The 122482-nt window shown below is 35.4% G+C and overlaps 7 protein-coding genes and 2 long non-coding RNA genes across 17 annotated transcripts; 6 read left to right on the top strand and 3 right to left on the bottom strand.

Annotated features, from left to right (window-relative positions):
* The first annotated feature begins 1070 nt into the window (after positions 1 to 1070).
* Positions 1071 to 46618, top strand: LOC25496679 (disease resistance protein RUN1). Of its 4 annotated transcripts, XR_005646671.1 has the most exons (9): positions 1093 to 1691; positions 1810 to 2914; positions 3089 to 3307; positions 3423 to 4139; positions 4236 to 4866; positions 5459 to 5551; positions 5721 to 5979; positions 7338 to 7501; positions 8356 to 9127. XR_005646671.1 is itself a non-coding variant. In XM_039835151.1 (7 exons), exons 1-6 carry the CDS (start codon positions 1186 to 1188, stop codon positions 45807 to 45809), a joined length of 3183 nt encoding a protein of 1060 aa, XP_039691085.1. In that variant the 5' UTR covers positions 1071 to 1185; the 3' UTR covers positions 45810 to 45815; positions 46327 to 46618. The 4 variants fall into 4 exon arrangements, 1 of the variants encoding a protein (XP_039691085.1); XR_005646670.1 differs by lacking the exons at positions 7338 to 7501; positions 8356 to 9127 and adding an exon at positions 6530 to 6658; XM_039835151.1 differs by lacking the exons at positions 1810 to 2914; positions 3089 to 3307; positions 3423 to 4139; ... (3 more) ...; positions 7338 to 7501; positions 8356 to 9127 and adding exons at positions 13905 to 14362; positions 14513 to 15150; positions 15344 to 15562; ... (1 more) ...; positions 45171 to 45815; positions 46327 to 46618 and having other exon boundaries at positions 1071 to 1691.
* Positions 20991 to 24869, top strand: LOC25496677 (disease resistance protein RPP5). Its single transcript, XM_024786552.2, has 5 exons — positions 20991 to 21577; positions 21724 to 22825; positions 23000 to 23218; positions 23333 to 24049; positions 24164 to 24869. Exons 1-5 carry the CDS (start codon positions 21072 to 21074, stop codon positions 24776 to 24778), a joined length of 3159 nt encoding a protein of 1052 aa, XP_024642320.2. The 5' UTR covers positions 20991 to 21071; the 3' UTR covers positions 24779 to 24869.
* Positions 27954 to 29906, bottom strand: LOC120580907 (uncharacterized). The gene is made up of 3 exons (XR_005646672.1): positions 29660 to 29906; positions 29217 to 29288; positions 27954 to 28266 (listed from the first exon to the last, which is right to left on the bottom strand). It is a non-coding gene; the product is annotated as an uncharacterized lncRNA (long non-coding RNA).
* On the bottom strand, positions 34930 to 41306 carry LOC11417281 (disease resistance protein RPV1). Of its 2 annotated transcripts, XM_039835150.1 has the most exons (8): positions 40618 to 41306; positions 39264 to 40380; positions 38871 to 39089; positions 38062 to 38754; positions 36974 to 37968; positions 36531 to 36602; positions 35518 to 35578; positions 34930 to 34946 (listed from the first exon to the last, which is right to left on the bottom strand). In XM_039835150.1, the coding sequence occupies exons 1-5, from the start codon at positions 41121 to 41123 to the stop codon at positions 37321 to 37323; spliced, it is 3183 nt and encodes a 1060-aa protein (XP_039691084.1). In that variant the 5' UTR covers positions 41124 to 41306; the 3' UTR covers positions 34930 to 34946; positions 35518 to 35578; positions 36531 to 36602; positions 36974 to 37320. The 2 variants fall into 2 exon arrangements, with proteins under 2 accessions (XP_039691084.1, XP_024641865.1); XM_024786097.2 differs by lacking the exon at positions 34930 to 34946 and having other exon boundaries at positions 35273 to 35578.
* On the top strand, positions 41908 to 113793 carry LOC11422810 (disease resistance protein RPV1). Of its 2 annotated transcripts, none has more exons than XM_039835149.1 (8): positions 41908 to 42449; positions 109167 to 110271; positions 110446 to 110664; positions 110781 to 111497; positions 111601 to 112257; positions 112704 to 112746; positions 113200 to 113337; positions 113556 to 113793. In XM_039835149.1, the coding sequence occupies exons 1-5, from the start codon at positions 41944 to 41946 to the stop codon at positions 112237 to 112239; spliced, it is 3186 nt and encodes a 1061-aa protein (XP_039691083.1). In that variant the 5' UTR covers positions 41908 to 41943; the 3' UTR covers positions 112240 to 112257; positions 112704 to 112746; positions 113200 to 113337; positions 113556 to 113793. The 2 variants fall into 2 exon arrangements, with proteins under 2 accessions (XP_039691083.1, XP_039691082.1); XM_039835148.1 differs by lacking the exon at positions 41908 to 42449 and adding an exon at positions 108418 to 109046.
* On the top strand, positions 55084 to 60312 carry LOC11417665 (probable WRKY transcription factor 19). Of its 3 annotated transcripts, XM_024786107.2 has the most exons (8): positions 55084 to 56191; positions 56371 to 56586; positions 56685 to 57248; positions 57342 to 57946; positions 58287 to 58335; positions 59043 to 59146; positions 59540 to 59738; positions 59965 to 60312. In XM_024786107.2, the coding sequence occupies exons 1-4, from the start codon at positions 55982 to 55984 to the stop codon at positions 57858 to 57860; spliced, it is 1509 nt and encodes a 502-aa protein (XP_024641875.1). In that variant the 5' UTR covers positions 55084 to 55981; the 3' UTR covers positions 57861 to 57946; positions 58287 to 58335; positions 59043 to 59146; positions 59540 to 59738; positions 59965 to 60312. The 3 variants fall into 3 exon arrangements, with proteins under 3 accessions (XP_024641875.1, XP_039691087.1, XP_039691086.1); XM_039835153.1 differs by having other exon boundaries at positions 57342 to 58335; positions 59554 to 59738; XM_039835152.1 differs by having other exon boundaries at positions 57342 to 58335.
* LOC120580908 (uncharacterized) lies at positions 78084 to 78571 on the top strand. Its single transcript, XR_005646673.1, has 2 exons — positions 78084 to 78300; positions 78473 to 78571. It is a non-coding gene; the product is annotated as an uncharacterized lncRNA (long non-coding RNA).
* On the bottom strand, positions 81514 to 103169 carry LOC112422692 (protein MAIN-LIKE 2-like). The gene is made up of 4 exons (XM_024786111.2): positions 102966 to 103169; positions 101881 to 102320; positions 81764 to 82495; positions 81514 to 81646 (listed from the first exon to the last, which is right to left on the bottom strand). Exons 2-3 carry the CDS (start codon positions 102316 to 102318, stop codon positions 81857 to 81859), a joined length of 1077 nt encoding a protein of 358 aa, XP_024641879.2. The 5' UTR covers positions 102319 to 102320; positions 102966 to 103169; the 3' UTR covers positions 81514 to 81646; positions 81764 to 81856.
* Positions 113794 to 113895: 102 nt separating the features above from the next.
* On the top strand, positions 113896 to 120457 carry LOC11413134 (TMV resistance protein N). Of its 2 annotated transcripts, none has more exons than XM_039835147.1 (7): positions 113896 to 114470; positions 115583 to 116696; positions 116861 to 117079; positions 117178 to 117894; positions 117992 to 119229; positions 119744 to 119810; positions 119996 to 120457. In XM_039835147.1, the coding sequence occupies exons 1-7, from the start codon at positions 114436 to 114438 to the stop codon at positions 120032 to 120034; spliced, it is 3429 nt and encodes a 1142-aa protein (XP_039691081.1). In that variant the 5' UTR covers positions 113896 to 114435; the 3' UTR covers positions 120035 to 120457. The 2 variants fall into 2 exon arrangements, with proteins under 2 accessions (XP_039691081.1, XP_003620044.3); XM_003619996.4 differs by lacking the exon at positions 113896 to 114470 and adding an exon at positions 114508 to 115343.
* The last annotated feature ends 2025 nt before the right edge of the window (positions 120458 to 122482 follow it).

The following is a 122482-nucleotide window of genomic DNA, read 5'->3' as shown; positions in this document are numbered from 1 at the left end:
ATAAAATCTGATAGACCTCCGTAATCCAACGGTCTCTTTTTTAGGGGATTAAAATCATCAAAATTGGATCAAATTAATAGACGAAAACAAAGATAAAGGACCAAGTTGATGATTTTAACAGCTATGGAACTAACTTGAAGAAAAGAATTAAGTTAAAGGACCGGGAGTTCAATTAAGCCTTCTTTATAATGACAAATTTGTTGTGAGCCTTGTGTGCGCCATCACTCCATCGTTTCATATTTATCTCTATTAAATGAGTTATTTATTTATGTTTTTGAGATCTAGATAAACAAAGTGACATTAGTTACAAAATTTACACAAGTAGATATTTGTGGATGAAACTTTGCCTTGTTTTTCCTTTTTTTTCATTAAGACATTGACATTGCTTTAACGAAATTACATGGAAGAAGGATGTGATGGTTACTTTACAGACATATGAAATGGGAAGGAAGTTTCTAAATATAGCTGGCAAGTTTGATTTCCAATATTTATAAGGTAAATTCTATGGTACACCCAATGAATTTGGGTGTTTGAGTGTATCGGTACACCAAGTCGTAAAATTAATAATAAATCAGTTGTTTTTTTGAAGAAAAATAATTATTTTCTATCATTGACAACTAAGATAATTAAATTTTATTTACCAAAAGCTTCGACGAAATAAAATTTAATTTTTAAGAATTTTTATTACTCATAACAATGAATATTGATTATTTTTTATGATAAAATGTAATTTTTTTAATATAATCCTTATAAACAATGAAATGATGGTTTTTCTTATGAAATGATGTTTTCTAAAATATAAATATTGACAAATACCTTTTTATTTCATTAAAGTGATCGTTAGTACAAAGTAAAATAAACATGAATAAACAATTATGTTAGTTCCGTTGGATAGCTAATTATCCATTTGGTTCAAGTGGTAATATTTTAAAAATAAATAGAAACTATAATATTGCATATCTATGCTAACCTAATTTATTTTTATTTAACACACTGAGTAATTAACTATAATATTGTATGATTGGTCCACACGGCTATAGGAAGTGGTCAGGAAAGTTTCAGAGACCATTTTTCTCATTGTTATAAAGTTACTTATCAAAGACTTCACATCACAGAACACAAAAATTCACTCATTCATATTCTGCATTCTCAAACTCTTTTTTCATCCTATTTCTCTCAATTCTCATGGCTATACAATCACCTTCCTCATCCTCTTCATTCTCCCATGGATTCACTTACCAAGTGTTCCTCAGTTTTAGGGGCACTGACACTCGGCACAGTTTTACCGGAAATCTCTACAAGGCTCTTACTGACAAGGGAATCCATACCTTCATTGATGACAATGATCTTCAAAGAGGAGATGAAATCACACCATCACTCCTCAAGGCCATTGATGAATCTAGGATTTTTATTCCTGTGTTTTCTATCAACTATGCCTCTTCTTCGTTTTGTTTGGACGAACTTGTCCACATAATTCACTGCTACAAGACAAAGGGTCGCCTCGTTTTGCCTGTTTTCTTCGGCGTGGAACCTACTAACGTGCGACATCAGAAAGGTAGTTATGGTGAAGCATTGGCTGAGCATGAAAAGAGGTTTCAAAATGATAAGAATAACATGGAGAGGTTGCAGCGATGGAAAGTGGCTCTGAGCCAGGCTGCTAACTTGTCCGGCTACCATGATAGTCCTCCTGGGTACCTTTTTTATATTTTCTCTCTTTAATTTAAATTTCACTATAATCTCATCTTAAAGAATAACATGATGTGATTGTGATGTTGTCACATACTAACTTATCTTACTGGACATGAATAGATATGAATACGAGTTTATTGGAGAGATAGTCAAATACATCTCCAACAAGACCAGTCGTCAACCCTTACATGTTGCCAATTACCCTGTTGGAATGAAGTCTCGAGTACAACAAGTGAAATCGCTTCTTGATGAAAGATCTGATGATGGAGTCCACATGGTAGGACTTTATGGTACTGGAGGATTGGGTAAATCAACACTTGCAAAAGCAATTTATAATTTTATTGCTGATCAATTTGAATGCTCATGTTTTCTTGAAAATGTGAGAGAGAATTCAGCTTCAAATAAATTGAAACATCTTCAGTTGGAGCTCCTTTTAAAAACACTTCAACTTGAAATTAAGTTTGGAGGTGTTAGTGAGGGAATTCCTTATATAAAGGAAAGGCTACATAGAAAGAAGGTTCTTTTGATTCTTGATGATGTTGACAATATGAAGCAACTACATGCTTTGGCTGGAGGACCTGATTGGTTCGGCCGTGGAAGCAAAGTCATCATTACCACTCGAGACAAACACTTACTAACCTGTCATGGGATAAAAAGTATGCATGAAGTAGAAGGGTTGTATGGGACAGAAGCTCTTGAATTGTTGAGGTGGATGGCTTTTAAAAGTGACAATGTTCCTTCAGGTTACGAAGAGATTTTAAACCGTGCAGTTGCATATGCTTCTGGCCTTCCGTTAGTTATAGAAATAGTGGGTTCTAACTTATCTGGAAAGAACATAGAGGAATGGAAGAATACATTAGATGGGTATGACAGGATTCCCAATAAAGAGATCCAAAAGATACTTAAAGTAAGTTATGATGCTTTGGAGGAAGAGCAGCAAAGTGTCTTTCTAGACATTGCTTGTTGCTTCAAAAGATGTAAATGGGAAGATGCCAAATATATACTTAATTCTCATTATGGCCATTGCATAACACATCATCTAGGAGTGTTGGTTGAAAAATCTCTCATAAAGAAATTACGGGAATATGACGATTATGTGATGTTACATGACTTGATAGAGGACATGGGTAAAGAAGTCGTCCGACAAGAATCAATTAAAGAGCCTGGAGAAAGAAGTAGGTTATGCTGTCAGGATGATATAGTTCGTGTTTTAAGAGAAAACACTGTGAGTAAGATTGATATCTATGATCATTTTGTTATTTAGTTTTAATACAACTTTGCTCTTTTTGAACTAAATATGATCATCTAAAACGAGCATTTCTTTTCACTCAATTACATGTTAATATTTCTATATCTTATTTTTATTGTGGTTGATTCATGTTTTTATCTTTGTTAAAAGGGTACTAGTAAAATTGAAATGATATATATGAATCTCCACTCCATGGAATCCGTGATAGACGAGAAAGGAAAGGCCTTCAAGAAGATGACAAAACTGAAAACACTTATCATTGAAAATGGCCATTGTTCTAAAGGTCTCAAGTATCTTCCAAGCAGTTTGAGTGTATTGAAATGGAAAGGATGTTTATCGAAGTGTCTGTCATCTAGGATTTTAAACAAGGCAAGTGAAATAACTTCACAATGATTTTGTTTCCGTCAACAAAAAAATCAGTATGAAAGTAATATTAGTCTTTGATTTTTAGTTTATTTATTGTTTCTTTCTTGTGTTTATGCAGAAGTTCCAGGATATGAAAGTCTTGATATTGGACCGATGTAAATATTTAACACATATACCCGATGTCTCAGGCCTTTCAAATTTAGAAAAGTTATCGTTTGAAAGATGTTATAATTTAATTACAATTCACAATTCGATTGGACACCTTAATAAACTTGAAAGGTTAAGTGCATATGGTTGCAATAAGGTCGAACATTTTCCACCTTTAGGTTTGGCATCTCTTAAGGAATTGAATCTCAGTTCTTGCAGGAGTCTCAAGAGTTTTCCAGAATTATTATGCAAGATGACAAATATAGACAATATTTGGTTGTGTAATACTTCCATAGGAGAACTGCCATTTTCATTTCAAAATCTTAGTGAACTTCATAAGTTATCAGTGACATATGGAATGCTGAGGTTCCCAAAACAGAATGATAAGATGTATTCAATAGTGTTTTCAAATGTGACACAGCTTACTCTCTACCATTGCAACCTCTCAGATGAATGTCTCCGAAGAGTTCTCAAGTGGTGTGTTAATATGACATCTCTAAACTTATTATATAGCAATTTCAAAATTCTTCCTGAGTGCCTTAGTGAATGTCACCATCTTGTTGAAATTAATGTGGGGTACTGCGAGTCCCTTGAGGAAATTAGAGGGATTCCACCAAATCTAAAAGAGATTAATGCACAAGGATGTCAATCATTGAGTTCCTCAAGTAAAAGAATATTAATGAGTCAGGTTAGTTGTTGTTTTATATAGCACAGTATTTTATATATAATATTTAATTTGTAATTCATAGTGTAATTATTATTATTATTTTGTATAAACAAACAGAAACTACATCAGGCTGGATGCACCTATATTAAATTCCCAAACGGAACAGATGGGATACCAGATTGGTTTGAGCACCAAAGCAGGGGACCCACAATTTCTTTCTGGTTTCGTAAAGAAATCCCTTCTATAACTTGTATAATTATTTTTCCGGAATGCGCTTGGGGCTCAAATGTCGGTTTATATGTGAATGGATATAAAATTGAGATAGATTATTGTTACCAGTATGTGAGCTCGAAGGATACAACTTTGATTCATATGAAATTGTATGAACTAGGTAAAAGACAATATGAGTATAATATGGACAAAGGACTTTTGAAAAGTGAATGGATCCATGTGGAGTTTAAGTTGAAGGATCACGAGAATAGTGTTTATACACAAATGGGAGTCCACGTGTGGAATGAGAAAAGCAACACGGAGGAGGAGAATGTGGTATTCAAAGATCCTTATCTAAATTAGCAATAATACTTCATTATCACAATTTGAGCCTCCTCTAAAAAAGCAAAGATTGGTGGAAGTGGGAGTTTCAGAGACAGAGGAGGATATCAATGCTTCATTGCAACAGCAGGATTTGACGAAAGAGGAACAAAAAGTTAATCGTCTTCTTGTTATTCTCTCAATCTCAAGAATACAGGTTTGTGCTTTGCTGTTTACGTCATTATCATTATTATAAACCATTGAGATCTCAGTGGTTTATAATAATGATGCAAGGCATGTGGAACATCTCAATTATTGCAACACTTTATCATCACATTTTCTGAAAACATTTTTTTAAATTTTCCTCCCTTTCCTAACGGTAGAAAATGTCGAAATGAAGGTTCTGAAAGAGTTTGCAACAAAGTTCAACAAGTAGACTACCTTATTTTAAATTTTAGCCACTTTAAGCTTATAAAGTTGACATTTGATGTTGAATTCTTCACGAGTTATTGTATCTTAATGTCAAATTTTGAATGGACCTTTTCAGTGAAATGGTTAATAGCCTAAACTAAGTACTTGGATTTTTAACTTTTTATGAATGAAATTTAACGTCATTGCAATTGAAATTTGAAACATGATACATAATTGACATTCCACTAACTTATAAGCACGCAAAAGGTTTACAGTGATCTAAATACTTTGCTTATATCGATATAATTTCTTAGCTTATATATATCGGTCATCTCTGTTGCAGCATAACTGTATATTATGTTACTTATCACATCTACTTGAATGCTTGTGCCCTGCAGAAAGGAGAAGCCATATCTATCAACTTGAATTTTTGTTTAACTATTACATAAGGGTGCTTCAGAGACATCAGAAGGAATCGGGTCTAATGAAAGGTTGGCCACTTTCACACAACTTATAATAAATAGTGCCAGATCCAAGATGAATGGTGTTACAAATAAGATCCTTATACTTCGAAAGCTTAAATGGTTTTAATCATAATTTACGCAACTTTTCTCTAACCAAAACTAAGTATTTTCTTGTTCTTTGACTGTACATTGTCAGGAAACCACATGTAGTCATCTGGCTATTTGCATTGTCATGCGACAAGTCTAGAGGTTGCTTACAGCGCAGAATCCGTTGGTTGTTCGAAAGGGCAGCGAGTAATGATATGCTTTGCAGCTCAGTTGGAGTGCTTTGAGAATTTCAATCTTAGTACACAATTTGGAATCTACGTGTTCAACAAGAAAGGAAGCATGAGAGAGGATGCGGTATTCACCAATTCTTATAGAAGGAGTAGAACTTGTGTAGCAGCAACAACACTGTATGTCTCTTGTGATTATTAAGTTATTCTTGTGTAAAAACACTTCTCTGCCAAATCAGTTTTCTGAGACAGAACTTGTGTAGCAGCAACAACATATGTATGTATGATTAATTTGCTTTTAATAATACAAGAGTATGTACATATTGTGATACCGACAGATGTTTCAACCAAATCACTGTCCAATGATCCATTTCTCAAATTAATTAGTGTTTGATTATTAACTATGATAACATGACATTTTGTATTTCAATGTATATGGCATTTGATACCAAGTTTAGCCAAATTCTAAATGGCAATTTCCACATCAAACAAAAGAAGAAAATAAAAACTCCAAATGTATGTTTGTCAGGGGAATTTACTTTTATAATTATGTTTGTCAGGATTATTAGCTTATGAAATCGACTTATTTGTGATTTGAATGCAATGTAGCTTATATGAAAAGAATTTGACTTTATTTTATCTTTTGATATATCAATAGCTTATATATTAGAACTTGAATCATGCCATGACATTATTTGGTTCTAAGAAATTGATAACTTATTGACATCAGTTAGAGAGGATGCAAAGGACAATAAATCATACATGAATTTGGCTTTAGAACGACATAACAGCTTCAAGCACCTTCGTCTTGTTGGTCCAAAATTGGATCCTCATACAGGAGAAGATGAGTTTATACCGTTATCAGATGTTGGTGCATTTCTTGGAGTTGTTTGAAAGAGAATCCGACTCTAAAATTTCATCACCAAACTGACAAGGGATCGCCCACATGATGAAAACGTTTGGTTAGCTTTTGCAGAGTTCCAAGATAGGTTGATAAGCTTTAAAAGGCAAAGTAATAGATCTTCATTTGAACACCCTTACCAGATTGAAACTTCATCTTATATCATGTCTCATAATGTTTTAGTTTTGTACATCAAAAAGAGAAATGAAATTCTATAACTTAATAGAATCGAAGTCTTTTTGCTGAAAAATTAATTTACTTTTATCCGATGTAATGAATCTTATTTGTTCTCATTCTGAATGCACATTTTCTTTTTACAATTGTAGCAAGCTAGGTTTTTGGTTTTCTGCATAATGGTGTGTATGGCTATTTCAGACTGTTCTGTCAGTAATTTTAGCAACTTTTCTCTAACTATTAACTAAGCATCCATTTCTTCTTTTATTGTACATTGACAAAAAACCATCTATAGTTGTCTGGCTTTTTGCATTGTCATACGAGATGTCTATAGGTGGCTCAAACCACAGAATCCGTGGCTTGTTTGAAATGGCACTGAGTAATGATATGCTTTGCAATTCAGTTGTACTGTGGCATTGCTACATGGGATATGAATTGAACATTGCACATGATCCTTATGCAGCTCGACATATTTGCTTTTTGCGTACAAGATCAAAACTGATATGGTTGGATGGATTTCTCAGTCTAAAGTCTGTCCTTACTGGAAGCTTTCTGATTTAGAGGAAGTAATGCATGATAAAAACTAAATCTAAGAACCAACATTTATGAGATCCTTTTGCAAGAGTGGTGAGTTTTTTTCTCTGGAATTTTCTGTTTTTATTTACTTAAGTTTACAACCGTGCTTATCACTTGTAAAATCAACAGTATTGTAGAAGTACTTGTAAATTTGGGAAACCATGTTGGATATAGAAAGGTTTAACGTGGAAAAAATATGTTATGTGAACAGCATAAAAGGGATGTTTTTATTGAATGATAACCATCATATTTATACATAAAGAAAAGCCTAAAATAATGCATAAAGAAACTACTATTTGAAAACTAAATGCCTAAAAAACTGGTAACAAATAGAGCATATCAGAGAGTGCCTAATAATAACATAAAAAGATAATAGATCCTAAAATTTAGGAACTTAAAACAGTAGTTTCATAGTCATCCAGTCTACACTCCTCCTTGACTCTGAAACTGCATACACCAAGCATTTGTGTCAAGAATTCATATCTAGCTTTATCATATCCTTCTAGTTCCATGACAACGACGTTGCACCTTTGGTACATGTCTGAAAGTGATCTAGTTCCTTTAATAGGTTCATCATCAACATCTTCATTCTCCTCCTGAAATTCAAACTTCTCACAATCTTCCCAATTCCAACTATCTGACTCAAGAAATTTGACATCTATGCTAACAATTACTTTGTTGCTTTGTGGAAGATAGATTCTATAGACTTTTGAAGATGAGCTATAACCTACAAAAATTTCAGGTTCTGTTTTCTTCTTGATTTGTACAAGGACAACATCCACAGCAGAAGATTTAGGCTTGCTTTTAAAACTGTTAATAACGTTATTGGACAGGCCTTTATTCATTTGTTCCCATATGGCATCAACTTGTGCTTTTACTTCAGTAACATCCTGTTTTGGTTCCAGGATTTCCCCTGGAACATGTTCTTTGACAGATTTTGCAGAGTTTCCCCTGGTACATGAGAAAACCTATTGAGTATTAAGCCTGGTTTTTGGCGCACGAAATTGATTACCCTAGTGAAAATGAAAAGGGAACTGGGCATGGAAGCGTTCTAGATCCTCAGGAAAGAGGTCCTGCCAAAGAGGATGATGATGATCAATGTTTCGCTGAAGAGGATTCTTATTTCTCGGGAGAGCAATATCTTCAAGCAAAGAATGTTGAGCCAGTCATAGGGTCAGATGATCCTATCTGTATAACAGTTACTAATATGTATGGAAGGGCTAATGGTAATGATTTAATGGCTCAATATGACAGGGAATTGATGGACGTAGAGGAATGCAATCTGATGCACGCGGAACCTGTTATGCAGGGATTTTTCCCTCAGACAAACGACCTGATCATGTTGGGAGATGGAATAGTTATGAATCATAGTGGAAGATCACGACTCGAGCAAATGGAAGATGATCAACACGGTTCAGTTAGGTCAATCGGGGTGGGTTTCAACAGTGATGCTGCCGATATCGGCAGTGAAGTGCATGGAAGTTTTATTGGTGGTAGCAGTGAAGGGGATTTAGAATATTTCCGTGATCGTGATAGTGGACTTGGGGGATTATAAACACTCTCATCATGATTTCGGAAAGAATTCTATGGACAAATCATTTAAAAATAAGAAGAAAAATGACGAGATTGAGTCGAATAAATATGTCTTTGGAGGTCATAAAGATGGACACTCACAAAGAAAAACACATACTGAAGGCAACTTTTCATTTCCTCAGTCTCTTATAGATAGCCAGATGATTCAGGGTGGTGGTTCCAGTAAGTCGCCATGGTTAAATAATTGTAATGCGGATGAAACCGATGACTGTATGAATGCTTTTGAAGGATCTGATGAAATGCTTTCTTCGTGGAGGCAGAAGAGTAGTGATTCTTCACCCGAGAAAAGTTCTAGGGATGAGAATAATGCTCACGCGGTTAGATCTTCGAACTCGTCTCCAACTACTGTCGATAATTACGGGTACGCTGATAAAGAGCATGTCAAGCTAGAAAAGGATGATGAAGAAGTTGACATTACAAGGGAAGATGATTTAGGTGTTTCACAAGAGGATGAAGAGATTGCTGCTGTGCAAGAGCAGGTAAGGCAAATAAAGGCTCAGGAGGAGGAACTTGAAACCTTCAATCTCTTTACATTTAAATTTATGATACAATAATCAGTTGATAACAGGCATTAATTCAATCCACACTAGCAAGCACAAACAACATTTTGTGAATTTTTTGGTTGTATTAATGATGAAAATAAAGTGAAACTAAGATGGCAGCAGAGTTTCTATTTCATTCTTGATCCGTAAAAAATCCCTTGCTTTGTTAAAATACAAATCCGAGTATATTAATGATTTGAGATGAATAAAATTAATTATTTTTCATTATAAATATTGTGCACTTGTACTTTATGCCATGTCAGAAGGCTCAATGAACTCGTCTATGTAGATACTTTTGTTATGTTGCACAATGGATATTCTTGTCATTGTTCCATGGTGTTTCTCCTTTTGGCTTTGACATGCTATCTAAAACTATGTTTTGTTGTTCAGAACTGGCTTTGAAGAGGACAAGAATTTCCATGTTGTTTTAAATTCTGTAATAGCTGGTCGCTATCATGTCACCGAGTATCTGGGATCTGCTGCATTTAGTGAAGCTATACAAGCTCATGACCTGCACACAGGCGTGGATGTTTGTACTAAAATTATAAAGAACAACAAGGATTTCTTTGATCAAAGCCTTGATGAGATCAAACTCCTCAAGTATGTCAATAAGCATGATCCTGGAGACAAGTATCACATTTTGCGGTTATATGATTATTTCTATTATAGAGTAAGTGATTTTGCATGTGCTATTGATCTTGTTAATACTATTACATTTTACGTCTCATCTATTAGTGCAACATTAGATACTGTCCTTCCTAGGCAATTTTAACATTAATTTGATAACGAGATATATAGATGACTAAATATTTATTTGTTCTGACTTGACGTTGACTTTCTTCTTTAATATAACTGAATAAAGGTTGTTGCTGTGGTATTGATATTTACTTTTTACTTCTTCTATAGCCACTTAATGTGTTTGTGGCTATGGTATTTTTCAATACATTCCAGGATTTGTTATAAAATATAATTTTTCACACTGGTGTCATATTTTTGAAAGAATTGAATTACATTACGAGGACTAAACGTTAAGCTATGTACAAAGTGATGTTGAGATATATCGATTCACTTAATCATCTGACTTACCACCTTTCATTTCTTTCTGTTGTTGCCCTGCACGAAATTTTATTATTTAGTATTGTTATTTTTATTTTGATTATGATATTTTTAATTCAAAATTGAATTAAGGTTGGTTTAGATTTGATTTTTTAGATTGATTTAAGGATTTTATTAGATTTGATTTAAAATTTAATTAGGATTAGATTAGATCAAATTTGAAGGGTAAAAATGTACATAGAAGAGTTTAAATGAAGGGTGAAATTGGAAGAAAAAGCTACAGCAAACTTTAGTATTCTCTTTATGTACAGGTATACATAGATTCTACTCCTGTCACACTAAAAACATTATAAACTTGTCTTGATTTGTTTTTGCAGTCAATTACCATTCAATGTTTGGAAGCACTTCAGTATTTACATAACCTTGGACTAATACATTGTGACTTGAAGCCGGAGAATATTTTGGTTAAAAGCTACAGCCGATGTGAGGTGAAGGTCATTGATCTTGGAAGTAGTTGTTTTGAGACAGATCACCTTTGCTCATATGTTCAGTCTAGGTCCTATTGTGCTCCCGAGGTTATTCTCGGGCTTTCATACGACAAGAAGATTGATATCTGGTCCCTTGGATGCATCTTGGCAGAACTTTGTACTGGCAATGTAAGTATAATATATAGTTTTCAAACTTAAGCATGTTAAGATTCATGTCAAATTCGTGTTGGAGGTACATAAAAATGCTCAAGTTTTCTTCTCTAATACATTAGGTCTAATTTAGACTGAAATTGACTGTTGATCGTTGAAATTTCATTTTCTCCCCTGGTGATGGCATTGTTTAGATACCAACTTTTGTTGAATCACTCTTAGGAAGTATCTGGTAGACAGGTTAGAGTAGGTATCTGGTAGACAGGTTAGAGTAGGATAGAATAATTTATATTCTACGTGTTTCAGGCATGTAAAAAGTAGAACATAAAATGATATAAAATAAAAATGTTGAACCAAAACAAGCTGTCCCATTTCATTCCATTTGTGTTCCACTCAAATGAACTGATGAAGTGTATTTTACATGTGAAAATGATGTGGAATTTGAACGAAATCACCATTGTTATGCATTATCGCTGTAGTGGTGCTATAGAACTGTTGAATAGCAGAATTTGAACAAACCACTATTTTCTGCTATCTATGATTGGGAAAACAAGTTAGTTTCTGTGTTGTTTTAGTGGAACTATATGGACAGTAGAACAGGACATGTTATCTTAATCTATTATGTGTGTGAAACGATGATGACTTAAATAACTTGACAAAGTATCTTGTAGACGTAAAAATGATTGGTGACGTATCAGGCTCAGTGAATTTCTTTTTTGTTGTATGCTCTTTGCAGTTGTAGGATTATTATTCTTTTTTGGGTGAAACTGTGAAAGCGGATATTGAATCTGTATCTGTTATAGTACAGTGCTTTATTTGGTTTCTCTTGTGTTAAATACACCCATAAATTTTTCTTTCCCTATTGATATTCAACTATGCTTGTTGTATTGTAGGTCTTATTTCAAAATGATTCCCCGGCAACATTACTTGCTAGGGTAATCGGGATCATCGGTCCAATTGGTCAAAGTATGCTAGCAAAAGGACGGGATACCTATAAGTACTTCACAAAAAATCATATGCTTTATGAGAGGAATCAGGTAAGAAATTAATTTTTAAAGTTTCTTTGCATATGAAATGCATTAGTGAACAATCTTTTAGTCTATTTATTAGTGTTTTTCATGGAGTTGATATGGAAATGGATTCCCAGTAGTAACTGCACCAATTTAGTCTGATTTAAATATACGGTTGAGATGGTTGAAAACCGAATTAGTGTATCTGTAATCTGAACCATCCGATCACAATACAGTTGAGATGGTTGAAAACCGAATTAGTGTATCTGTAATCTGAACCATCCGATCACAAAGGGTGGAGTTTAACGATTGCATGAAAGTTGAAACTATGGACTTTTATTAATGCACGGAATCCGGGTCCTGTTGATACTACTACTGTTGGAAGCACAAGTTAAATCAAATGTGAGACTCAATTAACATGTCATTTGATGATATTTGAAATGCAAATTTTCCTTTTTGTTTTTCTTTGGTTAGAAGTAACCAAAATGTATCCTGATGGTGTAATGGAAAAGATGCCAAAATTTGTGACATGCCTACTAATTGTATGTTTGAATGGCATAGCTTGTATTTATTTTAAGCTCATGTAATTTAACACACTGATTAATTAAGTAACAAAGTGAAAAATTAAATGCAGCAGAAGAATAAGATTTGTCCAAAAGATGAACAGTAACAGTAACAACATGGAAGAAATTAGCAAGAAGAAGAGGTGGTAGTACAATGATTGGTCCACACGGCTATAGGAAGTTTCACATACCATTTCTGTCATAACTTTTCTCATAAGTTATAAAGTTACTTATCAAAGACTTCACAGACCACAAAAACTTCTCATTCATATTCTCAAACTCTTTTTTCATCTAATTTCTCTAAAATCTCATGGCTATGCAATCACCTTTCTCTTCCACTTCAATTTCCTATGAGTACAAATACCAAGTATTCCTCAGTTTCAGAGGAGGTGACACTCGGTACGGTTTCACAGGCAATCTCTACAAGGCTTTTGATGACAAGGGAATCCACACCTTCATTGACAATCATGAACTTCAAAGAAGGGATGAAATCACACCATCACTTCTCAAGGCCATTGAAGAGTCTAGGATTTTTATTCCTGTGTTTTCTATCACCTATGCCTCTTCTTCATTTTGTTTGGACGAACTTGTCCACATCATTCACTGCTACAAGACAAAGGGTCGCCTCGTTCTGCCTGTTTTATTTGGTGTAGAACCTACTATTGTGCGACATCGTAAAGGTAGTTATGGTGAAGCATTGGCTGAGCATGAAAAGAGGTTTCAAAATGATCCGAAAAACATGGAGAGGTTGCAGGGATGGAAAGAGGCTCTGAGCCAGGCTGCTAACTTGTCCGGCTACCATGATAGTCCTCCTGGGTACCCAACTTTACTTAAATCCTATTTTTCCCTTTTCTATTTTATTTCTTCAACTTCAATTTCACAATAATCTCATCTTAAAGTTTAAAGGGAAATACCTTTTTTATATACAGTTTTAAACAAGTACTATTAGTTATTTATATGTCGAAATAGTTAGAAATGAATAATACATTCTTAGTACATGGATGTGATTGGGATGTTGTTAGACACTAACTTATCTTATTGCACATGAATAGATATGAATACAAGCTTATTGGAAAGATAGTCAAATACATCTCCAACAAGATCAGTCGACATCCCTTACATGTTGCCACTTACCCTGTTGGATTGCAGTCTCGAGTACAACAAGTGAAATCACTTCTTGATGAGGGACCTGATGATGGGGTCCATATGGTTGGAATTTTTGGCATTGGAGGCTTGGGTAAATCAACACTTGCAAGAGCAATTTATAATTTTGTTGCTGATCAATTTGAAGGTTTATGTTTTCTTCATGATGTGAGAGAGAATTCAGCTCAAAATGACTTGAAACATCTCCAAGAGAAGCTTCTTCTAAAAACAACTGGATCGAAAATAAAGTTAGATCATGTTTGTGAGGGGATTCCATTCATAAAGGAAAGGCTGTGTAGAAAGAAGATTCTTTTGATTCTCGATGATGTTGACGATAGGAAGCAACTGCATGCTTTGGCTGGGGGACTTGCACTAGTAGAAAAAGCAAAATTAGTTACGGAAAAAATGAAATTCCTCACAAATTCCATGGTCGCAAAATTTAGTGACGGAATTAGAGAGGGATTTCACGTTTTCCCTCACAAAATTTCCCTCACTAATTTTTGTTTTTTTAGTAGTGTTGATTGGTTTGGCCCTGGAAGCAGAGTTATCATCACCACTCGAAATAAACACTTACTAGCCTCTCATAGGATAGAAAAAACATATCCAGTAGAAGGGTTGAATGGGATAGATGCTCTTGAATTGTTGAGGTGGATGGCTTTTAAAAATGACAACGTTCCTTCAGGTTATGAAGACATTTTAAACCGTGCAGTTGCATATGCTTCTGGCCTTCCGTTAGTTTTAGAAGTAATGGGTTCTAACTTGTTTGGCAAGAACATAGAAGAATGGAAGAATACATTAGATGGGTATGACAGGATTCCCAATAAAGAGATCCAAAAGATACTTAGAGTGAGCTATGATGCTTTGGAAGAAGAGGAGCAGAGTGTCTTTCTTGACATTGCTTGTTGCTTAAAAGGGTATAGATTGACAGAGGTTGAAAATATACTTCATTCTCATTATGACCATTGTATAACACATCATCTACGAGTGTTGGCTGAAAAGTCACTCATAGACACAAATTATTGTTATGTGACATTACATAACTTGATAGAGGATATGGGTAAAGAAGTCGTCCGACAAGAATCAATTAAAGAGCCTGGAGAAAGAAGTAGGTTATGCTGCCATGATGATATAGTTAATGTCTTAAAAGAAAACACTGTGAGTAAGATTGATATCTATGATCATTTTGTTATTTAGTTTTAATATGACTTTGCTCTTTTTGGACTAAATATGACCATCTCATACTAGTATTTTTTATTACTTAATTCGAAGTAAGTTTCTCTATATCTTATATTTGTTGTGGCTGATTCATGTTATTTATTTATTTATTTATTTTTATTTTTTATAAAAGGGAACTAGTAAAATTCAAATGATGTATATGAATTTTCACTCCATGGAATCCATAATAGACCAAAAAGGAATGGCCTTCAAGAAGATGACAAGATTGAAAACACTTATCATTGAAAATGGCCATTGTTCTAAAGGTCTCAAGTATCTTCCAAGCAGTTTGAAAGCATTGAAATGGGAAGGATGTTTATCAAAGTCTCTATCGTCTAGTATTTTAAGCAAGGCAAGTGAAATAACTTCATTTTATAACTGTATATATTTATAATGTACAATGATTTCTTTTTCGACAACATAAAAGAAATCACTATGAAAGTATAGTGTTTGCTTTTTAATTTATTTATAGTTTCTTCCTTTGTGTTTATGCAGAAGTTCCCGGATATGACAGTCTTGACATTGGACCATTGTAAATATTTAACACATATACCCGATGTCTCAGGCCTTTCAAATTTAGAAAAGTTATCGTTTGAATATTGTGATAATTTAATTACGATTCACAATTCGATTGGCCACCTAAATAAACTTGAAAGGTTAAGTGCATTTGGTTGCAGGGAGTTCAAACGTTTTCCACCTTTAGGGTTAGCATCTCTTAAAGAATTGAATCTCCGTTATTGTGAGAGTCTCGATAGTTTTCCAGAATTATTATGCAAGATGACAAATATAGATAATATTTGGTTGCAGCATACTTCTATAGGAGAACTGCCATTTTCATTTCAAAATCTCAGTGAACTTGATGAGTTATCAGTGGTAAATGGAATGCTGAGGTTCCCAAAACAGAATGATAAGATGTATTCAATAGTGTTTTTAAATGTGACACAACTTACTCTCTGCCATTGCAACCTCTCAGATGAATGTCTCCCAATACTTCTCAAGTGGTGTGTTAATATGACATCTCTAGACTTAATGTACAACAATTTCAAAATTCTTCCTGAGTGCAACACGGAGGAGGAGAATGTGGTATTCATCGATCCTTATATTCGAAAGATGAAATTAGATGAATATCTCAACCCTTATAGCAATAATACTTCATTATCACAATTTGTGCCTCCTCTAAAAAAGCAAAGATCGGTGGAAATGGGAGTTTCAGAGACAGAGGAAGAGGAGGATATCAATGCTTCATTGCAACAACAGGATTTAAAGAAAGAGGAACAAAAAAAGACATGGGGTACATTCCTTAGTCTAGGTGCATCAAAAAGCAACACGCATGGGGATGAGATTGAAATTTTAAACAATGCACAAGATGAAAGAATGATGTGGGGTACATTCCTTGGTCTAGCTCCATCATAAAGTTAACTCTCAATCTCAACATTGGAGGTTTGTGATTTTCTGTTTACAAATGTTGATTAATTTCTGTATATAGTCAATTACAAATTCGTTGTTTCTAGTTGGAGAAGTTATTCAAATGATGATACATGATTTAAGATTTTCTGGATTATGTTTGTGCAATCTTAAAATATTGTTTCTATTTACATTTGGGGATGCTTATAAAGTTGACATTTGATGTTGAATTCTTCATGAGTTATTGTATCTTAATATGGGATTTTGAATGGACCTTTTGAGTGAAATAATTAATAGGCTAAACAAAGTAGTTGGATTTTAGAATAAATTTAACGTGATTGCAATTGAAACATGATACATAGTTGACGTTCCACTAACTTATAAGCACGCAAAAGGCTTACAGTGATATATAAATGCTTGTGTCCTGCAGAATGGAGAATCCGTAGCTATCAACTTGAACTTTTGTTTGACTATTACATAAGGGTGCTTCAGAGACATCAGAAGCAATCAGGTCTAATGAAAGGTTAGCCACTTTCACACAACATCTAATAAATTGTGTTGGATCCAAGATGAATGGTTTTACAAGTAAGATCTTTATACTTCGAAAGCATAAATGGTTTTAATCATAATCTTTATGAAAGATTATTTGAAAAAGACCGTTAATGTAAACGTGTAGCTTTTATCCCACAGGTCAAATTAGATACAAACTTCATCTTATATCATAAAATGAGAAAGTGATGTTTCTAAAAATCATTCATAAAGTTGAACATGGAGAATCCATTCCCGATGATTTCAGCCTGTTGTCTGTAATTTACGCAACTTTTCTCTAACCAAAACTAAGTATTTTCTTGTTTTTTGACTGTACATTGTCAGGAAACGACATGTAGTCATCTGGCTATTTGCATTGTCATGCGACAAGTCTAGAGGTTGCTTACAGCACAGAATCCGTTGGTTGTTCGAAAGGACAGTGAGTAATGATATGCTTTGCAGCTCAGTTGGAGTGCTTTGAGAATTTCCATCTTAGTACACAATTTGGATAATGTATTTGAACATTTTACCTGCTTGTAAATATGTCCTGAAAAAAGCAAATTTCAGGAACATTGATGTTGCAACCTTTTTTTGTTCAATGATTGTTGATTTTTTAAATTATTTGAATGATGTTGCAACAATCTTTAATAAATCCTTAGCAAAGTTGATATATTAGCTTTTGATATCAATACAAGAAATATTAGTTTTTCTTTTATAAGGCACAAAAACACTAAAAGTCAGGATAATTAGCGTACGTATTTTAAGTAAAACTAATACTTAAAATAGGCTAATTCACTAATATTTCTTACTCATTGCTAGGCTACTTATGTAATTTCTGTTACATGTAACTTCTGTTATTCTCTGGTTCAAGTTTTCAACTGAAAAAGTAGTCTATTTGTCTGTCACTGGCTATCAAAGAATAGTCTGGATTCCATTGAATCAAACATATCTATTTAGAAGTGGTAAGATATTGTGAATATGCCTCCCTATTGCACTATTCAGGTCCAGTGGTTGGTTCTGTGCTGCTAGTAATTGCTCTAGAGAAAAATATAGTTACCTCTTTTCTTTGGGATATGGTGAACTTATTTTTCATTTTAAAGCGTGTTTTTTAAGTCAATTAAATGAATTTTTACCTCAAATTAAAACATTCCTCTGATCCTCTTAATTTCAAAAATTAAGTTCATGTCATGACCAGTTTTCCATGGCTATAGCTTGTAAAATTTTAAATGATCAATTACTTATCCGGTGGAACAAAAGAAGGTGCCACCGTCCTCCGACGAACCAAAATCTTCTCTTCCGTTCCTCTATGGCTCAGTAACGTGACATCGATGAAAATCTCTTACCACCGATGGAATGGAGAGAGAGGAGAGGTAGACAAGCAAGAAGAAGAAGTGGAAGCGTGATCGGTGTGATAAGAGAATTGCGTTCAAGGAAGTCGCGTGCTAGAGTAGAGCTTTGGCTGGTTATGAGGTTTATTGGATGGAGCAATTAAAATTTGAATTTAAGTTAATGGTTTTGGTTATGATTTTAATTATTTCTGTTTCTGTAGTCAATTTGGTGCTGTTAGGCCTAATCATGCATTTAATGGAATTTTGAAAATTAATTAACTATTTACGGTTTGTTTCGATTGACTTATTTGAGCTTATAAACTGATAGAAGCACTTGTGAAACTTGTTTTAAATCGGCTTATAGCTTATTTGAATGCAACTTAGCTTATATGAAAATGATTTGACATTATTTTATGTAGCGTACCAGGTCAAAAAGGTTATGGTTGGATGGATTTCTCAAACCACTCTGTCCTTACTAGAAAAGATCGCTTTGATCTAGAAGAAGTAATGTGTGATAAAGAACTAAATCTAAGAACCAACATTTATGAGATCCTTTTGCAAGAGTCGTGACCTTTGTTCTCTAGAATCCGACTTAATGAACTGCTATTGGTCAGATATAATGTGATCTAGTGTTAGATATGATGCATTCTAAAATATTTTTGGAATTTGCTGTTTTTACTTGCTTAAGTTTACGACCATGCTCCAGTAAAAAAAAAAGTTTACAACCATGCTTATAGGAGTGTTGTTGACAAACTAGTTTACAATGGGATTAAGAATCAAGACGTTTTGATCCCTTTAGGTACTGTTTTTAAGCTTTATGATTTTTGAGGTCCTTTCATATTGATGTTTCCCTCAAACTTTTACCTTTTTTTCCTTTCTTTTTCTTTAAGACATTTACATTGCTTTATGGAAATTACATGGCAGGAGGATGTAGGAAAAGTGATGGTTACTTACTTCATTCTGATGTTGACTTCAAGTCAACCTTTCTTTTTCCAACACATCAGAAATAATGGAGACTCAAACACAAAAGACTAAACAATATGATTTAGGTTTAATTGTACTTTTGACCTCTCAAGTCTCACAATTATGTGATATTGACCCGGTATTTTGGAGACTCAAACACAAGATTACGATGATGGCAGACACATACTATACGCTTTTTACCATATGCAATTTGTTTGCAACAGTAAAAAATCAATTAACAATACCATCAACTGTCATAATATATGGTTCAATCAAATCCATACACCTAAACCTCTTCAAGTCTCTGTAGCAATTAGAAAAGTAACAAAAATATGTCAAGTATTTTCACCATAATCCCCACGTTGAACACAATTTTGAAGGTAAAGTATTTTTTTTTTTACAAGCTTTATTATAGTTCGTAAAAAATACAATTAATATACACCCAAATAAATTTCCTCACATATAGAGGGCCTTCCAAATTCAAAACTAGAGACCAATCAGCAAATTTGAACTAGAAACCATAATTTAATGAGTATTTTGATTTAGAGTTATCTATTTAAAGTCTAAGAAATTTGAACCATATAATTATGAGTATTATATGATCACTTATGTGACTTCTTAGTTCTTGCTTATTATAAGATCACATCAAATCTATTCTTGCTGAGGGATTAAGAAATTACATGGAAGAATGATGTAGGAAAAATGATACTTTTTTACTTTACCGAAGATATGAAATGGGAAGGAAGTTACCCACTAGGTGATAGTCTTTAACCAAATAAAAAACCTTAATATCTTTTTTAGATAAATAGAAAAAAATATGGAGAACGTCATTGCAATATAAAAAAAAAATATCCAAAAAGATATCAGAAAAAAGTAAAGGAATTGTTAATTTTAAAGTTAGGGAGAAAGAAGAACACTAACACCTAAAGGGTTGAATTTTAAATTTATAAGGTAGTCTTTTTGGGACAACACAACCCACGCGGAAATAGACAAGAGAAAAAAGAAAGAGTTGGTAAATATATTTTATTGTGTTATTGGTTCACACGTATATACATAAGAAATGCTAAGGAAGTTTCACACTTCTTGCTTCTATTTCTTCTCAATGGAAACTCATAAATAACTCTTAAGTATTTACACAAGTAGATATTTGTGGATGAAACTTTGCCTTGTTTTTCCTTTCTTTTCATTAAGACATTGACATTGCTCTAAAGAAATTACATGGAAGAAGGATGTGATGGTTACTTTACAGACATATGAAATGGGAAGGAAGTTTCTAAATATATACTGGAATAATTGTGTGTGCAAGGTTAATTAACCATTTGGTTCAAGTGGTAATATTTTCAAAATAAATAGAAACTATAATATTTCATATCTATGCTAACCTAATTTATTTTTATCTAACACACTGAGTAATTAAGTAACAAAGTGAAAAATTACATTCAGCAGATGAATAAAAATAAAAGCAGTACAACGATATTGGTCCACACGGCTATAGGAAGTGGTCAGGAAAGTTTCAAAGACCATTTTTCTCCTTGTTATAAAGTTACTTATCAAAGACTTCACATCACAGAACACAAAATTTACTCATTCATATTCTGCATTCTCAAACTCTTTTTCATCCTATTTCTCTCAATTCTCATGGCTATACAATCACCTTCCTCATCCACTTCATTTTCCTATGGATTCACTTACCAAGTGTTCATCAGTTTTAGGGGCACTGACACTCGGCACGGTTTTACCGGAAATCTCTACAAGGCTCTTACTGACAAGGGAATCCATACCTTCATTGATGACAATGATCTTCAAAGAGGAGATGAAATCACACCATCACTCCTCAAGGCCATTGATGAATCTAGGATTTTTATTCCTGTGTTTTCTCTCAACTATGCATCTTCTTCATTTTGTTTGGACGAACTTGTCCACATAATTCACTGCTACGAGACAAAGGGTCGCCTCGTTTTGCCTGTTTTCTTCGGTGTGGAACCAACTAATGTGAGACATCATAAAGGTAGTTATGGCAAAGCATTGGCTGAGCATGAAAAGAGGTTTCAAAATGATCCGAAAAACATGGAGAGGTTGCAGGGATGGAAAGAGGCTCTGAGCCAGGCTGCTAACTTGTCCGGCTACCATGATAGTCCTCCCAGGTACCCAACTTTACTTAAATCCTATATTTCCCTTTTGTATTAGTTATTTATATGTCGAAATAGTTAGAAATTTATAATATATTCTGAGTACATAGATGTGATTGTGATGTTGTTTCATACTAACTTTTCTTACTCGACACGAGTAGATATGAATACAAGTTTATTGAAGAGATAGTCAAATACATCTCCAACAAGATCAGTCGTCAGCCCTTACATGTTGCCAATTACCCTGTTGGATTACAGTCTCAAGTACAAAGAGTGAAATCAATTCTTGATAATGGATCTGATGATGGGGTCCATATGGTTGGAATTTTTGGGATTGGAGGCTTGGGAAAATCAACACTTGCAAGAGCAATCTATAATTTGGTTGCTGATCAATTTGAAGGTTTATGTTTTCTTCATAATGTGAGAATGAATTCAGCTAAAAATAACTTGGAACATCTCCAAGAGAAGCTCCTTTTTAAAACAACTGGATCGGAAATTAATTTAGACCATGTTAGTGACGGAATTCCAATCATTAAGGAAAGGCTATGTAGAAAGAAGATTCTTTTGATTCTCGACGATGTTGACAAACTGGATCAGCTACAGGCTTTGGCTGGAGGACTCGATTGGTTTGGTCCTGGAAGCAGAGTCATCATCACCACCCGAGATAAACACTTACTAGACCATCATGGGATAGAAAAAACGTATGCAGTAAAAGGGTTGAATGGGACAGAAGCTCTTGAATTGTTGAGGTGGATGGCTTTTAAAAGTGACAATGTTCCATCAAGGTACAAAGAGATTTTAAGTCGTGCAGTTTCATATGTTTCTGGCCTTCCGTTAGTTATAGAAATAGTGGGTTCTAACTTGTTTGGAAAGAACATAGAAGAATGGAAGTATATATTAGATGGGTATGACAGGATTCCCAATAAAGAGATCCAAAAGATACTTAGAGTGAGCTATGATGCTTTGGAAGAAGAGGAGCAAAGTGTCTTTCTGGACATTGCTTGTTGCTTCAAAGGACATGGATGGGAAGATGCCAAATATATGCTTCATGCTCATTATGGCCATTCCATAACACATCATCTAGCAGTGTTGGCTGAAAAATCTCTCATAAACCAATATAGGGAATATGGTTGTGTGACATTACATGACTTGATAGAGGACATGGGTAAAGAAGTCGTCCGACAAGAATCAACTAAAGAGCCTGGAGAAAGAAGTAGGTTATGCTGTCAGGATGATATAACTCGGGTTTTAAGAGAAAACACTGTGAGTAAGATTGATATCTATGATCATTTTGTTATTTAGTTTTAATACGACTTTGCTCTATTTGCACTAAATATGATCATCTGATACTAGCATTTCTTTTCACTCAATTACATGTTAATATTTCTATATCTTATTTTTATTGTGGTTGATTCATGTTTTTATCTTTGTTAAAAGGGAACTAGTAAAATTGAAATGATATATATGAATCTCCACTCCATGGAATCCGTGATAGACAAGAAAGGAAAGGCCTTCAAGAAGATGACAAAACTCAAAACAGTTATCATTGAAAATGGCCATTTTTCTGAAGGTCTCAAGCATCTACCAAGAAGTTTGAGTGTATTGAAATGGAAGGGATGTTTATCGAAGTGTCTGTCAACTAGTATTTTAAACAAGGCAAGTGAAATAACTTCAGTTATTTTGTTTCCGTCAACAAAAGAAATCAGTATGAAAGTAATATTAGTCTTTGATTTTTAGTTTATTTATTGTTTCTTTCTTGTGTTTATGCAGAAGTTCCAGAATATGAAAATCTTGACATTGGACGATTGTGAATATTTAACACATATACCCGATGTCTCAAGCCTTTCAAATTTAGAAAAGTTATCGTTTGAACATTGTAAGAATTTAATTACAATTCACAATTCGATTGGACACCTAAGTAAACTTGAAAGGTTAAGTGTAACTGGTTACAGAAAGCTCAAACATTTTCCACCTTTAGGTTTGGCATCTCTTAAGGAACTTAATCTCATGGGTGGCTCGTGTCTCGAAAATTTTCCAGAATTATTATGCAAGATGGCACATATAAAAGAGATTGATATATTTTATATTTCCATAGGAAAACTGCCATTTTCATTTCAAAATCTCAGTGAACTTGATGAGTTCACAGTGTCATATGGAATCCTGAGGTTCCCAGAACATAATGATAAGATGTATTCAATAGTGTTTTCAAATATGACAAAGCTTTCTCTCTTCGATTGCTACCTCTCAGATGAATGTCTCCCAATACTTCTCAAGTGGTGTGTTAATATGACATATCTAGATTTATCATATAGCGATTTCAAAATTCTTCCAGAGTGCCTTAGTGAAAGTCACCATCTTGTGGAAATTATTGTGAGGTACTGCAAGTCCCTTGAGGAAATTAGAGGGATTCCACCAAATCTTGGAAGTCTCTATGCTTATGAATGCAAATCATTGAGTTCATCATGTAGAAGAATGTTAATGAGTCAGGTTTGTTGTTGTTTTTTATTGCACTATAGTATTTGACATCTTTTATTGTATTTCATATATATTTATATTTGACAGTGTGTAATATATATATTTGTATTTCATACATACTAACAGCAACTACATGAGGCTCGATGCACTCGTTTTGATTTCCCAAACGGAACAGAGCTGGGGATACCAGATTGGTTTGAGCACCAAAGCAGGGGAGACACAATTTCTTTTTGGTTTCATAAAGAAATCCCTTCTATATCTTGTATTTTTATTCTTCCGGAACGCCGTTGGGCCTCAAATTTCAGTTTATATGTGAATGGATATGAAATTGAGATAGGTTGTTATCGCTCTCAACGTTTGTTCCCGGACCATATAACTTTGTTTGATATGAAATTGGAAGAACTCTGTAAAGGACAACACATGTATAATATGGACAAAGGACTTTTGAAAAGTGAATGGATCCATGTGGAGTTTAGGTCGAAGGATCACGAGAATAGTGTTTATGCACAAATGGGAATCCACGTGTGGAATGAGAAAAGCAACACGGAGGAGGAGAATGTGGTATTCACAGATCCTTATCTTAAAAAGCAAAGATTGGTGGAAGTGGGAGTTTCTGTTGAGAATATGGATCAGAACCTATTATTAGAGTTTGTTGTAGTATTTATGGTTATGACTGTTATGATTTTAATTATAGGAATTATGGGAGGTTATAGATTTATGTTGTCTGTTACAAATTTATAGGCAGTTTTTCTTTTGTTTATTTCTGATTATGAATTTCTTGTATTTAAAGGTTGTTAGAAGGAATGAAATTTGTGTGTTTCAGTTTTCAGAACTCATAAATCTGCTTAATTTCTTTTCTAAATTCCAACAGTGGTATCAAGAGCACTCTTGTTCTTGAGGGACCTGGTGAGGTTGAGAGTTCCACTAAACACCCAAACACTTACCAAAGAGTTGAAAATGCACTCCGATAACTCAGCCATAAAATTGCCAATCTTTGAGGGTGAGAACTATCACCTTTGGGCAACCAAAATGGAGGCTTATCTTGACCCTCATGATCTTTGGGAGGCTGTTGAGGATGATTATGAGATTGAGCCATTACCAGACAATCCAACAATTGCACAAATCAAAAATCATAAGGAGAGAAAGCAGCGAAAATCAAAGGCAAAGTCTTATCTATTTTCTGCTGTTTCTGAAGCAATCTTCACAAATAAAAAATAGAACAGAAAAATTTACTGCATGATCCTTGATTCGTGTTTTTCCCCCGGTGATGGCATTGTTTAGATGCCAATTTGTGTAAGTCGTATTTGCTCTGTTATGTTGTATTGTATCACTATTAGTCTTAAGGAAGTTTTAGGTAGTCAGTTTAGAATAGGATAGAATAATTTATATTCTACGTTTTCGAAGCAAATAAAAAATAGAACAGAAAAATTGTTGAAGAATAAATAAGCCGTCCCATTTAATTCTATTCGTGTTCCAAACAGTACCTGAAATAAACTGATGAAGTATATTTTAAATTTGAAAATGATTTGGGTGTTGTTAAATAGCGGCTATAACGTAGCAGAATTTGAACAAATCATTATTATTCTGTATTACGCATTATATAGTACAAAATATTGTCAAATAGTTGCTCTAGTGGCACTATTGAACTACTGTGTAGCAGAATCGGAACAAACCAATATTTTTTGCAATCTACGATTGACAATGCTAGTGAGTTTCTGTTGTCTTAGTGGAACTACATAGAGAATAGAACAGAACAAGTCGCCCTGTATCTTTAGACGTGAAAATGATTTGTGACATATTAGGTACTGTGAATTTCTTTTAAGTTACGTGTTCTTGCAGTTGTAGGATTTTTTACATTTTTGGGTGAAAGCGGATGTCAAATCTGTATCCATTTTAGTGAATACACTCATGAATCTTGATTCTTAATGAACTCAACTATGCTTATTGTAGGTCTTATTCCAAAACGATTCCTCGGCCACATTACTAGCTAGGGTAATTGGGATCATCGGTCCAATTGGTCAAAGTATGCTAGCAAAAGGACGAGATACTTATAAGTACTTCACAAAAAATCATATGCTTTATGAGAGGAATCAGGTAAGAAATTCATTTCTAAAATGTATTTGCATATGAAATGCATCATCGAACAATTTTAAAATTTTCGATATCTTTTCATTTGCATCGCCTTCAAAAAGCAAATCAAGAGATAGCTCCCTAAAATTTCTAAAATTGATTATTTTCATTCGCTTGTATCATGTTTGGATAAACAACTTAATTAAGCTTACAACATAGACACTTCTCATATAAGTGTTTATATATGTTATTTTCTATAATAGAAGATAAAATAAAGTCAAATTATTTTCATATAAGCTGTAAGCTGATTTCATTTGCAATCCTAGAGAGTTTACGGAAATTACTTGAAAATAGCTTATGAACATGTCATAAGTTGTTTCCATAAATTCTCTCAAATAGTCTCACAAGTACTTATGCGAGTTGATAATAGGCTCAAATAACCCAATCCAAACATGCTCATATAAAACATGCATTGTATCTTTAATTATCATGGAAAAATTATTCAGTGAGGTATTGGGTATTGATATGCAGGAAAGCAACATATTAGAATACCTGATTCTAAAGAAGACATCTGAGGCATAGATTACCGATGGGGGACCAAGGCTTCATTGACTTCGTTTCTCATTTGCTCGAGGTTAACCCGAAGAAGCGACCTTCTGCATCTGAAGCTCTAAAGCACCCCTGGTTATCATACCCTTACGAACCGATATCATCTTGAAGTATTCTTCGATTTTTTCACACTTGGTGATGATGTCAATATTACCCTAAGTTGATTAGGTTAATCATTGAAAGGGAAAGGCACTACCTTTGCATCCATGATGCTTTTCATTATCAAAATTTTAAAGATGATATGGAAAGAGTTGTGCACTTTCACATTCCTGCATAATGAATTGAGAAGTTTTTATTTTGTGGGTCATTCTTGTCTTTTCCCTTCCCTCTCCAAATTGTTAACCATGGTCAAGGATGTAATTTAGAACAACAATATATGATGTAATGTTAGGCTTTTGGTTTCTTTGTTTTGGTTTGTGATGGAAACGGAAGTCATTGGAATCTTTAGTTGTACATGATGTGGGATAATTCTTTTAGTCTATTTATTAGTGTTTTTCATGGAGTTGATATGGAAATGGATTCCCAGTAGTAACTGCACCAATTTAGTCTGATTTAAATCTACGGTTGAGATGGTTGAAAACCGAATTCGTGTATCTGTAATCTGAACCATTCGATCACAAAGGGTGGAGTTTAACGATTGCATGAAAGTTGAAACTATGGACTTTTATTAATGCACGGAATCCGGGTCCTGTTGATACTACTACTGTTGGAAGCACAAGTTAAATCAAATGTGAGACTCAATTAACATGTCATTTGATGATATTTGAAATGCAAAATTTTCCTTTTTGTTTTTCTTTGGTTAGAAGTAACCAAAATGTATCCTCATGGTGTAATGGAGCTTCTTTTATTGTTATGAAAAAGATGCCAAAATTTGTGACATGCCTACTGCCATGTGCATATATGACAGGGGGCAGAGTGATGGGTGGGTGCTATGAAATTATTAAAGGGTAAAAGTTAATAAGCTTATTGTTCATCAATATGATTTGGGGTAATAGATTTGCGCAAATGTGTTTATTTTTTTGGGATCAAGCTTAATGAGTTATTTATTAATCAATTTTTATGTATTTTTTTTTTAGATAAACGAAGTGACAATAGTTACCTGAAAAGTTTACACAAGTAAAATTTGTGGATGAAACTTTGCTAGTATATGTCACGACCCAAGCACAAAATCGTGACCGGCGCACAGACTTGTACATTTTAGTCCGGCAAGCCTAACGACCAAACTCGACAAATGACATAAATAATTTACAGATATCCATTTTTTTCATCAAAATAATATTTACAAAAATTTGGACAGAGTATCCCTTGTATTTTTAACGTTACCAAGATATGAATCCTGTCCATAAACCTGTCACATCATCCAGAAGCTCAAAAAGACAATTTTTACATAACTTTACAACTCAAAATGAGGCACTCTAACTCCATATAGCTGCAGATACATTGACTGAATATTTACATAAATAAAAAGCCATCCATCAAGGAGGCCTACCAAAAATAGAAATGATGGACTTCGGATCTACTTGCAGCTTCCTACTCAGCTGCTCGGGAATCTGAAAAACAATAGAAAAGAAAGAGTAAGCCACAAGGACTTAGTGAGGAGACAACAACCACCACCGACTAGAAGGGAAACACACAAGAGCACGATTATTTATTTTTCTCAAATCTAATTTTTAACTTACAAAGCTAGTACCCGTATAAAAATATGATAAACTCACAATCGAGTGTGCCATGAAAATTCGGAAAACATCTTAACTTAATCAAACCAAATAAAAGTATATTAAAATTCCAATGTCGTAAGGAAGTGAACTCAAATCCACAACTTAAAGAAAATATAGAATCGCGTATAATGAAAAAGGAATCGAAATAATCAATTCCAAATAGAATATAAAATCAAATTCCATTTAATTAAAAGTAAGTATAAAATCCAACTTTATTGAAAATAGTCAAATGGGTGAATCGAGAACTAGCTCCATCTCGTTGATAGCCCTCTCCTCCTAATGGTGGCCTTTCCATGGGGCGGCTCCATCTAACGGATAGCTCTTTTCTCTCGACTCAAAACAAAGTGTAAAACATTTTCAATTAGAGTTTACCACTCATTGATAGCCCTCTCCTCCTAATGGCGGCCTTTCCATAGGGGCGGCTCCATCTAATGGGGTAACTCTACCTAATTGAAAACACATACTAGGTGCACCTAGGTCGTCATAATGATAATCATTTTTCTCGAACACATAGGTTTAAAAACCATGATTTTGTAAAACATCAAACTTGTGTCAAACGTACACAATCAAATTTCAATTTGCAATCCTTTGCTTAGAAGTTACAGATAACATCCAAATAGTGACCACAATAATATCAATGACTTTTAAAAATGTGTCAAAAACGAGAAAAATATTCGAAGGGTGTGTTCCCCATTTTTGTAAATACTTTTAACATATAAAATCATAAAAATATCAATAATAACGATATTGAAAATAAGCAATAATGATCGTCATCAACTCACTGTTACGATGAATCAACTAAGCGTGCTCTCCAACCATCCCGGGAGAAGCATGTGAAGCATCCGGCATCGTATCTGAGCATTAATAATGTTTTCACATATATTAGAAACTCATTCCAGAACTTTAGTAGCACTAGATGACCATGAAATGCAAGTTGAATATGTATTATCGCATTATTGATAACATATAGGCTTCCAGAATTTATTAATTTATTCCCAACTTTTGTTTTAGATCGAATATGACACAAATGCTTATTCTACAAGGAACGAATAGCAGAAGCAATGTGCCTACATTGCTTAAATTATATATATAACCATTCAAAGTAAATGAAAGTCCATGTCATATTTATATGTTGAAATCTTTTATACTTTACTCTCAAATTAATTTCTAACTCACTAATCATGTCTAAATATGCATTAATTGAAATATAAGTTGATAAATATACCTTAAAAAGTCTCAATGAGCAACCTTCACAAAATGGGTATTTTTCTTCTCAGAACCCTAACCCCAATCTCCAAAATCAAACCCAAATTAACTTGTAATATGAAATTGTTTTACTTTGGTGAATAATTTCTCTTATGGGTGTTTGATTAGTGTGTGGAATTGGTTGATTATGGAAAGGAAAGAAGCAAAATGGAAAGAAAAGTGAGAACTGAGAGAGCTACGGGAGGAAAAGAAAGAATGAGGGAAGTGTTATGCTTTTCTTTTTCTTTTTTTTTCCACGTGTGTCTAGTAACTTCTATATATATTTTATTATTATTATTATTATTATTATTATTATTATTTTAATGAAGCGGTGTGTTTCAGTCTTCCCCCCTTAAGAAAATTCGTCCTCGAATTTTGCTACATCGCAAACACTACTAACCTTGATTTTCAAATAAGTGTGGATACTTGCCACGTATAGTTTCTTCGGGTTCCCAAGTGGTTTCTTCACCCGACGGACCTTTCCAAAGAACTTTCACTGACACAATATCTTTTGAGCGTAAACGTCTCACTCCCTTATCAACTAAAGCTACCGGATGTTCGGTGTATGACAGATTTTCATCCAATTGCACATCTTTATGACTAATCACATGAGAAGGGTCATAAATGTATTTCCGAAGCATAGAAATATGAAAGACCGGATGAACTCGTGAGAGATCTGGTGGAAGTGCTAATCGATAAGCTACAGGTCCGACTCTCTCCAAAATCTCAAACGGCCCAATGAATCTTGGAGTTAGCTTGCCCTTTTTTCCAAACCGCAAAACGCCCTTCATAGGCGAAACACGTAAAAATACATGTTCCCCCACTGTGAACTCTAAGGGACGTCGCCTCTTGTCAGAATAAGATTTTTGCCTACTCTGAGCAGTTACTAAACGATCTCGAATCAACTTAACCTTATCAATGGCATCCTGAATCAACTCGGGACCCACTAGCTTAGCTTCTCCAACTTCAAACCATCCTATAGGAGACCTACATCGCCTACCATACAATGCCTCAAAAGGTGCCATTTGGATACTTGATTGGTAACTATTATTGTATGCAAATTCCATCATCGGTAAGTATCGATCCCAACTTCCTCCAAGATCAAGAACACAAGCACGAAGCATATCCTCTAAAATTTGTATAGTTCTCTCAGATTGACCATCAGTTTGAGGATGAAAAGCTGTACTAAGATTCAAACGAGTTCCTAATGCCGCTTGAAAAGACTTCCAAAATTGAGCGGTAAATTGAGCCCCACGATCAGAGATAATAGAAATTGGTACACCATGCAAAGAAACAATCTCCTCTAAATAAATCTTAGCATACTGAGAAGCAGTATAGGTAGTCTTCACAGGTAAGAAATGTGCAGACTTTGTCAAACGGTCTATAATCACCCATACAGAGTCAAAACCTTTCTGAGTCCGTGGCAAACCTGTAACAAAATCCATAGCAATGCCTTCCCACTTCCATTTAGGTATTTCAATAGGTTGAAGTAAACCCGCAGGCTTCTGGTGTTCAGCCTTCACTTGCTGGCACACTAAACATTTAGAGACAAAATTCGCTACATCTCTCTTCATTCCTTCCCACCAATAAAATTCTCGTAAATCTTGATACATCTTATTAGAACCTGGATGAATAGTATAAGAAGAATGATGAGCCTCCTCTAAGATTTTCCTCCTTAAATCATCAACATTTGGGACACAAATTCGAGACTTCAACCACAAAACACCCTCGGAGTCAACTGAGAAGTTTGAAACTTTACCATTTCGCACATTATCCACCATCTTCATCAACTCCGAATCTTGACTTTGAGCTTGTTTGATATCATCAATTAAGGTAGAACGAAATTTCATGTGGGCTAACAATGTCCTTGAATGATCAATCTCAAATTGAACTCCACTTTCAACAATTTCTTGAAACTCTTTAACAATTGGCCTCTTAATTGCTGTCAAATGAGCAAGACTACCCATGGACTTCCTACTTAAAGCATCCGCAACAACATTTGCTTTACCAGGGTGATATAAGATCGTACAGTCATAATCTTTCAAGAGCTCCATCCATCTTCTCTGTCTTAGATTCAAATCGCGCTGCTCAAAAATATACTTAAGACTCTTGTGATCGGTGTAAATCTCACAAGTCTCTCCATATAGGTAATGCCTCCAAATTTTAAGAGCGAAAATCACTGCTGCCATCTCTAAATCATGTGTAGGATAATTCTGCTCATGCCTTTTAAGTTGTCTAGATGCATAGGCGATAACTTTACCATGCTGCATAAGAACACAACCAAGACCAACTCTAGAAGCATCACAATAAACAACATAACCTCCACCACTCGTTGGTAATGCCAAAATAGGTGCTGAAATCAAACATTCCTTTAACTTTTGAAAGCTTTCTTCACATGCATCAGTCCATTTAAACTCAACTTTCTTTTGGGTCAATCTAGTCAATGGGAACGCAAGTTTGGAAAAATCCTTCACAAAACGACGATAATAGCCAGCTAAACCAAGAAAACTTCGAATCTCCTTCACTGAAGTGGGCCTGGGCCAATTCTGCACTGCCTCAACCTTGCTAGGGTCAACACTTATCCCATTCTTTGACACAATATGTCCTAGAAACGCCACACTCTCCAACCAAAATTCACATTTAGAGAATTTGGCATACAATTGCTTCTCCCTTAAAGTTTGCAAAACCAACCTGAGATGTTGCTCGTGCTCCTCTCTACTCTTGGAATAAATAAGGATGTCATCAATAAAAACAATCACAAACCGATCCAAGAATGGTTTAAAAACACGGTTCATCAAATCCATAAAAGCTGCTGGAGCATTTGTAAGCCCAAAAGACATAACAAGAAATTCATAATGTCCATAACGAGTGCGAAAAGCTGTCTTTGATATATCCTCACTCTTAATCTTCAATTGGTGATACCCAGACCGTAAGTCAATCTTAGAAAAACATTGGGCTCCTTGAAGTTGGTCAAACAACTCGTCAATACGGGGTAAAGGATATTTATTCTTTATTGTCACCTTGTTCAGCTGTCTATAGTCTACGCATAATCGCATGGATCCATCTTTCTTCTTCACAAATAATACTGGTGCACCCCACGGAGAAGTACTAGCACGAATAAAACCCTTGTCAAGAAGATCTTGTAGTTGCTCCCTTAACTCCTTCAATTCTGCCGGGGCCATTCGGTAAGGAGGTATAGATATAGGTTGAGTGCCAGGAATTAAGTCTATAGAGAACTCAATTTCCCTATCAGGTGGTATTCCAGGAAGTTCTTCTGGGAAAACATCTGAAAACTCACACACTATGGGAACATTTTCTAACTTTTCTTCACCCGCTTGAACATCCCTAACCAATGCTAAGTACCCTTGACAACCTCTACTTAGAAGTTTGTTAGCTCTCAATGATGAGATTAAATTATTTGGTACCCAACTGCGTTCTCCTTGAAACGAGAAGGTTGCTTCCCCAGGTGGTTTAAATTTCACAACTTTATTATGACAGTCTACGGTGGCATGATGTAAAGACAACCAATCCATACCCAGAATCACATCAAAATCTACCATATTAAGGACCACTAGATCCGCAGGTAATACTTTGCCCTCAATAGATACATCACATGAATAATACACAGACTTTGCTAGCACATTATTACCAACAGGTGTAGTCACAACTAAGGTCTCATCTAGAAAAGATGAACTTTTACCAAGTCGAGGAGCAAAGTATAATGATACAAAAGAATATGTAGCGCCAGGGTCAAACAAAACATGTGCATCTTGGGAACAAACAGAAAGTGTACCTGTAACCACTGCATTAGATGCCTGAGCATCTTGTCGGGTCAAAGCAAAAACCCGAGCATGACCTCTCCCTACTTGTGACTGACCTCTACCTCCAGGTCCTCTACCTCCATGTTGAGATGCTCCTGAACCCCGAACAAAAGAATTTCCCTCTTGTCTCACAGGTGCAGAAGGGGAATGAGAAGATGCTAAAGCTACAGGTGCTGATGCACGACTAGATGATGGTTGTGTTGTAGGTATAGGACAATTCTTCTTAATGTGACCCTTTTGACCACATTGAAAGCACTCTCTGTCATCATTAAAACAAGTTCCAGAATGAAATCTACCACAAACAGAACAAGCTCTGGTTGTACCACTAGAATGCCTATGAGGAAAAGTAGACCCCGTGGATCCCCTGTGACCCGACCTATGACTTTGCACTGTACCAGATGATTGTCCACTAAAACCACCCTTCTGTGATACTGATTTTTGTTGCCCCTGATATCCAAACATAGATCCACCCCCACGATTAGAATAATTACTGTGAGATCCTTCCACTCGTTGTTTCTTGCGAGGATCTTGTCTAGTACCTCCTTTATCCTTCTGTCGCTGCTCAATCTGAAGTGCCAAACTTAAAACGTCTGCAAAAGTCTGACAATTAGAACCGACCACTGATCTGAATATGTATTCCCTTAACCCTCTGATGAACTTCTTGATACGCATCTCTTCCGTGACACAGTAGGCAGCATACCTAGAAAGCTGTGTGAAACGGGCACTATACTCTGAAACCGACATTCCCTCCGTTTGCTCGAATATCTCAAACTCATGAGCTAATTGATCTCTAACACTTTGAGGAAGAAAACGAGCCATGAATAATTTAGAAAATTCTTTCCATGCCATGGGAGATGATCCCATTTGTCTTCCATGTGTCACTGTGTCAAACCAGTCATGTGCCACACCTTCCAACTGATAAGATGTCAATTCCACTGCCCTTACATCTGAACATCCCAATGCTCTCCATAACCTCTCTAGTCCATCAATGAATCGTTGTGGATCTTCACTCACACTAGACCCGGAAAAAGTAGGTGGTTTAAGTTTCAAAAATTCTGCTAAAGTAACCTCAATTCCCCTTGTTGGAGCTACCACCACCTGATCAACCTGTCTAACTTCTTGTTGACCTTCTAAATTTTCATGTGTTTGGTTTCCTTGTTGCTGCCCAGCAACAATTTCAACAAGTTGTTGTACAACCTGTTGTAAACCCTGTAGGTTAGCATTTTCCACAACTGGATTTCCACGTCTTCTTCTAGGAACCTCAACATCGAATAACTCTTCATCAAAGGCATGCCTGCCTGCATTAACTCCACGTCCCCTAACGTTAACCCCACGTCCACCTCGAGCACGGCCTCGACCTCTATGACGAGTGCCTTGAGGTGGTGCATTTGACTCATCAACAACTTCCCTTCTAGGACGGTTCCTATTCCTGGGTGGCATCCTCACCTAAGAAAGTAACATTGATCAGAAAAAGAAGCAGACAACGAGGAAAGTGACACCAATCAAAGACCACATGAATCAAAGACACAAATTCGGACAACAAATGAGACTACCATAGAGTTCTAATAGCTTTTTGCGAGTAAATGGTGCCGCGGTTCACAATTTACTAGCAAAAATCTATTATCACTCTATGTCTGCAGCTATTTGGACCTAAAACCGGGCTCTGATACCAACTTTGTCACGACCCAAGCACAAAATCGTGACCGGCGCACAGACTTGTACATTTTAGTCCGGCAAGCCTAACGACCAAACTCGACAAATGACATAAATAATTTACAGATATCCATTTTTTTCATCAAAATAATATTTACAAAAATTTGGACAGAGTATCCCTTGTATTTTTAACGTTACCAAGATATGAATCCTGTCCATAAACCTGTCACATCATCCAGAAGCTCAAAAAGACAATTTTTACATAACTTTACAACTCAAAATGAGGCACTCTAACTCCATATAGCTGCAGATACATTGACTGAATATTTACATAAATAAAAAGCCATCCATCAAGGAGGCCTACCAAAAATAGAAATGATGGACTTCGGATCTACTTGCAGCTTCCTACTCAGCTGCTCGGGAATCTGAAAAACAATAGAAAAGAAAGAGTAAGCCACAAGGACTTAGTGAGGAGACAACAACCACCACCGACTAGAAGGGAAACACACAAGAGCACGATTATTTATTTTTCTCAAATCTAATTTTTAACTTACAAAGCTAGTACCCGTATAAAAATATGATAAACTCACAATCGAGTGTGCCATGAAAATTCGGAAAACATCGTAACTTAATCAAACCAAATAAAAGTATATTAAAATTCCAATGTCGTAAGGAAGTGAACCCAAATCCACAACTTAAAGAAAATATAGAATCGCGTATAATGAAAAAGGAATCGAAATAATCAATTCCAAATAGAATATAAAATCAAATTCCATTTAATTAAAAGTAAGTATAAAATCCAACTTTATTGAAAATAGTCAAATGGGTGAATCGAGAACTAGCTCCATCTCGTTGATAGCCCTCTCCTCCTAATGGTGGCCTTTCCATGGGGCGGCTCCATCTAACGGATAGCTCTTTTCTCTCGACTCAAAACAAAGTGTAAAACATTTTCAATTAGAGAGTTTACCACTCATTGATAGCCCTCTCCTCCTAATGGCGGCCTTTCCATAGGGGCGGCTCCATCTAATGGGGTAACTCTACCTAATTGAAAACACATACTAGGTGCACCTAGGTCGTCATAATGATAATCATTTTTCTCGAACACATAGGTTTAAAAACCATGATTTTGTAAAACATCAAACTTGTGTCAAACGTACACAATCAAATTTCAATTTGCAATCCTTTGCTTAGAAGTTACAGATAACATCCAAATAGAGACCACAATAATATCAATGACTTTTAAAAATGTGTCAAAAACGAGAAAAATATTCGAAGGGTGTGTTCCCCATTTTTGTAAATACTTTTAACATATAAAATCATAAAAATATCAATAATAACGATATTGAAAATAAGCAATAATGATCGTCATCAACTCACTGTTACGATGAATCAACTAAGCGTGCTCTCCAACCATCCCGGGAGAAGCATGTGAAGCATCCGGCATCGTATCTGAGCATTAATAATGTTTTCACATATATTAGAAACTCATTCCAGAACTTTAGTAGCACTAGATGACCATGAAATGCAAGTTGAATATGTATTATCGCATTATTGATAACATATAGGCTTCCAGAATTTATTAATTTATTCCCAACTTTTGTTTTAGATTGAATATGACACAAATGCTTATTCTACAAGGAACGAATAGCAGAAGTAATGTGCCTACATTGCTTAAATTATATATATAACCATTCAAAGTAAATGAAAGTCCATGTCATATTTATATGTTGAAATCTTTTATACTTTACTCTCAAATTAATTTCTAACTCACTAATCATGTCTAAATATGCATTAATTGAAATATAAGTTGATAAATATACCTTAAAAAGTCTCAATGAGCAACCTTCACAAAATGGGTATTTTTCTTCTCAGAACCCTAACCCCAATCTCCAAAATCAAACCCAAATTAACTTGTAATATGAAATTGTTTTACTTTGGTGAATAATTTCTCTTATGGGTGTTTGATTAGTGTGTGGAATTGGTTGATTATGGAAAGGGAAGAAGCAAAATGGAAAGAAAAGTGAGAACAGAGAGAGCTACGGGAGGAAAAGAAAGAATGAGGGAAGTGTTATGCTTTTCTTTTTCTTTTTTTTTTCCACGTGTGTCTAGTAACTTCTATATATATTTTATTATTATTATTATTATTATTTTAATGAAGCGGTGTGTTTCAGAATGTACCCCATGTCTTTCTTTGTTCCTCTTTCATCAATTCCTGTTGTTGCAATGAAGCATTGATATCCTCCTCTGTCTCTGAAACTCCAACTTCCACCAATCTTTGCTTTTTTAGAGGAGGCTCAAATTGTGATAATGAAGTATTATTGCTCTGATTGAGATATTCATCTGATTTTGTCTTTGTAATACAAGGATCTGTGAATACCACATTCTCCTCCTCCGTGTTGCTTTTCTCATTCCACACGTGGATTCCCCTTTGTGCATAAACACTATTCTCATGATCCTTCAACTTAAACTCCACATAGATCCATTCATTTTTCAAAAGTCCTTTCTCTATATTATACTCGCATTGTGTTTTAATGAGTTCATTCAATTTTGAGGTATGAAACAAAGTTGTATGGTCCGTGAAGAAAAAGAGAGACCAATAACAACCTATCTCAATTTCATATCCATTCACAAAAACATTGACACTTGTGGCATACTCATTGCCTTTCGGAAGAATAAATATACAAGTTATTGAAGGGATTTCTTTACGAAACCAGAAAGAAATTATGGGTCCCCTGCTTTGGTGCTCAAACCAATCTGGTATCCCCTCTCTTCCATTTGGGAAATAAATCTTGGTGCATCCCGCCTCATGTAGTTTCTGTTTGTTTATACAAAATAATAATAATTACACTATGAATTACAAATTAAATATTATATATAAAATATTGTGCTATATAAAACAACAACTAACCTGACTCATTAACATTCTTCTACTTGAGGAACTCAATGATTTACAATATCTAGCACAAAGCTCTTTTAGATTTGGTGGAATCCCTCTAATTTCCTCAAGAGACTCGCAGCACATCACATTAATTTCAACAAGATGGTGACATTCACGAAGGCACTCAGGAAGAATTTTGAAATTGCTAAATGATAAGTCTAGATGTGTCATATTAACACACCACTTGAGAACTATTGGGAGACATTCATCTGAGAGGTTGAAAAAGGAGAGAGAAAGCTTTGTCATATTTGAAAACACTATTTTTGGGAACTTCATTCCAGATGTCACTGTTAACTCATGAAGTTCACTGAGATTTTGAAATGAAAATGGCAGTTCTCCTATGGAAGTATTAGATATATCAATCTCTTTTATATGTGCCATCTTGCATAATAATTCTGGAAAATTATCAAGACACTCACACTCATAGAGTATCAATTTCTTAAGAGATGCCAACCCTAAAGGTCGAAAATGTTCGAGCTTTCTGCAACCATATGCACTTAACCATTCAAGTTTATTTAGGTGTCCAATAGAATTGTGAATTGTAATTAAATTATCACAACATGTAAACGATAACTTTTCTAAATTTGAAAGGCCTGAGACATCGGGTATATGTGTTAAATATTCACAATAGTCCAATGTCAAGACTTTCATATTCTGAAACTTCTGCATACACACAAGGAAGAAACAAATCAATAAATTAAAAATCAAAGACAATAATACTTTCATACTGATTTCTTTTGTTGACTGAAACAAAATCATTGTGAAGTTATTTCACTTGCCTTGTTTAAAATACTAGATGACAGACACTTCGATAAACATCCTTTCCATTTCAATACACGCAAACTGCTTGGAAGATACTTGAGACCTCCAGAAAAAAGGCCATTTTCAATGATAAGTGTTTTCAGTTTTGTCATCTTCTTGAAGGCCTTTCCTTTCTTGTCTATCACGGATTCCATGGAGTGGAGATTCATATATATCATTTCAATTTTACTAGTTCCCTTTTAACAAAGATAAAAACATGAATCAACCACAATAAAAATAAGACATAGATATATTAACATGTAATTGAGTGAAAAGAAATGCTAGTATCAGATGATCATATTTAGTGCAAAAAGAGCAAAGTCGTATTAAAACTAAATAACAAAATGATCATAGATATCAATCATACTCACAGTGTTTTCTTTTAAAACATGAATTATATCTTCTTGACGCCATAACCTACTTCGTTCTCCAGGCTCTTTAGGTGATTCTTGTCGGACGACTTCTTTACCCATGTCCTTTATCAAGTCATGTAATCTCACATCATTAATAGATCCCGAAGGGTAATAAGTACTAATCTTAACGAGAGATTTTCCAGCCAACACTCCTAGATGATGTGTTATGCAATGGTCATAATGAGCACAAAGTATATCTTCGAACTCCTTCCATTGATATCCTTTGAAGCAGCAAGCGATGTCAAGAAAGACACTCTGCTCCTCTTCTTCCAAAGCATCATAGCTCACCTTAAGTATCTTTTGGATCTCTTTATTGGGAATCCTGTCATACCCATCTAATGTATGCTTCCAATCTTCTATGCTCTTTCCAAACAAGTTAGAACCCACTACTTCTAAAACTAACGGAAGGCCAAAAGCATATGCAACTGCACGGTTTAAAATGTCTTCGTAACCTGAAGGAACTTTATCACTTTTAAAAGCCATCCACCTCAACAATTCAAGAGCTTCTGTCTCATTCAACCCTTCTACTGCATGTGTACTTTCTATGCCATGACTGCTTAGTAAGTCTTTGTTTCGAGTGGTAATGATGACTCTGCTTCCACATCCGAACCAATCAAGTCCTCCAGCCAAAGCATGCAGTTGCTTCAAATTGTCAACATCATCGAGAATCAAAAGAATCTTCTTTCTACATAATCTTTCCTTTATGACTGGAATTCCCTCACTAACATGGTCTAACTTAATTTCCAAACCTGTTGTTTTTAAAAGGAGCTTCTCTTGGAGATATTTCAAGTTATTTTGAGCTGAATTCTCTCTCACATCATGAAGAAAACATGAACCTTCGAATTGATCTGCAACAAAATTATAGATTTGTCTTGCAAGTGTTGATTTCCCCAAACCTCCAATGCCATAAATTCCAACCATATGGACCCCATCATCGGATCCCTCATCAAGAAGCGATTTCACTTGTTGTACTCGAGACTGCAATCCAACAGGGTAAGTGGCAACATGTAAGGGCTGTCGACTGATCTTGTTGGAGATGTATTTGACTATCTTTCCAATAAGCTTGTATTCATATCTATTCATGTGCAATAAGATAAGTTAGTGTCTAACAACATCACAATCACATCCATGTACTAAGAATGTATTATACATTTCTAACTATTTCGACATATAAATAACTAATAGTACTTGTTTAAAACTGTATATAAAAAAGGTATTTCCCTTTTAACCTTTAAGATGAGATTATTGTAAAATTGAAGTTGAAGAAATAAAATAGAAAAGGGAAAAATAGGATTTAAGTAAAGTTGGGTACCCAGGAGGACTATCATGGTAGCCGGACAAGTTAGCAGCCTGGCTCAGAGCCTTTTTCCATCCTTGCAACCTCTCCATGTTTTTCGGATCATTTTGAAACCTCTTTTCATGCTCAGCCAATGCTTCACCATAACTACCTTTACGATGTCGCACAACAGTAGGTTCCACACCAAAGAAAACAGGCAGAACGAGGCGACCCTTTGTCTTGTAGCAGTGAATGATGTGGACAAGTTCGTCCAAACAAAATGAAGAAGAGGCATAGTTGATAGAAAACACAGGAATAAAAATCCTAGACTCTTCAATGGCCTTGAGAAGTGATGGTGTGATTTCATCTCCTCTTTGAAGACCATTCTTATCAATGAAGGTGTTGATTCCCTTGTCAGTAAGAGCCTTGTAGAGATTCCCGGTGAAACCGTACCGAGTGTCACTTCCTCTGAAACTGAGGAATACTTGGTATTTGTACTCATAGGAAATTGAAGTGGAAGAGGAAGGTGATTGCATAGCCATGAGATTTTAGAGAAATTAGATGAAAAAAGAGTTTGAGAATATGAATGAGAAGTTTTTGTGGTCTGTGAAGTCTTTGATAAGTAACTTTATAACTTATGAGAAAAGTTATGACAGAAATGGTATGTGAAACTTCCTATAGCCGTGTGGACCAATCATTGTACTACCACCTCTTCTTCTTGCTAATTTCTTGTTACTGTTCATCTTTTTGCCAAATCTTATTCTTCTGCTGCATGTAATTTTTCACTTTGTTACTTAATTAATCAGTATCTTAAATTACATGAGCTTAAAATAAATACAAGCTATGCCATTCAAACATACAATTAAAGACAGTTAGTAATGCAAATATCAGAAAGTTTTGATCATACTATTTTCATTTTAAACTAGCTTGTTAATTAGGTAGTTAACAACAAGATTAGGTTAGCATAGATATGAAATATAATAGTTTCTATTTATTTTGAAAATATTACCACTTGAACCAAATGGTTAATTAACCATGCACACACAATTATTATTGTACATGTTTACGTTAAATGTTTAATTAGCTATCCAACAGAACTAATATAACAATGTCCTATTTTTCATGTTAATCTTACATTGTACTAACAATTATAAATGTTGGAAAAATAATGATTGAGTTGAAGACAAAATCAAACTTGGCAGCTATTTTTCACTGTTTTTTGGTTCTACACTTTTACCAAATGGGAACTGGGAAGCTTCCTTCCCTTTTCCTACATGATTGGTCCACACGGCTATAGGAAGTTTCACATACCATTTCTATCAAAGACTTCACAGACCACAAAAACTTCTCATTCATATTCTCATGGCTATGCAATCACCTTCCTCTTCCACTTCAATTTCCTATGAGTACAAATACCAAGTATTCCTCAATTTCAGAGGAAGTGACACTCGGTACGGTTTCACCGGCAATCTCTACAAGGCTCTTGATGACAAGGGAATCCACACCTTCATTGACAATCATGAACTTCAAAGAGGGGATGAAATCACACCATCACTTCTCAAGGCCATTGAAGAGTCTAGGATTTTTATTGCTGTGTTTTCTATCAACTATGCCTCTTCTTCATTTTGTTTGGACGAACTTGTCCACATCATTCACTGCTACAAGACAAAGGGTCGCCTCGTTCTGCCTGTTTTCTTTGCTGTGGAACCTACTATTGTGCGACATCAGAAAGGTAGTTATGGTGAAGCATTGGCTGAGCATGAAAAGAGGTTTCAAAATGATCCGAAAAGCATGGAGAGGTTGCAGGGATGGAAAGAGGCTCTGAGCCAGGCTGCTAACTTGTCCGGCTACCATGATAGTCCTCCTGGGTACCCAACTTTACTTAAATCCTATTTTTCCCTTTTCTATTTTATTTCTTCAACTTCAATTTCACAATAATCTCATCTTAAAGGTTAAAAGGGAAATACCTTTTTTATATACAGTTTTAAAAGTACTATTAGTTATTTATATGTCGAAATAGTTAGAAATGTATAATACATTAGTACATGGATGTGATTGTGATGTTGTTAGACACTAACTTATCTTATTGCACATGAATAGATATGAATACAAGCTTATTGGAAAGATAGTCAAATACATCTCCAACAAGATCAGTCAACAACCCTTACATGTTGCCACTTACCCTGTTGGATTGCAGTCTCGAGTACAACAAATGAAATCGCTTCTTGATGAAGGATCTGATCATGGGGTCCATATGGTTGGAATTTATGGGATTGGAGGCTTGGGAAAATCAACACTTGCGAAAGCAATTTATAATTTTATTGCTGATCAATTTGAATGCTCATGTTTTCTTGAAAATGTGAAAGAGAGTTCAGCTTCAAATAACTTGAAAAATCTCCAGCAGGAGCTCCTTTTAAAAACACTTCAACTTGAAATTAAGTTAGGAAGTGTTAGCGAAGGAATTCCTAAAATAAAGGAAAGGCTACATGGAAAGAAGATTCTTTTGATTCTTGATGATGTTGACAAACTGGATCAGCTAGAGGCTTTGGCTGGAAGACTCGATTGGTTTGGTCCTGGAAGCAGAGTCATCATCACCACCCGAGATAAACACTTACTAGACTGTCATGGGATAGAAAAAACATATGCAGTAGAAGAGTTGAATGAGACAGAAGCTCTTGAATTGTTGAGGTGGAAGGCTTTTAAAAATGAGAAAGTTCCTTCAAGTTATGAAGACATTTTAAAGCGTGCAGTTGTATATGCTTCTGGCCTTCCATTAGCGATAGAAGTAGTGGGTTCTAACTTGTTTGGAAAGAGTATTGCAGAATGTGAGTCTACATTAGATAAGTATGGAAGAATTCCACATAAAGATATCCAAAAGATACTTAGACTGAGCTATGATGCTTTGGACGAAGAGGAGCAGAGTGTCTTTTTGGATATTGCTTGTTGCATCAAAGGATGTAGATTGGAAGAAGTCGAACAGATACTTCATCATCATTATGGTTATAGCATAAAAAGCCACCTTAGAGTGTTGGTTGATAAGTCTCTCATAAAGATTAGTTGGTGCTTTTTCAGTGGTATCAAAGTGACATTACATGAATTGATAGAGGTCATGGGTAAAGAAGTGGTCCGACAAGAATCACCTAAAGAGCCTGGAGAAAGAAGCAGGTTATGGTCTCAAGATGATATAGTTCATGTTTTAACAGAAAACACTGTGAGTAAGATTGATATCTATGTTCAATTTGTTATTTAGTTTTAATACAATTTTGCTCATTTTGGACTAAATATGACCATCTCATATTAGTATTTTTTTTTCCACTTAATTACATGTAAATTTCTCTGTAAAAGATTTTTATTGTGGTTGATGCATTTTTTATTTTTATTTTTGTTAAAAGGGAACTGGTAAAACTGAAATGATATGTATGAATTTGCACTCCATGGAATCCGTAATAGACAAGAAAGGAAAGGCCTTCAAAAAGATGACAAGATTGAAAACACTTATCATTGAAAATGGCCATTGTTCTAAAGGTCTCAAGCATCTTCCAAGCAGTTTGAAAGCATTGAAATGGGAAGGATGTTTATCAAAGTCTCTCTCGTCTAGTATTTTAAGCAAGGCAAGTGAAATAAAATCATTTTCTAACTGTATATATTTATAATGTACAATGATTTCTTTTTCGCCAACATAAAAGAAATCACTATGAAAGTATAGTGTTTGCTTTTTAATTTATTTATAGTTTCTTCCTTTGTGTTTATGCAGAAGTTCCAGGATATGACAATCTTGATATTGGACCATTGTGAATATTTAACACATATACCCGATGTCTCAGGCCTTTCAAATTTAGAAAAGTTATCGTTTGAATGTTGTTATAATTTAATTACAATTCACAATTCGATTGGACACCTAAACAAACTTGAAAGGTTAAGTGCATTTGGTTGCAGAAAGCTCAAACGTTTTCCACCTTTAGGGTTGGCATCTCTTAAGGAACTGGATATCTGTTGTTGTTCGAGTCTCAAGAGTTTTCCAGAATTATTATGCAAGATGACAAATATCAAAGAGATTGATTTAGATTATAATATATCCATAGGAGAATTGCCATCTTCATTTCAAAATCTCAGTGAACTTGATGAGTTATCAGTACGGGAAGCTAGAATGCTGAGGTTCCCAAAACATAATGATAGAATGTATTCTAAAGTGTTTTCAAAGGTGACAAAGCTTAGAATCTACGAGTGCAACCTCTCAGATGAATATCTCCAAATAGTTCTTAAGTGGTGTGTTAATGTGGAATTGCTAGACTTATCACATAACAATTTCAAAATTCTTCCTGAGTGCCTTAGTGAATGTCACCATCTTAAGCATCTTGGTTTGCATTACTGCTCTTCTCTTGAGGAAATTAGAGGGATTCCACCAAATCTTAAAGAGCTTTCCGCATATCAATGTAAATCATTGAGTTCCTCATGTAGAAGAATGTTAATGAGTCAGGTTAGTTGTTGTTTTTTATTGCACTAAAGTATTTGACATCTTTTATAGTATTTCATATATATTTATATTTGATAATGTGTAATATATATTTGTATTTCATATACACTAACAGGAACTACATGAGGCTCGATGCACTCGTTTTCTTTTCCCAAACGAAAAAGAGGGGATACCAGATTGGTTTGAGCACCAAAGCAGGGGAGACACAATTTCTTTCTGGTTTCGTAAAGAAATCCCTTCTATGACTTATATTTGTATTCCTCCGGAAGGCAATAATTGGTCGGCTGACACAAGAGTCAATTATTTTGTGAATGGATATGAAATTGAGATAGATTATTGTCCCCGCTTTAGCTATGTGTACTTTAAGCATACAAATTTGTTTCATACCCCGAAATTGAATGAACTCGGTAAAAGGCAATTTGAGTATATAATGGAGAAAGGACTTTTGAAAAATGAATGGATCCATGTGGAGTTTAAGGTGAAGGATCGTGACAATATAATATTCAGAAATGCACAAATGGGAATCCACGTGTGGAAAGAGAAAAGCAACACGGAGGAGGAGAATGTGGTATTTATCGATCCTTATATTAGAAAGACAAAATCAAATGAATATCTCAATGCTTCATTGTCACAAAAGAAACGGAAACGAAATAAATTTTCAATCCGTATAAATCTTCAGAAAAAGATTTGGGTGCATCCTAAATTCAGGGCTAGATTCAGAAAACAAAAAGAGCACCAAGATTCTCTCAATTAATCACAGGTTTGTGGTTTTCTGTTTAAACTTTACATAATTAAATTGAGATAGATTGTTGAAAAAGGTTTCTCTATTATTGTTATTGAGACCGAAAGTATCAAACCAATACAAATAAATATATCAATTTTGTAGTAATTTTTTTACTTTATTATTTATGCTAATTTTTGCAACTAAATTTATTTCGGGTACCTGGATATAAATACACACGGAACACTTCAAGAATAATATTTTTTTTGGGGTAGCCAAGGCTACCCCTCCCATATGAAGGGCTACGCCCGTGATGCTAACCATTGCCCTTAAAGCATTGGTTAAATTAGTAAAATAAGTAAGTTTATATCGAAGAGTGGTTAATTATTGCTAAGCAAAAAATAAAGACTTGTATTTCCAAGACAACATTTCTAGTAATGGAATCTTTAATCATTGCCCTTAGGGCACCGGTTAGCAAGATCCTTATTATAAAAATTGATTAATTGTTGCATTTGTGCGGTCTAAAATATTGTTTGAATTTAATATGCAGGATGTTTTGTAGCACAAACAATTCTCATAGAAGCATGTCTGGTGCCCAACAAGTGTTTGTGTTCGACACATGCAATTACATGTAAGTGTCGAGTCCGGTGTCATGCTTGATAGGGAGGATGGTTTTTCATATGGTTCATAATGTCGAATTTTGAAACCACTGAATTTTTAATCATAGTTTGCAAGTGCTGTAGTTCAATTAATAGACTGTCATATTGTAAATTTTAGCCACTTTCATAGAGAAGAATGAAGGATTTTCTAAGATTGTCCCAAACGTGTATGTTAAAAATGAAACTCAAGTGCATTGCAGAGTGGTAAACTTTTATATCAAATTCTTAATTATATGAGAAGAGTTGGGAATAAAAGAAACTCATTAATTAACCATGTACAGATACAACCTAGGATTTGTTCTGTTCCGAGTTAAGTCGAATGTGCCACTGCTGGTTCTTAATTAGTATTAGATTTCATATTTAACAGATATGCATGTTAATTGCTAGGGCCTGTCTTCCATGGTGGCTTCTGGCTTATACATATTTGTATTTGAGCTACATTAATTTGATACAAAAACGTAACAAAATATTTGACAACAATTTGGGTGGTTAATGAAGTTAAAATATATGATTAATTACCTTTAATATATGGTTAAGCACAGACGAGACGAGGTTTAGAGTGAGGTTAATGCTTAGTTTTGATACCATATTAAGAGAAGAAGAATGAATGTAAAATGTGGTATCGTTATTACTTGTGAATGAAGATACAATGAGTATTTATTTATATACAAGTGTAGGAACACAGTAAACTAAGGTGAGACTCTAATCTTAGTTGCTTGAGATACAAGTAATATCCTCTTTGCGTGTACTATCTAATAGCATGATGCACAACCATTTTGTCGAGTAATGAATATCGATCAAGGAGAAGCCATAGCTATCAACTTGGATTTTTGTTCAACTATTAAACTGGAATCTTTAATAGTTTATATTTTTTGTATTGTTTAGTTTTATCCATTTTTAATTGGGTCCTAACACTAATTATTTATGGTTAAAACTTAATGAAGAATCTACAAGAGATAAATCAAACTCCAAATATAGATATCAAGTTACTGTATATAGACTACAAAAGTGATTAGATTCCAGTTTGGACTAAAAATAACGACTGGAAATGTGATTTTAGTAGATGGGATTAAATATTAAAAAGACTTTTGAGGTCCATACAAAATATCACTTAAACTCTCAATGTTTTTAAGTCCCTGGATTTTCAAGTTACACATTTGGCTTTAGGTCTTCGTAAAAAATAAAAAATAAAATGCGTCCTTGCAAAAGATTTTGTTTTTAAGAAAATTCCCTGGGCCCATCTAAGGTCATATGTGGCAGTTGCAACTTGGCAATGACATGTCATTTCGATTAATTAAAAAATGGAAATTAATTTATAAAAATAAAAAAAATTAGAAATTTATATTTAAATTTTTGAAAATTTGTCAGATTATAAAATTTATTGAAATTTTTAAAAAAAAAAATCATTATCTAATTTTCAGATTTTTATTTTTTAAAGAAAATTTAAATTTTTTTAAAACATTAAAAAAAATATTTCAAATGAATAATCTGAAGATAAATTTTCAGAATTTTTTTTCAAAAATATTATCTAAATTTTAGTTTTTTTTTATTTATGAAAATTAATTTCTAGAATTTTTAATTTTTCCAGAAAAAAAAAACTTTTTAAATTCAAAACAAATCTGAAAATATGTTTCTTTTAATTTAGAATTTGTTTTTTTTTCATTTTGAAAAATATTCTCTAATTAATTTCCATATTTTTTAATTTTTTTAGAAAAAAATAAAAAACAATTATTTTGGAATTTTTTTCATTTTATTTATTTTTAATCTTTTTTCCCTTTTTTCAATGTTTTTATTTCAAAAATTAATTTCCAAGTTTTTAAAATTGTTTCTTTAATCTCAAAATTAATTGATTGCCACGTCAGCGCCACGTGGTAAAGAGTACACAGTCAGCAAGTGCCATGTCAGCGCCAGACTGTCACCTAGCACTCCAAATATAGAGATCAAGTTACTGTACAGACTACAACATGTATTGATTTCCAATTTTGACTTAAAATAACAGCTAGAAATGTGAGTTTGGTAGATGTGATTAAATATCAGAAAGACTTTTGAGATCCAAACAAAATATCACTTAAGCTCTCAATCATTGATAAGTGCTAGAAAGTTGTATTTTAAATTAATATTCAAAGCACTTTTATTACTTGTTTTGCAAGTTATTGAGGAAAAAGCCGAGAGATAAGTGATTATTGCCCTTTTACGCTTTATCTATCTTACTTCACCCATTTGTGCAGGATTGGAACTCAAGACATCAAGCAAAGAGAAAAAAATGGAGAAAAGTACAAAGAGGCAGGAAATGAAGTCACTCGCCTCCAACTCGCCATGGCGAGCAGCACAGGCGAGCAATTCCAGTAAGCAACAAAGATTACACACCACCAACTCACAATGGCGAGTAGAAGGCGAGTACGTTCGCCATGGCGAGATCAAGGCGAGTTTCAAAGGCGAGCAATTTTGGAGAGCATCAGTGTTTCACTCTCCTCACCATGGCGAGGGAATGTACTCGCGAGGCGAGTTAGGGCGGCTTAGGCTTCTCACGGCTGACGTGGCACAAACCCAATGGTGAAGGAACTTCACTCGCCCTGGCGAATGAAGGAGCTCGCGAGACGATTTGATGCAGAATTAGAATTCTATAAATAGCTCATTCAATCATTTCATTAAGGATCCTTAATTTTTCATAGTTTTCATTTTGTAATATTCATAGAGAGAGAGAGATAGGGATTGTTCTTGATAGAGTGAGAGTGATAGAAAGTGGATTCTACATCATTTTGTTGAGAGATCACAAGTGTGTAATGAGTAGCTAAATCTCCTTTGTTCGGATTAGAGGTACTTGATCTTAGCTTAACATGTAATCTTTTGATCTATAAATATATGGTTCTAGCATTTAATTTGATATTGATGTTATTCTTGCACTTTAATACTTATGTTTGATTTAATTGTGATTGATAAATACTTTTGAATCTAAGTTTAGAATAATCATCTATCAAAACATGGGTTCTAGACATGGAATTGATGTTTTGATAATCACCTTTTGTATCCAAACTTAAAGCTTTCTTATCATTCAATTGATTGAGAAATCATCGATTAAATGATAAGACCGACTCTTGAATCATTCAATAGTTTGAGACATCGACGATTGAATGATACAATTGATTTCACAATATTGTTTGGACACGAATGATGTTGTCGAGGGATACGTGATAATATCAAAGAAAAGCTAGAATTCATGTATGATTATTAGGTTACGTGTGACACTTGATCAAGGAACTCTAATCCTAACAAGTTTCACACTTTATTAATCTCAACTTTATCATTTGCAACTTAGTTATTAAAACAAACAACAAATTATCGTTTAACTTAGAATGATATTTGGTGTCGAACGATCCATGATATCGCACTAGTCTCTGAGGAGACGATATAAATATTTACTATTGTTTGATGCAAAAATATTACATCAATCATTTTTAAGGACCCCCACTTAAAAATGTCAGTTCATTTTTTAGGTCCCCCACATAAACTTGAAAAAGTGGTTGGTAAAAGTGCAGATCCAAATAAAAGCTACTAATAATTAAATGAGAAATTCATAAAAAAAGTATTATGTCTTTTAAAGTAGGTGATATATTCAGGTCTCCCTCCGGAAACGAGACCGATCTATCCGTGTTTTTAAACTATATATGATTTTTAAGGTTCAATCCCATTTTCTCTCCATTCATGCCTTCCCTCAAACTGTATCTTTTTTTCCTTCTTTTTTAAGACACTCACATTGCTTTAGAGAAATTACATGGAAAGAGGAGGCAAAAAAGTGATGGTTATTTTAGAGAAGATAGGAAATAGGAAGGAAGTTTCTTACATGGTAAAAGTGTAGAGCCAAATAAAAGCACAGGTCCTACCAGGGACAGATCTAGACATGATGGTTTGGTGTGACAAAATTGTAAAAGAAATTTTTTAGTGTACATATTTGATTTATAATACGATATATATATATATATATATATATATATATATATATATATATATATATATATATATATATATATATATATATATATATATTAGTAAATGCGAAAATTAAACAGAAAAAGTGCTACACCGAAGAGGCTAAGGCAAGTTTGTTACATCTCTATGTCTCAGGTTCGAATCACATCTACCACACATTTGTGAATCATTGTCCAATTATGTGATACTCCCTCCATCCCAAATTGTATTACTGTTAATGTTGCATTGATATAAGGTTATAATAGGAATGATACCAGATATGGTATATATATCATTTAGTTTTTGTGTATTTTTAAAATGTGTGGTAATTATACAAAATAAAAAATTAATAAAGGATGAAGCTAATATATAATGTCACTCTATATTTTGATGTATATTTTTTTATTAAAAATTAACTGGAGAATTAATATTAATAATTGTGACAATAATGATCATTTTACAATTGTTCAATATAAAATATAAACTTTGTCCTTTAAATAACATAAATGATGAAGATAGTAGGATACTAACATTTCTATTATTACTATTATTCTGCTTCTTAAATTTCCTATTCTTGTCTGATTTTGGAGTCCCACAGAACAACTACATTTATTTTTATTTCATATACTGTTATTTTACTCTCATGAAGTAACAAAGAAAGATTGAAATTAAATGCTTTATTTTAAATTAACTATTTATGGTTTGTTTGTATCCATCCACTTATTTCAGCTTATGCTTCCTTTTAGCTTATTTCCATAAGCTGCTTCCCGGATAACTTCATCTTCACCTGATCCTGCAATTCTTCAGCAATAGTGTTGGCAGATTTGAGTGGCAGGCTTGTTATAAAGAAGTTGCCACTGCTTTAATTAAGTTTAGTTTATTTGGTCCACCTTTGCTGCTTAGAGAGCTGAGTAAGCGAAGGCTGTTTGAGCATTTTTGAAATAGTCATGGTGCTACTGCTAGAGTTGGAGGATGTTTGTCCAGTGTAAAATATTGTTGGAATTCCATGTTTTTATTAGCATACAAGTTTTATAAGCATGTTTATTGAATGTTCATATGTTTACATACGAATGTTTAATTGATATCAATAGTAGTTCGATTGGGAGCAGAGTGGTGTCACGACTTCAGGGTGCAGTGAAGTGTATGTGATAGATACCAAAATAAAGACCTGAACAAATGCGTATATTTTTGGGGAACAAGTTAAATTAGTTAACTTACGAAACAGTTAACTTATAAGCAGTGGAAATATATTTTTTAGGAGATAATAGACCGTAAAAGTGAACAATTGTGTGCATTTTTTTAGAATCAAGGAAAATGACAAAATCTTTAGAACAACAACATTCCTGTCTGTTTGAGTCCACATAACAACTTTTATTTTCATTTTATATACGGTTCTTTAGGGTATCAATCTAATTGGGATGTCGTTGATTTCCCTTGACGTCTGTCGTCTTCCTTGCTTCTTGACTTAAAAAAAAAAATTATACTATTATTTTAGTCCCATGAAGTAACAAAGAAAGATCGTAGAAGTAAAATGGAAAAAGGTTAAGAAGTGTAATTAATAACGTAGCACGAGGACAATATAAATAATGGTTCTGCAGTGTTTTTCAGTAAAGAAAAAGTTGAACAATAATTGTGTGAATGGTCCACACGGCTAAAGGAAAATGAGAAGGATGTTTCTAATTTAAATGCATGCACACTGTAAATAACTAAAGTATAACTAAATTATTGTACTATTATTTTATACAAAGGTTATGTTCATGTTTTTTTTCTTTACATGCAGCACAGAACTCCAAAGTACCTAGGTAGAGCAATAGAGTGTGCAGGGAAAAGATGCCAAAACTTGTGGCACGCCTAGTTGTGGTACAATTAGCGCCCTGTGCACATCTGATAGGGGCAGAGTGGTGGGTGGGTGCCATGAAATGGTTATATGGTAAAATAGGGAGCAAAGAACCATGTCCCCCCATTTAGATGCTTTGGGTTAATAGATATGCCAATATAAAGACATGAGTAAATGTGTATATTTTCTTGGTAGATAGACAAAATGATAAATCACTTGAAAACATACACAAACGAGTAAAGGAATTTGGATTCAAATCTCGATTACGACGACCGGTCTCATAATTTATGCATTTTTGTCGGTTGTGTTAGGAGTTGTGCACATAAAACTAATTGAAAAATTTACATGAGGTGAGTCAAACTCCAAATATAGACATCAAGTTACTCTAGTTCCTTCAAAATAAAAAGTTAAATGTGGAGAAGTGGGGTGTCCGGGGTTCGAACCCCGGCCCCTGCATATAAAATGCATTTGTCCCTACCAACTGAGCAAAGCTCACGGGGACTCATTTTGCAAACTTTATTACTCCATATTTATATCCTTGTTTAGTTTTTACTAAATGTTTTATGTTCAAATATTATACAAAAATGTTACTAATACACCCTAATGCACAGAAAAATGTGTGTAAAAGTATGTTAAAAATGATGCTTTGGTTTTAGCATTCAACTAGATGGGCTAATTAAAGGTTAAAACATTCTACATATGGGCTACTTCAAAAAGTTTGTAAAAGTATGTCAAATATTTGTTGCTTTTTGCAAATTACACTACTCCATATTTTATCACCTGGCTTGGTTTTTACTATTTCTGTTTTATGTACAAATATAATAATACAAAAATGTTACTAATACATCCTAAATAGTTTACGGTGGCATTAAATATCACAACTTTTTCGACCTTTTTTTTACAGTTTTTAAGCTGTATGATTTTTGAGGTCCAATCACATTATATCATAACTTTTTTATGCATTAGTGATTAAGCTGTTTGATTATTGAGGCCTGAAGTTCTAAATATCACATAGTCTCTCGATTCATTCTGATGCCATCAACTCAACCTTTCTTTTTCCAACATTTATAACCATAAAATTAACAATGAAGATATAAAATAGTTACTATAAAAAGAGAAATAATAGTTGTGCATAAAAAATTGATATCAATTATAAATATCATATAGTTTTTGTGTATTTTGAAAATATGTGGAAATTGCACAAAACTAGATTTAGACCTGCGTGTTGTGTGGTTTTATTTTATTTTGTTATACTTAGTGTTTTATAAATGATAGATCAAACTCTCCGATTTGGAGGAGGAGTTTTGAAGGGTTTATAAAAATTTTTAAATTTAATTTATGTTGCTATACAACAACAATGAATCCTTATCGCATTAAACATAGTTGACTACATGGATCAAATTACGCCATATGAAAGAAAATGTTGCTATAATATAATATTCTTAAAATTTAAAAGATATCAATCATAAACATTAATTTATTATTCTCTAATAAAAATACTCATTTTGTAAAAAAACTCTAAAAAATTGTGAAAGATTTTTGTATTTTCCCTTAAAATTTCTTCCCTCAAAGCCCTCTCTTCCTCTCCCATCCAAACTCTCAAACAAAGCCCAGCCCAACTTTGTTATATGAAAAAGCAAAATTTTCTACATACACAACCAAAGGGTTTTTTTGGTAAATTGATAAACATCAACTACACTATCAATTTTTTTAATAAAAGCTAAAATTTCTTATATATAAAAACATAGGGAGTACTACTTTTCCCTCTCTTCAGTTTACACAGTTTTCTTAATTTGTATGGATTGTTCCATTTAATCGTTTATTTTTGGATTTGACTGTTATTTGGAAGATATTTCCTATTTAGAGAATGTATATGATGCTACTCTCAGTATTCTTCTTTCTCAAAAAAAAAAAAAGTTTGGTTCTAATGGTAGTTACATTATATAATATTTGGTTCTTTTAATGGTGTTTGTCCAAAAATGAAAAGTAAGTAATATCAGTCAAGATATTACCAAGAAGTCACATGGAAGGGTTATAGAAAATTCAAAGGAAGTTTCTGACTCTGCAGAGCCAAATCAAAGCAAGAGGGCCAGTCCTACTAATAACTCCTTACCCAACCAAAAATTCAGAAGATGAGATGGAAGTTTCAAGACTAATGTTTTAAATTGACTCTCAATGCCATTTTTTCTCATGGCTATGCAATTACCTACTTCCTCCTCCTCCCTCTCTTATGATTTCAACTTCGATGTGTTCATTAGTTTCAGGGGTACCGACACTCGATTTGGTTTCACCGGTAACCTCTATAAGGCTCTTTCTGACAAAGGAATCCACACCTTCATTGATGACAAGGAGCTTCCAACTGGTGACGAAATCACACCTTCACTCCGGAAGAGCATTGAAGAATCGAGGATTGCCATTATTATATTCTCTAAGAACTATGCTACTTCTTCATTTTGTTTAGATGAACTTGTCCACATCATTCATTGCTTCAGAGAAAAGGTTACCAAGGTTATTCCTGTTTTCTATGGCACCGAACCTTCTCATGTGCGAAAACTGGAAGACAGTTATGGTGAAGCACTTGCTAAGCATGAAGTGGAGTTTCAAAATGACATGGAAAACATGGAGCGGTTGCTGAAATGGAAGGAAGCTCTTCACCAATTTCATTCATGGGTACCGCTCTTCATTTCAATCTTGTTTTCCATTTTTCTTACATATAGAGAAAATTTGGTCATTCTATGTTCAAACAATTTGAATTGCAATATTATAATTACTGTTATATATTAATACATATGTGTGATTGTTATTCTAATACATCTATTTAAATATGTATGATTGGACAGAAATAAATATGAATACAAATTTATTGAAGAAATAGTTACAGACGTCTCCAACAAGATCAACCGTTGTCATTTACATGTTGCTGAGTACCTTGTTGGACTCGAATCTCGAATATCAGAAGTGAATTCACTTCTAGACTTGGGATGTACCGATGGAGTCTACATAATAGGAATCCTTGGAACTGGAGGTCTGGGTAAGACAACACTTGCTGAAGCAGTTTATAATTCAATTGTTAATCAATTTGAATGTAGGTGTTTCCTTTACAATGTTAGAGAAAATTCATTTAAACATAGCTTAAAGTATCTCCAAGAGCAGCTCCTCTCCAAATCAATCGGATATGACACCCCGCTAGAACATGATAATGAAGGAATTGAAATCATAAAACAAAGGCTATGTCGGAAGAAAGTTTTGTTGATTCTTGATGACGTTGACAAACCAAATCAGTTGGAGAAATTGGTCGGAGAGCCTGGTTGGTTCGGTCAAGGAAGCAGAGTCATCATTACCACTCGAGACAGATATTTGTTATCATGCCATGGGATAACAAAAATATACGAAGCAGACAGTTTAAATAAGGAAGAATCTCTTGAATTGTTAAGAAAGATGACTTTTAAAAATGATTCCAGCTATGATTATATTTTAAACCGTGCAGTTGAATATGCTTCTGGCCTTCCATTAGCTTTAAAAGTAGTGGGTTCCAACTTGTTTGGAAAGAGTATAGCAGATTGTGAGTCAACCTTAGATAAGTATGAAAGAATTCCACCTGAAGATATCCAAAAGATACTTAAAGTAAGCTTTGATACTTTGGAAGAAGAACAACAGAGTGTCTTTTTGGATATTGCTTGTTGCTTCAAAGGATGTGATTGGCAGAAGTTTCAGAGACACTTCAATTTCATTATGGCCATTCAATGACACATCATGTTAGAGTGTTGGTTGATGAATCTCTCATAAAGATTAGTGCTCCAGATCCATACTACACTTCTTATATTGTTACATTACATGACTTGATAGAGTATATGGGTATAGAAATAGTCCGACAAGAATCAATTAAAGAGCCTGGAGAGCGCACTAGGTTGTGGCGTCATGATGATATAGCTCATGTTTTAAAACAAAACACAGTAAGATTGATATCTATGAACAATTTGTTATTTTAGCTTACCATGACTTTCCTCTTTTTGGACTTATATATGACCATCTCATACTAAATCTTTTTACACTTAATTACATGTACATGTTCAAGCTCTATATGTTATTTGTATTATGGTTGATTAATTTTTGTTTTATTTTTTGTTAAAAGGGAACTAGTAAAATTGAAATGATATATCTGAATTGTTCCTCAATGGAACCCATCAACATCAATGAAAAGGCCTTTAAGAAGATGAAAAAACTCAAAACACTTATCATTGAAAAGGGCTATTTTTCTAAAGGTCTCAAGTATCTTCCAAAAAGTTTGATAGTATTGAAATGGAAAGGATTTACTTCGGAGCCTCTATCATTTTGTTTTTCATTCAAGGCAAGTAAAATAATTGTATTTTCCAATTGTGTATATTTATAAATTCAATATATAGTGTCTGATTTTTATTTGTTTGTTTCTTTATGGTGTTTATGCAGAAGAAGCTCATGAACCTGAGAATCTTGACCTTTGACTGTAGTGACTATTTAACTCATATACCTGATGTTTCAGGTCTTCCAGAATTAATAAGGCTCTCATTTCAAAATTGTAAAAATTTAACTACAATTCACAATTCAGTTGGGTACCTTTATAAACTTGAAATCTTAGATGCGACCATGTGCAGGAAGCTCAAGAGTTTTCCACCCTTATGTCTGCCGTCTCTTAAGAAATTGGAACTCCATTTTTGTAGGAGTCTCAAGAGTTTTCCAGAATTATTATGCAAGATGTCAAATATAAAAGAGATTTGGTTATGTGATACTTCCATAGAAGAAATGCCATTTTCATTTAAAAATCTCAATGAACTTCAAAAGTTAGTAATAATGGACAAAAATTTCAAAATTCTTCCCAAGTGCCTTAGTGAATGTCACTATCTTGAGCATCTTTATTTGGATTACTGTGAGTCTCTTGAGGAAATTAGAGGGATTCCACCCAATCTAACAAATCTTTATGCAGAAGGATGTAAATCATTGAGTTCCTCAAGTAGAAGAATGTTATTGAGTCAGGTTTGTTTTTATTTTATCTTGCACTGGTATTTGATATTTAGTATTTCATATATTATCCACACTGAAATACTGTATCTTATGCTAATCTAACAGCGACTGCACGATGCTGGTTGCAACAATATTGTTTTGCCAACCGGAACAGAGGGGATTCCAGATTGGTTCGAGCATCAAGTCAGGGGACACAACTCAATTTCTTTCTGGTTATGTAAAAAGATCCCTTCTATAACTTGTATTATTCTTATTCCGGAATTTGCGGCGATTAAAAAATTCAATTTGTTTGTCAATGGCAATGAACTTATTGGTTCTGGCTATCTTTTCGATTATAAGGGGACAGTTCTGCCGTCGGAACATGCATTTTTGTTTGATATGAATTTGGATGACCATATTGACGAGAGTTTTGGAAATAAGCCTGAACTGTACGAAGCATTTAAAAATAATGAATGGAACCATGTAGAGCTTAATTGGATCACGGAGAAGGATGATCATGTTAGTGCACAAATGGGAATCCACGTGTCATGGGAGGGGGATGTGATATTCACCGATCCTTATATTATAGAGAGAAGATATAATGAAAGAAGAGGAGAAAGAAATATTAAACAGTGGACAAGATGAAAGAAATATGTGGGGTACATTCCTTGATCCAGGTGCGCCATAAAGTTAACCGTCTTGTTGTTATCCTCTCAATCTCAACTTTGCAGGTTTGTGCTTTACTGTTTACAGTTGAAATCATTATCATTATTATAAATATTGATTAATTTCTGTATATAGTCAATTACAAATTCATTGTTTATAGATGGAGAAGTTGCTTAAATCATGAGACATGATGTAAGATTATGTGTCTGACACGTGTCTCATGCCGACACATGTGATTACATTGAAATATATTATTTTCTTAAATTACTATCAATGTTGACGAATCAGTGTTAGTGTCGAGTTCGGTGTTCGTGTTTGTTCTCCTACATCAATGGAGGATTTTTTTCCTGCTTACCAAGTATTTTTTCTCTCCATGTTCTGATGGTTACAATGTCGACATGAAAGTTCTCCGAGTTTGCGACTGCTTAAAGATCAACAAGTAGACCGTCTTAAGGTAAATTTAAGCCACTTTAAGGTTATAAAGTTGACATTAGGTGTTGAAGTCTTCATGAGTTATTATAAAGATTCAGACTTTTTGAATATTGCTCTACATTTAGTTGATGATTAGTAACTATAAACATTTCATAAACTTGTATTGTGATATACACTGTTATCAAAATATTAATTAATATAATCATTACAATAGAATCCCAAGAAATTCGAGAATGTTCGTTCTATCCCCGTCAAGAACTCGCGAGCTTGATATATTCCTATCAATCCTTTATCCAAATAACCCAATGCCCTTCTTTTCCTCTGCATCCATATTTATAATACTAACTCCTTATAGCAGTTACATAGAAGTACTAAAGATAGCAGTTATTGCAGATGTAGCAGTTAATAATTTAATATAACTTCTGCCATCAGGACTCCTATTACTAACATATCGATCTCTTTAATTATGTTTCAAATCGGAACTTTAATCTCTCCTAACTAATGGCATATGCTTTAAGTCTGACCAATAAACGTATGGATAATTTATGTAGTATATGCATGCATTTTTTATTTTTATGATGAAATTTAGCGTTATTGCAATTGAAACATGATACATAATTGATCAAAATTCCAGTAGCTTATAAGCACACTCGAAGTTTACAATGAGCTCAAAGCTCTGTTGAAGTGTAACTGTGTATTGTGTTACTTATAACATCTATTTAAATGCAGATATATCCCTTCAGTCCAGAACTTTTAAAAGGTGTGGTGGAGGTTGGCCACTTTCTCACAATATCTAATAAATTGCTTCGAATCCTAGATGAATGTTGTTACAAGTAAGATCCTTATACTTTGAAAGAATAAATGCTTTTAATCATAATCTGAAAAAGAAATTGATAATTATACCAAAGTAATATATTTTTGGGTTAATAGTGTTTTTCACCCCTGTAATATATGGCATTTCCGGTTTTCGCCCCTATAAAATTTTCGGTTTGATTTGCACCCTCATAAAAATTTTATTTTCCGGAAAACACCCCTAATAGGCCATTTTCAGAATTTTCTTTCAAGAATTTTTGGTTTTTGAATGGCCTATTAAGGGTGTTTTCCGGAAAATAAAATTTTTACGAGGATGCAAATCAAACCGAAAATTTTATAGGGGCGAAAACCGGAAATGACATATATTACAGGGGTGAAAAACACTATTAACCCTATATTTTTACATTTGTCAGGAAACAATTTGTAGTTGCCTTTCTTTGTGCATTGTCATACGAGATGTCTAGAGGTGTTGCTTGAAAGGGAATTGGGTAATCATACGCTTTGCAGATCAGTTGGAATTTTGTGTTGCCACATTGGGTGTGAATTGAACATTTCACATGATCCTTCTGCAGCTCTACGTAATTTCATTCGTTCTATCCATACCTTCCCCTGGTGAGGACATGTGTTTAGATTATTTTCTCTAAAGTTCGCAAAATGTTCTGTCTCCTCAAAACTTTGGCAAAACAATTGCTATTTTGTGTTCTGACAGATATTTGGTAGAACTAGAAATTGAACATATATAATTGAATGGGAAGAGATGTTCTATACTAATGTTTTTATAATGAAATGTGTCTTCTGTTTAGTTTCTATATTTATGTCATGTAAATATGCATACCAGGTTGAAATGACTATGAAGTGATGGGTTTCTCAAACTAAACTCTGTCCTTACTGGAAAAGAGCTTTTGGATATGCAAGAAGTTATGTGTGGTAAAGAGTTAAATCTGATAACCGACATTTATGAGATCCTTTTGCAAGAGTCGTGCTTTTGTTCTCCAAAATCCTAATCAATGTTATTGGTATAATACTCAATGCACTCTGGTTTTTATATGGTGAGACATGATGTAAGTTTTTAAGGAGGATGTTTGTGCTACAGATATTGTTTGAATTTGATTCTTTCATTATTGTATGTTCAGAAGCATGTGTACTGAAAAAGCAAATATCAGAAACTTCGATGTTGCTAACTTAACTTTTGTTGTTCAATGATTGTTGATTTTCTGAATATATTAATGATGTTGAAACAATATTAAATAAGTATTTAGTTGTTGATATCAATACAAGCATTAAGAGGGGATTCCAGATTGGTTCGAGCACCAAATCATAAGACACACTCTTTGTGGTGTTGTAAAGAAATCCCTTGTATAACTGAAAAAGTAGTCAATTTGTCTGTCAATGGCTATGTAAAAGTAGTCTAGATTCCATCGAATCAAACATATCTTTTTGATATGACATCTGAGATTGGAAGAAAGGATTAAATGCTATAACATAAAGAAGAAACTCGTGCCTGAGCTGAGTTTTGGATATGTATATAAGTAAATTATAATGAATTTTTTAACAGTGAGATGTTATATATATGCTGGACACTTGATGGTTTGATAAATATGAAAAAGAATTCCTTGCAATAAGTTTTTTGTTGATATAGTAACGGCAAGTGAAAAGGATATTTCACCACTAGTATATGCCAAACAAAACTTAAGAGAAAAGCTATTATTGAAAATTTAGTCATGCAGAAACATGTGATATCCAGAATTCATCAGTATGATAACAAGATTTCATATTTGGTTGGTTAACTCAAAGACTAGGATGTTTTTATTTTAAAGTGTGTTTTTGAAGTCAATTAAAAGAATTTTGACCTCAAATCAAAAGACTAATCTGATCATCTTAAACTGAAAAATATGAAATGAAGTAGTTATTTGTTTTCTGATATACTTGCAGATCCATTTTCAAAGACAAAAATGACCAGTAATAAGCTAAATTATTCAGTATAACCAAAAAAATCAAATAGGGTGCAGTGCCACATTCACATCAAATGGACTTTGTTAGTGAGTAGTTTGAATGTACCTATTAATTAGGCGTAAATACCTTTTTGATCATTTATCTTAATTTTGGGGTTCATATTATTGATCCCCTACCGCAAAAATGGTCTTTTAATTTCATCAAGTTGTGTCAGGTTAGTCATTTTCATCCATTAGTTTATGTTAATATTTATTTACTGCCGTCGGTGACATGGAGACTCAAACACATGAATATAATGGACTCAACATTTTTTTTTTAAAAACATTAAAAACTAATTAATCTGATGGAGAAGAAGCTTGGGCTTATTCTGATGGTAAAACTGTCAAGGAATTACTACTTCAATTCTCACGCTGATCCCTTTTACTCTCGCATTAGATATGTTTGATTAAAATTTTATTGCTGTACTCTTTGATATTTTAAATTGGTGATTAATGTGATGTTGCATAAATCGTAAATTAGTTTCATTGAACCTTTGATTTCTTAGTAATTTATTTACTCAAGAAAATATATCTCCACCTCCTCCTCCATCCACTCCAAACAATTATGTTTTGCTTAGTATTTTATTTATGCTGTGAGTTAGTAATGTGTGATGATAATATTTTTTATAAATTTTATGCAAAACGGATACTTCTCAGCACAAACCATATAATCCCCTTGATTCCACCAAATCTAAATTACTTGGATGCAATGCGATGCGTATCACTGAGTTTCTCAACTAGAAGAATGTTATTTAGTCAGGTTTGTTGTTGTTTTGTGTTGCAGTATATATTATTTGATATTGATATATAATATTTCATATTGGACAATGTAATATATCTTATTCTAAACAAACAGAACCTAAATGATGCTGGATGCACCGATATTCGTTTCTCAAACGTAAAAGAGGGGATTCCAGATTGGTACGAGCACCAAATCAGGGGGAGATACAATTTCTTTCTGGTTTCGTAAAAAGATCCCTTCTGTTACTTCCATTTTTCTTTTTTTGGGATATACTACTATAGTTCCAGATATCAATTTGTTTGTCAATGGATATCGATGTGGTTTTCCTACATATTTATTCTGTGGTTCTCACTTTCTATCGGTTTTCGACTCGGCACATGCATTTTTGTTTGATATGAAATTGAAAGAACAGATTAAATGTGCAAATCTTGTGTCTGAAATGGACAAAGAACTTTTGAAAAATGAATGGATCCATGTGGAGCTTAAGTTGACGAGTATTTGTAGTCCACCTGAGGAAGTGATTAAAAAATTAAGGAGTTCACAAATGGGAATCCACGTGTTGAAGAAGAAAAGCAACATGGATGAGGAGGATGTGGTATTCACTGATCCTTATATTAGAAAGATAAAATTAGAAAAATATCTCAATGCTTTGTTATTACAATTTCACCCACTGCTGAAAAAGCAAAGAAGGTTAGTGGAAGTGGGAGTTTCGGAGACAGAAATTTTGCAGCAACAACATCTAGCTTTAGTGTCAGTCATGCAGAACTTGGTTCTTAATGAAACAAGAATAGGAACACCATGGCTAGATAGATTCCTTGGTCCAGGTACATCATTATCATTATTATCTTTATAAATCAATTAATTATTTCTACCTTGAATAGTTTATCAAATGATGAGACATTATGTAAGATACTGTGGAGGATGCTTTGTTGCACAAACACTTCTGATGCTAAGCATGTTTGGTGTTCGTATCCAATACTGACACATCTGATTTTCTTAAATTACTATTGGTGTTGACAAATCAATGTAAGTGTCGAGTCCGGTATCCGTGTCTGTTTCGGTGCTTCATAGGGAGGATATTTTTTCCCGCTTCATTGATGGAAGCTTTATAAATTATAAATGAAAACATTTTTACACATAAATCTTACCAATTTTTAATTTTATTTTCTCCCTTCTCTAATGGTTAAAAATGTTGAAATGAAGGTTCTCAGAGTTTGCAACTGCATAAAGTTCAATAAGTAGACTGACTTATAGTTAATTTTAGCCACTTTAAGCTTAGAAAAGTTGACATTTGATGTTGTTGTAAATATTAAGAAAACTTAAGCTTGTTCTCCCCTTCTATTTATTTATTTTGGTATGGGGGGATTTTGAATGGAGCTTTTGACTGAAATAGTTAATAGCCTAAACACAGCATTAGTGGTTAATGAAGAAGTTTTTGAATATTTCTCTACATTTAGTTGATGAAATAAAGTGGCTTTACTCTTAGTAAGTATTAGAAATTGTGGTTGGGCCTAACACAACCCCACAAAACCGGCTTGTGAGGTGAGGATTTCCCCCACTTATAAACAAATTGTCAGGCCAACTCCTAACCGATGTGGGACTCTTAACACCCCCCTCACGCTCAGGATTACACATCTGAAGCGTGAACTGTAACACTCCTATCTCTATTTAAGCAATTAAACATGCGAATAATACATTTATTCAAGAAATAGAGATTACATCTTATTCAAAATTCAAAAACCGACAGACATGTATATAAACCTCAATAGCTGCAGCGGAATATAAATCAGAGTGATTAAATATATACATGCCATGAACAAATAACTTATATCCCTAAGATAAATCTCAAAACCCAAACATACGGGCAGTCACCAACAAAACAATAATCCAAAGGAAATATAAACAACCTAATCTAGACCGACACGACAAGCCTAGATCAGAGCCGACACGACCCGATATCGGAGAAAGCTCCCGATATCCCACGCAAAGACTCACCGAGCACTACTCCTGCACAACGTCTACTCACCCATACAGGCAAGTAGGCGGTTAAAACCACTGGGGGTAAGCATTACATTATCATAACCAAATAATAATCAAATCAAATAATATCATGTACTTGAATAGTATTAGTCATACATAAATACTTACATCACAACTCGATATCTCATATCAACATACATCAATCACATGAATAATTACCCAATCATAAATATTCATTCACAACACCAATCATTGAACAATCATTATCAACATTCATTCATCTCATTTCATCACCAATCACATATTTCACATAAGACTCATGCTATGATATGCACTTATGGACACATAAATGCATGTGGTACCAAATCTCAACAAGGTCGTCACCTCCGATGGACAAGTCAACATCGCATGTAAGGCTCACCTCTGCCTTACAATAATCTCGAAGTAAAAGAGTCCTCCCTTTTACAGCAACAACGACTATGATGCATGGACATGTGTAAGGACTCGATAATGCGACAACAATTCACAATCTCAACCTCAATATATAGGACAACACCCAATTATATTGATTATTTCCACAACATTGCATTATCAAGAAAACATGCCCACACAAATAAATCATAGTATTCACCATCACACATCAACATGATTATCAATAATCAACAATGTCATTCAACATCAACTATATCATATAGTTTCACCATTCCAAACAATTCTCATATCCCAAGTAAGAGAACATACAACATCTCATGACAAATATCATATCCAACATCAACTATCACATATAGTTTCACCATTCAAGCATTCCTTACATTCTAAGTAAGATAGCATACACATCTCATGATAAACATCATATTCAATACAATCATTCATTCATACAACTTCACTTAGTCATACAAGAATAATCTCAATAACTCACAAGACAATTTGCTTAAGAAACATTTCCAACAAAAATCCAAAACATGTGGCAAACGGCCAACATTGACAATTTTTAAAGCTAGACAACTTATTTAAGTTTGAAATCCTACAATTCAATCTTAATCAATCATGTAGTCAAGGACTTAAGCCACTTACAAACTATTAGAAATTAGTTCAAAGGGTAGCTCAAGTTCGTATGAGAAAAACCAAGACAAAACAACATTTAGCTCAAAACCCATTTTCACCGATTCAACTCCGCCCGAAATATTTCTTAAACCATCAACACATTCACATTCCCAAATACATAAATGCATACTAAATTATTCACTCTAAGTACTTCATTAAACACAATATCAAGTTTGGAAAAGTTCCACGGCTCATAGAGAAAGTTATGATAAGTTTTCACAAAAATCCACATGACCCATGTGTAGTAATTTAATCATATCTCAAGTTCTAAAAATCATTTGGACGTCAAACCAATGCCATTAGAAAGCTAACAAAATTATCTACAACTTTCATGTTTACACCAAAGTCCAATTCAAAACAGAAACGTGTGAAAAAGACACAAGAACGCGAAATCAGAAATGCTGTCAAAAGGCATTTCGCTTAAACGAACGATTCTTCGCTTAAGCGACCTGCTTACAGTAGCTGTTCGCTTACAACTCGCTTCCAGTTCGCTTAAGTGAACAGTCATCATTTCTGCATAATTTTTCACGGGTTTGAACCATTTTTCACCCCAAAACCCAAATTTTGATCCCTCAATGCCCAAATGTGTTTCAAGAACATGTTTATAGGTCAATATGACTAAAAAGACTTACAAAGACACAATCAAACTTGAAAACACTTGACATTTGAGCTAACTCTTCATTTTCACCAAAACACCGACACAATTCAAATTCTCATCATTAATCCATGAATATGCATACCCAAGCAATTATTCATCAATCATAATATCAAATAACATTCATAACATCATTGGAACAAGAATCACAACTCAAATTAACAACAACTTAGGAGAAATTCACCAATTTAGCACAATCTTCATAACTTATCATTTTTGCATATATGAACATGTAATTTCACCAACAATTATACAACTAACATCAATTCATGCATACAAGCATAACATCACAGCAAGAGCACGAATTTAGCATGATTTGTTCATCAATCCATTTTCATACAACATGAGAAAATGCAAAATTACACATGATTATGATAATCACTAACCCCCTCACCTTTGAAGTTGATTATCTCTAACCCTTGCTTCAATTCAGCTCCTAGGTCACCCACTTGATTCCTAAAGCTTCCCTTCAACCCTCTTGCTCTTCTCTTCACCTCTTCTCTCTCTACCTCTCCTTCTCTCTATGAAAATTGTTTTGTGAAAATGAATACAATTCTAAGACAACCCTAGTGTTATCCCCCTTAATGGGCTTAACTCAAAATGCTAATGGGCCTAACCCATTCTAACACAATTCAAAAGTTTCTATACACTCGACGGTAATTACTAACGACGATAAAATATAACCAACGGTTACTAACGGTAAAAACTAATCACTCCACTAGTAACTTAGTAAAATAAGGGTCCTCACCAATTAATAAAATAATTCTCACCAAAATTACCATTTTACCCTTACCCGTCAAATGACCAAAATACCCTTCTAATACGGTAATCCATTTAAATGCACCCAATGACAATTAAATACTAATCACATACAATCAAACAATAAGAGTAATTAAATAAAACTAGCTAAAAATCGGACTGTTACATGAACATAAATGACGGGTGGCCTGATAACAGGTGGCCCAAACAATCGTGAAGAGGCTCTGATACCATATTAGAAATCGTGGTTGGGCCTAACACAATCCCACAAAACCGACTTGTGAGGTGAGGATTTCCCCCACTTATAAACAAATTGTCAGGCCAACTCCTAACCGATGTGGGACTCTTAACAGTAAGGTATATACATTTCATTTGGGTAAAAAAGAAAAAAGTATTTATGTTTGATAAACTTGTTTGATCTCATTAATTATGATTCAAATTGGACTTGTTTAGTCACTAATAACAGGGATTACTATTATTGATATGGAGTAATGTCATATGCTTTCAGCCTGACCTCTAAACGTATAGATAATTTGAGTAGTACATCCAATTCTAACTTTTAAGAATGAAACTTAACGTAATTGCAATTGAAACATTACTGATAATTGATAAAAATTTCACTAGCTCTTTAGCAAACATGAGTAATCAATATTGATCTTATCTGCTGCTGCAGTAGAAACATCTATGAGTAATAGCAGGGATTACTATTTGTTTTGATCTGGCAAATGGAAGTGGAGAATTTCGTTTCATAACTCAAAATTTTGGTTTTATGCTTCCAAGCATTAAAGTTACTGTTGTAATGAGTGGATTATGCTTTTTCCCCATTTCTCTTTAATGTATCTCATGAATTAATATTTACTTTATTCATATGAATTTCATTTTATTTTCTCGTTTTGCCTGAACGTTTCCATTTTAAAATTGTAACATGGTAGAATGGTTGTTTTCTGCATAGTGGTGTGTATGAAAATTTCAAGAGTGGATCCTCTCATGTTGAAATAAACATGAGTAAAGTGATGTTTCTAATATCTACCCTTAATCTCCCTATCCCCATGTTTAAACAACATTTTCTCTCATTAATTGAACATAGAGAATCCTTTCCCAACGATTTCAGCCTGTTGCCGGTAATATACGCAACTTTTCTCTAACCAAAACTAAGCATTTACTTGTTCATTGACTTTACATTGTCAGGAAACAACACATTGTCAGGAAACCATCTATGGTCATCTGGCTATTTGCATTGTCATGTGATATGTCTAGACATTGCTCGCACCACAAAATCCATTGGTTGTTCCAAAGGGCAGTGACTAATGAATAATGACATTCTTTGCAGCTCAGTTTGAGAGGTTTTAAGATTTCAATCTTAGTACACAAATTGGAATCCACATGTTCAAGAAAAGAAGCACAGAAGAGGATGTGATATTCACCTATCCTTATAGAAAGAGAAAAGAAGATGAAGATCAGAACTTGGAAGTTTCTGAGACAGAACTTGCGTAGCAGCAACAACACTGTATAACTTTTGTGATTAATAAGTTATTCATGTGTAAAAACACTTTTCTGCCAAATCAGTTTTTGAGACAGAACTTGTTTAGCAGCAACAACACAAGTCCTAGTGCATATTAACAGAGTGTTCATATTGCGATTAATTTGCTTTTACGAATACAAGAGTTTGTACATATTGCGATACTGACAGATCACAATCTATGTTCGATGATTTGAACTACTATTTCTAAATAGAGTATTTGATTATTAATTCCAAATGTATGTTTGTTGCAATGTAACTTTACAGTTTCTTTGGGGAATTTGACTTTTTTAATAACGGGTGAAGGTTTTTGTCAGGACCAAAAAAAAATATAACCGTGACCGGCATACGAACTAATAGCTTATAGTTCGGCAAGCCTGATGACCAAAGAATTAATAAACAATTTTCAAGCTAACTTTCGATTCAAAATCATGTTTACTGAAATTTCGACAGAGCAACCCCTATATTTTCAACATTACGAAGATCTAAATCCTGTTCATAAACTATTATCATCAACCAGAATTTCAAAGTGACATTTTTACATATTTGCACAACTCAAAATGAGACATTTCTAAACTTCAAATAGCTGCAGATACTTTGACTCAACATGTACATAAACAATGGAGACATTCATCAAGGTAGCCCACCAAAAAAGTGACACCACTGAACTTCGAATCTACTAGCAGCTTCCTACTTAGTTGCTTGGGAATCTGGAATAAAAATAGAAAATAAAATAGTAAGTCACAAGGACTTAGTGAGAGACAACAACCACCACCAACTAGAAAGGAAACACACGAGAGCACAATTATTTTATTTTCTCAAATCTGATTTTAATTTACAAAGCTTGTAATCGTTTTAAAAATATAATAAATTCACAATCAAGAGTATACCATGAAAATTCAGAAAATTTTGTAAATTTATCAAATCAAATAATACTATATCAAAATATCAATTTCGTAAGAGGTGAATCCAAATCAACAACTTTAAAGGAAATATAGAAATCATGTATAATGAAAAGGAATCCAAATAATCAAATCCAAATAGACTATAACAATCGGATTTAATGAAATGAATCCAAAATAATCAACTTCAGAGAAAGTATAAAAATCCAACTTTAGTGAAAATAATCAAAATGGATGAATCGAGAACTAGCTCCATATCGTTGATGGAAATTTCCTATGAGTGGTCTTTCTCTTAGTCGTAGCTCCATCTAATAGATAGCTCTTTTCTCCCGACTCAAAATAAATTGTAAAACATTTTCAATTAGGGAGTTTACATCTCATTGATAGCCCTCTCCTCCTAATGGTACTGGCCTTTCCATAGGGGCGGCTCCGTCTAATGGAGTAACTCTACCTAACCGAAATCACATACTAGGTGCACCTAGGTCGTCGTCATTAATTATAACCGTAATTTTCAAAACCCCAATCTTAAAGCACATGTCTAAAACCATATTTCGCAAAATAACGAAACTTATATCAAAATACTTTCATCAGAACTCAATCGAAAACCTACTAGTTATCATCATAAGTAAATCCAAATTCAAATCGCGTACATATATATCAAATCCTTTCAAAAACACATATTTCAAACTATGCTTTACAACGTATGAAAACTAGTGCCAATATACATGAAATCAAATTTCAATTCTTAAATTCACTACTTTATAAACCATAAATCATAGGTAAATCCAACACCCAATCCAAATGGAGTGTATAATAGTATCATAATAATTTTCAAAACAAAAACATATTTCTCAAAAACCATTTTTTTGTCAACATCTCAAAACTTATGTCAGTAGTAAATGCAACCATATCTCAATTATAAAACCTTTGCTCTATAAATCATAGACAAGTTCAAATAGAGACCATATCAATATTCATGACCTTAAACATAAATTTCAACAACAAAGGGTGTGCTTCCCATTTTGGTAAATACTTTAACTTATAAAATTACCAAAATATCAATAATAACGATAATTAAAATAAGGATCGTCATCAACTCACAACTATGGCTAATCAATTTCATTCCTAGCAATGCCTCCCGGAATGAACACCAAAGCAATTTCCATCGAATCTCAAGGATCACCAAAGAGCACACCTTCCATGTATGGGTATTCTTCTCCTTTCTTAGAGCACAAACTCTAACTCAAAATGCTACCCAAAATCATTTGTTTTATGCGATAGTTTTACCTAGATGTATTATCATTCTTGTGATGTTTGAATTGGGGTTGAAAATTGATGATGCGAGGAAAAGAAGAAAAAAAAAACCGAAAAGGAAAGGAAGGATGGAAACAGAGAAGTGGAAGATACGGGACAGAGAGAGAAAAGAATATAGGAAAAATGGTTAGAGGTACGATCTTTACTTAGGAAGCAATATTATGTTGGCTTCCAATCTTTTCTATATGTTATCTCATCAGAACTTCAGTCAATTATAGATCCCCAGGGCTTTTACTGTAATCAGTAATTACCATTATCTGATTCTATATGTTAGGCAGTAAATTTGCTTTATTCATAATCTGTTCCTGTTATTCACAATTAGAATAAGGTTTTTTATTATTTCTATTAAGGTCCACAACATATTGTTTGGCCGCTAAAACTAAAACCATGGTCTAGCTATAGCAGCACAGTAGAAAACACAAACTAGCTTGAATCCTTTAAATTTTTAGTTACATGATAGAGATTTGGCAAGTGAACTAAAACTATCGAAGTAATAAATAAGATCGAATCCACGAGGACCGTTGTTAATTCCTACTCAGCAATTTCTTTCTCGAAAGGATGCATTAAATTTTTGGTCGCCCTAGGCAGTTGGATTGGTTTTTATAACATAAACGTAGATGAAACAATAAAAGTTGGTTTTAAGAAAATTAGAGCGAAGTATGGTTAAGACCTTCGAATCCTCCGAAGTTCTCCTATGGTAATTTGCACTTCTAATTCAAGCAATAATTTTCACGCACCAAATTGCTCTTCTGGTGGCTGGAATTCGGGCCCGAATGATTGGATTCGGGGCCCGAATTGGAACTTGCTGGAAATCGGAATTCATCATTTTTTTTTTGTGCTTTCAGCTTCTACAATTTTGATAAATTACCCTAAAAATTACATGAAAATGTCTACTAAACTAGTAATGACATAGTGTCATAATTACAGATAGTCAACAAAATTTCCTCTAACAGGCAAGAAGATTTGTTATTTTAATCGAAAAATATTGAAAGAAAAAAACTACAGAAAACATTGGTATTCACTTCATATATAGGTATAGATAGATTCTACTACTGTCTCATTAGAAACTTGTCTTGATTTGTTATTGCAATCAATTACCATTCAATGTTTGGAAGCACTTCAGTACTTACATAACCTTGGACTAACACATTGCGACTTGAAGCCGGAGAATATTTTGGTTAAAAGCTACGACCGATGTGAGGTGAAGGTCATTGATCTTGGAAGTAGTTGTTTTGAGACAGATCACCTTTGCTCATATGTTCAGTCGAGGTCCTATCGTGCTCCTGAGGTTATTCTCGGGCTTTCATATGACAAGAAGATTGATATCTGGTCCCTTGGATGCATCTTGGCAGAACTTTGTACCGGCAATGTAAGTATGTATAACATATAGTCAATTCAATTGCAAAATGCCATAAATTTTTTAAACATTAAGATGCTCTAGTTTTGCTCTTTAATACACTAGGTCTAATTTACCCCAAAATTTACTACTTGATCCTTGATTCGTGTTTTCCCCCCGGTGATGGCATTGTTTAGATGCCAATTTGTGCAGGTCGTATTTGATCTGTTATTGTTGTGAATTCCGATCACCTAGATCGAACCACACCAATACAAGAATGATGTGTGGAGCAAAGGAGAGTGGTAACCACCGAACAAAGTGTGTGTGCAAGCAATAATCAACAAAACACCACCTAGATCTAATCTAGGAAACAAGTGAGAAACTCAATACACAAGATAAAAGGAGAGGGAAGAAGAAAACAAAAGCACCAAGAGATTGTTCACCCAGTTCGGTCCAAACTTGATCTACTCTGGAGGAGAGTTTGTACTCTCCAATCCACTATCAAAGAGTTCTTACAAAAGGGATACAAAAGGTTACAAGAAATTAGCTTGACAAGTTCACAATGAACAAACCCTAATTTCTACCCTTTTCCCAATCTCACCAAGACACTCAATGATTCTCTCTACATGGTGTTTCCCATGTTTTCAACCCAAGAGATACTCTAATCAAAGAACCCTAAACCCTAGAGTTTCTCCCTTTGATTTCCCAAGTCTCTCTCTCTTCCAACTCTCTCTTCAAATCTGCACAAGAACACTTTATACTAGTCTTCCTCTATTGCAATCGTGTCACGATCTGCGTACCACCCAAGAAACGACCAGTCAATATCAAGGATACTTAACGAGCAAGTTTCACGATCGTGTCACGATTTCTCACAATCGTGCCACGATTTTGCACCCTGCAACCTAGCTCACGGCACCCCGAAATCGTGTCACGATGCCACAATCGTGTCACGATTTCCCTGTTCTTCCAGACCACAAATTTGAAGACAAAACTCAACAGTTATGTTGTATTGTATTTGTCGCGCCATTTTTCGGAGGTCAAGGCCATTTGACTGGCGTTTGACTCGCTTTTTATCTCACGACTGAACAAATTTTTTTAAGGGGAAAAAGTTACAAACAACCCATTTTGAAGAGATTTAGGGTTCGGGGGTTGGTTATATTTAGGGAAGGTGTTAGTGTTATCGCGATTTTCGGGTGTCAAGTCATTAATTAGGCTTGAACCTTTCAATCTTTGATATTCTCTATTTTTTCTTGGGAAGGGCAAAATTGAGAAAAAACCCTTAGATTCTAAGTTCGGGGGTCGCTTTCGCTACGGGAAGGTGTGAGGCACCCGGAACGATTATGGTATTCCATAAGAACCGTTCTCCTAAGTTTATTTCTACGCTTTATTTTTATTGCCTACTTATTTAAAAGAGAAATTTTATTTGAGTGAAGAATGGGGGAAGCGAAGATGATTGGGATTTTATTTTACTTGGCTTGGAGGAGTTTTAACTCATTGCCTACGTACCCTTTTAAGGGATCAAAACCAAACGTAGTTCGTTCTCGAAAATTGTTTTTGTTTTTGTTGGTTGATTTTAAGTTTGAAAGAAGGAATTTTGAAGAATGGAGATGAGAGGCCTCAAGGGCATGAGATTTGGAAAATGTGAGGTGGAAGTAGTTATTTTGCAAAATAAAGTCTAAGTATGATTAAAATTCATTGGGATTTTTTTCTTAAGAAAACAAAAGGGAAATGAGGAGTTTTGACTCCTATTTTAGAAAAAAAAGTTTTCAATTGAGGTTATTCATATTTTTGAAAAATGATTTTTTTTGTCTAAGCGTTGTAAAACCTAAGCATACATCTAAGCATACATTCCCTAATCATGCATCTAGAACATCCATGTGGGGTGTGTGCATGTGTCGGTGCTCGTGTCGGTGTACATCACTTATAGTGTCCATAGTCCTTTACATTGAGTCCTAGATACATGCTATGGTCTTGCAAGAATGTAAACTAAACTAAACTAACTAAATTTATTACAAACCAATTGGCATAGAAATGAATACAAAAAGAAAAACCTAAACTAGGAGCAATGAGGGTACAAAGATTAGGTGCTTATGGAATGAGTGAGATATGAAGCATAAGAGTTAGTAACACAAGTACAAAATGATAATAAAAAAAAAAATGCAAGCAATATAGAATTGAATAGCACAAGAGAAAGAAAATAATGCAATGAAACAAAGTAGTAAAAATACACCTAGAATTTAGGTATAACACTCATACATGCATATGACCTATAATTCCCTCATTATAGCCATTTTTGAAAGGTTTGAATTTAAACTACAATGTGAGGATCATAAGAGTACACTCAAGCCAAGCATTATATCATATTCCTAGAGATATTTTCACACATTATTTCACATGCAAAAATATGACAATATGAAAAAATGCATCAAGAACATATATGGAATTTAATGAGCAAAAATTAAAAGAACAAAGTAAAGAAAATAAATGCAAAAATAAGCAAATAAATTCTAATACTTAGAGGAAAAATTAAAATGATAGGGAAATATTTTTAGAAATTTTTTTAGAAGCATAAAACACCAAGAAAGTGTAAAAAAAGTATTTAAAACACAATTAAAAAGCAATTAAAAAGAGGCTCAGCAGGATTTAATCTGGACCGCGGGATGAATCCAGAGGTCCAGATCTAACTCCCAAGATCACATCACAGCCACTGGATCAAAGATCCAAGGGTCCAAAAAAAAGCACAAAAGATAGTGTAAAAATGCAGGAAGCACAGTGACCGTTAGATCAAAGATCTAACGGTTCAAACAGAAGATATACCATATTCCACACAAAAAATCACACACAGGATTCAAAATCAAACACACAGCAGCCATCAGATCTTGGAACAATCCAGATCTGATGGTTCACAGAGCGAGGGAACACCACAGAAGCATGCACGCGCGCGCGTGGGAACGGAGGGAGTATAAAAAGGAATTTCCCACAAAAAACACACAAACCTCTTCTTCTTCTCTCTCTAAGTCACACTTAGAGAGAGAAGCTCTCCCTTCTCTCTAAAAATCCCGCCGGCGAAGGTGGGTGGTGGTGGTGATTCCGGCACGGCGGCCGGCCGGTTTCCGGCAGCGGCGCCACCGCGCCGGAAAATTCGAACTTCTTTTTTTTTTTTAAAAATTTTTACATCAAAAGTTCCGTGACCACCTCCTCTACACAAATCCGGCGTTAGTTTTAGCGAGAACGGAGCGATTCGGACTAGATCTACATTTTTTCTTTGAAAATTTTTCACACTTTTTTAAAAAAAAACTACGGATCTAGATATCCTTTTCTCTCTAGTGTCCGAATTCGGCCTCAAAGTTTTCAAAATCCGAACGTACACGCCTAGATCTACAAATACATATCCGTAACAAACTTTTTCACACCTTTTTTACACTACATATGCGCGCGAAAACGGAGAAAAAAGAGGAGAGAAATGCGTTACCTCTGTCGTGAAACGGAGAAAAATCTTCGGAAAAACTTCGAATCCTCCTCTTCTCTTTCGCGCGCGCTATACCCTCCGTTGGTGTTGTTTTTGCTCGAAAATCCGGTACGTTTTGGTGTTGATGTGGTGATTCGCGGTGGTTTTGAGTGAATCCGGTTCGGATTTGTTGATTTTGTGGTGGTTGGAGCTGATTTTGAGCAGATCCGATTTAGATCTGTTGATTTTGGTGATGAGGTGTTCTTGGTGTTCTTCCTCTTTTTCTGAGTTTTTTTTTTCTGTTTTGATTCTGTTATGGATGAGAGAGAGAAAAAGATTATGTTATGGATGAGAGAGAGAAAAAGATTCTGTTTGAGAGTGATTGTGATTGATTCTGATTTTTCTGACTGATTGTGATGGATCTGACACATTTACTATTTATAGCCTGCCATGTGTATCTGAGAACCAATGAAAAAATGACATCTGGACCGTTTTGGACTTATGGACTAATCTGCAAAAAAGTTAATATGAGGACTAATCTGCAATAAAAAAAAGACTAAAAAAATGCAATTAAAAAAAGTATTGGACAAAAATGCAATTTTGGGACTCTTTTGGGCGACCGAAATGTAAATAAAAAAATAAAATGAATTAAAATTGGTAATTGGTAAAAAGGTAAAGTGAAACGAAAAATAAAATCAACAAACGGACTAAAACGAACAAATTACCGACATGAGGTATTTTAAAATACCTCCCTGTCGAAATTTTGACAGGAAAAGACCAAAATGCCCCTAGGGACTAAACTGACCCAAACTGACTCAAATGTAATTTTGAGATGATTTTAAAAAGAGATTTAACAATGATTTGCAAAACAAGTTGAAAAGACTCAGAGACAATTACAGGGATTAAAATGGGTTCCACTGCAGGAAATGACCAAAATACCCTTTTGTATGATTTTTGCAGATGCTTTGAAATAAAAATGCAAGACAGACACTTTGGATAGTTTTATGCGAGAAAATCAAAGACAAAATTATGATTGAAAATACTCCGAGATGGAGACAGTAAGATATGCAGATGAAAAAAGAGTAAATGTTCGGAGTAAAATAACAGCGAATTAACAAATGTTAGTGGTAGAAAATAAATTTGAACAAGTATTTTTAGGTCCAAAATCAGGGTACAACAGTTAGCACCCTAAATATTCGTAGTACTCTACGAGAACCTCTTGATTTTATTTAACTTTTTGTGCTTAAACTTGCTTGCTTTTGAAGAGATAAAAATAGAATTGAATGATGAGTTGAAAAGAAAAAAAAGAAATTAATTTCAATTGAAGAGAAAAAAGAAAATTGTTTTTTAGTTGATTTGGGAAGGACAAGTGTCCTCTGCCTACGTACCCGTGAGGGATCAAAACCTCGTAGTTCGGGGTAGAAATTGACGTTTGATTGATTTTGTGTTTTTTATTAGTTTTTGAAAAAGGTTTGAAATAAAAAGCCAAGTGGCAAATGAGAATTGATTTGTGTTTTTTAGATTGAAAGAAATTGACTTGAAGTTGAATTAGAATTGATTTGAAATTTGATTAAGAAAAATAAAATAAAAAGACGGTCACTTGATTTAAGATCAAGGTTTATTTTGAAAAGTTCTTTTTATGAATTTTTTTATATTTGAATGTTTTTGTTGTTTTGGAATAGTAAATAAAAATTAAACTAACGAAGTTATGAAAATAAAAGCAGGGGACCAGAGCACTCTGGAGAATGATTAAATTAAACAAAAATATAATATTAACAAATAATTTAGGACTAGAGCACTCTGGATTAAATTAATTAACAAGGACCAGATTATTCTGGAGAATAACAAAATATAATATTGACAGTTAATTGAGGACCAGAGCACTCTGGATTAATTTAATTAACAGGGACCAGATTGTTCTGGAGAATAATTAAATTAAACAAAATATAATATTAACAGTTAATATAGGACCAGAGCACTCTGGATTAATTTAATTAACAGGGACCAGATTGTTCTGGAGAATAATTAAATTAAAAAAAATATAATATTAATAGTTAATATAGGACAAGAGCACTCTGGATTAATTTAATTAACAAGGACCAGATTGTTCTGGAGAATAATTAAATTAAACAAAAATATAATATTAATAGTTAATATAGGACCAGAGTACTCTGGATTAACAGATAGAGAGAGAATTAAAATGCATGAAATAGAAATTAGAAAAATGAGATGCTGGGGTGTGTGTGAGCAGTAAAGGAGGGTGCAGAAAATAAAATGAAGAGGATTTGGGCCTTGGGTGAGGCCGGGCGCGTGTGGGCCTGGAATAGACCGGTTCAGGGGTTGAACCGCTCCAATCCCTTTTATAAATACACAGCTCCGGTTTTTTTAATCATTTTAATTTCAAACTTCTCTCTCTTCTCTTATTTCTAGAGAGAGAGGCTCTGCCTTCTCTCTAGAATTCTTCTCCGTCGCCACCTTCTTCTCCGGTGGCTGGCGCGGTGGCCGGCCGGCCAAGATGGCCGCGCCGCCGCGCCGGAGTGATGATGTACTCCTTTTTTTTTTTTTTTGTTCTTTCTCTTCTACTCCCTCTCCTCTATACGTTATTAGCCTTAAAAATTCGAAATGAAGTCTATAACAACCTGGATCTGAAACGTTTGAAAAGAACTACCTTTTCTTGTGTGTTTTTTTTATCGGATCTGTTTGTTTTTGTACGACTTGTTGGTTTGGGTATGTTGAAGAAAAGGTTTGATTCGGTTTGATTATGTTTGGTGATTGTGTCGATGGTTTGAAACTAGCTTTTGTGACTGTGGGGTTAGGGTTTGAGAGGGTTTGGTGATTGTTGCTGAGTTTGATTTTGTTATTACGTGGTTGTGGGTTGATTTGTGTTGTAGCAGGTTTTTTAAGTTGTTATTGTCGTTGGGCCCTCCTCTTTCTCTTGGCTGGTTTGTGTGTTGTATTTATAAAGCAGAATTTTGTTGCTTGGAGAGGAACATGACAGCCTGTTTTGAGCTGTGTGAATGAGCTGTGTGTTTAGATATTATCGGACAAAATTTTGATTTATTTTTGGACATTAAAAATAAAATAAAGGGACTAAGAATAAATAAAACAAAAATAAGATAAAATAAGAGAATTGCTGTTCCCACATGTTGTTTGGCTGTGCCACACTAGTAAAATACCAAAATGCCCCTCGGCAGTTTGCTACCGAGGTTTTTAGGAACCGGCGGCAGTTAACTGCCGAAGTTTTTAGGACACCGGCGGCAGTTCAGTGTCGAGGAAAACCTCGGTAGTTAACTGCTGAGGAGAATGTTATAAGAACAGAACTTCATAGGAGTTTCCGAAACTCCATTGTTGCGTTTTTAATTTTTGAAGGTGCGATTTTGAGTCATTTGAAGCCATTAGAAGCCAATTTTAATCACAAAAACAAGTAAGTTTTTTGAATCCTATTGCATTGTTGCTTTGTGGTCGAATTGTATGTTATTTTTTGTTAAATTTCGATTATATAGGTTTGATTATATTGATTTGTTGATTTTATGATATGTTAGGATAGTTTAGGTTAGTGTAGGTTGAATTGATCGCCATATTTTTTTTTAATGTAGATATGTCTCAGAATCAGAATCAAGGTAACGTTCACGATGATGAGACGAAAAAAGAAAAGTCACCTATGACGTGGCATGTAATTGTTTGCGATGGTTCCGAAAAAAAGAAGGGTTCGAAGGTGCCGGTGTACAATCACTCGAGGTTGAGGAGGAGCGGGAGGACATGCTATTTCGGTCCTCAACCAAAACAAGGTACCGCAGGGACTGTAGCGGACAAGCCAATTGATTTGTGTGACGAGGAAGAATGAATGTAATGGCTTTTAATGCCTAATTGTTTTGGATTTTTTTATGTTTTATTTTTGTGTCGCGCACATTTTGTTTCATTATGGTACTTAGAATAAAATTGCATTTGGAATAAATAAATTTGAAAAAAAAATAAGATAATTATTGTTCCATTCAAAACAAAATATATGTTATCACATTACATTGCCTTACACATTAGATTCCGAAATTTTCCTTCCAGCTGCAACAATCATCTTACCACTGAATGGGGCAAATTCAAACTTGCTAAGCAGCAGGACTCCAGTGTTCGATTAGCATCTTGAACGATGGTATTCAAGTGTGAAAAGAATGAGGTGCATTTCTTGACACTTGAATACCATTATTCAAGATGCTCATCGAATACTAGAGTCCTGCCTAACAAGTTTGAATTGCCCCATCCAGAGTAAGACAATTGTTGCAGTTGGAATGTGCATTCCAACCACAACAATTGTGTTACCTTTGAATGAGATAATTCAAACCTGCAAAACAACAGGACTCAAACATTTCGCCAAACACCTCATGTTTTCCCTTTGAAAATAATAAATTTTTGTGAGGCTTGCTTTAGATGATGGTATTCAAGTGCCACCGAATTGAGGTTCAATCCTTGACACTTAATACCTTCATCTAAACCAGCATAACAAAAATTTAATATTTTCAAAGGAGAAACATGAGGTGCTTGCGAAATGCTTGAGTCCTGTTGTTTGACAAGTTTGAATTACCTCATTCAAAGGAAGACAAATGTTGTAGTTGGAATGCACCTTACCCTAACTAATGACGATCTTGTGGCGGAATCAAACTTTTGATGATATCTTCAGTTGATCTAAGCAACTTCACCCGCATATCGATCCACTGGAACATGCTGTGCTTCCAAAACATGGTCGTCACGTTTTCGTCGTTCGTTAATTCCACCCAACTGAATGATACTCTCCCCTCGTCGAGCGTTGGACGTTTATACCAAATGTGTTCCACCATCCTTGTGTCTCTGGGGTTGACTCCTTGGTTGAATTCAGTGAGTTTATCCTTGAGACCTCTTAACGTTACACCAAGGCACCGAACCTTCAACCTTTGAGGTTCTCCGCCGTTAAATTGCGCATGAACGTCGATCCACCCGACCATTGTTTTAAATCTACACAATAAGAAACTAAAAACAATCAATCAAAAACACATTATATATACACTCTAAAATTCATAAAAATAACCCTAAAATTATAAATCATATACTCTTACTAAAATAAAAAAATTAATCATATAACATAAACATCATGCAAATATTTTAACAACATTAATCAACTAACATATACCCTAAAATTTAATTATAACATGTAAATCTACTAAAAAATAATAAATGTACTCAAAAACTAAAAAATAATAACATTTATAACAACTAAAATGTAAGTTAATAGCATTATAATTACTTACTTGTGATTTTGTTGAATAAAGTTTGTTGGATTTGGTTGTGTTTTTTAGAGAGAATTTGAGAGACATTTGAAGAAATTATTTGGAAGATAAGATCAATAATGGATGAGAGGAGATTCTGCCAGATTTTGTAGTGTAGAAGATCCTCGACAGTTAACTGCCGAAGAAAACTGTCGAAGAAAACCTCGGTAGTTAACTGCCGAGGAAAACTGAACATCCAAAACTTCACAAAATTCTCAAGTTCTCTCAAATCTTCGTCAATTCTTCTTTCACGAATTGCGAGCAAATGAACGGGACACTTATATTATATTCTCAAGTTCTCTCACATCTTCGCCAATTCTTGATCTGAAACTATGGAAAGAGTTGTCCTTTGTGCAGCACCTATCATTTTTAGATACCATTTCCAGCCATTGTCTTAAGTTCTACTATTTTTAAATGTATTATAAATTAGATCTATTTAATTTATATTTTTCTCTTAAGTTCTACTATTTGAAACAAAATCATTGTTTCTCATCCCTATTTTTCCTACTGTCAACTTATTTTTATGTTTTATGTTCTTAAAGCAACCTATATTTGCACATTAAAGCAACCTATATTTGCACATTAAACAAAGTAAAAAAAGCCCATGAAATTAAAAATAATGTCATCAAAGTAGAAATATACAAATATACAAATATCCCTAAAAGACTAAAACCAAAAAATAAGTCATAAAAAAGGAAAATAGTACTACTGGTCCTGATCCTGCTGATGGTGCCTCCTCCTCGGCCTCTGGGCTCTCCTCCTGGTCAAAATCGGCGCGATCTGCTCCCTCATATGGGTCATGGCCTCAAACCACTGCTGAGGGGTCATGCTCATGACCTCCTCCTGGCCTAACTGCGCATCAGCGTAGGCAACAACGCCACTGACCATGTCATAGGTGTCAGGCGAACTTCTCGCCTCATACCGCTGCCACTGCTCTGCAATGATCTGCTCTTCATTTGCAGGCCTCGGAAGATCTCTTGGAATAGGTGGCAAGATCTGAGGGTGAGACACCCTAGCGTACCACAGGACATAGCCATCCGCCACCCGCCATGTATCCTCTCCTGCCTGCTCACCCCGAGCGTCCGCCTTAAGCGTGTGAGTGCCGAAGTCGACGAACATCTGCACAATGGAAGGCGGTGGGAGGTCCCTAACATCAGTCGGATGTCTGGGGATGGTCTGCACGTATCCGTACTGCCTCAAAACCCTCTCGGGCAAGTGACGGTACACCCTACGGACGCCGCACATAATCCATCCAGAATACCAGAAAACCTCCTCGAAGTCCTGGATCTCTCTGTGCTTCTCGTACGGCCTCCAGCATACATCATCTAACTGTATACGATCGAGCAGTGACCGATACGTGATTCCCTCCCCATGACCCTTCTGGTGCTTCCACCTCGCTGCAACCGGATAGTTTTCCAGGTAGTCAGTGTTGAGATCAACACTAAAAAACCCTGGAAAATGCGCCAAAAACCATGCCTGCACAAAGCAAACAAATAACATTTATAAATTATTACGCACGGAAAAATATAACAAAAAAATAAAAGTTAACAAAAAAATAAAGTTAACGTAAATAAAAAATTTAAGTTTTCTTACAGTGAGCAGTGTCACGCTCCCCCCAAGCGCTCTGTGTCCAGGCCTACATGCATCCGCCAACTCGCCGTATAGGTAGGCGAGGGTCATAGCTCCCTAGAAATAATTACGCATCCCTGCGTAGCCGTCCGCCATGGTCGTCAAATATATCAGCTCGATGCGCTTGTTGCTTCTATCGCCAAACAACAAGCATCCGACCAAGTACAGAAGGTAACACCGGACGCAGTATGTCCTGACTCTCGCCAGCTCCTCAAGCTCCTCAGGATCCTCCGTACCCGCCAATACGTTGGCCCTACCAAGGTACGAGGTATAGAAGTCCCTCAGCCTCGGGTAGCTAATGTACCCGCCGTACTCCTGGTTGCAGATCTTCTCAGCCTCATTCTGGGACACACCCAGATACGTCATCAGCAGTGCCGCTCCCTCATGCCTGGGCATCTTCTTCCCATGAGCCAACATCCGCCCCTCAATAGGAAGATGCGTCAGACATGCGACATCATCCAATGTCACAGTCATCTCCCCCATCGGCATGTGGAAGGTGCTGGTCTCCGGATGCCACCTCTCGCATAAAGTCAGCAGCAGGGCATGAGGCACGGTGGAGTACCCCAAGTAAACCAAATCATGTAGCCCGCTCTGCTGAAGCGCATCCCAAAACCAATTCTCATTCGCGTTAGGGCGTCCGAGAGTGAGAATCTTGGCCCCATGATTAATCGGTTTAAGCACGCGGGTCTTACGAACCTGAAATAATAGAAAAATAAATATGGTTTAAACAAAAACACATATAAACAAAACAATTAAACATAAAAAATAGAATTAAAAAAATAAACATATAACAGTGTATATAATAATTAAAACAAACACACATTTAAAGAAAATAATTAAACATAAAGAAAAATAATTAAAAAAAAAACACATATAAAGGTTGATATAATAATTAAACATACAAAATATAATTTAAAAATACACATATAAAACTGGATATAATAATTGTTATACCCTGTTTTTGGACCTAAAAATACTGGGCCCAATTTCATTTCAAACTTTGTCAATTATCAAATTTCAACTGCACAGTTCAAATTGTCTCTGCCTCGCAGTATTTTCAATCACAATTTTACCTATGTTTTTCTTGCATAAAACCTTTCGGAATGTCTTTACTTGTCTTGTAAGTCATTCAAAAGTGTCTCTGAATCATTACACTGCTTTTTCTACAGTTTATTTCAAAATTTGCAAAAATTGTACAGAAGGGTATTTTGGTCATTTCCTGCAGTGGGACCCATTTTCATCCTTGTGACTGTCTCTGAGTCTTTTCAAATTGATTCTTTTTTACATTTCATCAGTAAACCTTGCTAAAATCATTTCAAACTTGCATCTGAGTCAGTGTCAAGTCAATTTGAGTCTGTTTAGGTCATTTTTAGCCCTAGGGGCATTTTGGTCATTTCACATAAAATTTTAGCATAGAGAGGTTACTTTGAAGTACCTCATTTAGGCCATTGGTTCGTTTTAGTCCGTTTTGTCAATTTTATTTTTGTTTCGCTTTACGTTTGGTCAAAATTACAAATTTTAATTCATTTTATTTTTATTTTTGCATTATTAGTCCCTTAATTTTGTTAAAATTGCATTTAAGTCCAAATTGTCCAATTTTTATACTTTTTAGTTCTGTTTAAAATTGCAGTCCAGTTCCATATTTTACAAAATTGCAGGGAGGTCCTCAAAGTCCTAAATTACAAGGCAGCGCCCAAATCACAAGTCCAGGACATGTGTCAGTTTTCCATTGGCCAGACAGTACACTTGTCAGCTATAAAAGCAACACAGTGGCAATGAATTTCAGACGTTTTTCATTCACCAAGTGCCAACTCACCAAAACAGAATCAACAAAAAAAGCTTCAAAGATTCATCAATGGCAGAAACCATAACCACCTCAATCCACCATTGATTTCCACCGAATCAACACAAAAACACCAAATTCAACAGAATTCAACAAAGTTTCTTTGATTACTCATTGATTCTCAGAGATTCAATACGGAATCATCATCACAGAACCAATTTCCTCGCAATTCAAAGTGCGAGTTCATCACTGAAACGCGACGAGCTCAAGCACTGATCACGAGGAAGCAGTGAAGAGAAAGAAGAAGGAAAGAAGCAGAATCTGCAGAATCTGGACCGGTGAAGCAAGCGGAAGAATCAAGAATCATCAGAAAACAACAGATTCAAGTTCTCCCAAAGATTTCCTCCATTAAAGGTTTCAACCAAAACCTTAGGTAAAACTCAGAATCTTTTCTCAGAAAATAATCATAATTTAAACCTGCAAAATCACGCGAGAAACAGATCTAAAAATTTCCAGAATTCAAAGAGAAAACCGTAACCGTAAGCACGAAATCTAGATCCATAAGGATCTAAATTTTGAAAGCAAGAACGAGTACCAGAAACGGAATCAAACAACGAAACGATGTAGATCTTTAAAGATCTAAACGTTTTATTTCAAAAAGATCAAAATCATTTTCAAAACCGTATGAAAAGTTTTAGATCTACGTCGTTTCAGGCCGTATTTGAAAAAATAATTGCTGGATTCGTGTTTAGGGTTAAAGGACGAATCGAAATATGCAAAAATCTTTAAGTTCTGGAATTTTTAGGTCACCGGAAGTTCATAGTCTCGCCGGAGAAGATGAAGTTTCCGGCGGACCTTCAAGGTCTCCGCCGTAGCTTCATCCTCACCGGCGGTGAGGTTCTGGAGAGAGGCGAGAGGAGAGGGAAGCTTAGAGAGAGAAAGAGATGAAAGAAATGGACTGGACCGGTGTCCACGTCCTTATATAGACGTTTGAACCGGTCCGGTTTATTTTGTTTTCATCTTGAACCGTAGGATCTAGGGTTTTTTCATTTGAATGGTTATGATGCGTTGTTTCCATGTGCTTGATCTGTGTTACCATGCGCTGCTTATTTTGAACCGTCAGATCTAGGTCTGGATCAATCTAACGCCTCTGAGGCCTTTGGATGATCCAGGTCCAGTCTGCATTGGGCTTTGGGTTGGGCTTAGATTTCTTTTCACGTTTTTGTTTATTTTTTGCTATTTGCACCATACTTGCCTGCTGTTTGCACCCTTTATTCATGTTAATTTTTATCAATAAATTCCAAGAAATTTACCATGTCATTTTACTATTTTTCTTGGTAATTTTCAGTGGTATTTTGCTTGGAAAAGTTGGTAAAAATTTTAGTGTTGTTTTGTCAAGGGTTTTTACTATTTTTTTAGTCACTTTTCTCGCATTTTTACCCGTTACTTCATGTGCATGATGATCGTGTTCGTCATGTTTGATTTGCATACTATTCCATATGAATTTTGCTACTGTTTGCTATGCATACGCCACTGTTCTGATGTGTTGAGTTTTGTTCTTGCATCATGTGCATTATTCGTTACATGTTTCCGGCTTATTTTCATCGTCACTTTACTGTTTTATGCCATACTTTCTTCCATCGCTTCATGCCACATTCTTTCTTTTTTTACCATTTTCTACTAACATTTCCTTTCATATTGATCACTTCATAGCACTTCACCATCTTCACTATTGTCTCCTTTAGTTTAGTTTTCTTTTTTTGCAAATTGTAATTCATTCGGTGATGTAATATTTTACCATTGGTTTGTAGCTTGGCAAAGGGGCCATAGAATGTATTTAGGGAATTTTTGTAATATGGACTATGGACACTATGACACACCGACACGCACACACTCACCCTAGATGTATGCTTAGGATTGTATGCATAGATGTATGGCTAGGATTGCATGATTAGATGAACGTTTAGTTTTGAACACTTAGAGAAAATCCAACTTTTTCCAAAACATGCAAATAACCTCACTTGAAAACCTTTTTGAAAATAAAATAGGAGTCAAAACTCCTTATTTCCCTTTTATTTTCTTAAGTAAAATTTCTAATAAATTTTAATCATACTTAGACGTCATTTTGCAAAGTAACTAATTCCACCTCACATTTTCCAAATCTTACGCCCTTGAGGCCTCTCATCTCTATTCTTCAAAATCTCTTTTCAAACTTAAAATCAATCAACAAAAACAAAAACCATTTTTGAGAACGAACTACGATCGGTTTTGATCCCGTAAAACGGTACGTAGGCAATGAGTCAAAACTCATCCAAGCCGAAATAAAAATCAAATTCTACTCCTTCTCACCCCCGTTCTTAACTAATCACACCTTCTTTTTTTACAAATAAGCAATAAAACTAAAGCATAGAAATAAACTTAGGAAAGCGGTTCTTATGGAATACCATAATCGCTCCGGGTGCCTAACACCTTCCCGTAGCGAAAACGACCCCCGAATTCGGAAACTCAAGGGTTTTTCTCCTTTTACCCTTCCCAAGAAAAAAGAGAGATATCAACGGTCAAAAGGTTCAAGTCCAATTAATGGCTTGGCACCCAAAAACCATGATAACAGAAATGGCGACTTCACTGGGGATATTAATTCGGGTCACGCCTAGTTTTCCATAGTTTATATTTACGCTTTGTTTTATTGCTTACATATGTGAATACTTGTTTATTTTCCTTTGACGTGTGGGGTGAGAATATCAAAAGTCCTATACCCGGGCTGAGTGAACTTATGTTTAGGTAGAGATATAATCGACAATTCGATCCGGGGGTTGCCTCGTGTATTGGATTATGCGATCAATCTCACATAGCTGAGGCATTTTGAAAGTAATATTGTCGGCGTGTGTTGTCATGCTTAGGCATTTTGCTTTCAATTGTTCGACGATGCTATGGACCGTAGTTACCAAGCCCATCCTTGGCCTTTTTTTTAGATGTAGTGCGGTGGCTAAATTGAGTGTTGTCTCAAGCTTTAGTCGTCACGCGATACTACACTCAAACTAGACCTTCTTACGAATAAGCATGGAACGGATGTTGTCCCGTGCCACCATGATATACGTAAGAGAGGTTGCAGTTTGGGAACTTCATTAGGAACCTTGGTTACTATTATCCTAAACTTTAGTTTACCGGGCATCGTGTCCGCCCATTGCTCCTCGACTTTAATCTCAACCCTCCATGTTTTCTCCGTAATTGAAAAGGAAAAAAATATCATGCATACATGCATTCATGCATAAACATTTTTCATGCATTCATCGAAGGGCTTAAACAAATGGAAATTTTTGTAAATAATCACAGGTATGAAGAAGACTAAGTGCTACAAGTTCAAGGAAGTGGATTTGGTTAGTTTGAGAGAGTTGGCACTTAAGGTCAAGAGTCAAACAGGGTTCCGACTCCGGTATGGGGGATTGCTTACTTTGCTCCGAACCGATGTGGAAGAGAAGCTAGTGCACACTCTAGTGCAATTTTATGATCCGAGCTTCCGTTGCTTCACTTTCCCGGACTTCCAGTTGGTTCCTACGCTCGAGGCTTATTCCAATCTAGTGGGTTTACCTATAGCCGAGAAGACGCCTTTCACCGGTCCCGGGACTTCTCTTACTCCTCTGGTTATTGCAAAAGATCTCTACCTCAAGACTTCCGACGTCTCTAACCATCTTATTACCAAGTCCCACATCCGGGGGTTCACTTCAAAGTATCTTCTTGATCAGGCTAATCTCAGCACTACTCGTCAGGATACACTCGAGGCTATTCTTGCTTTGCTTATCTACGGGCTCATTCTCTTTCCGAACCTCGACAATTTCGTGGACATGAATGCTATCGAGATCTTCCATTCCAAGAACCCGGTTCCTACTTTGCTAGCAGATACCTACCACGCCATTCATGACAGGACTCTCAAGGGCCGTGGGTATATTCTTTGCTGCATATCTCTTTTGTATAGGTGGTTTATTTCGCACCTTCCGAGTTCCTTCCATGACAACTCGGAGAATTGGTCCTACTCGCAGCGAATTATGGCTCTCACTCCTAATGAGGTCGTCTGGCTCACTCCTGCCGCTCAGGTGAAGGAAATCATTATGGGTTGTGGAGACTTTCTCAATGTACCTCTTCTTGGTACCCGTGGAGGAATCAACTACAACCCCGAGCTTGCTATGAGACAGTTTGGTTTCCCTATGAAGTCGAAGCCCATCAGTCTTGCTACATCTCCAGAGTTCTTCTTCTACACGAATGCTCCTACCGGGCAAAGGAAAGCTTTCATGGATGCTTGGTCCAAGGTTCGAAGGAAGAGTGTGAAGCATCTAGGTGTGAGATCCGGTATTGCTCACGAGGCCTATACTCAGTGGGTGATAGATCGAGCTGAGGAGATTGGCATGCCTTATCCAGCTATGAGATACGTGTCTTCATCTACTCCATCTATGCCTCTACCTCTACTCCCCACGACTCAGGATATGTATCAGGAGCATCTAGCTATGGAGAGTCGTGAGAAGCAAGTGTGGAAAGCTCGGTACAATCAAGCTGAGAATCTAATCATGACTTTGGATGGTAGAGATGAGCAGAAGACTCATGATAACCTGATGTTGAAGAAGGAATTAGCTAAGGTCCGGAGAGAATTGGAAGAGAAAGACGAGCTGCTTATGAGGGATTCCAAGAGAGCTAGAGGACGACGAGACTTCTTTGCCAGATACGGTGATTCAGATTCCGAGTCCGATGATGCTCCGACTACTTCCTATGCTTGAGGGCTTCATTTGTTTATCTTGTTGAAATTTCAAAGTCTTCCTTTTTGAAAACACTATGTAGTTTTGATTATTTGCAAGATTTCTAATTTGTTTAAAAATCCTTCGATGAAAAAATAAGTCTTTCGCATTTGCATTTGCATATCATGCATCATATGCATCATGCATTGGTCACAAAGGCTCCCAAATGCTCACTATCTCCTGGTTCCTCTGCCGCAGTGTGAAAAGTGGCTCGTACTCAGAGGGTCTACGAACCTGATAGAATTGATCGAACCAGAGAATACAGAAGAAAGAAAAGGGCTATGGAAGAAGAGAACGCTCAGCTCCGCACCGAGTTAGCCACTCTAAGGGAGGAATTGGCTAAAGCTAATGATGTCATGACTGCTCTGCTAGCCGCTCAAGAGCAATCAGCTACAGCTATCCCTACAGCCACAACTGCACCGGTGACTACAAGCGTGCTCCCAACCACTTCTGCAGACACTCGCTTTACTATGCCAGTGGGGTTTCCATATGGGCTTCCACCGTTCTTCACTCCAAGTACTACAGCAGGAACCTCTGGCACAGCTAACAATGGCCCAATTCCTGGGATTAATATGACTTCTATCAACACTACATCAACTCAAGCAACTTCGACTATGGCTGAGCCCATCATGGCCACAACTTCCCAAGGTACACATGCTGAGGTACTCCGCAGGAATACTCCAGTAACTGGAACTATGGAGGAGATGATGGAACAACTTGCTAGAGAGCTCAGACAGGAAATCAAGGCTAGTCAAAGGAGCGGTGACTCCGCCAAAGCTCGCGACCTATGTTTGGTATCCAAAGTAGACATTCCGAAGAAATTCAAGCTCCCGGAGTTCGACAAGTACAACGGGCTGACTTGTCCTCAAAATCATATCATCAAATATGTCCGCAAGATGGGAAATTACAAAGACAATGACTCACTTATGATCCACTGCTTCCAGGATAGTCTGATGGAAGATGCTGCAGAGTGGTATACTGGTTTGAGCAAGGATGACATCCATACTTTTGACGAGTTATCTGCTGCCTTCAAGAGTCATTACGGGTTCAATACCAGATTAAAGCCAAATAGGGAATCTCTCAGGTCCCTCTCTCAGAAGAAGGACGAAAGTTTCCGTGAATATGCCCAAAGATGGAGGAGAGCTGCTGCCCGTATTACTCCCGCTCTAGAAGAAGAGGAGATGACCCAAACTTTCTTGAAAACCTTGAAGAAAGACTACATTGAAAGGATGATTATTGCTGCCCCTAGCAACTTTTCTGAAATGGTAACTATGGGGACTCGTCTAGAGGAGGCCGTCAGAGAGGGTATCATTGTATTTGAGAAGGGTGAGTCTTCTACAAGTGGGTCGAAGAGGTATGGCAATGGCCACCACAAGAAGAAGGAAACAGAGGTTGGAATGGTATCCTCGGGAGCAGGTCAGTCTACGGCTACTGTCGCCCCTGTTAATGTTGCTCAGCTACCTCCACCATACCCCTGTACACCATATTCTCAGCATCCATTCTTCCCACCGTTTTACCATCAATATCCTTTGCCATCAGGACCACCTCAGGTACCCGTGAATGCTATTGTGCAACAGAAGCCACAACAACCACCAGTTCAGCAACAACAACAGCAACAACAGCAGCATTTTGCTAGGCCTACTTTTCCTCCAATCCCGATGTTGTATGCTGATTTACTTCCAACATTACTTCAGAGAGGTCATTGTACGACTAGGCAGGGTAGGCCTCCGCCAGATCCATTACCACCAAGGTTTCGTACTGATCTCAAGTGTGACTTTCATCAGGGGGCCTTGGGTCACGACGTTGAGAGGTGTTATGCTTTAAAGTATATTGTCCAGAGGCTTATTGACCAAGGAAAGCTGACTTTTGAGAACAGTACTCCTCATGTCCTTGATAACCCTCTTCCAGACCATGCTGCAGTAAACATGATTGAAGCGTATGAAGAAGCGCCCAAACTAGATGTCCGTAATGTTGCGACTCCTTTGGTGCCCCTGCATGTTAAACTTTGCCAGGCTTCTTTGTTTAAACATGATCATGACAGTTGCTCCGAGTGCGCCCTTAATCCCTTGGGTTGCCGCGTTGTGCAAGAGGATATCCAGAGCTTGATGAATGATAATCATCTGACTGTTAGTGATGTTTGTGTAATTGTGCCGGTATTCCATGATGTGCCTGCAAGGAGTTCACCCATGAGAGAGAACGTGGTGCCACTAGTGATAAGGTTGCCTGGGCCGGTACCTTATACCTCAGACAAGGCCGTCCCTTATAAGTATAATGCTACCGTTGTTGAAGATGGAAAGGAGGCACCTTTGGCGTCCTCAGTTGTGATGAATAACAATGTTGAAGGGACCACAGCGGTGTTAAGGAGTGGAAGAGTTCGTCCTCCTTTGTTCCAGCAAAAGATACCTGCTGCATCACCTGCTGATAAGTCAATCCCGACTGATGTATCTCCCGTTGTTCAAGGTGTGGGACAGTCCAGTCAGTCTCTAGAGGACTCCAACCTGGACGAGATCCTGAGGATAATCAAAAGGAGCGATTATAAGATCGTGGATCAGTTATTACAAACGCCGTCGAAGATATCTGTCCTATCTTTGCTTCTGAGTTCTGAGGCTCACAGAAAGACTTTGTTGAAGGTGTTGGAGCAAGCGTATGTCGACCATGAGGTTACCGAGGATCGGTTTGGTGATATAGTGGGGAATATTACAGCTTGTAACAATCTGTGGTTTGGTGAAGACGAGTTACCTGAAGTGGGAAAGTGCCACAATTTGGCTTTGCATATTTCGGTGAATTGTAAATCTGATATGTTGTCTAATGTGCTGGTGGACACAGGATCGTCTTTGAATGTAATGCCCAAGTCAACGCTGGACCAGTTGAGCTACCGTGAGACTCCGCTAAGAAGAAGCACTTTCCTAGTGAAAGCATTTGATGGGTCCCGCAAGAATGTCCTCGGGGAGATAGATTTGCCAATAACTGTTGGCCCTGAGAACTTCTTAATCACGTTCCAAGTCATGGATATTAATGCTTCATACAGCTGCCTCTTGGGAAGGCCTTGGATACATGACGCGGGCGCGGTAACCTCCACCTTGCATCAGAAGTTAAAGTTTGTGAAGAATGGAAAACTCGTTACAGTCCATGGTGAAGAAGCATATTTAGTCAGCCAGCTGTCTTCCTTCTCTTGTATTGAAGCAGGGTCTGCTGAAGGGACTGCTTTCCAAGGTTTGACCATTGAAGGCGCGGAGCCTAAGAAAGCTGGGGCTGCTATGGCTTCATTGAAAGATGCTCAGAGGGTTATTCAAGAAGGTCAGACTGCCGGCTGGGGCAAGGTGATACAGCTTCATGAGAACAAGCGTAAAGAAGGTCTCGGGTTCTCCCCGTCATCAAGGGTTTCCTCGGGAGTCTTCCACAGTGCTGGGTTTGTTAATGCTATCACTGAAGAAGCAACTGGATCTGGTCTCAGGCCCATTTTTGTCATACCAGGAGGCATTGCTAGAGATTGGGATGCCATTGACATTCCTTCAATCATGCATGTTTCCGAGTAATGCGTCTTGTTGCTTTAGTACTTTGTTTTCAAAATAACAATCCTCTCGCTCTGCCCAAAGCGAAAGTGATATTTTCTGTAAGGGCGCGTTTGTTTCGGCATTGCCGTTGATGAATAAAAATTGTCGTTTCTTTCACGACTGCTTTTTTTTTAAGTGCTTTTTTCCTTGGAAATAATGGTAATACCAGAAAAAACCAAAACATCTGTATTTTCTTATTAATTTCAAAAACCCGCATGAAAAAAAACTCTTTCTAAAATCATCCAATCATTATATGCAGGTTGAACCATAATAAACCCATTGAACATAGTAATCCTATGCCTCTTCCAAACTTTGAATTCCCGGTATACGAAGCTGAAGATGAAGAAAGTGACATACCATATGAGATCACTCGGTTACTTGAGCAAGAAAAGAAAGCTATTCAGCCTCACCAAGAAGAGATTGAGCTTATCAACATAGGTACCGAGGAAAACAAGCGAGAAATCAAGATCGGTGCTGCTCTAGAGGAAGGGGTTAAAAAGAAGATCATCCAGCTCCTCCGGGAATATCCGGACATCTTTGCATGGTCGTATGAGGATATGCCAGGTCTAGATCCTAAAATTGTGGAGCATCGGATCCCCACAAAGCCTGAATGTCCTCCCGGCAGGCAGAAATTGAGAAGGACTCATCCAGATATGGCTCTTAAGATTAAGAGTGAGGTTCAAAAACAGATTGATGCGGGTTTCCTCATGACAGTTGAATACCCTGAATGGGTTGCCAATATTGTACCTGTGCCAAAGAAGGATGGTAAAGTCCGGATGTGTGTTGACTTCAGAGACTTGAACAAAGCCAGTCCAAAAGACAGCTTCCCATTACCTCATATTGATGTGCTTGTTGATAATACTGCTCAGTCTAAGGTGTTCTCCTTCATGGACGGTTTCTCCGGTTACAATCAGATCAAAATGTCTCCTGAAGATAGAGAAAAGACATCTTTTATCACCCCATGGGGGACTTTCTGCTACAAGGTGATGCCATTCGGCCTAATTAACGCTGGTGCTACCTATCAAAGGGGAATGACTACTCTGTTTCATGATATGATTCACAAAGAAGTCGAAGTATATGTGGACGACATGATTGTAAAGTCAACAGATGAGGAGCAGCATGTTGAATATTTGACAAAGATGTTCGAAAGGTTGAGAAAGTACAAGCTTCGATTGAATCCTAACAAATGTACATTCGGCGTCAGATCCGGAAAGTTATTAGGCTTCATTGTCAGCCAAAAAGGCATTGAAGTCGATCCTGATAAAGTCCGGGCCATCCGAGAAATGCCAGCTCCACGGACCGAGAAGCAAGTCAGAGGTTTCCTCGGACGTTTGAATTACATCTCCCGATTCATATCTCATATGACTGCAACCTGCGGGCCGATCTTCAAGCTACTCAGAAAGAATCAGCCTATTGTGTGGAATGATGAATGCCAAGAAGCTTTTGATAGCATCAAGAATTACCTGCTGAAACCACCTATCCTTGTCCCACCCGTGGAAGGAAGGCCTTTGATTATGTACTTGGCAGTATTTGATGAATCCATGGGATGCGTACTTGGTCAACAAGATGAGACTGGAAAGAAAGAACATGCCATCTACTATCTAAGCAAGAAGTTCACCGACCGTGAAACTCGGTATACAATGCTTGAGAAGACTTGTTGTGCTCTAGCTTGGGCTGCCAAACGCCTGCGTCATTATTTGGTGAATCATACAACTTGGTTGATATCTAGAATGGATCCAATCAAGTATATCTTTGAGAAAGCTGCTGTTACTGGGAAGATTGCACGATGGCAGATGCTTTTGTCTGAATATGATATTGTGTTCAAAACTCAAAAGGCAATCAAAGGTAGCATTCTTGCCGATCATCTTGCCTACCAACCTCTTGATGATTACCAACCAATTGAGTTCGATTTCCCCGATGAAGAGATCATGTATTTGAAATCAAAAGACTGCGAAGAACCGTTGATTAATGAAGGTCCAGATCCCAATAGCAAGTGGGGTTTAGTCTTTGATGGTGCTGTCAATGCTTATGGTAAAGGAATCGGAGCAGTCATTGTATCCCCGCAGGGGCATCACATTCCTTTTACCGCCCGGATTCTATTCGAATGTACAAACAATATGGCTGAATACGAAGCATGTATCTTCGGGATCGAGGAAGCAATTGACATGAGAATCAAACACCTCGACATCTATGGAGATTCTGCACTTGTCATCAACCAGATAAAGGGTGAATGGGTGACCCATCATGACAAGTTGATTCCTTACCGTGATTATGCGAGACGTTTGCTGACATATTTTACAAAGGTTGAGTTGCACCATATCCCTCGTGATGAGAACCAAATGGCTGATGCTCTGGCTACTCTATCTTCCATGTTTCGAGTGAACCATTGGAATGATGTGCCAATAATCAGAGTGCAACGCCTTGAAAGACCTTCACATGTGTTTGCTATTGGGGATGTGATCGATCAGGCTGGTGAAAATGTGGTTGACTATAAACCCTGGTATTACGACATCAAACAGTTCTTGCTAAGCCGTGAGTATCCGCCAGGTGCTTCCAAACAAGACAAGAAGACCCTGAGAAGATTGGCCAGTAGATTCCTGTTGGATGGAGATATTCTGTACAAAAGAAACTATGACATGGTATTGTTAAGATGTGTTGATGAACATGAAGCAGAGCAGTTAATGCATGATGTACATGACGGTACCTTCGGGACCCATGCTACAGGGCATACTATGTCAAGAAAGTTGTTACGGGCAGGTTACTACTGGATGACCATGGAGCATGATTGCTACCAGCACGCCAGAAAATGCCACAAATGTCAAATTTATGCTGACAAGATCCATGTGCCTCCGCACGCTCTCAATGTTATGACATCCCCATGGCCGTTTTCAATGTGGGGCATAGACATGATTGGAAGAATTGAACCGAAGGCTTCAAACGGTCATCGTTTCATCTTAGTGGCAATTGACTACTTCACCAAATGGGTCGAAGCTGCATCTTATACCAATGTAACCAAGCAAGTGGTAGCCAAGTTCATCAGGAACAACATCATCTGTCGATATGGTGTTCCCAGCAAGATCATTACCGACAATGGTACCAACTTGAACAACAATGTAGTGCAAGCTCTTTGTGAAGAATTCAAAATTGAGCATCACAACTCTTCTCCTTATAGGCCTCAGATGAATGGCGCAGTTGAGGCAGCCAATAAGAATATCAAGAAGATTGTCCAGAAGATGGTAACCACTTACAAAGATTGGCATGAGATGTTGCCCTATGCTTTGCATGGCTACCGTACTACAGTGCGCAGTTCAACCGGGGCAACCCCTTTCTCTCTTGTATATGGTATGGAAGCAGTTCTTCCTTTGGAAGTGGAGATTCCGTCTCTCCGTGTGATCATGGAAGCAAAGTTATCCGAGGCTGAATGGTGCCAAAGCCGGTATGATCAGTTGAATTTGGTTGAGGAAAAACGTATGGATGCCATGGCTCGTGGACAGTCATATCAAGCAAGAATGAAAGATGCTTTTGACAAGAAAGTCCGTCCTCGAGAATTCAAGGAAGGTGAACTTGTATTGAAAAGGAGGATAAGCCAGCAACCCGACCCAAGGGGCAAGTGGACGCCTAACTATGAAGGTCCTTATGTTGTCAAGAAGGCCTTCTCCGGTGGTGCTTTGATTCTTACTCACATGGATGGTGTTGAACTTCCAAATCCTGTGAATGCTGATATAGTCAAGAAATACTTCGCCTAGATATATGAAAAGAACAGCGTGGTAGGTCGAAAACCCGAAAGGGCGGCCTAGGCAAAAATGCGCTTCCCGGTGGATCGAAAACCCGAAAGGGCGATCCAGGCAAAAATAAGGGACAAAAAAAACAAATATGAAAAAGCTCGCTGAGATTGTACGCAACTCAGGCAAGAATGAGCGTCTCGATGAGCCGAAAACCCGAAAGGGCGGTTCATGCAAAAATGAGATTGAAACAAAAGGCAAGTAACTATATCTGGCAAATCACAATCCCCTTGGGGCATCTGCAGCTGTTAATGACCGTCTCCATCAGAAGCTTCTGTACTTGTGAATTCAAAGTTTCTAAGAACTGTAGTGGTTACTGTGTTCAATGTACCACCAACCAATAAAATTACCATTTTCCAAGCTTTGTGAATCCGTGGAGTCATGCCTTTGGCTGACCACCACTCTTATACATCAATTTGAGCCTTTGCTTTTGTTTGAAAACTCTATTTTTTCTTCTACTTTCAAAGCTATATACAAAACATTTTTCTTTCTATTTTGATAATGACAATGCTTGAAACAAACATTTTAAAAATTGAAAACTTTTTGTCTATTTTGAAAAGCAAACCTGAGCAACAGGGTACATTCAAATGAAACATGCATGAGCGAGTATATGTTGATGTCTATTTCAATATGTGTTACAAGCAGGCTCTTCCCCAGGATAGTCTGTGGTCAATGGCAAGAATGAAAAAACAGAATGAAAATGCATGAAAATAAATGAGCTCGCTAAGTTGAAAACCCGAAAGGGCGACTTAGGCAAAAATGAGCACCCCGCTGGATTGACAACCCCAAAAGGGCAGTTCAGGCAAAAATGGGGCAAGAAAAGAATCTATTTTCCCGGTGGATCGAAAACCCGAAAGGGCGATCCAGGCAAAAATAGGATGTGAAAAATGAGAATATAACATGCAAAAAGCATTGACCACAGATGCGATATCTACAACATACCCAGCACTGAAATGCCCAGCATAACGGCGTTATCCCCAGTCGGGTCTTCCAAGATTCTATCCCCAGCAAGTTGATTAGCTATCTACCCTCAGCCATGGTTCTGGTACGTCTCCCAACGGCGTTATCTCCAAAGAGGATTTCTATGATGTAGCACGAGCCACTACGTGCCCAATACTCTAATGTCTTGTCTTCCCCGTGAAGTCGTGTCTACAAACTGTCAACCATCATGCATTTCAATCATTCATACATGCATGATCATGCATATTACATGTCTATACATCTGATAAAAATTGTTATACCATCCATACATGTTGCATTTCCAATATCAATGTCAGTGTCAAATTTCAGTTCAAATGTCAATTGTCACATTCAATTTCCAATACAAATGTCAAATTCAATATCAATGTCAATTTCAATTCAATATCAATGTCAATCTCAATTCAAATGTCAATGTCAATCTCAATTCAATGTCAATATCAATGTCAATTTCAATTCAATGTCAAATTTCAAATTCAATGTCAACGTCAATTTCAATTCAAGTATCAATGTCAATTTCAATTCAAATAGCAATGCCAATTTCAAGTCAATAACCAACACCCCTGTTATCTTGTGAGCCAATAATATTGGTCAATTTCTACTTTTCAAATTAAATCGACGTCAAGTCACTTTCAATATATATTTTGTCAAAACAAACCAATCCCCTCGTCAATTTCTTTCTTTCTGGTCAAGTGGCAAGTTCGATCCAAAGAACAGCTTGTACCCGTCAATTTCTTTCTTTCTGGTCAAGTGGCAAGTTCGATCCAAAGAACAGCTTGTACCCATCAATTTGTTTCTGTTTGGTCGAGTGGCAAGTTCGATCCAAGGACAGCTCGTACCTTTGTTTCTGTCTGGTCGAGTGGCAAGTTCGATCCAAAGAACAGCTCGTACCTTTGTTTCTGTTTGGTCAAGTGGCAAGTTCGATCCAAAGAACAGCTTGTACCCGTCAATTTCTTTCTTTCTGGTCAAGTGGCAAGTTCGATCCAAAGAACAGCTTGTACCCATCAATTTGTTTCTGTTTGGTCGAGTGGCAAGTTCGATCCAAGGACAGCTCGTACCTTTGTTTCTGTCTGGTCAAGTGGCAAGTTCGATCCAAAGAACAGCTTGTACCCATCAATTTGTTTCTATTTGGTCGAGTGGCAGGTTCGATCCAAGAACAGCTCGTGCCTTTGTTTCTGTGTGGTCAAGTGGCAGGTTCGATCCAAGAACAGCTTGTACCTATCTTTGTGTCTTTGTTTTTCAATCAAGTGGCCAGTTCAATTCAAGAACAGCTTGTATCTGTTTACTTTTCAACATTATCGGTCAAGTGCCCAGCTCACTCCAAGAGCAGCTTGTACCTGTCAACATGTTTCTGTTTGGTCAAGTGCCCAGCTCAATCCAAGAGCAGCTTGTACCCGTCAATTTGCTTCTAGTCTGCTGTCTACCCTGTTATATGTTATCTTGTCAATGTCTACCAATCCCGCAATGGATACGACATACTTTGTTAATTCCAATCCCCATGAGGTCTTGCATTCATAATCCAAATGATGCATGGCATGCATATTATTTGAAAATGGGTAGGCGTATTTTTACGTCCAAACACAGTGCAAATGCTAATATTTAAGTATCTTCGTCCTGTCAAGCCAAAGACTCCGTCTCTTGACTCTCCAGACGAAGAAACTTAAATAGGGGCAGCTGTTATACCCTGTTTTTGGACCTAAAAATACTGGGCCCAATTTCATTTCAAACTTTGTCAATTATCAAATTTCAACTGCACAGTTCAAATTGTCTCTGCCTCGCAGTATTTTCAATCACAATTTTACCTATGTTTTTCTTGCATAAAACCTTTCGGAATGTCTTTACTTGTCTTGTAAGTCATTCAAAAGTGTCTCTGAATCATTACACTGCTTTTTCTACAGTTTATTTCAAAATTTGCAAAAATTGTACAGAAGGGTATTTTGGTCATTTCCCGCAGTGGGACCCATTTTCATCCTTGTGACTGTCTCTGAGTCTTTTCAAATTGATTCTTTTTTACATTTCATCAGTAAACCTTGCTAAAATCATTTCAAACTTGCATCTGAGTCAGTGTCAAGTCAATTTGAGTCTGTTTAGGTCATTTTTAGCCCTAGGGGCATTTTGGTCATTTCACATAAAATTTTAGCATAGAGAGGTTACTTTGAAGTACCTCATTTAGGCCATTGGTTCGTTTTAGTCCGTTTTGTCAATTTTATTTTTGTTTCGCTTTACGTTTGGTCAAAATTACAAATTTTAATTCATTTTATTTTTATTTTTGCATTATTAGTCCCTTAATTTTGTTAAAATTGCATTTAAGTCCAAATTGTCCAATTTTTATACTTTTTAGTTCTGTTTAAAATTGCAGTCCAGTTCCATATTTTACAAAATTGCAGGGAGGTCCTCAAAGTCCTAAATTACAAGGCAGCGCCCAAATCACAAGTCCAGGACATGTGTCAGTTTTCCATTGGCCAGACAGTACACTTGTCAGCTATAAAAGCAACACAGTGGCAATGAATTTCAGACGTTTTTCATTCACCAAGTGCCAACTCACCAAAACAGAATCAACAAAAAAAGCTTCAAAGATTCATCAATGGCAGAAACCATAACCACCTCAATCCACCATTGATTTCCACCGAATCAACACAAAAACACCAAATTCAACAGAATTCAACAAAGTTTCTTTGATTACTCATTGATTCTCAGAGATTCAATACGGAATCATCATCACAGAACCAATTTCCTCGCAATTCAAAGTGCGAGTTCATCACTGAAACGCGACGAGCTCAAGCACTGATCACGAGGAAGCAGTGAAGAGAAAGAAGAAGGAAAGAAGCAGAATCTGCAGAATCTGGACCGGTGAAGCAAGCGGAAGAATCAAGAATCATCAGAAAACAACAGATTCAAGTTCTCCCAAAGATTTCCTCCATTAAAGGTTTCAACCAAAACCTTAGGTAAAACTCAGAATCTTTTCTCAGAAAATAATCATAATTTAAACCTGCAAAATCACGCGAGAAACAGATCTAAAAATTTCCAGAATTCAAAGAGAAAACCGTAACCGTAAGCACGAAATCTAGATCCATAAGGATCTAAATTTTGAAAGCAAGAACGAGTACCAGAAACGGAATCAAACAACGAAACGATGTAGATCTTTAAAGATCTAAACGTTTTATTTCAAAAAGATCAAAATCATTTTCAAAACCGTATGAAAAGTTTTAGATCTACGTCGTTTCAGGCCGTATTTGAAAAAATAATTGCTGGATTCGTGTTTAGGGTTAAAGGACGAATCGAAATATGCAAAAATCTTTAAGTTCTGGAATTTTTAGGTCACCGGAAGTTCATAGTCTCGCCGGAGAAGATGAAGTTTCCGGCGGACCTTCAAGGTCTCCGCCGTAGCTTCATCCTCACCGGCGGTGAGGTTCTGGAGAGAGGCGAGAGGAGAGGGAAGCTTAGAGAGAGAAAGAGATGAAAGAAATGGACTGGACCGGTGTCCACGTCCTTATATAGACGTTTGAACCGGTCCGGTTTATTTTGTTTTCATCTTGAACCGTAGGATCTAGGGTTTTTTCATTTGAATGGTTATGATGCGTTGTTTCCATGTGCTTGATCTGTGTTACCATGCGCTGCTTATTTTGAACCGTCAGATCTAGGTCTGGATCAATCTAACGCCTCTGAGGCCTTTGGATGATCCAGGTCCAGTCTGCATTGGGCTTTGGGTTGGGCTTAGATTTCTTTTCACGTTTTTGTTTATTTTTTGCTATTTGCACCATACTTGCCTGCTGTTTGCACCCTTTATTCATGTTAATTTTTATCAATAAATTCCAAGAAATTTACCATGTCATTTTACTATTTTTCTTGGTAATTTTCAGTGGTATTTTGCTTGGAAAAGTTGGTAAAAATTTTAGTGTTGTTTTGTCAAGGGTTTTTACTATTTTTTTAGTCACTTTTCTCGCATTTTTACCCGTTACTTCATGTGCATGATGATCGTGTTCGTCATGTTTGATTTGCATACTATTCCATATGAATTTTGCTACTGTTTGCTATGCATACGCCACTGTTCTGATGTGTTGAGTTTTGTTCTTGCATCATGTGCATTATTCGTTACATGTTTCCGGCTTATTTTCATCGTCACTTTACTGTTTTATGCCATACTTTCTTCCATCGCTTCATGCCACATTCTTTCTTTTTTTACCATTTTCTACTAACATTTCCTTTCATATTGATCACTTCATAGCACTTCACCATCTTCACTATTGTCTCCTTTAGTTTAGTTTTCTTTTTTTGCAAATTGTAATTCATTCGGTGATGTAATATTTTACCATTGGTTTGTAGCTTGGCAAAGGGGCCATAGAATGTATTTAGGGAATTTTTGTAATATGGACTATGGACACTATGACACACCGACACGCACACACTCACCCTAGATGTATGCTTAGGATTGTATGCATAGATGTATGGCTAGGATTGCATGATTAGATGAACGTTTAGTTTTGAACACTTAGAGAAAATCCAACTTTTTCCAAAACATGCAAATAACCTCACTTGAAAACCTTTTTGAAAATAAAATAGGAGTCAAAACTCCTTATTTCCCTTTTATTTTCTTAAGTAAAATTTCTAATAAATTTTAATCATACTTAGACGTCATTTTGCAAAGTAACTAATTCCACCTCACATTTTCCAAATCTTATGCCCTTGAGGCCTCTCATCTCTATTCTTCAAAATCTCTTTTCAAACTTAAAATCAATCAACAAAAACAAAAACCATTTTTGAGAACGAACTACGATCGGTTTTGATCCCGTAAAACGGTACGTAGGCAATGAGTCAAAACTCATCCAAGCCGAAATAAAAATCAAATTCTACTCCTTCTCACCCCCGTTCTTAACTAATCACACCTTCTTTTTTTACAAATAAGCAATAAAACTAAAGCATAGAAATAAACTTAGGAAAGCGGTTCTTATGGAATACCATAATCGCTCCGGGTGCCTAACACCTTCCCGTAGCGAAAACGACCCCCGAATTCGGAAACTCAAGGGTTTTTCTCCTTTTACCCTTCCCAAGAAAAAAGAGAGATATCAACGGTCAAAAGGTTCAAGTCCAATTAATGGCTTGGCACCCAAAAACCATGATAACAATAATTAAACAAACACACATTTAAATTAAAGAAAATATTTTAACATAAAGAAAAAACATTTAAAATAAATACACTTACATTATTTGAATTATACCAGAGTGGCAAAGCCACATGATCGGCATAAGAGTGGAGCAATGACAGGTCCTCCGGTCCACCAGGAAATGGAGGGTCCGTAGGTAACACCTCCGGTGCAGCAGCTGCTGCAATGTCATCCTCGTCTCCTGCATCCTGCTGCTGTGGTATATGATCCTGGTCATATCCACCATCCGTCACATCATGCTGTACCTGATTCTGATAGTTCAGGTACTCCACCCCAGTCTGGTCAACAGGCTGTGGCGGGTCAACAACCTGTGACTCCTCAGGCTGTGTAGCCTGAGAGCTTCCTGAGCCATCTCCTCTTCGACCTCTACCCCTCTTTGGGATGTGGCCGCCCTGCCTCTCCCTACGGTGGCTCTGAGTCATGGCACGCCTACCACCAATCATCTTCGATGGATCAATGGGGTCCTGATCGGCCATATCTACAAAAAATAAAAATAAAAAATTAATATCATTCAACCACTTTATCAACAAACACTAAACCTAAACAAAACCTAGACTTTCACATTCAACCTAAACATAACCTAAACTTAACCGCTTTCACATTAAACCACTTTACCAAAATAAAGACATTGATTAAACCTAAACATTATCATACACATTATCATTAACATTCAAACGTAAAAAATCAAATGCATTATCATACACATTCAACCTAAACTAAACATAATTCAATATACACATTCAACCTAATTCAATATACAGTTTTTCAATATGCATTCAACTTAATTCAACATACATTTTTTCAAATTACAATCAAGATCGTATCCAATACCTAAACTAACTAAATAATCAATAAATTTGTCATTGACACATTTTATCAAACACTTTGTGTGCAAAGTATCAAACATACTCAAAATGTATTCTTTTGCCACCATTCAAAACCATATTATACCCTAACACCATTCAATCATCAATTAAACCAACTACATTCAATTATAAACTACATGCACTCATAAAAAATTCAATTCCTACATCAACCCTAACCACATGAAAACTACCATTTTTTTTAAAAAAAAAACCTACCCAAACTAACATTATGATTAAAAATGAGTCAACATACTTACTTGTGTTTAAATGAAGATGATGCACTTGATTTTGCTGAAAAAACGAATTTGGAGAAGTTGGAGAAGTTGGATGGTTTGGAAGAAGTTTGAAGAATGAAGAAAACTGAGTTTCTGCGTTCTGGTTATGTTCAGATTTCCTCGGCAGTTAACTACCGAGGTTTTCTTCGGCAGTTAACTGCCGCCGGTTTCCTTAAAACTTCGGTAGCAAACTGCCGAAGGGCATTTTGGTATTTTACTCGTGTGGCACAGCCATACTATATGTGGGAACAGCAATTCTCATAAAATAAAGGTTAAAAAAATGAATTTAAAGTTAATAAAAGATGGAAATTAAAATTAAATGAAAATTGAGAGAAGAGGACCCGACTCGGAATCAAATATGAGGTATTTTAAAATACCTTTCTGCCGAATTTTTTTGCTCGAAAGGCTGAGACCAGTCGGAGCTAAATGACCCGTGTTAGTGCTCTCTTAGGTCAAAAATTGGGGTATGATTGTATTGTATTGTATCACTCTTAGTCTTAAGGAAGTTTTTGGTAGCCAGGTTAAAATAGCATAGAATAATTTATATTCTACATTTTCGAAGCAAATAAAAAATAGAACAGAAAAATTGTTGAAGCAAAAATAAGTTGTCCCATTTAATTCCATTCGTGTTCCGAACACTACCTGAAATAAACTAATAAAGTATATTTTAAATTTGAAAATGATTTGGGTGTTGTTAAATAGCGGCTATAACGTAGCGGAATTTGAAAAAATCGTTTTTGTTCTTTATCACGCATTATAGTACAAAATATTGTCAAATAGTTCCTCTAGTGGCACTATTGAACTCCTGTGTAGCAGAATCGGAACAAACCACTATTTTCTGCGATCTGCGATTGACAACGCTTGGAGTTTCTTTGTTGTTTTAGTGGAACTCTATAGAGAATAGAAGAGAACGAGTCGCCCTGTTTCATTTTATCTGTGCATCAAAAGCTGCCTTAAATAAATTGACGAAGTATCCTTAGAAGTGAAAATGATTTGACATATTTGGTACTGTGAATTTCTTTTAAGTTATATGTTCTTGCAGTTGTAGGGTTTTTACATTTTTGTGTGAAAGCGGATGTCAAATCTGTATCTGTTTTAGTGAATACACTCATAAATCTTGATTCTTAATGAACTCAACTATGCTTATTGTAGGTCTTATTCCAAAACGATTCCCCGGCAACATTACTAGCTAGGGTAATTGGGATCATCGGTTCAATTGGTCAAAGTATGCTAGCAAAAGAACGGGATACTTATAAGTACTTCACAAAAAATCATATGCTTTATGAGAGGAATCAGGTAAGAAATTCATTTCTAAAGTGTCTTTGCATATGAAATGCATCAGCGAACAATCTTAAAATTTTCAATATCTTTTCATTTGCATCGTCTTTAAAAATTAAAACATGAGATAGCTTTCTAAAATTGACTATTTTCGTTCGCTTGTATTTTCCATGTTTGGATAAACAAATTAATTAAGCTTATATCATAGACACTTATCATGTAAGTGCTTTTATATGTTATTTTCTATAATAATAGATAAAATAAAGTCAAATTCTTTTCATATAAGCTGTAAGCTGATATCATTTGCAAATCTAGAGAATTTATGGAAATTACTTGAAAATAGCTTATGAACATGTCATAAGTTGTTTCCATAAATTCTCAGTCTCACAAGACACTTATCATTGTATGTTCAATTATCATAGGAAAATTATTCAGTGAGGTATTGTGTATTGATATGCAGGAAAGCAGCAGACTAGAATACCTGATTCCAAAGAAGACATCTTTGAGGCATAGATTACCAATGGGGGACCAAGGCTTCACTGACTTCGTTTCTCATTTGCTCGAGGTTAACCCGAAGAAGCACCTTCTGCATCTGAAGCTCTAAAGCACCCCTGGTTTTCATACCCTTATGAACCGATATCATCTTGAAGTATTCTTCGGTTTTTTCACACTTGGTGATGATGTCAATATTACCCTAAGTTGATTAGGTTAATCATTGAAAGGGAAAGGCACTACCTTTGCATCCATGATGCTTTTCATTATCAAAATTTTAAAGATGATATGGAAAGAGTTGTGCACTTTCACATTCCTGCATAATGAATTGAGAAGTTTTATTTTGTGGGTTATTCTTGTCTTTTTCCCTTCCCTCTCCAAATTGTTAACAGGATGTGATTTATAACAATAATATATGATTTAATGTTAGGCTTTTGGTTTCTGATGGAAAGGGAAGTCTTCAAAAATTGGTTGTAACATTGTTGTCTTTTACGATTTCTTATAAACTATAATTCATTTATGACTATATACCATTTATAACATATTATTATTATTTTGGAAAAATTTATCGATTTTGATTTTACAATTTCCTATATTGTTTCTACTCAAGTCATTGAGTAAAATCCTTCGATTTTGATTGTGATTTTACGAGTCCCGATTTTACTATTCCCTTTCGACCTGAAGTAAATTCCTAATTTTGACAACTGTGGTTGTACATGATATCATCGATGTGGGATAATTCTTTTAGTCTATTTATTAGTGTTTTTCATTTAGTTGATATGGAAATGGATTCCCACTAGTAATTGCACCAGTCTAGTCTGTTTTATTTAAATCTACAACTGAGATGGTTGTAAACCAAATTAGTGTATATGTAATTTGAACCTTCCGATCACAAATGCCTGAGATTAACAACTGCATGGAACTATGGACTTTTATTAATGCACGGAATCCGGGTCCTGCGGATACTACTAGTGTTGGAAGCACAAGTTAAAGCAAATGTGAGACTCAATTAACATGTCATTTGATGATATTTGAAATGTAAATTTGCCTTTTGTTTTTCTTTGGTTAGAAGTAACCAAAATGTATCTTGATGGTGTAATGAAGCTTCATTTTGTTTATTCTCAAATGTATTTTTACACTATGAACCTTCACCCATCTCAAATGTATTTTAGAGTTTTGGAGCAATATGAGTATTTTGAGTCAACAATGCAAAGAGTTCACTTTCTTTCATTTTGATTGTAATTTCTCCTATGTAAAATTTGATTATATCTATTAATTTATGCAATTATGTTTTTATCCATATTCTCTTTCATTTCTATTTTTATCCAAAATCATTAAAATGTAACTTGATCAATAGGGTTGGGAATAGGTCAGGCCGGCCTACAGGGGCCTATGGCCTGGCCTGGCCTGGCCTGTTTATTAAAAAGGTTAGGCTTAGGCTTTTTAAAAAGCCTATTTAAGTAAATAGGCCAGACTTAGGCTATCAAAAAAGCCTATGAAGCCTAATAGGCCGGCCTGTTTATGCATGTTAGGCTTCATAGTGGACTTTTTAAATAGGCTTTAAATCATTATAGTAAAATAAGCTTTTAAGGCCTTATAGTGATAGACAAGTCTTACACTCAAATAGGCTTTGAGGTCTATTAAGCCTATTTAAAAGTAGATAAAATGGAATGTTTAGTGACTTTAATAGTAAGTAGGCCTGTAAATAGGCTTTCAGGCCAGGCCAGACTTTTAAATAGGCAAGGCCAAGCCAAAAAAATAGGCCTATGAAAGGCCATAGGCCAGGCTCAGGCCTGCAAATTTTTTCGTAGGTCAGGCTCAGGCCTATCAAAGCTTGACCTGGCCTATTCTCAACCCTATTGATCAACTATTTTCTTCCCAAGTTCCATGAGCTCGACAGGAAAGGAACAAATTTACTTATTTAATGAGTTACGTTTTTATGCTCGAGAGAGATATCAGTCGTGAAAGGCTCTTTGAACGCTTATCTAGATTTCTAGTCATAAAAAAATGGTTGACCTTTTTTGAAAAAGAAAAGTAAAGTTCTGATTACCTTTATATTGTAGCATGGTTAATTTAATATCAGCAGTGTTATTTGAACATCTATTTGTTTGACAATCAAATGGACAACCATATGTTTACAAAGAAAAATATGTATTGACACGAAAATCAAAGTAATAGAAAAAGATAATAAAAATATAATGTGAATATGAGAGAGAAAATTGTCATAAAATTATTATAAAATAATTGTTCAAATATCATTTCTTGAAAACTATGCGAATTATGTTAAACCCGGTGCAGTTAGGGAAAAGATCCAAAATTTGTGACATGCCTACTGCCCATGAGCATATATGACATGGGGCAGAGTGATGGGTGGGTGCCATGAAACAATTACAGGGTAAAATAAGAAGCAAAGAGAATATTGCAGTAAATATGCCAAAATTTAGACCGGAGCAAATGTGTATATTTTTTTTGGAACAAGCTTAATGAGTTACTTTATTAGTCAACCTTTTTTATTTTAATTTTTTTGATAAAAAAGAGTCGTGGTTTGAACTCGATCATGATGTCCGATTTAACAATTTTGATATTTTTATAAATTGAATTATAATTTGTGGATGAACCTTTGCTAGTATATACTTTATATGTTTAATTTTATTCATTTTTTTTTTTTGGGTTGTAAAACGAATTATTTATCATTAGAACTTAATAAAAACTTAGAAGAGGTGAGTCTAATTTCAAATATAGACATCAAGTTACTCAATTAAAGTACAACATGAATTGAAATCAATTTTGAGCTAAGAGATTAAAGAAGTTGAGGAGTTAAAAGTTCAGGGGTTAAAGTCCTAACAAAAGAAAATACTAATAATTAACCTTTGTTATTAAAAAAAGTTTAATTAACCTTTGTTATTAAAAAAACAAGTTTTGACTTAGAATAACAGCTGGAAATGTTAGTTTTATAGATGAATTGGCACCAAGCTTTAGAGATTGATAGTGCCTTTTCATGAATGCATTTGTTGCTTTTTGCAAACTATATTACTCCATATTTATCACCTTGCTTAGTTTTTACTAAATCTGTTCTGTGTTCAAATATAATACAAAAGTGTTACTAATACACACAAAAGTGTGTTAAAAAAAAGTCTGTTTAAAATGATGCTTTGGTTTTAGCATTCAAAAGTCTGTTAAAAAGTTACTCTACCCAATTTGCATTGTTGCTAATTTCCTGCAAAAATTGGTTTTATTTATTAAGCAGAGTTAGTTAGCAAAACAGAATGGAGTTAGTTTACTTTTTGCATAGTATCATATCTATAGTCTATCAGTGTGTTATTCTTGTTAAGAGACTAGTTTACAAAGTAATGAAATATCAACATGTATTGGAATTACAGCTGGAAATGTCAATTGAGGTCCAAACTCCAAACAAAGTATCACTTAAGCTCATAATTCATTTTTAGGGTCCCACCTGAAAATGTAAGTTTGATTTTTAAGGCATTCACATTGTTTTACAGAAGATAGGAAATGAGAAAGAAGTCTCATAAAAGTAAGAGATAATATTAAGCTCTTTTGATGCATTAGTTTATTAAGCTGTTTGATGCTGCCTTTCTTTTTCCGACATTTATAATTTTAAAATATAGTTAGTACACGCGGCTATAGGAGTGGCTAGGAAGTTTCACATACTACTTTTGTCGTAAGTTTTCTCCTTTTATAGTTACATACTAAAGACTCCACATCACGGACCAGTCATTCATATTCTGCATTCTCAAACTCTTTTTTCATCCAATTTCTCTCAATTTTCATGGCTATGCAATTAGCTTCCTCTTCTTCTTCATTTTCCTATGGATTCACTTACCAAGTGTTCCTCAGTTTTAGGGGCACTGACACTCGCCACGGTTTTACCGGAAATCTCTACAAGGCTCTTACTGACAAGGGAATCCATACCTTCATTGATGACAATGATCTTCCAAGAGGAGATGAAATCACACCATCACTCCTCAAGGCCATTGATGAATCTAGGATTTTTATTCCTGTGTTTTCTATCAACTATGCCTCTTCTTCGTTTTGTTTGGACGAACTTGTCCACATAATTCACTGCTACAAGACAAAGGGTCGCCTCGTTTTGCCTGTTTTCTTCGGCGTGGAACCTACTAAAGTGCGACATCAGAAAGGTAGTTATGGTGAAGCATTGGCTGAGCATGAAAAGAGGTTTCAAAATGATAAGAATAACATGGAGAGGTTGCAGGGATGGAAAGTGGCTCTGAGCCAGGCTGCAAACTTTTCCGGCTACCATGATAGTCCTCCTGGGTACCTTTTTTTATATTTTCTCTCTTTAATTTAAATTTCACAATAATCTCATCTTAAAGAATAACATGGATGTGATTGTGATGTTGTCACATACTAACTTATCTTATTGGGCATGAATAGATATGAATACGAGTTTACTGGAGAGATAGTCAAATACATCTCCAACAAGATCAGTCGTCAACCCTTACATGTTGCCAATTACCCTGTTGGATTGCAGTCTCAAGTACAAGAAGTGAAATCGCTTCTTGATGAAAGATCTGATGATGGAGTCCACATGGTAGGACTTTATGGTACTGGAGGATTGGGTAAATCAACACTTGCAAAAGCAATTTATAATTTTATTGCTGATCAATTTGAATGCTCATGTTTTCTTGAAAATGTGAGAGAGAATTCAACTTCAAATAAATTGAAACATCTTCAGGAGGAGCTCCTTTTAAAAACACTTCAACTTGAAATTAAGTTTGGAGGTGTTAGTGAGGGAATTCCTTATATAAAGGAAAGGCTACATAGAAAGAAGGTTCTTTTGATTCTTGATGATGTTGACAATATGAAGCAACTACATGCTTTGGCTGGAGGACCTGATTGGTTCGGCCGTGGAAGCAAAGTCATCATTGCCACTCGAGACAAACACTTGCTAACCTGTCATGGGATAAAAAGTATGCATAAAGTGGAAGGGCTGTATGGGACAGAAGCTCTTGAATTGTTGAGGTGGATGGCTTTTAAAAGTGACAATGTTCCTTCAGGTTACGAAGAGATTTTAAACCGTGCTGTTGCATATGCTTCTGGCCTTCCGTTAGTTATAGAAATAGTGGGTTCTAACTTGTTTGGAAAGAACATAGAGGAATGGAAGTATACATTAGATGGGTATGACAGGATTCCCAATAAAGAGATCCAAAAGATACTTAAAGTGAGCTATGATTCTTTGGAAGAAGAGGAGCAAAGTGTCTTTCTGGACATTGCTTGTTGCTTCAAAGGATATAATTGGGAAGATGCAAAGTATACACTTCATTCTCATTATGGCCATTCCATAACACATCATCTAGGAGTGTTGGCTGAAAAATCTCTCATAGACCAATATTGGGAATATCGCGATTATGTGATGTTACATGACTTGATAGAGGACATGGGTAAAGAAGTCGTCCGACAAGAATCAATTAAAGAGCCTGGAGAAAGAAGTAGGTTATGCTGTCAGGATGATATAGTTCGTGTTTTAAGAGAAAACACTGTGAGTAAGATTGATATCTATGATCATTTTGTTATTTAGTTTTAATACGACTTTGCTCTTTTTGCACTAAATATGATCATCTGATACTAGCATTTCTTTTCACTCAATTACATGTTAATATATCTATGTCTTATTTTTATTGTGGTTGATTCATGTTTTTATCTTTGTTAAAAGGGAACTAGTAAAATTGAAATGATATATATGAATCTCCACTCCATGGAATCCGTGATAGACAAGAAAGGAAAGGCCTTCAAGAAGATGACAAAACTGAAAACACTTATCATTGAAAATGGCCATTTTTCTGGAGGTCTGAAGTATCTTCCAAGCAGTTTGCGTGTATTGAAATGGAAAGGATGTTTATCGAAGTGTCTGTCATCTAATATTTTAAACAAGGCAAGTGAAATAACTTCACAATGATTTTGTTTCAGTCAACAAAAGAAATCAGTATGAAAGTATTATTGTCTTTGAGTTTTAATTTATTGATTTGTTTCTTCCTTGTGTGTATGCAGAAGTTTCAGAATATGAAAGTCTTGACATTGAACTATTGTGAATATTTAACACATATACCCGATGTCTCAGGCCTTTCAAATTTAGAAAAGTTATCGTTTACATGTTGTGATAATTTAATTACAATTCACAATTCTATTGGACACCTAAATAAACTTGAATGGTTAAGTGCATATGGTTGCAGAAAGCTCGAACGTTTTCCACCTTTAGGTTTGGCATCTCTTAAGAAATTGAATCTCAGTGGTTGTGAGAGTCTCGATAGTTTTCCAGAATTATTATGCAAGATGACAAAGATAGACAATATTTTGTTGATTAGTACTTCCATAAGAGAACTGCCATTTTCATTTCAAAATCTCAGTGAACTTCAAGAGTTATCAGTGGCAAATGGAACGCTGAGGTTCCCAAAACAGAATGATAAGATGTATTCAATAGTGTTTTCAAATATGACAGAGCTTACTCTCATGGATTGCAACCTCTCAGATGAATGTCTCCCAATACTTCTCAAGTGGTTTGTTAATGTGACATGTCTAGACTTATCATATAGCAATTTCAAAATTCTTCCTGAGTGCCTTAGTGAATGTCACCATCTTGTTCTAATTACTGTGAGGGACTGCGAGTCCCTTGAGGAAATTAGAGGGATTCCACCAAATCTTAAATGGCTTTCTGCAAGCGAATGCAAATCATTGAGTTCCTCAAGTAAAAGAAAGTTAATGAGTCAGGTTAGTTGTTGTTTTATATATATAGCACAGTATTTTATATATAATATTTAATTTGTAATTCATAGTGTAATTATTATTATTATTATTTTGTATAAACAAACAGAAACTACATGAGGCTGGATGCACCTATTTTGAATTCCCAAACGGAACAGAGCAGGGGATACCAGATTGGTTTGAGCACCAAAGCAGGGGACTCACACTTTCTTTCTGGTTTCGTAAAGAAATCCCTTCAATAACTTGTATATTTATTCTTCCGGAAGGCTTTCTTGATACCAATAGGGTCTATGTTTTTGTGAATGGTTATATTGAGACAGAATATTGCCACAATAGTTTGCTGACTGACCATACAACTTTGTTTCATACCTCGAAATTGAATAGATTCAGTAAAAGACAATGCGAGAAAGAACTTTTGAAAAATGAATGGATCCATGTGGAGTTTAAGTTGGATGATTGGGATTTTAAAATACTTAGTGAGGAAGAGAAGAATAAAAGATTAAGGAGTGGTCAAATGGGAATCCACGTGTGGAATGAGAAAAGCAACACAGAGGAGAAGAATGTGGTATTCACTGATCCTTATATTAGAAAGAGAAAATCAGATGAACATCGCAATGCTTCGTTATTACAATTTCACCCACCGCTGAAAAAGCAAAGGTTAGTGAAAAAGCAACAACATCTAGCTTTAGTGTCAGCCATGCGGAACTTGGTTCTTAATGAAACAAAAGAATTGGAACACCATGGCTAGATTGATTCCTTGCTCCAGGTACATCATTATCATTATTATCAACTTTTTTATTTTCTCCTTGTTCATATGGTTAAAATGTCAAAATGAAGGTTCTCTCAGAGTTTGACTGTCTCACTGTAAATATAGCCACTTTAAGCCTATAAAGTTGACATTCGATGTTGAAGTCTTCATGATCTGAGTAATTACGATTCAAATTGGAACTTGTATCTCTCCTAACTAATTTTATGTGCTTTCATTTTGACCAATAAACATATGGAACATCCATAGCATTATTAGTAACTTAAAGAATGAAATTCAATGTGGTTGCAATTGAAACATGATTCATAATTGATAAAAACTCCAATAGCTTATAAGCACAAGCGAGATTTACAGTGGGCTCAATACTTAGATTTGGCATGTTATGTAAAGTCGTTTCGTCGAGTGATCAATATCGATCTTATCTGTTGACTGTGTGTCACCTGCAGAAAGGAGAGGCTACAGCTATCAACTTGTCATTTCTGTTTACAAGTAAGCATGAATGCTTTCAATCATATATAATCTTTATGAAAGATCTTTCAGAATGAATGCTTTCAAAGTTTTGGTTTTTTATTTCCAATCATTACGTTATGGTTGTAATGAGTGGATTATACATCAAGAAGAGAAATGAAATGCTATAACTTATTAGAAAGAAAGTCATTTTTCTCAAAAATTAATATACTTTTATCTCCTACTTGTTATCTTTTTTCTTCTATTTATTTTTAAGTTCTTACAAATTGGTTCGACATTTCTCTTTAATGTATCTAGTGGATTAATAGTGGATCCTCTCATGTTGAAATAAGCATGAGTATGAGATGCTTCTAATATCTACCTTCAATTTCCCTATCCTAGCATGAGCATGAGTATAAGAATTTCACACTGTCCTATCAGTAATTTTGCAACTTTCTTTAACTGTGAACTAAGCATTCATTTCTTCTTTTACAGGTCAATAACAGAAATTCATCTGTAGTTGTCTGGCTTTTTGCATTGTCATACGAAATGTTTTGAGTATGAATTGAACATTGCACATGATCCTTCTGCAAACTCGACATATTTCCTTTCGTGTTATCCATGCCTGCCCTGGTGAGGACTTGTATTTCGAATTACCTCTCCCAAAAGCTTTATAGGGAGGAACAAATGTGTTTCTTTTTTTGCTGAATGGGCAGAGTTTGTTCTAACCTTAAATTTTCATAATGAAACATGTTTTGTATTTGTTGCTATTGTAAGTACTTTTATTAATATTTTATTCAAAACGGCTATGGTTGGATGGGTTTCTTAAACTAAACGTACTATCCTTGCAGGAAAAAAGCATTCTGATCTAAAGGAACTCATATGGGATAAAGAACTGAATCTGTGAGCCAACATTCATGAAATACTTTTGCCAGAGTCATGACCTATGCAGTATAAAATAATAATGCAATTTGTGTTTTTATTTGAATAAATTTCAGGAGGCCATCCTTGGATAATGTATTCGAATGTCGACGCGTTTGTAAACTATTCTTTCCTTGGATAATTGAAAGAAAAAGAAAATACCATGAAGTTGATGTTGCAAACTTTTCTTGTTCAAGGATTATTGAGTCTCTGATTATATTAAATTATGATGCAACAATCTTTAATTGGGAGCAAAGAACTGTGTCCCCCTCCTTTAATAGTTTATACTTCTATATTTTTTGTATTGTTTAGTTTTATTCATTTTTAAATTGGGTTCCAACACTAATTATTTATTTTTAAAACTTTATGAAGAATTTATAAGAGGTAAATCAAATTTCAAATATAAATATCAAGTTACTGTATAGAATTAGAATAATAGTTGGAAATGTCAGTTCCAAAGATGAGATTAAGTATTTGTTCGGCCGCAAACACAATAAATATCATAATGACTTTTGACTTTTAAGGTCTAAACAAAATATCACAGCTCTCAATTCATTTTTAGCATCCCACTTGAAAATTTCAGTTTGACTTTTAAGGCATTAACATTGACTTTTAAGGCACACATTGATTTACAGAAGTATTACTAGTCTTCATCCACCTATCCATCCTTCATTCATGGTTACAAGGTTTTTCTTTGAATGGTGCTATACTGCTATTGGTGCATGGTCCACACGTACAGATGTAGAAAATTCAAAGGAAGTGTCCCACATTGGACCACATAGAAGATGAGAAGGAAGTTTCAGACATGATATGGTAGTAAATGTGACAATTAAAAAGGAACGGAGGTAGTATATATATCGGAAATCATGTTTGTTTTTGTCATAAGTTTTCACTTGTTTATTTATTTATTTAAGTTTTCTCCAAAAGTTGAACATTAATCGCATTGAAGAATTTAGCAAGAAGAAGTGTAGTACAGTGATATTTAGTATGTGATTGGTCCACACGGCTATAGATAGGAAGTGACCAGGAAGTTTCACAAACCATTTTTGTCAACACAGACCGCAAAAACTTATGACCAAAATAACTATTTATTAAGAACAATTTCTCCTTGTTATATTAAAGACTCCAAATCACAGACCACAAAAACTTACTCATTCATATTCTGCATTCTCAAACTCTTTTTTCATCCAATTTCTCTCAATTCTCATGGCTATGCAATTACCTTCCTCATCCTCATCCTCTTCATTTTCCTATGCATTCACTTACCAAGTGTTCCTTAGTTTTAGGGGCACTGACACTCGATACGGTTTTACCGGCAATCTCTACAAGGCTCTTACTGACAAGGGAATTCATACCTTCATTGATGAAAATGATCTTCGAAGAGGAGATGAAATCACACCAGCACTTCTCAAGGCCATTGATGAATCCAGGATTTTTATTCCTGTGTTTTCTATCAAATATGCCTCTTCTTCCTTTTGTTTGGATGAACTTGTTCACATCATTCATTGCTACACGACAAAGGGTCGCGTCGTTTTGCCTGTTTTCTTTGGTGTGGAACCTTCTCATGTGCGACATCATAAAGGTAGTTACGGTCAAGCATTGGCTGAGCATAAAAAAAGGTTTCAAAATGATGAGGATAACATAAAGAGGTTGCAGCGATGGAAAGTGGCTCTGAGCCAGGCTGCTAACTTTTCCGGCTACCATGATAGTCCTCCTGGGTACTCAACACTACATAAATCCTATTTTTCCCTTTTGTATTTTCTTTATTCAATTTCAATTACCCAATAATCTCATATTCAAGGTTAAATGAGATCAAATACCTTTTTTATTTACGTTTTTAAACAAGTATTAGTTATTTATATGTCAAAATAGTTAGAAATGTATAATATATTCTGAGTGTACATGGATGTGATTATGATGTTGTTACATACTAACTTATCTTATTGGACATGAATAGATATGAATACGAGCTTATTGGAAAGATAGTGAAAGAAATCTCCAACAAGATCAGTCGTCAGCCCTTACATGTTGCCAATTATCCTATTGGATTGCAGTCTCGAGTACAACAAGTGAAATCTCTTCTTGATGAAAGATCTGATGATGGAGTCCACATGGTAGGACTTTATGGTACTGGAGGATTGGGTAAATCAACACTTGCAAAAGCAATTTATAATTTTATTGCTGATCAATTTGAATGCTCATGTTTTCTTGAAAATGTGAGAGAGAATTCAGCTTCAAATAAATTGAAACATCTCCAGGAGGAGCTCCTTTTAAAAACACTTCAACTTGAAATTAAGTTAGGAGGTGTTAGTGAGGGAATTTCTCATATAAAGGAAAGGCTGCATTCAATGAAGATTCTTTTGATTCTCGATGATGTTGACGATATGGGGCAACTACAGGCTTTGGCAGGAGAACCTGATTGGTTTGGGCTTGGAAGCAGGGTCATCATTACCACTCGAGACAGACACTTACTAACCAGTCATGATATAGAAAGAAAGTATGCATTAGAAGGGTTGTGTAGGACAGAAGCTCTTGAATTGTTGAGGTGGATGGCTTTTAAGAATAACAAAGTACCTTCAGTTTATGAAGACGTTTTAAACCGTGCAGTTTCATATGCTTCAGGACTTCCCTTAGTTTTGGAAGTAGTGGGTTCCAACTTGTTTGGAAAGAGGATAGAAGAATGGAAGGGTACGTTAGAAGGATATGAGAAGATTCCCAATAAAAAGATCCACGAGATTCTTAAAGTAAGCTATGATGCTTTGGAGGAAGAGCAGCAGAGTGTCTTTCTAGACATTGCTTGTTGCTTCAAAGGATGTGGATTGGAAGTGGTTGAAGATATACTTCGTGCTCATTATGGCCATTGCATAACACATCATCTAGGAGTGTTGGCTGAAAAATCTCTTGTTCAGATTTGTACTTACCATTCTGGATCTATTTATAAAGTGACACTGCATAACTTGATAGAGGACATGGGTAAAGAAGTCGTCCGACAAGAATCACCTAAAGAGCCTGGAGAAAGAAGTAGGTTATGGTGTCAAGACGATATAGTTCATGTTCTAACAGAAAACACTGTGAGTAAGATTGATATATAATATCAATTTGTTATTTAGTTTTAATATGACTTTTGGTCTTTTTGGACTAAATATGATCATCTCATACTATTATTTTTTTCCACTTAATTACATGTATATTATTTATATTGTGGTTTATTCTGTTGTTTTATTTTTCTTAAAAGGGAACTAGGAACATTGAAATGATACATTTGAATTGTCCCTCAATGGAAAACGTAATAGAGTGGAATGGAAAGGCCATGAAGAAGATGACAAATCTCAAAACACTTATCATTGAAAATGGTCAGTTTTCTAGAGGTCCTGACTATCTTCCAAGTAGTTTGAGATTTTGCAAATGGAATGGTTGTCCTTCGAAGTCTCTATCATCTTGTATTTTGAACAAGGCAAGTGAAATAAATTCATTTTTCAATTGTGTATATTTATAATTCACTATTAGATTATAATTTTAATTTTAGCTTAATTATTTGTATTTTTTATGCAGAAGTTCAACTATATGAAAGTATTGAAATTGAACAGTTGTCAATATTTAACCCAAATACCCGATGTCTCAGGACTTCCAAATTTAGAAAAGTTATCGTTTCAATTTTGTGAGAATTTAATTACAATTCACAATTCAGTTGGATTCCTAAACAGACTTGAAATCTTAGATGCAAAATATTGCATCAAGCTCCAGAGTGTTCCACCTTTACAACTGCCCTGTCTTAAGAGATTGGAACTCGCCATGTGTAAGAGTCTCAAGAGTTTTCCAGAATTATTATGCAAGATGACAAATTTAAAAGATATTTGGTTGAATGAAACTTGCATGGAATTTCCATTTTCAATTCAAAATCTCAGTGAACTTGATCGCTTACAAATATATCAATGTGGAATGCTCAGGTTCCCAAAACAAAATGATAAAATGAATTCTATAGTATTTTCAAATGTGAACCATCTTAGAATTGAAAAGAGCAACCTCTCAGATGAATTTCTCCGAATACTTCTAATGTGGTGTGTTAATGTGGAAAATCTAGTCTTATCTGAGAGCAATTTCAAAATTCTTCCTGAGTGCCTTAGTGAATGTCACCTTCTTAAAAACATTTATGTGGATGGCTGCAAGTTTCTTGAGGAAATTAGAGGGTTTCCACCAAATCTTAAAATATTTCATGCAAAGGACTGTGAATCATTGAGTTCCTCAAGTAGAAGAATGTTATTGAGTCAGGTTTGTTTGTTGTTTTATTGTGCAGTAGTATTTGATAGATAGTATTTGATATTGATATATAATCGATAATGTAATACATCTTATTCTTAACTAACAGCAACTACACAAGGCTGGACACACGGATTTTTATTTTCCAACTGGAAGTGAGGGGATTCCAAATTGGTTCGAGTATCAAATCAAGGTTAACGAACCAATTTCTTTCTCTTTTCATGGAAAGATCCCTTGTATAACTTGTATTATTCTTAATCCAGAATCTGTGGAGATTCCACAAGTCAATTTGTTTCTAAATGGTGATGAATGTCCTCTTCATTGGGAATTAAACTATGAAAATGTACTTCTGCCGTCGAAACATACATTTTTGTTTGATCTGGGATTAAAATCACGTATTTACGACAATTTTAACCATATGCCTGAAATGATACGAACAATTAAAAAAAATGAATTGAATCATGTGGAGATTGATTGGGAGAAAGATGATTTACATCTCAGTGAGGATGAGATTAAAAAATTAAGGAGATTACAAATGGGAATCCACGTGTCGTGGACGGAGGAAACCGACACAGAGGAGGAAATCGACACGGAGGAGGATGATTTTAGTGATGATGAGATATTCACTGAAAGCAGTTCACAAATGGTAATCCACTACCAGGAGAAAAGCAACACGGAGCAAATCGACACGGAGGAGGATGATTTCTACCGTAGTGCACAAATGGGAATCCATGTGGTGAAGGAGAAAAGCAACATAAAGGATCATGATTTAAGTGAGGATGAGATATTCGTGCCTGATGAGATTAAAAAATTAAGCAGCGCACAAATCGGAATCCACGAGAAAAGCAACACTGAGGATGTGATATTCACCAATCCTAATAGAACAACTACAACAACCAAGCCTTATTATTCCCAAGCCTTATTCCCCAATCCTCCTAGAAAGATAAGGAAATTTCGTCCTACACTTAAAAAACAAAGGTTTGTGGAAGTTTCAAAGACAGAAAGTTTGCAGAGGCGGAGCTTGGAAGAAACAAAATCAGATGGAGTTAAAAGCTTGGAAGTTTCGGAGACAGAAAGTTTGCAGCAGCAGTATCTAGCTGTAGTGTCCGGCATGCGGAACTTGGTGCTTACTGAAACAAAAGAAAAGCATAGATTTGTGGAAGTGGGAGTTTCAGAGACAGAAACTGCGCATAGGTGGAGCTTGGAAGAAACAAAATCAGATGGAGTAAAAAGGTTCGAAGTTTCAGAGACAGAAAGTTTGCAGCAGCAAGATCTAGCTTTATTGTCATCAGGCATGCAGAACATGGTGCTTACAGACAAAAAAGAAAAGGAAAACAACATGACTAGGTACATCATTATCATTATTATAAACCAATTATTGTTTCTCAAATATGTTCAAATGGCCAATATATCATATTGCATTCAGATAGCTTATTTCTGCAAATTACTATTGGTGTTGTCATTGTTGAATACGATGTCCATGTTTATGTAGATGTTTTGAATATGGGTCTACATTTGGTTGATGAATTTAAGTGTCCTTACTATTAGTAACTATACACGTTTTTATTAAGTCACTTTTTACAAGGGTTTCTGCTTGGATGTGAAGTCTATTGTATCTTTATGAATTAAATCATGTTAACATATTTTAGCCATATCGCATACTAAATTTTAAAAATTTAACGCATCCTCGATCGTATCCGTATTACACCCATATTACGTATCCTGGTTTCATAAATCTCTCCCAATGTCATATGATTTCACACATGGAAAATTATTAGCACACATGTTTTTAACCTTTGATGTGAATTATAGCATGATTGCAATTGAAACATTACTGAATTTTTTTTTACTATCTTATAAGCATGCAAGAGGTTTACAGTGAGCTAAATGGATTGGATTTGGAAGGTCATATACAAAAAATTTGTCAGGTAATCAATGTCGATCTTTTCTCTCCATGGTTTCTAAGCTATATGGGGGGACAAATATGTATTTATTTTTTATGAAAGGAAGGAGTTGTTCTACACTAAAATTTTCATAATCAAATGTGTCTACTTTTTTGTTGATATATTGTAAGTTATTATTATTTGATTTATTTATGTAAATTTGCATACAGGTCGAAACGACTATGGTTGGACGGGTTTATCAAACTTAACTGTCCTTACTGCAAAAGAGCTTTCTCCTCTACAAAAAGTAAAGCCGGAGAACTGAATCAAAAACCGACATTTATCAGATCCTTTTGGAAGAGTTGCGACTTTTGATCTCCATAATCCAGTTGTTGTGAATGTTATTGGTATAGTAATTAATGCAACACTGTTGTCTTGATATGGTGATACCTGATGTAAGTTTTTAGGGAGGATGCTTGTGCTGCAGATAGAATTTGATGCTTTCATTACTGTAGGTTTACAAGAATGCAATAGGTTGTGGAATTAATACCATTGTAGAAGTACATGTAAAAACTGGAGGCCGGCCTTTTGTTGTTCAATGATTGTTGGTTTTCTGATTATATTAATGATGTTGCAACAATCTTTGATAAATCTATAGCTTTTGAAATCAATACAAGATTTATTGGCTGTCCTATCTGATTGTGTAAATTTAAGATTTGACTATTGCAAGGGTGAACGGAAGGATAGAGAATAGAGACGATAGGGAAAAGATTCTAAAACTTCTGACATTGTGCTACTTTTAGTGGCATGTGCATATCTGATATTTAAAAGCCTTATAATGCATTAATTATTATTCCGTTCATTACAGCGCATTGAGTTAATCTTCAGACTTTTGGATGTCCACACTAGCAAGCACAAACAACATTTTGTGAAATATTTGGTTGTGTTAATAATGGAAAATAAGATGAAACTAAGACTTTATGATCTGAAAATATTAATGATTTATGATGAATAAAATTCATTATTTTTCTTTAGAAATATCGTGCACTTGTACTTGTGCCCTCGTGTAGTAGTCATGAAATCAGCACAATCAAAATGACTGCATAAAGTAATAATTCAAGCAGTCCTGTGCTCTGCATGACTTGACAATTGCTGTAAACTCCTGAAGATTTTCTATTCCTTAATTTTGTTCTTACAAGAAATTGAGAAGTTACCGTACGCGAGACTGTATAACATACATGTGTTGTCATGATAATTCGATCGAAAACATTGTTGAAATTGGGGAAGTCATATGCTGATGCTTACTAAGCTTTTCCGAATATTTATCTGTTTAACTTTATGCCATGTCAGAAGGCTCAATGAGCTCGTCTATGTAGATACTTTTGTTATGTTGCACAATAGCTATTCTTGAAATTATTCCATGGTGTTTCTCCTTTTGGCTTTGACATGCTATCTAAAACTATGTTTTGTTGTTCAGAACTGGCTTTGAGGAGGACAAGAATTTCCATGTTGTTTTAAATTCGGTAATAGCTGGCCGCTATCATGTCACCAAGTATCTGGATTTTGCTGCATTTATAGTAAAGCTATACAAGCTCATGACCAAGTATCTAGCCGCTATCATGTTTGTGTTAAAATTATAAAGAACAACAAGGATTTCCTTGATCAATGCCTTGATGAAATCAAACTTCTCAAGTATGTCAATAAGCATGATCCTGGAGACAAGTATCACATTTTGCGATTATATGATTATTTTTATTACAGAGTAAGTGATTTTCGATCTGCTACTCATCTTGTTACTACTTCTATATCAAGACTTGTCTAATGTGCAAAAGCAAAATAGTATTGCTTCGTGCACAAGCTTATTTGCCACCATTGGATCAATAAATCTCACCATATTTCATTTAATTTAATACTGAGCCTTATTGATCCAATGGTAAAAACCACGTTGTGCATGGTGCAAGACTTAAGTCCCCGCACCATAGACTTGGCCCTATACTAATATGTGCTGCAGCTGCAACAATAGTACATTTGTTATAGTTTTGATAATTTTAACTACAACCACTTAATGTGTTTTTGACTATCACATTTTTTTGATACATTCCAGAATTTGTTATAAAATATAACTATTCACACTTGTCATATTTCAGAAAGAACTGAATTCCATTATAAGGACTATTCTTCAAAGCTATATTCAAAGTGGTTTGAGAAATATCTATCAACTTAATCATCTGACTTTACCACTTTTGATTCGTTTCCATTGTTGAACTGCAGGAACATTTGTTAATAGTGAGTGAACTACTCAAAGCCAACTTATACGAGTTTCATAAGTTATTGCAGTCAATTACCATTCAATATTAGGAAGCACTTCAGTATTTACATAACCTTGGACTAATACATTGTGACTTGAAGCCGGAGAATATTTTGGTTAAAAGCTACAGCCGATGTGAGGTGAAGGTCATTGATCTTGGAAGTAGTTGTTTTAGAGGTACATGAAGATGTTCTAGTTTTGCTCTTTAATACACACTAGGTCTAATTTACCCCAAAATTTACTGCTTGATCCTTGATTCGTGTTTTTCCCTCGGTGATGGCATTGTTTAGATGCCAATTTGTGTAAGACATATTTGCTCTGTTATGTTGTATTTAGGGGTGGGCAGAAAGAACCATGAACCGAACCGAACCGCGCGAACCGAACTGAACCAAAAATAACCGAACCATTA

The sequence above is a fragment of the Medicago truncatula genome, chromosome 6 (genome assembly GCF_003473485.1).
Source record: "Medicago truncatula cultivar Jemalong A17 chromosome 6, MtrunA17r5.0-ANR, whole genome shotgun sequence".
Taxonomy (NCBI): Eukaryota; Viridiplantae; Streptophyta; class Magnoliopsida; order Fabales; family Fabaceae; genus Medicago; species Medicago truncatula.
Note: the sequence above shows the minus strand (reverse complement) of the source record. Positions and strands in the feature narration are given on the sequence as shown.

Excerpts from the sequence above, each read along its gene's own strand:
- LOC25496679 (XM_039835151.1), top strand. The coding sequence starts at position 1,186 with ATGGCTATACAATCACCTTCCTCATCCTCTTCATTCTCCCATGGATTC. Across the intron at positions 1,692-13,904 it reads TACCATGATAGTCCTCCTGG|ATATGAATACAAGCTTATTG; the intron begins GTACCTTTTTTA and ends GCACATGAATAG. Across the intron at positions 15,151-15,343 it reads ATGTCTTAAAAGAAAACACT|GGAACTAGTAAAATTCAAAT; the intron begins GTGAGTAAGATT and ends TTTTTATAAAAG.
- LOC112422692 (XM_024786111.2), bottom strand. The coding sequence starts at position 102,318 with ATGGCCGATCAGGACCCCATTGATCCATCGAAGATGATTGGTGGTAGG. Across the intron at positions 82,496-101,880 it reads TCTGGTATAATTCAAATAAT|GTTCGTAAGACCCGCGTGCT; the intron begins GTAAGTGTATTT and ends CTATTATTTCAG.
- LOC11413134 (XM_003619996.4), top strand. The coding sequence starts at position 114,832 with ATGGCTATGCAATTACCTTCCTCATCCTCATCCTCTTCATTTTCCTAT. Across the intron at positions 117,895-117,991 it reads GAAGAATGTTATTGAGTCAG|CAACTACACAAGGCTGGACA; the intron begins GTTTGTTTGTTG and ends CTTAACTAACAG. Across the intron at positions 119,811-119,995 it reads ATATACAAAAAATTTGTCAG|GTCGAAACGACTATGGTTGG; the intron begins GTAATCAATGTC and ends ATTTGCATACAG.
- LOC11417665 (XM_024786107.2), top strand. The coding sequence starts at position 55,982 with ATGACACATCATGTTAGAGTGTTGGTTGATGAATCTCTCATAAAGATT. Across the intron at positions 56,587-56,684 it reads CATTTTGTTTTTCATTCAAG|AAGAAGCTCATGAACCTGAG; the intron begins GCAAGTAAAATA and ends GTGTTTATGCAG. Across the intron at positions 57,249-57,341 it reads GAAGAATGTTATTGAGTCAG|CGACTGCACGATGCTGGTTG; the intron begins GTTTGTTTTTAT and ends CTAATCTAACAG.
- LOC11422810 (XM_039835149.1), top strand. The coding sequence starts at position 41,944 with ATGGCTATGCAATCACCTTCCTCTTCCACTTCAATTTCCTATGAGTAC. Across the intron at positions 110,665-110,780 it reads CATCTAATATTTTAAACAAG|AAGTTTCAGAATATGAAAGT; the intron begins GCAAGTGAAATA and ends GTGTGTATGCAG. Across the intron at positions 111,498-111,600 it reads AAAGAAAGTTAATGAGTCAG|AAACTACATGAGGCTGGATG; the intron begins GTTAGTTGTTGT and ends ATAAACAAACAG.
- LOC25496677 (XM_024786552.2), top strand. The coding sequence starts at position 21,072 with ATGGCTATACAATCACCTTCCTCATCCACTTCATTTTCCTATGGATTC. Across the intron at positions 23,219-23,332 it reads CAACTAGTATTTTAAACAAG|AAGTTCCAGAATATGAAAAT; the intron begins GCAAGTGAAATA and ends GTGTTTATGCAG. Across the intron at positions 24,050-24,163 it reads GAAGAATGTTAATGAGTCAG|CAACTACATGAGGCTCGATG; the intron begins GTTTGTTGTTGT and ends ACATACTAACAG.
- LOC11417281 (XM_039835150.1), bottom strand. The coding sequence starts at position 41,123 with ATGGCTATGCAATCACCTTCCTCTTCCACTTCAATTTCCTATGAGTAC. Across the intron at positions 40,381-40,617 it reads TACCATGATAGTCCTCCTGG|ATATGAATACAAGCTTATTG; the intron begins GTACCCAACTTT and ends GCACATGAATAG. Across the intron at positions 38,755-38,870 it reads CATCTAGTATTTTAAACAAG|AAGTTTCAGAATATGAAAGT; the intron begins GCAAGTGAAATA and ends GTGTGTATGCAG.